The 135,937-nt window shown below is 35.5% G+C and overlaps 6 protein-coding genes and 1 non-coding gene across 11 annotated transcripts; 3 read left to right on the forward strand and 4 right to left on the reverse strand.

Annotated features, from left to right (window-relative positions):
- Nucleotides 1-1,385: 1,385 nt before the first annotated feature.
- Nucleotides 1,386-1,475, reverse strand: Trnal-uaa (transfer RNA leucine (anticodon UAA)). The gene is given in 2 exon segments: nucleotides 1,386-1,421; nucleotides 1,439-1,475. It is a non-coding gene; the product is annotated as a tRNA-Leu (tRNA).
- Nucleotides 1,476-4,758: 3,283 nt separating this feature from the next.
- LOC127880071 (uncharacterized) lies at nucleotides 4,759-7,236 on the reverse strand. Its single transcript, XM_052427304.1, has 3 exons — nucleotides 6,586-7,236; nucleotides 5,822-5,970; nucleotides 4,759-5,632 (listed from the first exon to the last, which is right to left on the reverse strand). Exons 1-3 carry the CDS (start codon nucleotides 6,690-6,692, stop codon nucleotides 5,457-5,459), a joined length of 432 nt encoding a protein of 143 aa, XP_052283264.1. The 5' UTR covers nucleotides 6,693-7,236; the 3' UTR covers nucleotides 4,759-5,456.
- Nucleotides 7,237-16,219: 8,983 nt separating this feature from the next.
- On the forward strand, nucleotides 16,220-29,759 carry LOC127879221 (uncharacterized). Of its 2 annotated transcripts, none has more exons than XM_052425925.1 (4): nucleotides 16,220-16,389; nucleotides 24,343-24,547; nucleotides 27,582-27,721; nucleotides 28,770-29,759. In XM_052425925.1, exons 2-4 carry the CDS (start codon nucleotides 24,360-24,362, stop codon nucleotides 28,982-28,984), a joined length of 543 nt encoding a protein of 180 aa, XP_052281885.1. In that variant the 5' UTR covers nucleotides 16,220-16,389; nucleotides 24,343-24,359; the 3' UTR covers nucleotides 28,985-29,759. The 2 variants fall into 2 exon arrangements, with proteins under 2 accessions (XP_052281885.1, XP_052281884.1); XM_052425924.1 differs by lacking the exon at nucleotides 16,220-16,389 and adding an exon at nucleotides 21,798-22,156.
- A 7,620-nt stretch (nucleotides 29,760-37,379) lies between these two features.
- LOC127879598 (uncharacterized) lies at nucleotides 37,380-43,837 on the reverse strand. Its single transcript, XM_052426551.1, has 4 exons — nucleotides 43,599-43,837; nucleotides 42,146-42,359; nucleotides 40,128-40,264; nucleotides 37,380-38,027 (listed from the first exon to the last, which is right to left on the reverse strand). The coding sequence occupies exons 1-4, from the start codon at nucleotides 43,636-43,638 to the stop codon at nucleotides 37,828-37,830; spliced, it is 591 nt and encodes a 196-aa protein (XP_052282511.1). The 5' UTR covers nucleotides 43,639-43,837; the 3' UTR covers nucleotides 37,380-37,827.
- A 6,353-nt stretch (nucleotides 43,838-50,190) lies between these two features.
- LOC127878682 (uncharacterized) lies at nucleotides 50,191-54,550 on the forward strand. The gene is made up of 4 exons (XM_052425210.1): nucleotides 50,191-50,244; nucleotides 52,201-52,352; nucleotides 53,136-53,374; nucleotides 54,309-54,550. Exons 1-4 carry the CDS (start codon nucleotides 50,191-50,193, stop codon nucleotides 54,548-54,550), a joined length of 687 nt encoding a protein of 228 aa, XP_052281170.1.
- A 17,113-nt stretch (nucleotides 54,551-71,663) lies between these two features.
- LOC127878065 (very low-density lipoprotein receptor-like) lies at nucleotides 71,664-81,524 on the reverse strand. 4 transcript variants are annotated; one of them, XM_052424471.1, is made up of 7 exons: nucleotides 80,439-80,518; nucleotides 80,046-80,202; nucleotides 78,975-79,115; nucleotides 74,715-74,819; nucleotides 74,071-74,199; nucleotides 73,612-73,719; nucleotides 71,664-72,040 (listed from the first exon to the last, which is right to left on the reverse strand). In XM_052424471.1, the coding sequence occupies exons 1-7, from the start codon at nucleotides 80,502-80,504 to the stop codon at nucleotides 71,904-71,906; spliced, it is 843 nt and encodes a 280-aa protein (XP_052280431.1). In that variant the 5' UTR covers nucleotides 80,505-80,518; the 3' UTR covers nucleotides 71,664-71,903. The 4 variants fall into 4 exon arrangements, with proteins under 4 accessions (XP_052280431.1, XP_052280432.1, XP_052280433.1 ...); XM_052424472.1 differs by lacking the exon at nucleotides 80,439-80,518 and adding an exon at nucleotides 81,416-81,524 and having other exon boundaries at nucleotides 71,665-72,040; XM_052424474.1 differs by lacking the exon at nucleotides 80,439-80,518 and adding an exon at nucleotides 80,951-81,142 and having other exon boundaries at nucleotides 71,672-72,040.
- Nucleotides 81,525-82,964: 1,440 nt separating this feature from the next.
- Nucleotides 82,965-116,149, forward strand: LOC127877556 (eukaryotic translation initiation factor 3 subunit J-B-like). The gene is made up of 9 exons (XM_052423527.1): nucleotides 82,965-83,029; nucleotides 83,118-83,197; nucleotides 88,655-88,712; nucleotides 91,116-91,213; nucleotides 94,836-94,941; nucleotides 95,709-95,806; nucleotides 98,151-98,208; nucleotides 104,678-104,751; nucleotides 113,804-116,149. Exons 1-9 carry the CDS (start codon nucleotides 83,011-83,013, stop codon nucleotides 113,933-113,935), a joined length of 723 nt encoding a protein of 240 aa, XP_052279487.1. The 5' UTR covers nucleotides 82,965-83,010; the 3' UTR covers nucleotides 113,936-116,149.
- The last annotated feature ends 19,788 nt before the right edge of the window (nucleotides 116,150-135,937 follow it).

Raw genomic sequence — 135,937 nt, forward strand, 5'->3', positions numbered from 1 at the left:
TTTGTGTTATAACCCCCAAATTACCATTATCTATGATGTTGTGTTATATCCCCCAAATAACCATTATCTATGATTTTGTGTTGTAACCCCCAAATATTCATAGTTCATTTTATTTACATTGGTTTCCTTTTTTTACTGGCATCCGTGTGCAGTTTTCATTAATGGAACACAACTGGTTAGGTTTTAAAAAATCTGCTTCATCTTGTAAGCGTAATTTCATATTTTTCTCAACTTCAAGGGGAGATGATTCTGAACTTATTCTTACGTTGCTCATTTACGATAGGGGTTGAGTACTCATTGATATGAAGACACTGTAAAAGTTTGAAAAAAAATTGAATGAAAACTGTAAATTGCATAAAGAAGCTGCATTTCACAAAACTTTGAAATTCAGTAAAAGATCATAATAGATTTATTGCTCCGATATTCATCATTTTCAATAGGGTTCAGTAATACTAATATAAAAACACTTAACAAGTTTGGAAAGATTCAGACAATAGTTGTGACATATTTTAAACAAGTGGAAATTGTTTATTTTGTCAAATTTAATTAAAAAAAATTCTGGACTTATTGTCCCGATGTTTCTCATTGTAAATGAGGTAAAATGCTCATTGATATGATGGCACTGTAAGTTTGGAAAGAATCTGATGAAAAATGTTGACATAATCACTTAACCAAGCATTTTTTCAATTTTATTTTTAAATTCAAAGAGACATAATTCTGGACTTATGGTCCGATATTGCAAATATAGAGTTTGGGTTCGGTCCTCATTGATAAAAAAAAGCCTGTGCAAGTTTGGGAACAATCGGATGAAAATTTTGGACTTCGAACAACGATTTCAAAATTTCTCAAACTCTAAGGAAGATAACTATGGACGTAATGGTCGGATAATGCTAAAGGGCCCATACCACCTGGATAGTAATACGTGTCGCGCTTCGCGCTCTATATGTGGTTCTTAAAAAAACAACTCCGAGGAGTGCTTGACTCTAGGGAAACGGGTTGCTGGAACACAGCTCCTCCTTGATAAGCGGCTGCTTCCTCTATCGCAACTCATTGTTACAATCAATAATACGTGTCGCGCTTCGCGCTCTATATGTGGTAGGGATAGTACTTAGGGCCTATGACAGACAACCATAAAAATACATGGATAATAGATGTGTTGTTTGCATTTATTTGTTAATATAAAAAAAACACGTGTAAATTTTTATAAGATATTTAAGTGATGTTAGAAATTTTAATTAACGTTTTCACCACGCGGCATCCATTAATTTTAATAAAAATGTCCAACTGAAGTAAAATGGATTTTAAAATGTCTACATAAAATAAAGCTTTATTATATTTATTAACCTGACTGAAAAAAATTGTCAGCCGCCGAACTGTTCCGTTCGTGCCGGAACCCGGGATTGAACCGGGGGCCTTTAGATGATTGTTGCGTAAACAACTTAAGTCTAACGCTCTCCCAACTGAGGTATTCCGGCTGACATCATTTATGTACTGCTATTTGGTGAAGTTGTGTATAGCGATCGTTATTATATGTCTATTAATAAACTAATAATTGAACGTTTTCGTACCATTACGCCTTCCAATAAACTTGCTTGCTCGATAGGTCGTCAAATATCGTACTACATTGATTCTCCACTAAAGAAGCAAATTAGAAAAAACACAAAATAAATATATTTTGATTATGTTTTGTTTTTAAATAAAACCAGAAAGTTTCACGTATTTGCCCAGTCCCTGTGATCTTTCCCCTGTGAAGAGTTGTGGATCAGTTATTAATTAAAACAATTAGCTTTGCATTATTGGCAATAAATGTTGTAATACATGTAATAGGCACAAATGCAGTACTTATTTACACGAATTTACACAAAAAATCACCACTATGTAAGATATTCTTAAAACAAAAATATATACATTGATCCGTAAAATAACTTCTCCTCCCATAAGCGAAAAAAAATTCATTACATACTAGTCGCCGCTCTCCAGAGCGACGCCAATAAGCACATGCATAGTAATGCGAAAGTGACCAAAATAGTAAATAAAAGGTGTTAAAATGCACTTAGGCCATGATATCACTCAACGTTTGCATTTAATTTATCAGTTCTCATTTTACGAGCATTTTTTAAGATGCTGCTTCAGCGAAGCAGCTCGTCTAAGTTATCATACCATGAAAAAAATCTTCACAATGGCGACCTATGTAAAAGACCGAGCCAGTCCGATTGAGTTAGCTAAATTTTCTCAATTGGTATACCTCGCTGATTATCATTGATAAAGGTAAAGACAGCTTAGTTCCCGTCCTCTTTCAAAATTATCGAGATGTTCGGGACAGGAACCAGACACGAAACTGCCAGGTGGCACTTCAAACGCTGTGACGCAAGGAAACCCCCAAATGTAGTTCTATTTAGATTTGATCGATAATGTAACCCGCCTCCCAGTTTCGCTGAATGGATCAAGTTTCCCACGGGTACTACTTCCCCGTACCCCCACATTTTTGTTCGTTCCCAAAATTTGTCGTACTCAATTTTTGTTCGTACCCAATTTTTTTCGTACCCTATTTGTTGTAACCAAATTTGTTTCGTACCCAATTTTTTTCGTACCCACATTTGTTTTCGTACCCAATTTGTTTTCGCACCCACATGCGCAATAGTGGTGATGTAGATAAACTTAAATTTATGCTTTTATATCCATCTTTTTCAAAAGCATCGTCACACGAGTACTGTCAGTACTTTGATTACAATATACCGCGAGTTTATTTAGGACTTTGGTTTTAGTATTTGTTAACAAAAGAATACAATTATGCATACTAGGCCGATTATAATAGAATTTGTCAACATACATTTTTCTTATATCTGTATAAAGAGGACATACATTAACACAATGAAATTCGTCTTCAATATCATTTGAGTTACATATACTACATTTGGGTTCATTTAGAGCTGTCATTTTGAACAAAATCTGGCAAATTGTATTTGGGTGCGTTCATTTCGCTACAAACAATCAAATTTAAACCGCTAATCAATATCAAAAATAAACTCTAATAATCGATAACATGTATGACAATCAAGTAAGTCTTGTCGAGAACCACCTGCCGGTACAGCATAACACAGACATATATATAAATCATTATTTAGACTAACCTTTGACGCCTCAAGTTTAACGCTTATTATATCGTCTTGAGATTGAAAAACTTAAGTTGTTTGACTGACATATTTATTTCGTATCTATACAATAATACAACCTGCCGACCGTTTGCTTGTTTTCAAGTTTTCAGTTCTGTTAAGTTTGAAATGTTCAATCCCTTCAAATTAAGTTCCGTTAAACCACGACATCCCCGCCTTCAAACGCTATTGAATTACACACTGAAACGTTGTTTTTTGTAGGAACTGTCAGCCCTGACTATTTTGTGAACATTCACGACTTTTGCCACACGGACGTTTGTAAGGCTATGCAGATTGTGAACGTTTTTTGGCTCTTGTCAGTGAACGCGGATCACGTGGGCGACCCCGTGCAGGTGTTTTCTCGTGCAAGTTGATGTTTGGGTTGTTGTCATCGTATGCCAATGATTTCATCGCCGTTTGATCGCTTAGCTCTGTTTAGATTTTTGCTTGTAGGTATGCATTTTTTTTAATGATTTTCAACATACATCTCAATTACAACAAGGTTATACATATAAAGCTACATAGTTATACATACCAAAGTATCATATATATTTACGATTTATGTACAAGCACATGTTTTTGGTATATATTAACAATAACACGTTATTAATGCATTAACTTGCTTATGCTTGATATTGTTCCCAGAAAATACATTTTGAGACGATGCTATATCATTTTGGTAAAGAGTGAAAGAGAGGGGGGAGAAACTATGTTAAATTATAAGAGAGAGGTAAAATTTATAAACATTAAAGATCAACGGACCCGATTAAAAAATCCTGAAATACACCAATATTATGGGAGATTATAACGTTTAAATGCATTTCCATATCATAATTCGATTAAAACCATCGTATTCAGCGAGTATACAGCCGATAACTATGCCGATTTTTCGCACTTCGTGATCGAGTCGACATTTTTGTTTCAACCGGAAGTGACGTATGAGTTAACCACTTGCTACGAGTTCATAACAAAGGAAACGGTATCAGCTTTTGTCTTTTTAAAGTTCGTCATATAACGTGTTTTTATTTTTCATAGTACACATCCACAGGACATCGCATCTTGACTGTTTAAGTATTTAATTATAATTTAATCAGGCAAATATAATTGACACATTGAAAAGATATAATTATTCGCTGAAACTGATCGACGTACGAATGCCAGTCCAAATTTACTACCCGTTCAAGTTCAACACTTTAACAACGTACTAGTTGAAATAAATAATGTTGATTTGAAATGAATAATTCTTACGTAAATGGTCGTGTCATTTAATACTAAATGACCGAGAATAGATGTTTTATTTCTTTTGCTAGTATCCTGACATGGCCATTTTGTTGAAACCCGATGTGTTCCCTGCACACGATTTTTTATTTATGGTAAATTGATCTCATTTATGTCGACATTCACTTCAATGAATGATCTCATTTCTGTTGTTTTTTAATAAATATTTTTTAATAATTAGTCTTGATTTTATATAAATATGACGCAATTGAATTTTTCTAAACTCTCCACGAGCGAGGTGACTTAATATTATTAATGAGAAATAGCATGTCAAATTTTTACTCTCGATGTTTTTGAAATGGAGAAAACATTCCAACACAACAATATATATGTAGCATACAAGTTTATTGCAACATCTAAAAATATAAATTACCACAGACACAACAACAGAACAACTTGTAACCTGACGACAAGTTTTAGAAAACTGGACGGAATAAGTAAATGAGCTTTACTAGCACAATGTTGCAATACAACTTGTCATGGAGTCAAATTAAGTACCTTTAACAAAATGACTTTTAAAACATCTTTTACAGACCAATACTATCACACAAAAACACTACATGGTCCCAACATTTAAAAATAAAGGTGTTGACATTAACATTTTTATACTAACAGTATAGCACACAATGGGAAAACTATTATTACAGCATATTTGTCAAAATAATACATTCACATTTTTAAAAAAGTAATTGTAGTTGCTATGTTAATTTGAAACAATACGTGATCAGTGCTTCAGCTAGGTTCTAATTTGTCAAAAGGGCACATTCGTAGACATTGTCATATAAAACTTGGGGCATTTCATGTGTTCACGTCGAGTCTGCACAGTCTTATCAGGGACACAGGCTAATATGGGACGAGATATTTTGCGCACGCTTTGTCCCATCTTTCCAGCGCGAGGATTTGTTTAATTAATTACAAACATATATGGCACAGGCTAATCTGGGATGACACCTTACGTACGTACACTAAACCCAGCTGGAGCAATACATGACAAATGGCATGCCAAGTTGTTTCCAATTACTGTAATTAATTAAACCTAGAGCGGTGCAACTGCACTGCTTCATTCTTTAAAATTTTCTTCGCAGATGATGCTAATGGTGGTGGAGAGAACAGAATGGAAGAAGATGCCTGCTTAGCAATCCGGGTGCTCTTGAACTGTTGTTTTGATTGCAGCAATTCAACCATGAGCTCTGTGACATAATCTGAAAAAAGCATCAACAATTTATTTTTTACTACTTGGTTAAACTATGCACATTGAACAAATAAATAAAAATACACATATTATGCATAAAAAACAACAACAACAGTCAACTTAGTCAGTTTCACTGTTAGGTTTTTGTATATTATATATTAGAATGCCAATTTTCTATTTTGCTTAGAAGGACCATTACCATAATTGCAGGCCTCTTTGACAGGTTTCACGACATGGTGTCCCGCCTTGTACTTTGGATACGAAATCCTGTAGCGCTTTTCGCCGTTCTTCGTCTCTGCATGTTTCCTGTGCGCATTAGAAACGGAATGCAGGGCTGCCAGATGCAATCTGGATTACAAAAAATAGCCTTTAATCACAAAGTATATCAACAATTACTTTTTCATATAACAACAAGGCTTGTCACCATAGGATGACATATGCCCCCTTTTTCCAAATTTGTCTAAACCTAAACGCAAAGTGTTTTTCCACATTTTTCGAAACCTAAACGCAAAGTGTGACGGAATTTCAGACAGACAGACAGACGGACAGTGCGATCACTATATGCCCACCTTCACGGGCATAAAAAGGAATTAAAATCATTTTCACAACTAATGCATATTTATTATGGACATATGCTCATGGGCACTTGATGGTTTATGAACTGCAAATGACAATGTTTATTAGTCAACTAGGATATTAATTTTACTCGAATTAAAGATCATATTTTTGATTGTTAGAATTTCCGCAACCAATGCCGAATGTAAAAAAACCCAAACCGCATCATAATCAAATGTTGTTCTCATTAAACTTGCACAAATATTTATCAATCGTGTAGGAAATAAACTAATTTTTGCCTTTAAGTTGTAGTTTTATAAATTATTACCACTGGACTATGCAAGACAAAAACAACATGCCTGCGCTAGCTTTTCTGTAGATATAATATTAATCGATCACAATTCATACCTCTGTTTCATTGCTGCGTATGAAAAGCAGACAAATTTTGGCGCAAATTGGCAGACCACCTTGTGTTGAGCCTCCAGCATCGAGGTCTGTTCAGCTGGTGACAGCATGCGAATGTCAGAGAGAAGACGCTTGCTTCCGATGACCAACAGTAATTCCTTGTGCGCCTTCGAGCCTAAAGACAAGTAATAGTCCAACTTTCATGGCAACACATGTCATTGAACAAAATTTCATAATCATTTCATTTACATTAATCGGATGTTAAATATATAATCCGATAAATGTAAATGAAACAAGGGTTGTTTGTAAAACATGCATGCCCCCCATATGGGCTGTCCGTTGTAGTGGCAGCCATTGTGTGAATACGTTTTTTGTCACTGTGACCTTGACCTTTGACCTAGTGACCTGAAAATCAATAGGGGTCATCTGCGAGTCACGATCAATGCACCTATAAAGTGTCATGATCCTAGGCAAAAGCGTTCGTGAGTTATCATCCGAAAATCATTTAACTATTTCGGGTCACCGTGACCTTGACCTTTGACCTTGTGACCTCAAAATCAATAGGGGTCATCTGCGAGTCATGATCAATCTACCTATGAAGTTTCATGATCCTAGGCATATGCGTCCTTGAGTTATCATCCGAAAACCATTTTACTATTTCGGATCACCATAACCTTGACCTTTGACCTAGTGACCTCAAAATCAATAGGGGTCATCTGCGAGTCGTTATCAATCTACCCATTAATTTTCATGATCCTAGGCGTATGCGTTCTTGAGTTATCATCCGGAAACCATTTTACTATTTGGGGTCACCGTGACCTTGACCTTTGACCTAGTGACCTCAAAATCAATAGGGGTCAACTGCAAGTCATGATGTGTTCTAAAAACACTGTATTATGTGAATTGAGAATAAGACATCAAACAGGGAATGGACATCATTTTGGTGATATTCTCAAACAAAACTATTCATTTCATGATCTACATTTATTTTTGCAATATAGTATTAGTATCTTTAATTAAAGCTTTATACCGGTAAGCAATTTTCCATGACTATTTCATTAAAAATGGTTGTTGTTTTTTTTTTTTTTCATTTTAACTGTATTTTAAAACTGTGTCCATGCGCAGCATTATAGCTCATTTCATGAGAATTTGTTTTTTAATTAATAAAAAAATCAAGTTTGGAAGAAATGTATTTAAATGATGCCAGTATTTATGCAAGTATCTGTTTTAATTATAATTTGTCAAACTAAATAAATACAATATATAAAAAAAAATATCCCAATTAAAATAATACAGTGTTTAAATTAAAAGAAAGCATAAAGACAAGAGACAAGAATAAAAGTGTAGATTGTTGTTCTAAATTAAAATGTTATTTATATTTTTTGCTGTTGTTCAAAATTAAAATGTTATTTATATTTTTTGCAATTTATTTCCTATTCTATTTATAAATACTGTTCTATCTACTAGTGCAGTATGTTGTATATTCAGTTGTTATGATTACTGCAGTCTGATAATCTGCTTGTTTTATTACTGTCTGTGCCAAATACAATTGATAACAGTAGATCACTGATAACAATACTTGACTTTACAGAAACAAAGAGGACCATCTATTTTATGACACCAGCTTGATTTATGGCAGCTGTAGGGTGGTAATACACCACAATCTGCCAACTTGGTGCCTTGTTGGCATGGTGATTTGCAAAAATTCAGCTAGTTTAGTGACCAACTTATTTTGTACAGAAACCACCTAATTGAAGCAACTTTATAAATAAAATATAAAAATGATAACCCGAAAAAACCTTATTTAATTTTACACATATTGTAATGCTGTCATTTATTTTCTACAAGATTTGTAACATAAAATTGTAAAATAAAGTAAACTTTGTATTCATAATAGTAAAACTACATGTTTTTCTTTTTTCCACTTCAGAAATTAATCAAACAACACATCTTTAGTACATTGAATGCTATAATGAAATCTCAAAATGGCTAAAGCCCATGAGGAGCAAAATGAGTTTATTACACTGAAAACTGTTTCCAATGCAATTAATGCATGTAACAATATTAATTTGAAAATATAACATTTATTCAGTCTTAAATTATAAGCCAGACATCCCGGGTCTGGTAAGATGTTATTTGGGCTTCTAGAAATTAATAATTTATATAGTCAGGCTATTGGATTTTTCTCCTGTTTCTAATATAGAACAATGATTTTGGCTAAATATATTACCCTGAAGACTGAAATTGAACTGTTATTTAAATTATCATGGCACTACCAGTAGCCTAAATGGCCATCAGCTACTAAGTACTAGAATCAGTTGCTGTTCAATTTATGAAAACACAAAAAAATCAAGATGCATTTTATGATTCACACTACATGAAGAATAAATGGTATATAAATAATATGGGTGCTGGAGGTTTCGTTAAATGACAAGTTCCGGTAAATTGATTTATATAGTAAATGCCGTGGAGGGTTCGGTAAATTGGTTTTTATAGAGGTGATATACCTACAACGAGGTGTTAATGACACCTATAATTGGCTTACAATAACATCAGGGGCATTTATTTGCAAACTGTGGATTAATTTTGAATTGAGTAATTAATGCTATGCCTACGGTAAAGAATTAAGGGAAATGAATGAGCTACCTCTGAACAACAAATTCTGTTAGGAAATTGTAGGTAAATTAACGATTTAAATAACGCAATACTGTTTTTTTTAATAATTGGTGCTTTTATTTAAATAACATAATAGTAATAATAAATAATGATTTATGGCGGAATCAATGTAAGATCTTCAATTAAGTTTAATGCTATTAAAAAAATGTCTTGTAAAATATTGTAGACATGATTTAATAAAAATGATTTCAGTTTAAATATAAAGAGACCACCGATAAACACTCAATTTCTCAATATATAAACATGAGGTAGTTTGCCAACATAATGAATATGTTGCCCAGCTCTTGCCACGTGGAGGCCACCTCTTGTAAGAGCCAAATGTTGAATTTTATATTACATGTTTTATTATTTCTTTCTGGTTGAGAAAAACACAAGAAAAAAATAATATATAAAATCTAATACGTGTACGTAATTAATAAAAAGTAATAAAATGTTACGCGTTATGTTTTATAATTTTGTTAAGTGCGCGTGCCATTGAACGTTGAGTTAAGCGAAGAATAACACATAATTGAAAACTGATAAAAATGACATCTAACACAACGCCAGCAGAATGAATACACTGTGTAATAGCAAGCTGCTGTGATGATCACTATCGTATCAGCTTAATACACAGGCACCTGGCTACTGTACTGGAACAATGGATTTTACGGCCAAAATAACTGATATCATTTTTTGCCTCAACAAATCCGTTGAATAAAAATATAATAACTGATTGACTTTGTAATCCGTTTTATTTACCATATATTATAAATAAGCAACAAGTAAAACATGGATACAATATATATATATATATATAGGACATATTTGAATATTTCATGTCATTTAAAAAAAAAATGAGGGCGTAGTCACATATTAATACGATACATTTATGACACAGTACAATATTAATACCACACATTAGTATCATTCAGAGTTTCCGCATGCCGATTTAATTTAATTTCATTTCTAATAAAAATGAGATTCATTTATGACACAGTACAATTTAATGTGACATTTCAACAATATCAGTCATTCACATCGTTCAAAACTCGTCGTCGTCGAGCATGTGGTGGACCGCCGTGGATGGTCCCAGGGCATTGATATGGCTGATGATCCTCAGTAGATCAGTGGTTGTCAGCTTCTCCTCTTCGTAGTCATCCCATGCTTGATGTAGTCTGCCGTGTATCGCAACATATTTCTTCCGTCTGATCTTCGTGAGAAGGTGCTGGCTCACCAGCCGTATCTGAAGATCAACTGTCTCAGATTCCTCTCTGAGAAGGTTGGCCAACTTGTACAGACCAAGGTTTGCGGAACACGCTTGTGCGTTGATGCGTCTATGCCATCCTGTAATTATAATAAAAACATATTTTTATACTTAATTACATGATTATGTCATTTTTTATCAGTTTTTAATAACAGTATTATGAAACAAATGCTTACTACCGATATTGTATACTATGAAAGTATAATATTAATATACGAATAATATCCAATGTGAAATTGTGAATTGTTTTTTAACTTATAGATTAATAATGCTAATTATTAATTAATTACTCAATACTTATTAAATACTCAATTTCTATGGAAATGTTTTGATAAAGATTACATGGGGATAGAAAACGTCCATAAGAACAGTTAATCCAAGATAATTTTTGTGTCACTGTATTATAGATTGATTATTGATTCCAACTTAAACTGATAATATGGAAATGTACTGACAAAATTACATGGGGGTAGATAGACTACATTAGAACAGTTCATCTCAAATATACTTCTTTGTAGTCACTGTATAAAAGATTGGTTATATATTAAAACTTTGAATAATAATAGTGTTTTTCTTCATAGAAAAGTGTTTCTCAAATGGGAAAATAAAATTAAACGATGTTACATGTTCAGAAAATATGTGTGTAACACTAACCTTCATTTCATTCCAAGTTTATCAAGGGTAGCGGAATATGCAAACAATAATAACAACTATGCCGTACCCAATGCTTAGGAATTTTGCTTCAATAATATTTTTTTACACGTTTTTTGACACTGTCATGTTATATGGTGATGTTCTGTATTCACAATGCGGGTTATTGAGAATTCTTTGCAGGGACCTATTTGTTTGTATAGGTCCTCTTCTTTGATTGCGCATAAATGACCGCCAAGTGGTAAATCGGACTTTTCCAAATTCATTCATTCGTGGTTGTTTTGGCAGCCAGCCAAGTCAGCTTACCTTAAAAAACGGTATGAGTACTATGGCCAAGGGGCTTTGCCCCAGGCCAAAAATGTATGTACTTACGTAAATTAACAAGATTTTAAGACAATGCTGTTACGACACGTTTCGTAACGTCAACTGCCAAGTATCTATGATTATATGGGCGGTTCCAGGGCCACGGACCCGAATTTTAATCATTTTTGTTAGTGTTGTTTGTCGTATTTGTTATGCCGTATGTTATAGGGAGATGAATAATTGCCTTTAATAAAAAAAATATCTTCTAGCGAGCGGACCATATAATTGCGAATTACGTAACACGTGAATTCGATTTCAATGCTATATTTAAAACTTGATTTGAATGTAGCTGAATGCATAAAGTTTTATATGTAACGCCATTATATATATAACCAAACGCATTTTGATAAAAAGTTCATATTAAGTTGGTGCAAAAACATTGCATTGAAATCGAAGTCGCTGTACATCAAAGGCTTACCTGATGTACTCAAGAATGTTGTTCAGTCATCCCGAATATTGCAATATTGCAAACGCCCTGATACTTAATTGAAATGAGTATTTCACTGATTTAATCATACACCAAATTATTTCACAAATGTATTCTGGTCGCTGAAATATACACCGTCACTGAGCCTCGTATGTATGAATTACTTTCAGCCAATCAGTGAATTACCCTGAAAAATATTGGAAATCACCCGCTGATTCATGCACACATTGAAAATAATTTCAGCCAATCAGTAAATTAAATTGAGAAATATGGAAATCACCCGCCTAGTCAAACACGCATAATCAAAACTTGATTATTTCAAGTAAAAAATAAGACCAAAAAAGCAAATGATGGTAAACTTATCCCATCCGTGTACCATATTAAGGCAAAGTAAGATAAATTGGGACTTGTTGTTCAATGTTCAATGATGATTCATAGTAAGAAATCAAAACACATCAATGGAACTGATTGTGACAATTTATTCAAACAGGCAAATCATTTTAAAATCCATATCAAGTCATATACAATTATATCAAATTTTGTTTCCCTAAAATGCTGTCATAAAGAAATCATGTTTGATGTTATGTTCTTTATTGTTGTTTAGGGGATTTTATAGCAAAAGTTTGGCCGAGTTTAATTGAGAAAGTGGTTTGTGTCAGTAATCTGGGTCTTTAAGATACAAAAATAGCTTCCATTGAAATGCGCATTGTATAAAGCGTGTGTTCGCATCCGTTACAATATATTATAATATTATAATATTTAATATGTTTATCCACAATTATATATTGCATCAAAACCAGTAAGCCGTTATTTCTGAAAAAGGGAAGATAAATGTGTACAAACTTTCTTCCAGATGGAACCGCACAGTTTGCACGTTTGATAATTCAGTAGAAATGGCCATTTCTATATGATTTGCCTATAAACATGACTCATTTAAAATGAAGTGCGTTACCTTAATTTCAAAACGCCTTTATTATTTCTAACTCAATCGATAAAACAGGTAAACAGAAAAACACGCAACCGGATATGAAGCATTACATTTCTATTTACGAAAGAAAAGGTCGCTATACGTAGCGAGTTGCCTCGTTTGCAAAACATGCCAGTGTTATTAGAGTACAAATGCCACGTTTTCAATCTAGTGAAATAAAAACCAGTTTATTACACAAATTTCTAACCGAGAATTCGTTTTTTTTTAATATATAATATTTTGATAATTTAATATTATGTCAAGGCAATTGGTTATTTGACTTAAGTCATGGTAATATTTCTGGGGTTAAAATATTCATTTATATGTAAATATATTTGGCAACGGAAATAATGTATGTGGCGCCGCCAGAAGAACATTAACGTATGATGCTAGAATATATTTTGAGAGGAATGTCAATGCAACCAAAACAAGAAATAATTAACCAAGCCATATGCGGAACAATCTTTGGGCGGAGAATATTTTATAATTCACAACTAGTGTTTTCGCAGGCAAAACCAATTTTACAAAAACAACATCTAATATATCCTCATCCCATAGCTTATGTTGATGCAGTCAATAAGTCACAAAACCCGTTTTGATCAAATGTCAAATAAATCCTTTCGCAATACGGTACATCAAGTTGTTTATTTGAAAAGTGAACTTGTTTCAAAACTTTAAATGATTGTGCAATGTTGCGGTAAAACTACAAACGCGTTGGCCTTTGAACATACTGGTTATACGTTGCAAAAGATGATATCAGTTAATTAAAATGTTATTTAAAGTGGTATATTCTCCCATGGACTCAACCGTGTATGAACATTTCTATAAATAAATACTCAATTAATGTGCACGCTTATCGACAAAAGGTGCGATAATCCCTATTTATACCAATTTACCGAAACCTCCACGGCATTTACTATATAAATCAATTTACCGAACTTGTCATTTACCGAAACCTCCATAACCAAATAATAAAACATCTGTCGGCTACTAATTCAAATTTCTTTTTTATTCTTTTAACAGTTAAATGGCACACTATTTCTAACTTATCATCTCTTTTTCTAAACCAGCATTAATACATTATTGGAAGTCTGAATGTATTTACTAAAAAGCCCTTGCGTTTTCACATTTTAAACAATAAAAAGATAAGCAACACATTATTAATTGAATTTTTGGTAAATAGGTAGAAAATATGGCTTGTCAGCAACTGCTTTACATTAGAACTTGAGCTAAATTAACCGTGGTGGAAAACAGTAAGAGGTCACGGTGGTGTAGAGGATGCGGTGTCCGTCTAGCGATCGGGAGTTCCTGGGTTCGCTCCCTACTCAGGGAGCTTTCTCATTATCTCCTCCATAGACACCAAGTACTGGTTCTTCCCAGGAAATGGACTCAACAGTGTCCACTGCTTGAAATGCTAATTGTGTCGACTAGCAGTATATTTAGATAGATACACATTTGTATTAAGATCGAAATGTGTCGATTTCAAACTGATGCCTGTCAAAACACTTACAATAAATAATTAGATCTTGCCGTACTGCCAAAGTCAGTTTGGTTACTAGCTGCCAACTATTCTAACTACATACAATGATTTTTAATTCAAAAGTATTTTTTACATTGTCAGTGTTTGAGCTTTTTGAAATAACATAGAACTTGTGGTATTAAGATGCATATCTGATCATTGACCTTATTAATTAAGTTCTTACCGTTTTGCGCTTTCTCTTGGAAAAAGCACCATAGTTGTGACGTTTCCGTTTGGGGGCTCCTAACTCGTCTGGCCTTAGGGCTTTCGGCTGTAATGCCTTGAAGTTGTCCGTGTCAGGGAACAAAGTTGGCACTGCATCAGGATGCAGCGACAGTCTCATCCCAAAGCCCGCACTCACCATCACACTCGGGGGGGGATGGACAAAGCACTTATCCTCAAAATGTCTTATGCAGAGTTTTGCATATTTGCTTGGCGTAAAGACCACCACCTTTCCGTCGATAATCCTTCGTGAATTCACGGCTAGAATCCATTTCCGCTTAATACTTTCGTCCTTTGAGAAGCCGAAGAATCCTTTCTTCTCCGTTTGCTTTTCAGAACGAGCATTGCAGCCAAACGCTGCACATTGAACCATCTTATAAATCAGTAAATCCTCAATGTCATGTAAAAGTTCGACTCGTAATCAACACAAAAGAGATTATAAATTAAGTATATGCAAGTGAATGATCAACACAGTCTTGTAATCCTTGAAGTTTTGAGGGAAATTTGCATGCTTCAGTGCATACTGTACATAACATGGGAATATTCGTCATGCGCAGTGGTGCACACATACGTCATCGGGGTAAAATAGCGGCGGAAATTGCCGAACGCGTTACGGAAATTCCCGATCATCAAAATCATCGTTTTTTTAAGCTCTAACTTTTTTTTTTAATTTTATTTTTTTACTTTGTTGTTATAATATGGTATTGCTTTATAAAATATGAACAGTTAGTCAGATTTCTTCTGTTGACCTTTAACAAAAATAATCAAAAAGCAGTAGATGTTTGTCTTATTTCTCAAATTTCCGCAAAAAGGAGAAATGAAGAGAGATACAAAAAAACAAGACTACAAAGAAAGATCATATGATGATGAGGATATAGGCAAGATTTGTTCAAGATATTATTGCAAAGTTGTGCCATTTTTTTATTATGTTGGTCAATTTATTTTTTCAAAAGCGCTTTGCTTTTCTAATGTAATTTTCATTCTTAGAGCATTTTTGAAGGTCTCAATATTTGGCATTTCGGCTTTTGATTTAGTATTATATATGTAAGACTTCATCAGAACAATTATATAGTTTATAACTTGATTATAATTGCCTCCTTTTTTGTACCAAATACAATATCATTTACATTCAGATCTATGTGTAATTGTCCACTATTTAAAAATAATTTCAGCTCCCGCCATATCGGTTGTACAGAATTACATTCATATAGAACATGTTTAATTGTTTCTTTACAACTTGAACAAAAAGTGCATAGACTTGAAGATATTAAATTACATTTAAACAAATATGAATTAGTTGGTAATATGCATTGCAGAATCTTGTATTGAAAATTGCTTAAAGTTTTATCAATGGTGGCTTTACATGGTGTTATATAGGCATGTTTCCAGTCTATACTTTGTTCATAGGGGACATTATTTCTTCCCATTTCTGTTCTTGTTTGGTTTTATTTTCTTCTAAGGTTTGTTGTAGATTATATAAGTATTTACACACTGTTTTTGTTTTTCGTACCTTTTCAAGTAGTGTGTTATTATTGAAATTGACATATTCCATTTCAGAAAGTTGTTGTGTTTAAGTTATTGGTATACTTATGATTAGTGTGTAATATTTAAGATAATCTGTTGAGGGTATTTTATTAAGGGTTTTGAAAGCTTCGAATGTATAATAGCTTTTTGACCTAAAGTCATAGATGTGTTCTAGGAACTTAACACCCATATCAAACCAGTTTTGGTAAAAGAAGGTATGTTGGTTATTTTTTACTATTGTTGAGTTATTATATATATAATAGTTTTAGTGACATGTCCTTCTGTTTCTTTTGATTTAATTTTGTTCCAGGAAGAAATTACAACTCTGAGGAATACATTTTTAAAATTTGAATTAATATGTTTGTCATTAAGGGAACATTCAAAGACAAGATCTCCACCATATTTATAAAGTTCATTCTGATAGAAAATTGTCCACTGCCCTGTATTTTTAATGTCTGTCAATCTTTTGACCCAACTGGCCTTATTTGCGTATAAAAAGGCGGTTATATCAGTGAGTTTGAGCCCTCCCTGCTCAATTGGTTTAACAAGAGTTGTTCATTTTATTTTGTCAGGTTTACCTTCCCATACAAATTGGTATATAGATTTATTAATTGTTTGTATTATATCATGCTTAGGGTTTGGGAGTGCTGACAATGTGTACATAATTTTTGGTAAGGCAAATGTTTTCACCACAGTGACTTTTCCGAGAAGTGTTAATTTTCTGTGATGCCTTTGTTTTAAACAATTTAAAGGCTTGCAATTTTGGTTGAATGTTTTTGTCTATATTGAGGTATTCATCATTTGTGAAGTAAAAACCCAGTGTTATGGCTTCTTCTGAGGTCCAAGTAAAATGTTTGTATTTGTTAAATATAATTTGTGTATTTTTAAGTGAACCAACGCGCATAACAATGGATTTTTGTGTATTTAGTTTTAGTCCGGATACTTCACTTAAGTCTTGAATAGTGTTTATTAGTGCCGAGAACGAATTAAGCGTTCCATCTGTCAGATAGGTTGTATCATCTGCATAAAGTATTTGTTTTATTTCTTGTTCTTTTATTTTTATTCCATTTTGTTCAATATAGTTGGACAATATTTCTATACTTAATATAAAAGTGTTGTTGACAATGACAGCCTTGTTTTACGCCTCTTTGAATAGGAATAGGTTCAGATAGATGTCCATTATTAATAATAATGGTACTTATGTCCGTGTAAAATAATTTAATCCATTGTATGAGTTCAGTTCCAAAATTAAATTGCTTGAGACTTTTAAACATGAAGTCATGATCTAAACTGTCGAATGCTTTTTCATAATCGGCAAATAAAAGTAGGCCTGGTTTGTTATTGTTATTCAGAAAAATCATTGTTTAAAAAATTGTGCGTACGTTTTCGCCAATGAATCTTCCTTTTATGAATCCAGTTTGTCTTGATTCGACACCAGATGATATAACTTTATTAATTATGTTTGCAATTGTTTTGGTCGCTATTTTATAATCGACATTCAATAAACTCAATGGTCTCCAGTTATCAAGTGTTTCAAGATTTTTTCCTGGTTTTGGAATTAGTGTAAGAATACTTTGTTTTTGAAGTTGAGTCAATTGTCCATTTACAAATGAATGGTTAATAGAGTTAATATAGTATGTTTTGATTACATCCCAAAATACTTTGCAAAATTCTACCGTTAAACCGTTTGAACCAGGACTTTTATTGTTATCCATCTCTTTTAAGGCGTTTAGACATTCATATTCTGTGATAAAGCCTTCGCAGAATTGTTTATCATTTTCTGTGAGTCTTTTAATATTATATTTAAAGAAATGTGCATTGTTTAGAGTATTCGTATCTATATCTTTTTTCTTGCTATAAAGGTTTGAGTAAAAGTTTCTTTGTTCGTTCATTATAGCTTAATGTCTGCTTCTTTGTTATTTATTGTTAACTTATGAATGGTTTGACTTTCGTAATGTCTTTTTTTCCAGATTTGCAAAGTATTTAGTATTTTTCTCATTATGTTCAATGTGTATAGCTCTTGCTCTTACTAATATGCCATTTATTTTTTCATCCATTAATAATTTTTTCGTACTCTATTTGTGTTTCTTTCATTAATTTTTGAATTGTTTCATTATCACTATTTGTATGCAGTTGCTTCTCTAGTGACTAATTGTTCAATGATATTCTGTTCCTTTTCCTGGTTTCGTTTTTTAGTTATGGTAGCCCTATTTTATACTTATGTTTATTACCGTTCCTTTTATTACTTCCCACAAAGTATTTGGGTTACAGTTTGTGTTGTTTTCTACTACTTTATGAATTTCTTGCTTAATTTGATTTTGATATTCATCATTTAAAAGCATGGAATTATTTAGTTTGAAATAACCAGTTCCTTTTTGTTGCATTATTTTGTCAATAATTATTTCAATTAGAGTGTGGTCGGTCTTGTATCCTGGTTTTATTTTGCTTTATTAATTATATTACATATATTTTTTGAAATTAAGAAGTAGTCCAGTCTACAAAAAAAGACAGGTTTGCCACTTGAGTGCCATGTGTAACGTTTTTGCTCTGGGTGAAGTGCTCGCCATATGTCAATCAAATCGCATGAATCGATTATGGAGTTTATTTTGTTTCTGCTTTTTATGTGTTGTTTTTTTGCCGTTCTTTTTGTCTTGGGTTGGATTAAGTATTGTATTAAAATCACCTCCTTTAATCTTATTTGTTTCCATATTTTGCGGCAGATGTGTTTCTATTTTTCATCATAACATTTGACAGTTTTTCATTTATCTCACTAAGCTGTTTTGATATACCTTTAATGCTGATGTGATATCTATTTTCATTGCTTTTTGTTTCTTGCTTTTCTTGCTTTTCCATTTCCTGTTTTTCATGTTTGGGTTTTTTCTTTGAGTGTTTCTTGGTTTCGCGTTTTGGTGCATTAATGCTAATGTCTAGGTTTGTGTCTTTTCTTCTAAAGCAAGTTATGTATTTTCATACCTTATGTATTTATGTCCAATATTCCATTTTTACACTAAAGCACAGATCATTTTCAATAACAAATTCCCAACACAGAGACTAAAAAACGTTTAAATTATTGTGTTTTTTTCTGCAGTTAAAAACACAACATGCCAATTCAAGGGAAACTTTTTTCAAATGTAGACTTTTCAGCATTTTGCGGTGGCAGACAGGCGATAATGGAAGGGAGCTGTTTTGCTACTTCCGGTGCGCTCAACACGGGGTTTTGTGTGAAAGTTTCAATTATTCCCGGGGAACCTTGCATTTGCATCGCTTCATTGTGCTGTGGTGATGTGAGCAGATGCCTTCTGTCAACATGTGTATTGGACTTGACAGGGTTTGTGGGTTGGTGTCACACTGATTATGAACGTAACGTTGTTGCTTTTGAATCGACAGTTTAGGCCTGGGACTAACGTTACAATTGAAATGCGGTGGTTTAACAGTTCCACAATTGTTAACTTGTGCCAGTCTGTTTGCCCCGATATATTTTCCCCAATCTGGCATTTTATCCTGTATAATATGTCCGTCTTGTATACGTTTTGCTGGATACACAATATGAACTTTCGACCTTGGGTTTTGTTGTTTTAAATTTTTGTATTTTGGCCACAATCGCCCACGGGCTTCTTGAATTTCACGGGGAAGGCATAATCAATCGAAAATCTAGTGTTGCGCAATCGACGAACATTCCTCATAATCAGTTAAACAGTACCGTAATCCAGAAAATTTACGATAATTGGTCTATTTTGGTGTGTTTTATTTGGGTTTCTTTGTCCTAGTCGGTGAGCTCTAGAGATGTATACTTGGCGCGGGTCAATATCAAAGCTGTTTTGTAAAAATTAAAAAAATAGCTGATTGCAATGTTCACCATACTTTTCAGCAAAGCCTCGTAATCTAAGATTATTTCGCCTTGATCTTGCCCCAATGTCAATTGATGTGTAAGCCAGAGTTTTCAAAAACTCCGAATTAGAATTTGTTGTTGATTCAACTTGATTGATTTTTTCATTCATGGACGTTATTGAATTTTGAAGACCAAGTATGTTTTGATTACAATTAACTTGGTCATCCCGAATCAGTCGTAACTCATCATACATATGGAGCAATTTTTCATATAAAGAACTGCTCCTAAAGGCTTGCCTGTTTATATTTTGGCTGTCCACTCAGCTTGATCTTTAACCCATTTATGCCTAGTGGACTTTCCATCCTTCTAAATTGAATCAATTTATTTACAAAATAAGGGATGTCTTGTATTTTTATTTCTATATTTAGAATATTTCTTACAGAAATTCCTTTAAGCAAACAGCGCAGATCCTGATGAGACGCCGCATCATGCGGCGTCTCATCAGGGTCTACGCTGTTTGCCAAGGCCTTTTTTCTAGACGCTAGGCATAAATGGGTTAATTTTCACGGTCAGCCATGGCGCTAAACCTGTTTTGCGCATAGAAAAAAAACGTAAATCCATTTCACAACACTATTTTATCCGTTTTCAATCACAGTTTACACAACTGTTTATATCCAGAGTAACTTGATGGTTTTTTAATGTTTTTTATCCATACAGGTAAAAAAAATCCAGCAAAATTGTACACCGTACACTGTATCACGTGACCGGATATAAAGTGTAGTGATTTGATGATGGAATCCTGTGTGTCAAGTAGCCTCATTGCAAATAAACAATAGCGTCCGACATTAATGTGGTTTGTGCCAGGCGTGCCGGGTATTTATTAGTACGACCTATGTACAGAGCAAAGGTGTTTTCTGAACACGTACCGCTATCAAATACTAAAATGTATGTGTTGATAAGAAAGATAACAATTGCGATACATATAACAATTATTGCTTTTTTAATGAAAAAATAATAATTCAAAAGTCAATTATTATAATTGATGGTTGCTTTAAACTATACGCACATATAATGTATCGCGATTAAAGTGCATGTAACTAAAATATTCACCCTAGTGTAAACTCGTAATACATCGCCTATCTCCGTCAAAGATGCATTAACCTAGCAAAGACTACACTGTTTGCGTCTCTAAGTTGCTTCCCTTTTTCAGTCGTTCTTGCGAACTGATAATATCAAATATAATGCTGTAATAAAAAAAATACAGGCATTCTCTCCTACTATGGCGTGGTATTGGCATAACCATTTGTAAAACCTGTTCACTTGCAAGTTCTGACTAATCAGTGACCTATATTTGCCTTTAATCTACAACTTCAAGCGATCTGTTAAATGTTAGCGCGCTAAAATTTATCTTTACGTGCGCACGTGAACAAAAAATATTTAAGATCACACGTGCATTTCGCCGCACAGTTGGACTTTCTGTGTTTAGCTTTTATTTTTGTTAAATGAAATCATATGATTCGCCTTGCGATTTTCAAAGGCAGACGTTGCAATATATGTGATTTAAAATTTATGAAAAAAACATCATTTGGCGATAGCATGGGTGTCGGTTAAAAGCTTTTCGTCGAAAAACAAACCCGAATCAATCTAAAACTAGTAATTCTCGCCAAACACCTGTGTCTGACTACTAAAGGTTTGCTAGTACCTTTAACAAACAATATTGAAGTCGCGATTATGCTATATACTTATCTGGCTGTGATAAATCGATCTCGGTTCAAAAGGCAAGTTATATGGAAAACAGAGGATTGTGTCTAAATATAGATTCAGTCATCACGATTTGAGATTGATTATATAGATGTCATTACTTTGACCGGTATTCCAAATGGTTCGAAGGATTGTGCGTTAGCCAATCGTAACATTACGCTCACAATTTAACAAAAGGACAGCAGCTTTTAAACTTAGGGCATTAAGAGTTTTGCAGGTAGATGACTTATTAGTCACCTTCAACAAAGCTTTCGGATTTGTTCGGTGCTGGCAGGTGTTTTTGTTTCGAGGCGCGGTTAGAACTGGCAATACATTGGTTCCGTGTGCGCCTCTACTAAAATCATTCATCAACATGAGGGCCTTTGTGGTGTTGCTGTTGGTAGGACTGATGGGTATGTGAATACCTCCAATATTTAACTCAGATTTATCATGATTAACTTAAATAAATATTAAATCTTCATATAATTTCGTATTTATTTCTATTTGTACACACGTACTTGTAAAATGTATTGCATTTTATTCTATTTTTTATGTATATATTAATTATAATCTTTATTTAACATATATAATAATTATATTGGGATTGTATTAATCATTATAAAATCGAATATTTTTTATTCATTAATTACCTACTTCAGAAGAATAAAAATTAGTTACTACTTTTCATGATACTTCATTATTTTTATATCACCAAAATGTTCAACATATTATATAAAAAAAAACTGACAAACAATTCGTGTTCTGTTCATAAATCGGTCTCGTATTATTTAAAATATATTTGAATTTAGTGATTTAAAACTTCGTTTATCCATGCAAAAGATGTTCTTTGAATTCGTCTAGGACAAGGACATACTGGATTTCTATTAAATTAAATGCACGTTACCAAAATTAATTCATAAAGTGAATAAAATATATTCAAAACAAGAAGTTTGATGGAAACACATAAGCAAAAGGTTATAATAAATCACATGGTAATTTAATTAATGGCTTAGGAGTCATTCTAACAACTAAAAATTTACATCGCTTTAACCAAATGCGTCAGAATTCTATGTTAATAGTCCTTTCGATAGCAATATATGGAACACTCAAAATTATGACATCAAAATGTAAACATAAATAGTACCAAACGCACTAGTACCGTATAATTTAATGAATTTTATCTCAAAATGCAAAAACTTGTTTCGTATCATTTATAGCGAGTTTTTTTTATGTTATAATATGCAATTATGATTTGTATCACACGAATTTTTTTTTAAAAGAAATTGCCCCTATTATATGCCAATCAATAAACTTTGGAAAAAAACGCGTTCACTCAGAAGAATAAACATGTGTTTTTCTGTGAAAAAATGGGCATAATGCATGTGCGTTAAGTGTCGTCCCAGATTAGCCTGTGCAGTCCGCACAGGCTAATCAGGGACGACACTTTCTACTTAAACTAAATTTTCGGTAAAAAGGGACTTTCTTTAAACGAAAAATACCATTAAAGCGGAAAGTGTCGTCCCTGATTAGCCTGTGCGGACTGCACAGGCTAATATGGGACGACGCTTTACGCACATGCATTTTGTCCAATGTTCACAGAACAAGACACACATATACTTATTTGTGTATTTAAATCCATCAAAGTTGTTCTTTATTATTCATATGTTATTTCGAACATAAACTGCGCATTAGAATTAAAGTTTTGCTTGTTTTACAATTTCTGGACAGCTCTTTTGAAAGAATTCAAATATATTTTACTACATCGGCGAGAACCCCGTGTTTGTGTGAATGCAGCTACTTGTAAAGTTGAAAGCAGTTGTTTGATGTCGTAAGCTATTCACTTGCATGAAAAAATGTTATTCACACAGGAAAAATAATTCATTTCCAGTTTTTGGGCTAATGCGAACTATTTTGAAACACGAAATATCTTTTAAAAAGATATACGGCGTTGATTGTGGTTGGAGTTTATGAATGGTAAAGAGTTCAATGAATTAGATCAAGGATAGCGAATGTCTGTTTCTGTGCAGTTCTTAGCTGCATCACACGCAGTACGGGATGTTTCGCGGAGTTTTCGCGGCTTATTTTACATTATTACATATTGCTGGTCATAAATCTATAAATACAAAACAGAAAACCAAAAGAAGAATGGAAGTGAAATTAAAACATATGAGTCAACCGGCCACACGCGAATTATCCGTACATAGTTTAAATATTTATACGCGCGTTCTTCGAACAAACCTGTTTTAGTGGTTTGTCTGGCATTGCTATTTGATTCGACTATTAACAGTATCGAAAATCATCGCGCTCATGCTTAATACATTAGTCAATATGGTGGAATAATTCTTGTTAAATTAATTTAAAATAATATTTATCATGGTATTGTTGAAAACACATTAAGAATCTATTAATGACATAACATAATTATACCGCTGGATATCTTCATTTAACATCCTTCTGATCTTAAGAAAATTCCAGTACACGTAGTTCACGCTATAGCGTCTTTATTATATAACGATTTTATCTGAAATATCTCCCTAAAACCAATTTAGATATCTAAGGAGCGTTTTGAATAAAAGCTGTGATTGCCTGTACACTACAGGGCTGTGCACGGCAGATATGCACGACTCCAGCGAGGAAGATGGGGACGCGTTCTGCGAGTGTAAAAACCTTGACGGGCATATCGATGACGGCGGCGCGCCGGCAATGGAAGAGGAAAAGATGCTGAGCGAGGAGGAGAAAAGAAAACTTATGGAGGAGCGGCAGCGAAAGTGCAGGGATAACGAGCGTTGCTGCATGAAATACTGGTATGCATGCGCACTCGTTACTTTACATAAGAGTATTTCTTATATGCTTTTGCTAAAGGCATCGACTGGTTTATTTCTTACTGTACAATCGATACTACAACTTTCATAAACTGAATTATCGTAATATCAAGTGTGTTTTACGAAAATTGTTTTGTGTTATTGATGGTTTCATTTTTTATTTGCGTGCAGAATACGTCTCGCAAAACACATTCATTATTTGTGTCCTCATCCACAGAAGATCAAATCGTTGTTTTCAGCGCATATAAACAACGCTTGACAGCGATTAAGCAGACATAAAGCCGGATCGGACATACCGGTAACATGGCAACATGTTCTGCAATATTTATTTGCGAAATATAGTTGTCAGCTTTGGAACCATGCTATATTGTTTTAATTGCGTAGTTTAGAAACAACTATATGAGCATCGTTCTGGGAAAACATATATCAGCCTGTGTTGTCCGCAAGGGCTTATCAGGGACGACACTTTACACTTTAATGGATTTATTTTAAAAAGAAGTCTGTTCCAGGCAAGCGAAAATCAAGCATATGCGAAAGTGTCATCCCTAATTAGCCCGTGCGGACTTCACAAGCTAAAGCTGGGACCAAACGTAACGCACATGCATTAAGCCTTGTTTTCCTAGAACGCGGCTAACATGATTAAAATTAACATGTAGATGCATGTAATGATATTAGCATGTCTACTGCTATTCAAACATTATATGATTAGGTTTCGTTTAAACACTGGTTTTAACCCTTTCAGTGCGGGAACCGAATTTTAAAGGCCTTTGCAAACAGTTTGGATCCAGATGAGACGCCACAGAACGTGGCGTCTCATCTGGATCCAAACTGTTTGCTATTCTGATAGTATTATTTGAAAAAAAATGAAGAAAATGGTTATTTTAGAAATTCAGCAGACGACATTTTAGAAGACGACAAATTTCCCAGCATGCAAAGGGTTAAAACATGCTATCCTTGCAGCTCTACATTTCTGCAGGTTTCATGTATATATAATCATGTGTATAAAATCAATGCCAATAAAAGAGCGCATGGGGATATATTTTTTAAATATCTGTCATACTAATACTTTGTTTCCATAGAATCAGTAGTATATTTAAAAGAATAATATGGAAATCAATGTCACCATGGTAATAATGTGTGTTTCCATAGTGTATATTAAAACGTGTTATGGAAATCAATGGCAACATGGTAATATACAATTATTGATAATGAACTATTATTTGCAAAGCTTGAAACATTATCTTCTTTAGTGTACGCTATTGGCTGCGCTATAAAGGGGTAAAAGAAGCGACATACATGGCCAATAACAAACGCTAATTCAGTTTTATACAAAAATAATTAAGTTCTAAACGTGTCGAACGTGTCCTTGTCAATGTCAATAACCTTTATACAAATGTTGATGAAGATTATAGCGGTGGTGACGATCATAAAGGGGATTGTCATGGTGCTGATTTTTTTATTCATATTTCTTTCGGCTTTAGGTTTAAATATATTTTAACGCTAGTACTAGTAATGAATGGCCAACTTGCGAAAAACGCATTGCTCAGTGTGAAAGAAAAATAACAACGAAAACATAAAACCGTGATTTATTCAATATCTCCCATGATAATAGTATTGCGCAGAACTTAAATTGTTGTAAAGAACAAGATGATGGCTTATGCTAAATTGTAACAATTGTCTTACGATCTTGCGATTTATTTTAGTAACATGCATTTTTCTACAGTTTCATTGGTTGACAAACGGAAAAGAATAGATTCCCTATTCAGTACTTGTTGGCACTTACGTTCATTTTGTTCACGTTATGTATTTGTATACAATATACTGTATACGTTCAGTTACAAAGAAACATTTATGTGATCACAAACGTTTAATAATGTAAACATGTTAACTTATAAAAATGATAAATTTAATGAAATGTTCTGTGTTCATCGATATTTTGAATATTGTAAATTCTTTGGTATCACAGAGTGGTTTTCACTTGATCTGCATATTTCGTTGCTAATTATTTAAGTAAAAGGTATTTATGTTTTACCTTAAGTTACCATAAACATAAATTCGCGAATGTGCTTTCGCGAATTATTAAAAATTGAAAATATTTTTGTTCCGGTAGCGCAGATATTTTTCGGAAAATAATCCGTTGGTCAAGTATTCGATTTGGTATAAATTTCAAAGAAAGTGTGTATATTACTGTCAAAAGTTTGTTTACAATAAGAGTCAAATAAATAGCGACCCATGATAAACTGTATTATCAACGTTTATTACCATGATAAATCTTTACGACAAGGCGTATAAATATGCCTACTTAATATATTAATCGCTACAGATTTCAAACATAATGCGATGTTTTATACTGTTAAAAGAATGTAATGGTATGGGTCGTGCTCTGTGAAAAGGGGTTTTATGCTTGTGCGTAAAGTGTCGTCCCAGATTAGCTTGAGCAGTCCACACAGGCTAATCAGGGGCAACACTTTCCGGCATACCTTAATTTTTGCTCAGAAGAACGTTTCTTTAAACGAAATATATCATAAAAGCGGTAAGTGACGTCCCTGATTAGTCTGTGCGGACTGCACAGGCTAATCTGGGACGACACTTTACGCACATGCATTAAAGATCACGGCCCATATGTATCAGTTTCCTGAAAAGATTATGCTTCTGATCAATAATGTTGGCCCAACTTTTAAGTGATAAATAGACAAAACAGAATAAGAGAAAAACATAATAAGCATTTACGAATATGACGACATTGATGATGCATTCCGATTTAAATGCCTGTTTACAAAGAAAAAATGTCTTAAACGCTGTTTAACGATTCTGATATATTTCTCTTGCCGCCTATACGACTTCCTTATTGACGCATGCGTGACTTATGAGTATTAATACACGTGTAATCTTGCAAACTTATATAGTGTTTCAAATGTATCAATATCTACCCAATAACAACAATACTTCGCTAGCCTATAATTATATCGCCTCATGCTATCACAACCCACTGATGTCCCCGAGTGTCACGTTGCAGGCGTAAAATGCTCATGAAGAAGATCATCATCTGCGCCGTCGCCGGGAGCGTTGTGGCCATTGCTGCCGTCGCCACCGGCTGCTTCTGCTACGATAAGAAGTGCAAGAAGAGCAGCACAGGACCGGACCAGAAACACACAAGTATACAAGTATTTAGTGTCTGTTTACAAAAGCAGTACAAAAATCTCTATTACAACTTCTCAACCAACATTTGTGGTCATGATCTGTGTATATTTGTAAATCGTATTGGCGTCACGGTACATATACAATGAGATATCCATAAACTCCAGGGGAGTGGGACTGTCCGTTCGCGGAAGAATGGGAGTCTGTTAGGTGGTCACCATACCGGGCAGGAGGGGTTTCTTCCGGGTACTCCCCCCCCCCCCGCAAACAATACAGTAAAAACACCACCAACAACAACAACTACTACTACTACTACTACTACTACTACTACTACTACTACTACTACTACTACTACTACTACTACTACTACTACTACTACTACTACTACTACTACTACTACTACTACTACTACTACTACTACTACTACTACTACTACTACTACTACTTCTACTACTACTACTACTACTACTACTACTACTACTACAACTACTACTACTACTACTATAACTACTACTACTACTACTACTACTACTACTACTACTACTACTACTACTACTACTACTACTACTACTACTACTACTACTACTACTACTACCTACGACTACCTTTGTACTAACTCTGCTTAGACTTTTTTATGTCCCCCACCATTATAGTGGGGGACATATTGTCGTTGCCCTGTCTGTTGGTTTGTTGGTTTGTTGGGTTGTTGGTTTGCGTCAAACTTTAACATTTGCCATAACTTTTGCAATATTGAAGATGGCAACTTCATATTTAGCAAGCATGTGTATCTCGTGGAGCTTCACATTTTGAGTGGTGAAAGGTCAAGGTAAAGGACATACTTCAAGGACAAAAGTCAAATATATGGGTCAAAATTGCTCATTTAATATACACTTTTCCAATATTGAAGATACAACTTGATATTTGGCATGCATGTGTATCTCATGGAGCAGCACATTCTGAGTGTTGAAAGGTCAAGGTCATCCTTCAAGGTCAAATATATAGGGGAAATAGTGTTTTACAAACACATCTTGTTTTTGTAAAATACAAATATTTCTTTCTGTTTCAGCTTTATCGTACGCAAATAGCTGCACCATGGCCACAGAGTTGGAAAGCGAGTTGGATTACGTGAAGGAGCCACATCCGGCCGGGGACCTGACCACCACGGGCAGCATGCCGCCTGCCTACACGACCTTGCCTATGTACGGCGGAGGGCCGGGGGAGCTGATCCTGACAGCACCACCACCCTACACAACCGAGGAAGATAAGACCGCGTTGTGGTAGGATGGTGACAGGCTCAAAGAGGGCGGTGTAGAGATGGAGTCACACAATTGTGAATTTATTGTCTGTACAATGTCAGTCTATTGTCATACACCTGATGGTCACTTTTCTTTCTTTTATTAGTTTTCATGTAATGTACTTATTGCCACACGTTAATAGACTTTATACATAATTCGTATTTTATGTCTCGTATGTGTTCGATGAACATTGTTAATACATGAGTTGCTTGTTTTGATGGTTTAAAATGCATATATTGCATTCCTTACTAGAATGTATATTCAGTTGTGGGTGTTTTGCTGCTCTAAACAACCGACCGTAATAAAATGCTATTTAATTAACATCGTTGTTCTATACATTATATTACTGGGCCATAAAACCGTAATTGTTATATTAAAATTGAACAAAACACGCTCTTAGTGAGTCTTTGTAATATTTCGTTATTTAGATTGTTACTCAATATACTGGCTGTGGAGTTATATATGATTGTAAAATCAGTGTTTTGGTTTTGCAACGAACTCCAACTGCATTTGTTGACGTCTGATCATAGAGAAGTTATTTCCGTTACAGAATTGAACCAAACGCATTGCAGAGCGTCATTGAAACTGTAAATGTTTATTTCATTCTTCTGGAAGTGTTTTCTAGATTATTCCACATTTAGGCGCATCTATTGTTATTTCTTTATTTCTTTTCTATCAATGAATAATATTGTTATGTAGTTATGTTATGATTTGTAGGTTTTTTATTTGTGTGTTCAAGTGAATAAAACAGTTCTAAAGTTTGTCTGCTTGTGATTAATTTATTCTAAACGTGGATGGTTCTGGAGGTACTACATATAAGGTTGCACAAGTACAAATAATTCTCATTCTATTAGGACACTGCCTCAAAACTAGACCTGTATGTAGAGTAGTAAAAGATTATTACAAAAAAGTAGTAGAAAGGAATCTCAACTAAATAGTACAGGAGGATTGGATTACCATAAAGTAGTACAGGCTGAAACTGAAATTAAAAGTACAGGGTTATTCGGAAATAAGTAGTACATGATGATTTTAAAATAAGTAGTACATGATGATACTGACCTAAGTAGTACAGGATGATTCTGAAATAAATAGTACGGGGTGATTATGAAATAAGTAGAAAAGGATGATTTGAAATAAGCTGTACATGATGAATCTGAAATAAGTAGTACATGATGATACTGGAATAAGAAGTGCAGGATGATACTGAAATAAATAGTACAGGATGAGTCTGAAATAAGTAGTACATGATCATTGTGAAATGCGTAGTACAGTATAATCTGAAATAAGTAGTAAAGCATGATTCTGATATAAGAAGTACAAGATGATTCTGAAATAAGTAGTACAGGATGATACTGTAATAAATTGTACAGAATGATTCTGAAATAAGTAGTACATGATGATTCTGGAATAAGTAGTACAGGATGATACTGACCTAAATAGTACAGGATGATACTGAAATAAGTAGTATAGGGTGATACTGAAATAAGTAGTACAAGATGATTCTGAAATAAGTAGTATAGGATGATACTGAAATAAGTAGTACAGGATGATTCTGAAATAAGAAGTACATGATGATTTTGGAATAGGTAGTGCATGATGATCTGAAATAAACAGTACAGGATTATTCTGAAATAAGTAGTAAAGGATGATAAAAAAATAAGTAGTGCAGGATGATTCTGAAATAAGTAGTACGTGATGATTATGAAATAAGTAATACAGGATGATTCTGAAATAAGTAGTACAGGATGATTCTGTAATAAGTAGTACATGATGATTCTGTAATAAGTAGTACATGATGATTCTGTAATAAGTAGTACAGGATGATTCTGTAATAAGTAGTACATGATGATTCTGTAATAAGTAGTACAGGATGATTCTGTAATAAGTAGTACATGATGATTCTGAAATAAGTAGTACAGGATGATTCTGTAATAAGTAGTACAGGATGATTCTGTAATAAGTAGTACATGATGATTCTGTAATAAGTAGTACAGGATGATTCTGTAATAAGTAGTACAGGATGATTCTGTAATAAGTAGTACATGATGATTCTGTAATAAGTTGTACAGGATGATACTGGAATAAGTAGTACAGGATGAGTCTGAAATGAGTAGTACAGGATGAGTCTGAAATAAGTAGTACATGATGATTATGAAATAAGTAATACAGGATGATTCTGAAATAAGTAGTACAGGATGATTCTGAAATAAGTAGTACAGGATGAGTCTGTAATAAGTAGTACATGATGATTCTGTAATAAGTAGTACAGGATGATACTGGAATATGTAGTACAGGATGAGTCTGAAATAAGTAGTACATGATGATGATGTTATAAGTAGTACAGAATGATACCGGAATAAGTAGTACAGGATGAGTCTGAAATAAGTAGTACAGGATGAGTCTATAATAAGTAGTACATGATGATTTTGTAACAAGTAGTACAGGATGATACTGGAATAAGAAGTACAGGATGAGTCTGAAATAAGTAGTACAGGAGGATTATCGAAAACGTTGTACAACATATATATGAAAAAGTAGAACACGATGATTCTCAAAACAATAATACATAAAGTTTATCCAAAAATAAAAAAGAGGAACTACAGACTAGTTTTTATGGTTTATGTTTAGTTAAGCACAACAAAGAACACATACATATAATTCTCATTCTATTAGGATTCTGCTTCAAACTATGCATGTATTTAGAGAATTAGAAGAGGATTCTCAAATAAGTAATATCGGAAGATAACAAATCTGTGTACAAGAGGAATCTAAAATACAAGAGGATTATCAAATAAGAAGAAGAAGAGGATTATCAAATAAGAAGAAGAAGAGGATTATCAAATAAGAAGAAGAAGAGGATTATCAAATATGAAGAAGAAGAAGATTATCAAATAAGAAGAAGAAGAGGATTATCAAATAAGAAGAAGAAGAGGATTATCAAATAAGAAGAAGAAGAGGATTATCAAATAAGAAGAAGAAGAGGATTATCAAATAAGAAGAAGAAGAGGATTATCAAATAAGAAGAAGAAGAGGATTATCAAATAAGAAGAAGAAGAGGATTATCAAATAAGAAGAAGAAGAGGATTATCAAATAAGAAGAAGAGAGGATTATCAAATAAGAAGAAGAAGAGGATTATCAAATAAGAAGAAGAAGAGGATTATCAAATAAGAAGAAGAAGAGGATTATCAAATAAGAAGAAGAAGAGGATTATCAAATAAGAAGAAGAAGAGGATTATCAAATAAGAAGAAGAAGAGGATTATCAAATAAGAAGAAGAAGAGGATTATCAAATAAGAAGAAGAAGAGGATTATCAAATAAGAAGAAGAAGAGGATTATCAAATAAGAAGTACACAAGAATGATAAAATGTAGTACAGCTGGATAATCAAAAAAAGTATTATCAACAAGACATATCTTTATTGAAAGATATTCGGAAAATATCCTAACTTTGAAATAGAGGTAGAAATTTAAATTAAAAACAAAAACAAAGTTTTAAGTGTTTTTGTTTTACTTATTGTAGCATATCCACTGCATGAAATTATTATGAAGTACACGTATATTCAACTACATAAAATATATGACTTATTATGAATTTATTTCTTCTTCATCGAGATGTGTGGTATGTTGATATTTGATTTGGACACAATCTCTTTCCACACATTTTAATAACATTAACATCCGCGTCATACGAAAATTGGTCTTTTGACATATGCGGCCAGCGTAGGTCAAGTCTAGCCTGCACACTTGCGCAGTCTGGCCATGGGCTACGCTTTCGTTATTAAAAACGCCCACACGGTTTGTTGTTATTCCCTGAGTATCCTCCTCAGTAGGCATATCCTAACAAGGCTTCGGGGATTCGCAGGCTTGGTTGGAGCTACGCTGGCAGATATAACATATGGCCCAGATCCGCCTGACGCGGGTCTTTAACAATCTCAATGCGTTTTGAAAATGGAACATCAACCATGATATTTTCCGATTAAAATTTGGAGTAATAATGTGTTATTTTTCGCAAACTAGCAAAGTTGTCTATTCTGGCTTGCAGATTAGATTTTCAGACAGCCTGACCGCGTACGTCACACATGTGTGGCTAGATAATTACACGCTTTCCCTTCTATCATGGACACTATACTCTTTCGGTAGTTTGTCTCACAATACAAGACAAATTGCATTTACCGATCGGTTTTTATTGATTTCTGTTCATTATATTCGTGTTATTTGATATATTCAAAGCAATGCTGTGTAAGCAACATAAGGCGTTTATTGATAGTACATTCCGTCTTTCCCTAACGATTAACTGACTCTGAAAGTCTAGGGGAATTGGGGATGGAACTTACCGGTAATGCGTAATTGTAACAATTCTAAAAGGTGTATCTATGTTTCACATAAACTGGTAGAAAAATCCGCATTTCCCTACGCTAATCATTGTTACTACCATTGCTACAAAGACGCGGTGATTTTGCTAATGTTCCTGAGGATTATGCTCAAATGAGTCAATGGAATGGATGGGTCAGCTTGAGTTATGCAAAGGTTATCTAACGTAAAAAGCTGGGTTAAACAGCTATGCCGATTTCTGATTGGTTTATCAGAATACTATCAATTATCAATAACTAGTAAGAGGTGGTACTTGAACGTGTTTTTCCGCAACTATTTATTGTTTGAACCTAAAAAGGCATCATCTCTTTACCTAAAAAAATAAACGCCAATACTGATTCTTGCTAATGGAGCAGACTGCAAGGTTGGATTTTAGCACTAATTTAGCTAATGATACTTCAGAAAACACGTAAGAAGTACCTTTAAGAAGTCAGAAAAAAGCGACATATTTAGTTATGGAAATCAGAACTAAGCGTAACTGAGGTTATTTTCAATGTCATCATATGTGAAATTTTTCTGTGAAAAAGCTTCGAACTGCAGCTATAAATAAGACCCAACTTTCGTGGGTCGAGTAGGTTTATAAGTTATGAGTGGTTGGATACACTATGGGTCCCTACATAGTGTAGCCGCAGGCACGGAAGGACCTAATACACTTCGAAATACACACACCGAACTTATCATGGGCTGTACGGTTAGCGCTGTCGTTGGTACATGTACTTCTCACCTAGGCGACTCGGGATTAGTCCCCGTTCCCGGCATCATGTGGTTTTTGTTGGTGGTCACCATAACGGACAGGCGGGTACGCATGTATGCTTGGCAGGATAGCTCAGTTGGCTAATGCGTTTTTACTTCAGGATTCCGGGGGTCACTGGTTCGAGCCCTCCTGCGGGCTACTTTTTTTTTCCTTTTCTAAATTTTATTTTTGATTTTTTAATGGAGCTTTTAAAATTTAATATTGACATAAATCAATTTAAAGCATTTAATGGCAAACTTCAAAAAATGCCAAAATCTGTGAAAAGGCCCCATTAAGCACCAAACACGTTCAATCGAAAATTACGGCGTGTTCTTGTTTAACGAATTGCTATTCATCAAAAACAGTTCATTGATTCTTTCTCTTATCTTCTTACGTGTGTAACATCGCTTAATATATATTGTGTTTGCTAATATATTACATACATGTTATGATCATCTACGTTGCTTTTTTTTATTTTCTATTGCTTTTGTTCAATAGCTGTTGTCATTGCAATACTAATTTGTAATGAAATTTATTTAAACAGTTGCTATTGGCTAAACGTATGTTGCTATTAATCATGTTATTACTCATTGTTTTCTATCTTGCCAAAGTGTTTTTCGCCTTTGCTGGTTGGTTTTTGTCATATAGTCTTTATATTATAACGATAATTATTAGTAAATGTTATTTTAACTTATTTCATGCTGTAAACACTTTCACTCAAATGCTGATCGCCATTACTGCATCTTGTTTTTTAAATGTCCGCAACTATTGCAAAGCTGTATATGGTGCTATGCTCTAAAGTATGTTTACCGGTATATTGTCTTAACGTCTATAGCTATTATATAGAAGTTGTTTGTGCCATTGGCTAAATGCACGTTGAAAATGCATGAGTCTGTTCATATTACATCAAATATGTTGCTATTGTCTCAATGTCCATCGCAAAACTGTAAACACATGCTTGATTGTCAACATATGATTGATGGTCAACATATGATTGATGGTCAACACATGATTGATGGTCAACACATTATTGATGGTCAACACATGATTGATGGTCAACACATGATTAATGGGCAACATATGATTTATGGTCAACATATGATTGATGGTAAACATATAATTGATGGTCAACACATAATTGACTGTCAACACATGATTGATGGTCAACACATGATTGATGGTCTACAAATGATTGATGATCAACATATGATTGATGGTCAACACATGATTGATGGTCAACACATGATTGATGGTCAACACATGATTGATGGTCAACATATTATTGATGGTCAACATATGATTGATGCTCAACATATGATTGATGGTCAACACATAATTGACGGTCAACACATGATTGATGGTCAACACATGATTGATGGTCAACATATGATTGATGGTCAATATATGATTGATGGTCAACATATGATATGATTGATGGTCAACATACGATTGATGGTCAACACATGATTGATGGTCAACATATGATTGATGGTCAACACATGATTGATGGTCAACATATGATTGATGGTCTACAACTAATTGATGGTCAACACATGATTGATGGTCAACATATGATGGATGGTCTACAACTAATTGATGGTCAACAAATGGTTGATGGTCCAAAACTAATTGATGGTCAATACATGATTGATGGTCAACATATGAATAAGAGGAAAACACATTTTTCATGGTCGACACATGATTTATGGTCAGAACATGATTGATTGTCAACACATTATTTATGGTCAACACATGATTGATGGTCAACGCATGATTGATCGTCAACATATGAATTAGGTTCAACACATGATTGACGGTCAACACATGATTTATGGTAAACGCATGATTGACGGTCAAAACATGATTGATGGTAAACACATGATTGGTGGTCGAAACATGATTCATGGTCAACACATTATCATGTTCAACACATGATTGATTGTCGAAACATGATTGATGGTCAACACATGATTGAAAGTCAACACATGAATGAGGGTCAACATATGATTGAGGGTGAACACATAATCATGATAAACACATGATTGATTGTCAACACATAATTGATTTTTGACACCTGATTGATGGTCGACACTTGAATAACGGTCAACACCTGACTGATTCAACATATGAATGAGGGTAAAAGTGTCAACACATGATTGATGGTCAACACATGATTGATGGTCAACACGTGACTGATGGTCAACACGTGATTAATGGTCAACAAGTGACTGATTGCCAACACGTGATTAATGGTCAACACATGACTGATGGTCAAAACGTGATTAATGGTCAAAACATGACTGATGGTCAACACGTGATTAATGGTAAAAACATGATTGATGGTCAACCCGTGATTAATGGTCAACATATGATTGGTGGTCAACACATGATTGATGGTCAACACGTGACTGATGGTCAACACGTGATTAATGATCAACACATGATTGATGGTCAACACGTGATTAATGGTCAAAACATGACTGATGGTCAACACGTGATTAATGGTCAAAACATGACTGATGGTCAACACGTGATTAATGGTCAACACATGACTGATGGTCAACACGTGATTAATGGTCAACATATGAATGAGGGTCACCATTGATTTATGGCTTGATCGTTAAAACACTATTGATGGTCAACACATTATTGGATGTCAACACATGATTAGAGGTCAACATCTGATTGATGGTCAACATATGCATGTGGGTCACCATTGATTGATGGTTTGATGGTTACAACAGAATTGATGGTCAACACTTGATTGAGGGTCAACACATGATTGGAGGTCAACATATGATTAATGGTCAACATATGATTGATAGTCAACATATGCATTAAGGTCAACACATGACTGATGGACAACATATGATTGATGGCAAACACATGGTTTGATGGTCAATGCATGTGGTCGATTGTTAGCACAGGATTGATGGCCACACATAATTGCTGGTATAAACATGATTGAGAGCCTGTGCATGATTAATTGGCAACAAATAAGCTGAGTTTAGGAAGGATAGCGGGTTCGATTACTAGCGCGACCAAATAAATTGAAAGAGGATTTCCGTGTGATGATTGTTATTTCATGTATTGATATCCCCCCCCCCACCACCACCACACACACACACAAACATATCTCTTATAAGTAGGGCTTGCCTTGTTATATGAAGGCATATTGTTAAATACGATTAAACAAACACATACAAACTTTAGCAGTCGATATATATGGCGACTTATAAATGACCATACCAGACATCGCGATGAAGAAATTACACGGGTACGAAAAAATATTTTTTATTCGGGTACAAAAGAAAAAAAAACTAAACTACTGAAAGATTTTCAAAAATGAAAAACAAAAGAACTGAAACATTTTCAAAAATAAAAAAAGGTTTTATAGAAAATATTTACATTTAAATACACACAACGGTTCATGCTAAGTATACAACCAGTGTATAACAAAATATACGTCACATAAAAAACACTTTTTTGAACAATGCGAGTGGTAAAGCAATATTCAGCCCAGCGGTAAAGAAGAAACAAATGAATCTACATTTTAAATCGAAACCATATAATCCGTAAAATCAGGTAATACGCACACAAGATGTTTACTGACAAGTGTCCGACACGTGACTGACAAGTGCCCGACATAATTTAATTTCGGACAATTTATTGAAAAATGTCAAACAAGTGAATGACGGGAAAGCGCTGTGAGCCGGGGTTATCAGCCTACGGCAGGGCGGTCTTCTTCTCCTCGGTGGCGAACGCTGGTGGCGCCTTGAGGATCAGCTCCCCCGGCCCTCCGCCGTACATTGGCATGGTGGTGTAGGTAGGTGGCAGGCTGCCAGTAGTGATCAGGTCCCCGGCCGGAAGTGGCTCCTTCACGTAACCCAACTCGGGGGACAGGCCAAACCTGCTGTACATTGGAGCTGAAAAACAAGGACATTGCATGTGATAATCATCAAACAAATTGCATTGTTTAAAAGTGAAACAAAATATGTATGCGTATTTATATCATTTCACATACATGCACACACTATAAAATATTTACTGTTAACATTATTTCTATTTTAAATAATGTTCTTAAACATCTCTTACTGCTCATTATACGAAACTGTATTATGAGAAAGGAAAACTATTTGTTTGAAGACCATTCTGAGAACTAGTGATTCGCGTTCAGAGAAAACTGGGCATAATGCATGTGCGTAAAGTGTCGTCCCAGAATAGCCTGTGCAGTCCGCACAGGCTAATCAGGGACGACACTTCTGCTTTTATAACATTTTTCGTTTTAATGAAGTCTCTTCTTAGCAAAAATCCAATTTAGGCGAAAAGTGTCGTCCCTGATTAGCCTGTGCGGACTGTACAGGCTAATCTGGGACGACACTTTACGCACATGCATTATGCCCAGTTTTCTCAGAACACGACTCTGGTGATCATGTTCCAAAAACGGGATATTTGTATCGATTATGTTAATTGCTGCTACAACCGTTTACTGGTAATTCGTTAATATGCGTTAAATATTGATGGATTGTACGTTGATCGATAACAAGGCAGTGTGATTGAATGCGCAATATTGATTCAAAGTGATTATGAGCAAATAAACCTTAGTGAAAATGTACCATTGCTGTACATCGATTATTCTGTTTTAGTTTGATGCATTACGTTTTTAGCATTAGGTATGTAATTCGCGACTGTTTAAAAAACTAAATCAAGATTCGAACCAACATTCATCTAGAAAATGGATTTGTTATACACGAAGGTGAAATCCGTCCTTGAATTTGCATTCGTCAGAAAAATTAACTTACGCTTAAAGACCAACGTAGTTGATTTTAAAATATAGCGATTTAAAATATCGCTTTGTAAAAAATATGAAAAGTTTCATGTCTAGTTTTAAGGTGAAAATAGAAGTTCCTTTAGCACACTTTAAAAGTAAGGGCGGTAGCTGAGACGACCAGACAGAATATGCCCGTTCTCAATCCTACCTATAACATTAACTAGTCCCATGACCCGGAAGGGTCTAATCAATAATCAATAGGCGGTTTTTGTTGATGTCAAGATTGAATAAGATTTAAGATAAGTTTTATGAAAATGTTAATGCTTTGCTTGTAAAAAATACAGTTTTGCGTCCTGCGCACCAAACCTTGGCTTAATGCGTACAATTTACCCATCTGCATACTTCTTACTAAAGGGGGAGGGGTTGGATACACTCTTATATATGAGAAGGAATACAAGTAACCAAAATAGTCACGCTTCACGCATAATTTATAAACGAGAATTTAAACTTTTTACTTATGTGTCGCGTTCTGAGAAAACTGGGCATAATGCCTTTGCGTAAAGTGTCGTCCCAGATTAGCCTGTGCAGTCGTCCCAGATTAGCCTGTGCAGTATGCATATGATAATCAGGGATGACACTTTCCGCCTAAACAAGATTTTCGGTAAGAAGGGACTTCCTTTAAATGAAAAATACCATAAAAGTGGAAAGTGTTGTCCCTGATTAGACTTTGCGGACTGCACAGGCTAACCTGGGACGACACTTTACGCACATGCATTATGCCCAGTTATTTTTCAGAAAACGACTCATGTAGTTAACACCATGCTACAAGGAGACATGGAGCAGATTATTAACGAATATACTACTGAACATTCAGGGCACACGGGTATACAGCATTTCCATGGTCTAGCAATTTAGGTTTTCTTTATAAACTTGTATTGTAACAGGCAAATAACGTACGCTCTGGGAAAACCGGGCTTAATGTATGTGCTAAAAGTGTCGTGCCAGAGTAGCCGCATAGGTTAATTAGGGACTGCCGTTTCCGCTAAAACTGGATTTCGCCAAGAACATTATTCCTTTATAAGAAAATTAAAAACAAAAGCGGAAAGTATCGTTGCTGATTGGCCTGTGCGAACTGAACAAGCTTATCTGGGACAGCCAACATTAAACCAACACTTAACCAACATGCTTGGTGTCCCTTTTTCAAAAGTGGGACTCATATGTTGCATTCAAATACAAACTCATTTTTAAAACCTACAATTGTATTTCTGGTTCGGACATGTCCTGCTCCTCTTGCACCTCTTGTGGTAGCAGCAGCAGCCGGTGATGACAGCAGCAATGACGATAACTACTCCGGCAACGGCACCGATGACGATCTTCATGACTTTCCTGTGCCTTCAAGAAGATATTTAAAGGGTATGACATGAGTTGTCATTTCATTCTATATTTTTATTGAATGAGGTCATGAATTTTGTCAGAAAGCGAATCTTTAGAAAGTTTACTAACACATTTCTTGAACGAGTTAAATAAATCATGGTATGAAATGACAACTCGTGTAAGAATTATTTTCATCACATGCTTTTAATTAGCAAAAAACATTTGTATGCATGTTAATGTCGTGAAAAACAGGAACGTTGTGTATATCGCGTGAAGTCATTGTTGAAAAACAAAAGAGTAAAAGTTCCTGTAAAATATGACAGCCTTAATGCTTGAGTAACAAAATGTAATGTCAACAAAACATCCATAGTACGTTTGTTATCTATGTACTATTTTATCTATGTTTCAAGATTTTAAATATGTAGAATAGAGAATTGCCTAAATTTGTTTTAAATTAATACACACTGGCGGTATGCTAGTCACGCAGTTAGGTGACGTAATTAATACACACTGGCGGTATGCTAGTCACGCAGTTAGGTGACGTAATTAATACACACTGGCGGTATGCTAGTCACGCAGTTAGGTGACGTAAGATTCATGTGACGTTCTAATTAATTTAAATGCAGAATGTGAATATACATTAACGTTACGTTGGTGATGTACTGCAGGTGACCTGGGCTCGTATCCATCAACCCGGTCTTAGACTTGATTATATGGAATAGACTTAGAACCAAATGTTCAGCTTTCGAATATACAAGCCAGAAATATTGATAATGTTGTAAAAATAAATTATTCTTAATGAATAATTTTGTAGTTAGAGGTGCTAAATTCCATCTCACATTAAACTGTATAATATCATTAAAAAGTATAGTTTATTTTTATATTGAAGTTTAAACAGACTAAAAATGGTATGGTGAATACGTGCACAGACCACATGAATTATTAAAATACAATGTACCTTAGCCAACAACACGGGTTATAACTATGGTATGCATGTAAATACACATGTATGTAACTTTGTCATATTTATATTTATTAAATGTAAGTAAAAGTATAATAAAAACCATCGTCGTCATCATAATCATCATTGTCATCATTATCATCATTATCATCTTCTTCTTCTTCATTTAAATCATTATAACGATTATCCTCAGCCGACAAACAATCCACATGATTATCAAATCCACAACTATCGTCATCATGACTATAAGAACGACATTGGTGTTTTCAAATTAATGTTGAAGGAGTTGTGTAATTTTATGTTCTTGTAGAGCTTATACTCTGTTGTTGTTGTTGTTTTTTTTAAAAGAAAGTATTTTCAATATTCTAATACTTCGAAATGACAAGACTATGTTTTTGTAAACAAATGTTTTCACGTTACCGTAATTTCAAATATACGTTGCCTGGAGACTTGTTTTATGGCATAAAATAGCAATAAAGGGCAACAAAGCATGGGCCAAATAAGAAAAAATAAAGATTCATCTTGCCATAGCATCTCATAACAATTGGTGATGCTTGCCAATTTTGCCATTGAATATATCCCATCAACAAAATATACTGATTTTTTTATAGAACGACATTGAAGCCTTCAATTCAAGGCTTCGCGATCATTCAAGACTTCGCGATTATTCAAGGCTTCGCGATTATTCAAGACTTCACGATTATTCAAGACTTCGCGATTATTTAAGGCTTCGCGATTATTCAAGACTTCGCGATTCAAACGATTATGATAATTTTACACTCATACATGCAACGCGTTTTAAACGTGAACGTTCTTTGGGAAATTTGATTTGATAAAAACCAGTACCTACTGTTTATTAAAACCAACTACCGGAGCTTAAAGAAAGCGCGTGAAAATAATGGCAAGATTTCTGTACATTAAGTAGTTCGCATGCGTACCAGTGTTTCCGACAACAGCGTTCGTTTTTGTGATCATAATCGTCCGGCATCTTCATGCCATCGTCCATGTCATTGCTGTCATCGGCTTCTGGAAGTGGCATGTCGTCTTTCGGCGGTGGCGGTGGGCCGCGGTGACGGCACTCACAGTGGTGGTCTTCATCCTCCTCGCTCGAGTCGTGCTCGGGGCCCTCGTGCATATGGGCGGCACAAAGCCCTGTGGAGGGACAGGGAGAACAGACTTGTTCGATCGTTTTAAATTCATGTCATTAATTGTTACATTGGCAAAACTCAAAAATTATGATCAATCAAAGAAGAAGTAGAAGAAGAGAAAATAAAAAAAAGGAGAATGAGAAGAAGAAAAAAGATGATGATGAAGAAGAAGACGACGACGACGAAGAAGAAGAAGAGGAAAAAATAGGAAGAGAAAAAAAATAAGAAGAAAAACTATAAAATGTATTTTATTGTTATACCTCGGAGTACAGAAACGGATTTTTTAGTCAACAAATGCTATAGGGCTATTAATTACACCACTTGTGTAGTCTGGAGTTCGGAAATATGAGCGAATGTTAACGTTATGCATGTATTACCAATCTGTCCTAATAAATGTATTAAAACACTTGACAGTTGTGTATTTTTATAGCAGTTTTCCAAAATCGAAAATAACTTTTCTAATTTGCATTGATTGTGCCCGATTTTTTAAAAGAATTGTGTGTTCTGTTAAACGAATTCGACTAGTTGCTAATTGTCAACTAATGACTGGCTCAGCCAATTATGGTTTGATATTTCATAGGTTAATGGAACAGATTCTTGTAATAAAGTTTGCCCATGAAATACACGTAAAAAATGATTAAATTAGACAAACTTTATACGTAAATATGAGTGGATGATCCAACATTTTAATGCAGAAATTATTCGCAAATGAAAAGTTTGCATCATCCAGTAATGTTATCGTTTAATCCGTGGACAAACTGATTTCAAAGACATATATGTTTTTGGAATAACTTGCTTTCTTTTTACAGGACAAAAACTTCAAACAAGGTATTTTAATGAATATGTTTAACTTAACAATTGTTTTGGCTGTTAACATAAAGGTTACAAGTGAGCAAATATGTGCAAAACTCTAGATACATGTAATGAAGCATCTATCAATTTTAAGCTTTACCAATGTGCAAAATTTTAATGGAAACGTTAAAATATAGGCATACTTGTTGTTTAAATAATCTTAATTGAATTTGTTTTCATTAAATATCGATTAAAATGTATGATTTTTGCTATAAAAATTGTCTCCGATAAATCACTACATGCTAGCAATCGGAAAATAATTCCAAAACAGATATTTGACGAAAAAAAAACACAAACGTTTATTAAATTTCACGACAAGTAAGTATATTTATATACAGAATTTACGAAAAACATACATGCGTCTAGTTTAAATCGTGAAGTTTTAACATACCAATAACTCCTATCAACATTAACACCACTACAGTCCTCATCTTGTTTGCAGGCTGATATTGACAGCACCGTGTTGTCGGGACGAAATCCTATACTCAAATAAACTCTATCCGACGCACCGTCCAAGACCAAAGCAAGCCGAAAGTATGCGGCATACATTATGTCATATATAAACCTTTTTGGCATCAAATTTCAATCCTTTGTAAAATCGTGATCGTGATGTTTCGCATGGATAACTATGAATACTTAAAGCGCATTGCGGTTAAACGGAAGATTTAAACAATCTATGTACCCAGTGTTAAATCGTGATGGATTTTTCTATATTTAGACCCCATGTTCTGTTTTTTACACCATGGTCTCCTTTTAAACGGAGATCGATGTTCATAATCTTCAATCATGCAGCTATTTGTAGGGCACGTACACACAATCAAGTCTCCTGTTTTGTATGTAAACCATGCGATATAGTCCACTATGCATACATGGGTTAAACTTGAATAACAATGTGTGCCTGTTAAGTATTCTCCTATTTTCTCTTGCTATTTCTGAATATCTTTGGCTATTGCATTAATAATTGTTTATCATATTTATATTTTAAATGGTTTATATTGGCTTAAGGTCTGTAGTCATTAATCATTCTAGCTACTGACGATTGTTTTTGATCTTGCAAAGGGTTTTTGGCCATTTCTGATTGGGTTTTACCATATCGCCTTAATATCATATAATGATAGTTCTAAAATAAATGTTATTACGAACTTATTTCATGGTGTCATAACTTTCACTAAATGCTGGTTGATATAACTGTCTCTTCTTTTTGCTGAATGTTGTTCGATGTCCGACCCATTTGCATAGCGTATATGATGTATTTAAAGCAAATAATTTTACCAAAGGCTTTTGAATCAGCATTGTCAATACCTCGGTATGTTGATATTGTCTCAAATAAAGATGCTATTCCATCAATGTCTATTGCATGGCTGTAATGATGGATGATTGCTGGTCAACACATGACTGATGGTTGAAACGCGATAGGTGGCAATAGTTTGAGTGATGGTCAAAACATGATTGATGGTCAACATTTAATTGATGAACAACACATGATTGATGGTCAGCACATGATTGATGGTCAGCAAATGATTTAAGGTCAACACATGGCTGACGGTCAACACATGGTTGATGGTCAGCATGTAATTGATGAACAACGCATGATTGATGGTCAACAAATGATTGATGGTCAACACATGGCTGATGGTCAACACATAGCTGACGGTCAACACATGGTTGATGGTCAATACATGATTGATGGTAAACACATTATTGATGGTCAACAAATGAGTGATGATCAACAAATGATTGATGGTCAACACATAGCTGAAGATCAACAAATGATTGATGGTCAAAACATAGCTGATGGTCAACACATGATTGATGGTCAACACATGATTGATGGTCAATACATGACTGCTGGTAAGAACATTATTAATGGTCAACAAATGATTGATTATCAACACCTGATTGATGGTCATCATATGACTGATGGTCAACACATGGCTGATGGTCAACATATGACTGATTGTCAATACAAGACTGATAGTAAGCATATGAGTGTTGGTCAACAAATGATTGATGGCAAGCATTGGTCAACACATAATTGATTACACATGATTGATGGTCAACATATGTACGATAGTCAACATATGATGATAATCAACAAATGATTGATGATCAACACATGATTGATGGTCAACACATGATTGATGGCCATCACATGAGTGATGGTCAACATATGATTGATGGTAAACAACTGATTGAGGGTCAACACGTGATTTGTGGTAAACATTGGTCAACATATTTATGATAGTCAAAATATGATCATAATCAACACATGATTGATGGTCAACACCTGATTGATGGCCAACATTGGTCAACACATGATTGTTGGTCACTAAATGATTGATGGTCAACACCTGATTGATGGTCAACAAATGATTGATGGTGAACACATGATTGATGGTCAACATATGAATGATAGTCAACACCTTATTGATGGTCAACAAATTATTGATAGTCAACACATGATGATGGTCATCATATGATTGATGGTAAACAATTTATTGATGGTTAACACATGATTGATGGTCAGCAAATGATTGATGGTCAACATATGATTGATGATCAACATATGATTGATGGTCAAGTTAACAAATGATTGTTGGTCAACACATGATTGATGGGCAACACATGATTAATGGTCAACATATGATTGATGGTCAACATCTGATTGTTGGTCAACACATCAGTTGGTTTAGCGCTGGACTTTGAATTGAAATAAAGCTGGTTCGATCACTAACGTGAATACCTAACTTGTTAGCGAATTGGCCTTGTAATGACTGTAATTACATGTATTTGTATACAATCTAAACCACATACACACACATCTTTTATTATGTAGGACTTACCAACTGTATATAACTGGATACTGTTAAATATGATTTAAGAACAAACTTGGCCAGTCAAAATATTTTGCGAATTATAAATGGCCATGCCAGACAAAGCGATGTAGAAATCACACTGATTGAAAATTGTTTTTATTCAGGTACAGAACAATGTAACAAAACAATTACCACAGATATTCTAAACTCTGTAAAATAATGTTTAAAAGGGTATATATAAATATATATATATATATTTTTTAATTCCCAAATTAAAATCGTCGCTTCATGTCATATATACAACCAGTATATATAACAAAAAGTCACATTATTTTTGCACCATTAGAATGGCTATGCAATAGTTACTCCAGCTGTACAGATGGAAAAAAAGCTTAATTAATGTAGATTATAAATAGAAAACATACTCAAAATGTGGTATTAAGCACACAAGACGAATGGCAAAATTTAAAACCTGACGAATGTCTGACAGTTGTCCAACAAGTGACTGACAAATGTCTTCCAAGTGACCGCCGCATGTCTGACTTGACACCGCTGTGAGCCGGGCTTATCAGCTTATGGCAGGGCGGTCTTCTTCTCATCGGTGGCGTAAGCTGGTGGCACCGTGAGGATCAGCTCCCCCGGCCCTCCGCCGTACATCGGAAGGGTGGTGTAGGTAGGTGGCAGGCTGCCCGTGGTGACCAGGTCCCCGGCCGGAAGTGGCTCCTTCATGTAACCTAACTTGGGGGACAGGCCAAACCTGCTGTACACTGGAGCTGAAAAACAGGGAAATAGCATATAATAATCATCAGACAAATTGTATTGTTTTAACGGCAGGCATACATCATAAGATATAAATTATTAACATTATTTCCAAAAAAAAATGTATTCTGAAACAACTGTCACTGCTCATTATACGCCACAGTATTATTAGAAGGAAGGTAAACTATGTGAGTGGCGATCATTTCTAGAACGAGTGATCATGTCCCAAATACGCATTATTTGTATCGATACTGTTAATGAATGTTACAACATGTTCACAAGTAATTCGTAGAGATGCGTTTATATAATATAATCATAATATAATATAATAATTATTGTATATATATATATATAATTATTGGTGGGTTTTACCGCGATCAATAACGAGGCAGTTTGTATACATAATATTGTTTCAAAGCAAATTAGAGCGCTATAGAAACCGGTAAAATAACTTCCAATATGGCCGCAAGGCATACAGGAAAATGTGAAAAAATACAACAAAAACATGATTACCTGCTAAGAGTTGACAAATATTTTATTCTGATTGATAGTAGGGTCAATATACACTTTGACCCCGCCCGAAATAAATGCTACAAAAGGTATTTTAACTGATCCTGGTACGGTAGAAGGTCCTTTAAAACATATCAAAAGTTTACAACAATCGGACCACCGGAAATATGGTTTTTTTCAAAATGGCCGCCAAGATGGCCGCCAAGACCTGTTAATGATCACAACTATGTAACTATCCAATCAAATTTGATGAAGTTGGTGTGTATTCCTAAGTTTCAAAGGGAATTCAACACAAGCTGATCATCAGACATTGTTTAAGTTAAATAAAGTACACACAAATCCAACATGACGTCAAAAATGGCCGTCAAGATGGCTGCAAAAACCTATATATGATCATAACTATGTAACTATTCACTCAAATTTTATGAATTTGATATCTTTACCCAGGTTTCAGGGTACAAAGAACACATCTATATCATCAGACAAAGTGTAAGTTAATTGTGTTTCACAGAAATCCATCACGGCGACCAAAATGGACGCTAAGATGGCCGCCAAATCCTAGTAAGGATCATTACTATGTTACTATCCACTCAAATTTGACGATTTTCGTTTCTATACATAGGTTTTTAGGGGGCAAAGAACACATTAAGATCATCAGACATTGTTTAAGTTTATTTTATTACACACTTATCCAACACAGCGTCCAAAATTGCCGCCAAAACATATTTATGATCATAAAATATAAATATGTAACTATCACCTCAAATTTGTTGAATTTGGTGTCTATACTCAGGTCTCAGGGAGCAAAGAACACATTATATATCAAAAGACAAAATAAAAGCTAATTATGTAACACAGAAATCGAACACGGCGTCCAAAATGGCCATCAACACAATACGAAGGACCACGCGTCCATAACTTGTTACTCAAACGTTATGGTTGTTATGTAAAACGCCATGATAGTAAAGGAGACAAGGAACACTTTAATCCAATTGAGGTTATCACTAAGCAGATGAATAATCATAAAATCCAATTTACGACATTTGGAAGAGAGAATAAACTAGCATATGACTTCATGATTGTATCAGGTTTTACTAACTTAAGTAGACTTCATTTTTTATCGTTGCTGAAAATCATTGAAGATTAATTACAGCCTGATTGAGCATGAGTTCTTTCAAAAAGTTGATATTATAAACTGTGTGTTTCTTTGACTATTGACTATTTGTTTACATCAGAGCAGAAGTAGATGGTCTTATTGTTCCTTTCGGAGTGATGCAGGATCAAGATGAGCAAATCTGTATCCTCGCCAACCATTGTTGTGGTGCTACGACAGGATCGTTACACTATTGTCTTAACAATTTCAACGTCTGCATTCCCTGTAGACAGAACAGCATAGCATCCCATTTAGTCAGAGTTGTGCTGATCAGATAAATCATGCCGACCTTGTTTCTGTCACGAGACAAAAAATCTTCCTTTTTTACATGAGCATTCTGTTTCTTTGCTTTCACAATATGATTCACCTTTGTTTCATCGTCTCTGGTGCATGTTTTCTCTAATGGCCGTCTTCGTAGCCATCGAACCCCAATGTCACTTGTCCGTAATGACTTTCTCTGAATCTACATAAGACTCGGCTATTGTGGTATATGAGTCGCCATTCTCCATGGTCACCGATGCAGCAAAGTGCCACCATCATGAATCTGTTTCATGAATACAGTTCATCCCAACCTCATATGATGTGTCTACAGCATACTCTCAAATTGCCTGAGCTATCTGAGGCTTATCTGCTGTACAAAATATGTTCTCGGCTTCAATAAAGGCATCAGGATGGGAGCTCAGTATGGGTTTTATCGAGGCTTGGTCTGAGTGCGAATATGTATTAAGACAGTATAAAAAGATTGTGTTTTACCATACCGTAGGTAAATAAAGCTGTTTATACGAGCCATATCAAGTTTAAAAATATCTGCACAACGCCAATGACTGTACAAGTAGGCATACAGTTACATTCCACGCATTGCTATTGTTTAATGTATGTGCGTAAAGTGTCGTCCCAGATTAGCCTGTGCACTCCGCACAGGGGAAATCAGGGACAAAATTTTCCGCTTTTAAAGTATTGTTTTCGTTTAAAGAAATGCTATTCTTAGCGAAAGTTCGATTTAAGCGGAAAGTGTCGTCCTTGATTAGCCTGTGTGGACTGCTTTGGCTAATCTGGGACGACACGATACGCAAATGTATTTCGCTCCGTTTTCACAACCAAGGCTCATTTGAACAAGTCCATGCATAAAACTAAATTTCTGGACCATGAACATGCTGTATACCCGTGTGCCCTGAATGTTAAGTAGTATATTGGTTAATAATACATTCTTGTTCTCTGATTATAATGATTTTAAGTTTATGTAAACCGTTTTAAGGGAAGGATCTCCAAATTTTGACACCACCAGGAAACGCTGGAAAAGAAGAGCAGGACAAAAAGCACGGTCAGAAGCGATCTTAACAGCCAAGCTATTCCCAAGAGCCTTGGCTCTGTATTTTCTCGTTAATTTATACGACAAGGCCGACTTTCCTATGATATCTCTTATGATCGTTTTCCAAACATGTTTCTCAGAGTAAGGTCAGCTGTGTATGGTGAGCAGGTCGTAATCTGTGTATGAATTTTCTCTAGATCAGAAGAATCCCCTTTGATGCACGCCTCAGTTGAGTCTTTGTGTTGTGGACTTGTAGTATAGGTCCGGTCTGTGAAATCCTGCATCGCACTGTTGTGCTCGGATGTTGCAAATAGGGTCCCAGGGGTTTGCATTTCCTCGGTCATTCCACTTCCGCGAGTTAGACCACGTGTGCTCTATAAAACATCATCAATGTTTGCTCAATGACAAGATCACGTCCTAGCCCAGCCCAGCACTGATGGCACCTACGAACAACATGAAAACCAATACCGAACTTTCGATAAACGTCCCGGTGAGTTTCTTCTAGGTTGCTTATTTGCTGCAGATACATAAAGTTATAAGCAGATTGCAGGTTATTTACCCAGCTGGATCAAAGATGGATAGCAAATCGGGCACTGCCTGCTAATGCATCAGCCAAGATCCAGTAGGATATGCTTTAATCAACACCATTGAATTGTTAATCATCAGCTGATAATTCAGCCATACGATGCTTGTCTTTGAGGTCTGGGTAAGTACATGTTTCTTCTTCTCTGTAGCCCTCTCGAGTTTGATCAAAATCGCATTATATGTATCATCTGCTTGCGTCGTTTTGTCCCTAAGAAGGGAACAGTACAAATCCTTGGCATGATCCAGCAGTATCTGAATGTCTTGATCTTCCTGGGTCATTTATGCTGTAAGCTGGCTGTGTATGCACTTTTCAACAAGAAGATGGTCCCGTGACTCTGGACAGCATTTCGTGTCACAATGTGCACAATTGCATTTTCTCCATTGACAGCCTCAAGTATGTGTTTGAGACCGTTTTCTTCCATGAGGGATCCTTTGCCCCCCCCCCAAAAAAAAAATAAAAAAATTCTGAACAACCTTTTCAACTACTGTGTGGCGCATCAATGATGATTTCGGCAGCCCTCCAATACAAGGCTTGGTCAAACGTTCCAATGGTGTGAAGGTTGTGGCAAGGTTGCAAACTAAGGCTTATGTTGACAGAATGCACGCTTTGTCCCTAATGTTCCTATTAATCATAGGCAAGAACTTGACTTACAACAGCTCAGGTTACTGGCTTTCCCGATGCAAGATACGCGTTTCACATAACAAGCATCACGTCAAAAGTAATAGACTTGTGGTATTTCGTATTGTGTCGTTGGACGCCATGTGATATTTCTGTGTAACATAATACACTTAAAGTATGTCTGACAATCTTAATGTGTTCTTTGCCCCTCGAAACCTCGGTATAGACAGCAAAATCATCAAATGTGAGTGGATAGTTACATAGTTATGATCATTAATGGGTTTTGGGGGCAATCTTCGTGGCCATTTTGGACGCCATGTTGGATTTGTGTGTTTTAAAATAAACTTAAACAATGTCTGATGATCTTAATGTGTTCTTTGCCCCTTGAAACCTTTGTATAGCCACACAAAAAATCAAATTTGAGTGGATATATACATAGTTATGATCATTAATAGGTTTTGGCGGTCATCTTGGCGGCCATCTTGGCGGCCATTTTAGACGCGATGTTGAATTTGTGTGAACAATTGTAAACTTAAACATTTGTGATGATATTTATGTGTTATTTGCCCCATAAAACCAAGGTATAGACACCAAATTCATAATATTTGTGTGGATAGTTACATAGTTATGATTAAAAATAGGTTTTGGTGGCCATTGTTTAATATCCAAGAATAATACTGGTGTCTGTACGCTGACAAAGAGAGCAGGTAAACTGAAGATCAACAATGGCCAAGATGTAAGTTGTTTTTACAACAGCTAGCATACTCAAATAAAGCGATATACACTTGAGCATCCACCAACACAGTATAAGCACTTTTTCAAAATACATTAATTGAAATTCATGTTTTCAGTTTGATAACAAGACAACAATGAATGATTAAAAATAATTGTTGTAACATAAGCGTAAGGTCATATGTGGAAATGTTTTATATCTGGATATGCAAGAAAACTACGCTTATGGTAATATTTATACTTCAGTAATTGCAGTAAGGAATATGGTTAAGATTGGAAAAGAAGTCAATTATCAGCAAGTTGTTAACCATATATGACGCAATCAATTGGGATTACTAGTATGTTGAGTCCACATTTGGAATTGGAAACATTAAATTAGGCCCAAGTCGTTGCACCTCAAATTTTATAACCAACAAAAAAGAAGTCTTGTCAACGAATTTCAGTTTTATAAATATTAGGGAGGAAGGCTAACAAAGATGTACTATTTTTACAAGTTATTGTATTTTTCAGTTGGAGAAAATCACCGACGTTCAGAAAAGGGATCAGTTCTTGGCAAAGTTCGGGGACTGGCTGGCTGACAGGGGGATCCACCCTTATAGAATGGCCGTGGCGGACAAGGGGTCCATGAAGGAGATGGTTATAAAGTACCACGTCTTTTATAGGTAACTAGCTTCTGCCAGTTTTTTACATATCAACTCTAGCTTCTCATATAAAAGAAAAAACGTGTTTCCAAATGGGGATAAAATATAAAATTTCTGCAAAATCTACCAATATGATGAGAAACATTTAAAAAGCAAAATGCACTGTGCTGGAAATGAAACTGAAAGTTTATATATAGGAATAAACTCAAATTCTGCTGTGATTAAAGTGATTTTATGTACAAACTTTACCAGGTTTGTCTTGGTATAGATGATTTTAGGTTCTTGTCATGCCTTTTCCTTTAAAATAATAACTATAGGGAATTTTTTAACAAAAAACACCAACTATTCATTTTCTATGAACACTTACAAATGTTGACTTTTTTCAAATTTTCTAAATTTTCAGACCAAATCTGTAAACAAAAAGCTCACAACAAGGCTTCACAACATTCCGCTTACTTAAATGGCTTTTAAGCACACATGCCATAGATTAAAAAAAACAATATCAAAAATATACATATGATAAAAAACAAACTTTAAATAAAAAAATGAAGGATTATTAAAACCCAAGCGAACAAGAATATCAAAAGCCTTGATTACAAGGTAAAATCCCATGTGCAATATATATAACAAACTTGTCCAAGAATCAATGTGATAACTGTTACAAATCAAACAATATATTTATTTCTAACGTTGATTTATATAAAGAAGTGAAACTCCAGAAGCTGAAGCAGCATTGCATTATATCAAAATACATTAAACTTGTACAAACAAATTAATAGCAAAAACTGTTTGTTTCAATTACAGAACATCATCCGAGATTGCCCAATTTAAGGATGGGATGGATGACGTATGCGGCATGTGGGGGATGGTAACAAAACATGCCAGTGTATTCCAACCGCTGTTTTGCAATCTTCCTAAACCTCTAATGAAACAGGAGATGGACAGAATCCTTCGGTATGATTTCAGTGAACTCGGTTCTAATGCCAGGACGTCTGAAGATGAGACTGTCTACGCATGGGAGCTCTTTTTGCAGGACATTGAAGGTTTGCTTTATTTATTTGGTGGTAAAGTCAATTATCAATAGCATTTACTGATACACAGACGCGCAGTTAAATTAAACATTCGTTCATATCTACATGCAAAACAAGTGCCATGGAACTATCGTTTTCAGAATCAGTTGAAACACATTTAATAATAAAGTTACCCCTTTTCAACATCTATTCTGACATTATTTTCCTTTGTTTGCCTGTCCGTCCTTCAGTAAATGTTATCTCTTCATAGCTTCAAAAGTATTTGGCACTGAGTCGCCAAAATTTACAGGGTTTTTTGTGTGTAGTATCACAGCTAGAATTTTGCATTTACTTTGGATCAAGTATTGTTGCTGAACAAAAATGCTTAATAATTCTTGTCAAACCGTCAATGCTATAGATAAGATTGCAATATTGACGTGTTTTTTTTTAATTCTAAGATATGTTGTTAAACAAGTCAGTAAAAATATTTCATGTTATGACATTTAGTTTCCTTAATATTTTACAAAGTATATATGTTTCCAAATGAAATTAAAAACAGATTTGAAAAATGAATTTCACGTTGGTTTGAAAGGTCTTGGTAATTTAAAATAATGTTAAGTTAAAAAAGACACTGATATATTCACATTAATGACACTTTTCTTGAAAATCTTTCAAAAGCATAGTTATTTAAAGTGCATAAAAGGGATGCCCGAGCTAAATTAAAAGTTAATCTGATTATATCTTCTGATGTGATGGTTTATGTTTTGGTGCCGTTTAAAGACAGAAAAAGTAAACAAATAATAATGTTAACCTTCATAAACAAGCGTAATAAAGGATTATCTGGCGGTGAGAGACAGTGAATGTGAACAATGTAAAAACATACGGCTGTTTAGAACTAGTTATATAATGTTACAATGCATGTTGCATGCCTTGATTAATATTTAACACATAACAATTTATAATTCAGATGGAATTGTTCCCACAACCATGGCAGAATTGCTGTCGTTCATTTCCGGAGCGTTACCACCCTGTGGCTTTCAAAAGCCGATTGAGATACATTTCTATATGCAAGAAGACGGAGTGACCCGTCTTCCATATGCATCGAGATGTTTTCTGGACTTGTGGCTGCCTAAAGGACAGACACCCGAGAGCCCATCTACCCTTCTATTGAAGAGTGTTAATGAGTCGATGGAATTTTTTAAAATATGAAAATTGCTCTAAACAAAAGGTTAAACTACAAAACCATACTCTACTCATCTACCTATGTTCTGGGGGCATATTAAAATCGCACCGTTCGTAAGTCCGTCCGGAGTAGTTTCCACTCAATAAATAAAGTAGTTTTCCTCTGATCTTCACCAAACTTGGTCAGAAGTTGTATCTAGATGATGTAAAGGCCAAGTTCGAAGAAGGGTCATGCCAGGTCAAAAAAACTGTCACTGTGTAACGTAGTGGGTTTTAAACATTCAGCATGGTTTCCGCTCAATAAGACAAGTAGTTTTTTATCCGATCTTCAACAAACTTGGTCAGAAGTTGTATCTAGTTGATTTCTAGGACAAGTTCGAAGATGGGTCATGCCGGGTCAAAAACTAGGTCATGGGGTCACGTAGTGCGTTTTAAACATTCAGCATGGTTTCCGCTTAATAAGTCAAGTAGTTTTCATCCGATATTCACCAAACTTGGTCAGAAGTTGTATCTAGATGATGTCTAGGCGAAGTTTAAAGATGGGTCATGCTTGGTCAAAAACTAGGTCACGGTTTTACTTACTGCGTTTTAAACATTCAGCATGGTTTCTGCTCAATAAGTCAAGTAGTTTTCATCCGATCTTCACCAATCATGGTCAGAAGTTGTATCTAGATGATCTCTAGGACAAGTTGAAACATGGGTCATGCCGGATGAAAAACTAGGTCACGGGGTCACTTAGTGCGTTTGAAACATTCAGCATGGTTTCTGCTCAATAAGTCGAGTAGTCTGCACCCGATCTTCACCAAACGTGGTCAGAAGTTGTATCTAGATGATCTGTAGGCCAAGTTCAAACATGGGTCATGCTGGTTCAAAAACTAGGTCACAGGGTCACTTAGTGCATTTTAAACATTCAGCATGGTGTCCGCTAAGTAATTCATGTAGTTTTTATTCGATCTTCACCAAACTTGGTCAGAAGTTGTATCTAGATGATTTCTAGGACCAGTTTGAAAATGCGGCATGCCGGATGAAAAACTAGGTCACGGGGTCACGTAGTGCGTTTTAAACATTCAGCATGGTTTCCGCTCAATAAGTCAAGTAGTTTTAATCCGATCTTCACCAAACGTGGTCAGAAGTTGTCTCTAGATGATCTCTAGGCAAAGTGTAAAGATGGGTCATGCCGGTTCAAAAACTAGGTCACGGTGTCACTTACTGCGTTTGACACATTCGGCTTGGTTTCTGCTCAATAATTCAAGTAGTTTTAATCCGATCTTCACCAAACGTGGTCAGAAGTTGTATCTAGATGATCTCTATGCCAAGTTGAAACATGGGTCATCCCGGGTCAAAAACTAGGTCACGGTGTCACTTAGTGCGTTTGAAACATTCAGCATGGTTTCTGCTCAATAATTCAAGTAGTTTTCATCCGATCTTCACCAAACGTGGTCAGAAGTTGTCTCTAGATAATCTCTAGACTAAGTTGAAACATGGGTCATGTCGGGTTAAAAACTAGGTCACGGGGTCACTTAGTGCGTTTGAAACATTCAGTATGGTTTCTGCTCAATAATTCAAGTAGTTTTCGTCCGATCTTCACCAAACGCGGTCAGAAGTTGTCTCTAGATGATCTCTAGGCCAAATTGAAACATGGGTCATGCCGGGTAAAAAACTAGGTCACGGTGTCACTTAATGCGTTTGAAACATTCATCATGGTTTCTGCTCAATACTTTAAGTAGTTTCCATCCGATCTTCACCAAATATGGTCAGAAGTTGTCTCTAGATGATCTCTAGGCCAAGTTGAAACATGGGTCATGCCGGGTCAAAAACTAGGTCATGGGGTCACTTAGTCCGTTTTAAACATTCAGGTTATGCTTTAATGCAGTGACAAATATCCGTGTCGTGTGGACATATTTCTTTTTTTATTATTATTTACATTTTTTATGCACACATGCACATGTATGTATGTATGTTTTAAGATTCTCACTAAAGTGAGACCATTTTGGTGGATTTGTACAAACTTGTGTGTTTGGGCGTGCATGTTAAATTGATAAATTATTGGTTATCTACTAGATGACAATTAAGGCTTTCTTTAATGAGAGTGCATACAGAAAATAATTAAAAAAAACAATAATTTGTCTGTTTAAGGAAAAAAACATGAGATATTATCACAGCCAGTTTATTGTCTTGTAAAAGCTTTTACATAATTTGTGTTTATATTGTGACAATTTGTTCTTGTTTTGTATAGTTTGTGGGTTTTTTTATCAAAGTCAATAACTTAAGCACTCTTAAAGATATTAAAATCAAATTAGGAATAGTTTGTCACCGTCATAAAATTAATTGGATTTAAGTTATATTCCTTGACTAATAAATAATTCTGTTATTCCCCTTACAAAATAAAGAAAAATAAATCTCTAGTTTTTTCAAAGACACAGATTTTTAAATTACGAATTTTGTTGTTCCTAATCTTCCTGATGGCCAAGTCCCTTTTGGCTTTGCATATGTACGGTTTAATTATTGCTGTTTTCAGTCAACAAATGAGTTCTCTGACCAACACCTATCGTAGTGTGTCAAGTACATGACTGCGCTCTGACCCTATAATTGTTTCAGAATTAATGTTAAGTTGATTTATGTTTGTACTTAAATCTAATTGGATAAAATTAGTTATTTAGTTTATTTTTAAGTATGTGATTCAGTCTGTGATTTATTGTTATACAAAATAAAAATATTTTTAAAAATGCAAATAGTCTTAAATTATCACTTGCCAATGAACTTAGAATGTGGATACAGAATATGTCAAATTTCTACATATCTGTTGTCATGCTTCTTACTGTCCATTGCTGAAATTCAGTGTTGCCAATTATCTGTACATTTTAATATAACATTTTTCATTGAAAACAAGAGTTTGGTAGATCCCGAAAGGTCTCATCTGAAGCCACTGACTTTTGGTTAGCGTATTCACTTGCATGACTCCTTTGTAACCTCGTAAATAATAGGAACCAAGATCGGCGAAGCCTTTAGCTGCCTCCTAATTATGTGTGTATTTTGAAGTTTATGAGATCCTCCCGCGCCTGAGGCAGCATTATGTGAGGACCCGGAGTGTCCCAGCACTCCTACTTACTTTGCTCAATAGACGCAAGAAAGTTGGGACGAGTTTTTGAATAATAGCTGCAGTGTCTTGCTATTTATTGGTTACTAAAAGATTTTCAATTTTTGATGTGGTTTTCTATCGGGGTGGGGGAGCCAGAGTGCCCCGAGGAAACCCCACCTGTCCGGTATGGTGACCACCAACCAAACTCACATTATTCCGGGTACGGGGAATGAACGGGTTAGTTGAGAAGCGCGTGTACCGGACAATCCAATACTGTTTAGTACAACTTAACACGCATATTTGTGCAACATTTTGTTAAACATGGAAGCGTAACGACTTTAAATTTGAAGAAATTAGCATCAATTAAAAGTGCTTTGATATATTTTCACGGATGCAATGTGATACTGTTATGTTAAGAATTGAGAAAACATCAAAACGCACGCGCTACACGTGCGACGTGACCTATTGGGCAATGTTTAAATTTCCAACCCTTAGTAACAGAACATTGTGTGAATAAAAGGATTCCGTTACTGCTAGGTAGATGATATTTTTACACAAATGCACTTTACTTAAACACATTCATTACATTAATTAGCTGCAATATTAAAATATGAGAAATTTGATTGAAGCAAAATAGCATTGTCAGAAAAAATAAAACCCGAAACGGGTATCGAACTCATGACTTGAATCAAAACGTATCGACGTTACGATCGGAAGATATCGTATGACAGGTCACGTCCAAATGACATCAACAATACAGTTATCAGTCCTGCTGAGTCACACTAGTGAAATTGCTTTTTTCAAGTTTAGCGATTTTTTTGGTAAGGAGATAGTTTTCAAACAGATCTTTGAGAATAAATCATGTACAGTAAATTGTAGGTGGATGACAATGGATGTACAGTGGTACCCTAGGCGATCAAACAGCCATTGTTCACGTTAATTAAATTTGTCTGATTGTATTGATAGAAATGTTCAGATAGATGAATGGGCTTGACCAGGCGCGTAAACGTTTTAAAGATGAAATTGTTAAGTTTGCAATTTAAATGTATTTTCCGAAACTAAACTTTTGTTTTAATAACGAAAGACACATATTTATTCATTCACATGGCTGTTATTATATTGACCGTTTTTCCCATAATTTTACACATTGTTTCATTCATTAAAGGAGTATGCGTTTGTTATAAAATGAGCACGTACCCATTTAGAAAATCTAAGCTTAATCTTTTTTATGTCCCCCACCACTATAGTGGGGGACATATTGTTTTTGCCCTGTTTGCAATATTGAAGATAGCAACTTCATATTTGGCATGCATGTGTATTTCATTGAGCTGCACATTTTGAGTGGTCAAGGTCATCCTTCAAGGTCAAAGGTCAAATATATAGCTTCAAAGCAGCGCAGAAGGGGACATAGTGTTTCTGAAAAACACATATCTTGTTTTCAATTTTGTAAAGGAGGTCGTAAATCGTGACCATCTATACTCGTCCAGGCAACATATGATGTAACGCATAAAAATATTTTTATAATACATATGACCAGTTTGGGACTTGAGTGACTATTAAAGTTATCCCCGCAACGCCTATTTGGTCAAGAATAAATGACGTTTGCTTATTCTGTTTGTAAAAGTGTTGTTAACAACACAATACCAGTTGATCATAGGTCAAATTTAATTTTTGTTAAGTTAATGAAGCACGATTTGAAAGTAAAACTGACCTTTCCAACAACTATATTCATACTTATTTTTGGGAGGACTTTATGCAAATACATCACTTTATTGAGTATGGATGAAGCTGTTTTTCCAAAGTACGTTAGTTCTTATGTTTAGACAATTTGTGATGAGCACATTCATATCTAACGGGCATTAGAGTTCGATTTCCAAGTTTCATATTTTGGAAGTGTCGCCGTAATGCATTCTTAAAAAATTGCTGATATTTGGTAAACGCGCATTAGCTTCCGTTTTATGCCAATCGTACAGCACATCGCATTTTACTGTTACCTCAAACGAAAAATAGTCTGTCACTGAAAATTGCTTTGGTAAAATGTAAAGTATATCGTGCAAGAGTTCACTAAATGAAATGTGATAAGAATATAGAATCCGAAATTATCAGAATTGCCCTATTTTGCTTAGGACGTGTATAGTCGATGTATCGAAAAAAATGAATGTCTGGTGGATAAACTTCTTTACGTGGCAACATGATTACTTTCACATATTTTATTTGAAATACAACACAGATTACTGATCTGAATTCTGATTCTCTGCAACATGCTGCCATGTCAATCTCCGTAACCGCTACAATGTGATTCTCTGCACTCCACAATGACGGAAAGCGGTACATTTGTTCTGGTCGACCAAATGGCACGTTATTATTAGACGAACGTCTAATGTGGTGATTGTTCCACATTTGAAAGGCCCGGTCAAGTTCGTCCTGTAACGTAAAATATATCGATTATATTAAAGAGATATCAGAAGGGAGTACATATTTTGCATAGCTCTATTGTGGTGCATTGCAGTGCTGCTTCGAATCCTGGTTCCGTACGAGAATAGCCAAATCCATGATCAATAAAAATTGTGTTGTGAAGACACTGTTAAACGTCTCAACAAAAAATAGTCCTTATCGTTAACCATACTGTATGCCGAAGCTATGTATCTTGTTGTTGTTGTTTTTAAATAAAATATATTTTAATGTATGGATAAACATTATGATTGCAATGTGCAAATGAATTTTTTTTAATGTTCTAGAAGGCATGATAATATTTACTCCAAGAAATGTTTGCTAAATTTAATATCGGCGGTGTTACGAAGAAATGGAATTATAACATAAGAAAGGACTGGACGGATCCACATACGGACAGACAGAAAGACGGACAAATCTTACTGCTGACTGATCCAACTAAAACTTGTACTGTGGGCAGTACTATTTGTAAATTGTATAGCCTTAGTTTAAATAAATCAAAGCACAAACTAACATCTTTAAACTTGTTCGACATGCGGGCACTTTCTTTTTGGTACACATCTAGGAGGACATTTTTAACAAATCGTTTTCCACGTTATATAAACAATTACAATATTTCTATATACATTTTTTAAATGAAATATTAAAGCTTCTCAAGAAAATGCATGTATTTATATTAGATAACTCAAATAAACGTACATAGCCTTAAACTTTATGTAGTCTCATGAACGAATATAGTTGGAAGCATTTAAATGGTAGGGAATGAAATATCAAATTTTGGAAATAAAAATAACGTTAAATTTGACGATTCGTAAAAAAGTGCAATGCGGGTCTCGTTGAATGTCGCGTGTATTATTTTAGCAATTGAACGTGATGATCGTTGTACAAAAAAGTCGTCTGGTTCCGATGACAAATCCCCGCCCCAACTCCCCCCCCCCCCCAAAAAAAAAAAGAGAACGTGTCGATTCATGTGATTATTTTTATTTATTTATTTTATTTTATGATTATTTTATTTTATTTTTTTATTTATTATTATTTTTTATTTTATTTTTTATTTTATTTTATTATTTTTTTTTTTGGGGGGGGGGGGAACGAAAGACCTTTTTTATATGTAGTTCAAGCTTGTAATTATCATAAATAATTGTACATTCATAATTGTATACTGTGCATAAAAACATTCAACAACGGCATCAAAATGTGTGTCTGCACTCCAGCATAATGTATGGGGTTGGGTGGTAAAAGATAGGGTATGTCAATTCACTGGAACCTGACAACTTTCTTTTGCCTAACGAGTATGTGTAATATTGGATTTTTACCTGAATTAATGCAAGGAAACAAAACTGGACTAAGCTTCTGTCCAGAAAGTCTCGCTGAAACTGCCAATATCCTGTAGGTGTCTTAACTGTTCGATCCAGTATTGCATATGGTGTCGTCTCAGGTAACCCCGCCAACTTTTGATTCTTTGATTTGCTGTACTGTCTCCATCTATATAAGCTCTATCATGGTCAGAAGAATCGCGTCTGAAAAATGTTTGAAAATTTCGGGCGTGTCCATTCTCTGTCCCGTAATCTCCGCGAACAAAACGAGGACTTCCATCATGTATTTTTACAGCCTCGAGATAGTACCCACCGATTACCCTGCGGTTAGTATTTGTATGATACACATTGAGCCAAATCAAACGTCTGGAGAAGCCACATATGCACCCGCTTATACAGAGTCCAAACGGCTTTAGTTTATCGTAGCCATCAAAGTGCCAAATGAAGTTTGGACCAGCAGCATAATATGCACGCCTGCGGATACTTTTTGATCTCCTCAGAGACACGCCTACTGGGTCCAAGTGTAATAAAATGATACGCACATCTTTCATTCGTACATTCAATCATACGATATCCATGCAGTTGACCGGATTGAAGAAGTTCGTTTTGTATAAAATGAGTTACGCTAGCCATGTTTGAATACTGTCTTCTTTTCAGTCCTAATTCAATTAATTTTCTTTTCAAATGGCGAATACGTATTTGAACACCATAGTCCATTCTCAATACATGCTGAATTTCCCAGTTTTTTCAAACCCTTTTCAAACAAATCACATAGTATTTCCATTTTTTGATAATCAATGGCTGATCTGATGCGTATTATCATTGGTGAGCTATGACGTGCGCATGTCATAGCTATGACGTGCGCACATCATAACTATGGCGTGCGCACGTCATAGATATGACGTGCGCACGTCATATCTATCACGAGCACACGTCATATCTATCGCGTGCGCACGTCATAGCTATGACGTGCGCACGTCATAGCTACGACGTGCGCACGTCATAGAGACTGTTAAAAAATATTTCCTATGCCCCCTTTATGCCACTCTATGAAGTGATCACGTCATAGAGACTGTTATATAAAATATTTACTATGTCCCCTTTATGCCACCGTATTCTACGTATTTGAACAGATACAGATATGTTTAAACTTGACATTCAATAATATACTTAGATCCAAGACAAATTTGTCCAGTTTACGAATATATATACAGGCATATAAATGACAATAATATACATATATTGTTCTAAATGAAGAATTGTGTAGTAAACTGAAGTCAGACGTGCTAAATTCCATGTCATATTAAACAGTATCATATTATGAGAAAATTACAGTTAAAATATCATTCTTTATTTTAAGATTTAAGTCTAAGAAATGGTTGGTCAATACGGGCACAGACCACCGAATTATTCAAATATAATGTGCGTTAAACACAAACACTGGTTATAAATATGGTATTTATACAAAAATATTTAACACTGTAATATTTATACCTATTAAATTTTAATAATATTCATCATCGCCATCATCATTATCGTCAGTATTGGCATAAGCATCATACAGTTTGTGAAAAAAACTATGTACATTAAGTAGTGCGCATGCGTACCAGTGTCTACGGCAGCAGCGTTCGTTCTCCTTGTGTTTCCGGTGCTCCTCCATCAGTTCCATCTTTTTCTCCACGCTCATGTTCTCATAATCGTCCGGCATCGTCATGCCATCGTCCATGTCCTTGCTGTCCGCGGCTTCCGGAAGTGGCATGTCGTCTTTTGGTGGTGGCGGTGGACCGTTGTGGCGGCACTCACAGTGATAGTCCTTCACCTCGCTCGAGTCGTGATCGGGGCGCTGGTGCATGTGGGCGACGCACAGCCATTTTGAGGGACATGGAGAACAGACTGGCTAACATGTTTTCTTTTTCATGTCATTTGATGTTACACTGACAAAAATATTATATTTTGATTAATATGAAAAACAGAAAAAGATGGCAGCGAATAAGTAAAAGAAAAAGACATGTTTTATTTTACTTTTTACTTCCCGGAGTTCAAATCCAGGTTTTTTTAAACAAAACTCTATCGCGTTATGTATAAGAGAAGTGGGCAATAAGTGAGTTGGGAAATATGAGCGAATGTTAAAACTATGCATGTATTGCGCATATGGTCCAATAAATGCATTAAACCACTTGATGGAATTATCTTTATGTAGGCAATTATCCAAAATCGATGCAAGTCTTTCAAATTCGTATTATGCATGAGTTATCATTAAGGAGATCTGTGAAAATGTTTCTTAAAACGGTATTGACTAAATGTAATTGTCAATAAATGACTGAGTAAAAAATTATCCCATAACAATACATGTGGAGAAAAACCCGCATATTTATTAACATACATTACAGGACGAAATCCTATACTACAATAAACTCTATCCAATGCACCGTTCAAGACCGAAGCTAGCCGAAAATATGTAAAATACATTATGCCACATATCTGCACTCGTTAGCATCAATTTCAGTCCTTAGTTAAAACGTGATCAACATGTTTCGCATGGGTAACTATTAATGTTATTAAGCGCACGGCGGTTAAACGGGTGTTTTAAAGGGATCGTCAACCAGATTGACGAAAAAACACAAGTTTTAAAATACCGTATTTTTTATATACCGTATATAAATTGATTAAAGGGACCGATTAACGAAAAAGAAAAGTTTTAAAAAAACGTATTGATTTAAATATCACGACTGGTATATTACATTACTTGAAAAAAGTTGTTCAAAAAAAGTTTTCATATTTTCAGTATATTCGGTTAAAATTTAACTGCGTATATGTACTAGGTAACTACCAGTTAACTATAAATAACGCAAGTAGATTCGTCATCATCGTCAAGTGGTAAACCCAGGAAAGCAAATTGTGCATGCGTAGTGAATTGTATATATTTTGTATATAAAATGATCAATCTACTTGCGTTATTTATAGTGCGAATATCGTTATGTCACCTATTTTCGCGATGTAGGCCTACTTTCGATTTCACATCGCGAAATTTTATTACCGAATATACTAAAAATATGAACTTTTTTCAAGTAATGTTATATACCAGTCGTGATATTTTAATCAATATAAACTAATAATTGTAAAAATAATACGTTTTTTTTAACTTTTCTTTTTCGTTAATCGGTCCCTTTAATCAATTTATATACCCAGTGTTAAATCGTGATGGATATATCTATATTTAGATCCCATGTTCTTTTTTTTTCAATGTCTTATGACAGGCCTTGTAAATGGAGATCGATGTTTACAGCCTGCATTGATATTGTATATTGCATTTAATTTTATGACAAACATAAATTATTTATCATCTAACCATTTAGAATAAAAACAAACACGATTGTCTAGGTGTCATGACAAGCAGGATATTTAATTTGACAGGGCTTTCTTCACATAAATGCAAATAGTAATGCCACTGACGACCGTATGTCTGCAATTTGCAACAGAGATCAACCCCAATGGCACCGCTAAATTGAAGAGTCGAGACATCAGTAAACGTTGCGACATCCTTCCAATATATTTTAGACCTGAAACGATATTAAATCAATTCTTTAAGACGTTCGTTACACGTATAATTCAACCGGCACATTTGTGGCATGCGAAAAGTGCAATATTATTAATACACATCAGACGGTTAGCCTAAACTCCAAATCACACCAGCGCACAATTTAACTACACCATTCAAAAGCGCAAGCCCATGGGCACCATGGACAGAACAACCCGCCCGCCCCCATCGATGCCCAAAGCGCACACAGGCCGCCCCAAATGCCCATCCACCACGCTAATCGCAAAAAGTGCACAAAACGGAACAAAAGTTTGTAAGAAACAGCTGCGATATTTGCAAAATATATCCACAACCAACAACCAAAAGAAGTGCACATGACTTCATGTACACCCCAATTAATAATCAATAGTAATGAACCATTCAAGTTTAACTGCGAGCGGGATACGCAACCCTACTGCCATTTGTCTTTTTATTTCTTTTTTTTCTTTTAATGGCAGGGGGTGTATGAGGACCCATGGCTCAAGACCGGTGTCTAGGTGACTTCATCAATTCCTGAAACCTCTTATGTTAGAATCTCGAAGAATCAGCTAATACTATATCGTAAACATTTAAGTATTCTTTTATAAAACCATGTACACAGAACTGAGAAAATTTTAAGTATAGCACGCATACTCGTTAATGTCAGGAACCAATGTCCTCTTCTATCTCAAGTCACCCGTATGCTGACATAAAACTCACTGAAACACATAAAACATAGTATAATTCTTTAAACAAACAGAGCCAAATAAATAAAACGATTTCAATTACGTCTACTTTCTATCAACCTGTGTACGAGGAAATCTTGATTTCCGCACAATTGGACATGTATCACTTTCAAAACCTACCACCATGAGTAAGTCTTCTTCTGAATTGTATGTTAACCATACGCAGCCAAATGATATTTGACCTTCTTCTGGGGAAGGCTTGCACTGAAGTTAAGATTATCAACAATTCTGACATGTTTATCTCTCCCCCGGACGTTCGTCCGTCCGTCAATACGCACAATTGTTCACTAAAACTATCGACGCTGATATACGTGCATGAAAAAGAATAGTTTTTGATTGTGCAAGTTTTGGCGGAATTCTGACGCACTTCTCGTGTGTTTGTTTGCCACTATAGAATATTCACAAACATTATTTGAAGCAAAAATATCTTTAAAACTTAAACAAAAACCATCATTAAGCTTCAACGACGAACAAGTTATAACACCTTTTCCCACCATACTCATTAATGACGTTGATTTGAACATATTTTGATAATAAACAAACGTATGTCGTTTTAGCGAAAATTTTGCGTTTTAAACATTTTGTGTATTTTTACTATTTTATGAACTTACGCATACAATTACAAGAAGCTGTGTTGATATTAGTCTATGCTCACATTTTATTTTACGATTGGTTAAAGAAAAAATATTCACCTATGGCTACTCGTAGCTACGCCGCTCATTAATATATTTTTTCTAAAAACGTTTATAAAGCAATAAAATAAAATCCGATCATAAATAAAACTCAACAAATATTTTATATATAAGGTTGCCACGATCGAACAATGAACACTCACTGTTGAGTGTCGTTGGTCATGTTTTATTGATGAATCGCACAGGTTAAATATGAAACTATTAAAACAATGCACATTTTATGATCATCATCGCATGAAATTTCCCTTGAGCCACTTCCGGTCGGAGATCTGGTCACCACAGGCAGCCTTTCAACTGCCTACACCACCGTGCCGATGTACGGCGAAGGGCCGGGGAGGCTGATCTTCCCAGCGCCGCCAGAATACGCCATAGAGGAGAAGAAGACCGTCCTGCTATATGCTGGTTAGCCCGTCTAACAACGGTGTCCCGTCAGACATTTGGCAGTCACTTGTCAGGAATGTGTCAGTCATTTGTTTTTGCACTAATCAGACATTTGTTATGTCTTCATCCGGAGGATGGGTCCACATTTTTTTAAATAATTTAGACAATTAAGAAAATTCTGTGATTGTTGTTTTGCTATTTCGTTTAATACCCAAAGAAAACAATATTTACACTTTTCGTGCGTGTATGATTTCTTTATTTCAGCAAACAAGTTATTCATGTAGTAAGTTTGAATATTCAACACATTCTTTAAAAATTAGATGAACTCAAACTTATAATGGGAGAGCCAGGGTCAATTGATATATTTGGTATGAGTGAAACGTTTTCAACAGGTTCGATTATTGATACAGATCTATTAATTAACGACTTCGTTTTTGAACGTAAAGACAGGTCAAAAAAGGGCTGGTGGAGGACTCACATGTATCTCAAAAAGAACATAAGCTATGTCCGTCGCTTTGATCTAGAATCCTCGGACATTGAAACTATTTGGCTACAGGTAGTTATCGAAATTAATAAATCACATCTTCTATGCTTTTTCTACCGTGCCCCAAACAGTCCCCAGTCTTAAATAGATTCATTTGAGAAACAAATTTGTAGAATCATCAAATATAAATTCGTCAGCTATTGGCGATTTTAACATTGAATTTTCTTCACCTAATAAATTAAATAATACAAAATGGGCACAAACTGTACTTGATTTCGGACTCACACAACTGGTTCAATATCCAACAACAGTAACAAAAACGTCATCAAAAATAATTGATCATGTATACACAACATCAATATCTTGCGTATCAGAAGTTAACGTTCCAGAAATAGGCCTCAGTGACCACTATCCAATCACGTGTACATTCCTTTGTAAACTTTAAAGTAAGTCTTTATCTGAACATGGACAAATAACTTATAGATCGTTTAAACATTTTGATGAAACAATGTTTCTACAAGATCTAGGTCAATATGATATGAATATTATAGAAACTACCAATGATCCGAATTTGGCCCTAATTACTATATACAATATATTAAACAAAGTATTATCCCAGCATGCGCCAATTAAAAGTAAGCGGGTTAAGGGCATGCATCAGCCTGGTTGGTATTCTAATGAAATAAAACAGGCTAGATAGATTAAAAAGGGATACATTTAAGGCTTGCAACAGGCTTGATCAGTATAAAAATGGCGAAACAAATGCAATTCCATAATTAAGAAAAATAAGAGAGCTTTTTTTTCAATAATGCTGTTAAAGAGAAGAAAGATATTAAACAATTGTGGCGATCTATCAAAAGCATATTAACTGATAGTGAAAATCAAAGAGCAATTTTACCTAATACATTAAACATAAACAATGCTAATGTTAGTGGGAGACAGCTTGTGGCTATTGAACTTAACAAACATTTTGTTAACATATCTCATATAATTAAGAAAACAGTTTTCAAACCTGAAAATTTTGAATATTTAAAAATTTTCTTAGATGAAAAACTGGGTAATCGAGAGTTCAAATAAGAATATATATCGCATATGGAAGTTCTTACATTTATTGATAAACTTAATCCTAATAAATGTAGTGGCTTAGACAGAATAGGACCTAATATCCTTAAACTTTGCAAAGATTATATCGTACAACCTGTTACGACATTAATAAATACTTCAATTTCAACTGGAATCTTTCCAGACTTACTTAAATTAGCAAGTGTCGTACCTCTCCATAAAGGAGGAGATAAACATGATCCAAATAATTTTAGACCTTTCTCTTTATTACCTACAATTTCTAAAATAATTGAAAGACGTGTAGCCATTCAATTAAATAAATAGTTAAAAGAAACCTGTATACTAAATGAACACCAATCGGGTTTTAGACAAAACCACTCATGCCAAACTGCTTTAATCAGACTCGTTGATTCATGGTTAAATTGTATGGACGATGGTTGTGTGATAGGAACTGTTTTTGTGGATTTCAAAAAAGCATTTGACTTATTAGACCACACCATTCTTCTGCACAAGTTAAAACTATATCATTTTTCGGATTCGTCTTTGAAGTTTTTTTAATCATATCTACAAAATCGTTTGCAACTAATTCGAGCAGATGGAGTAACATCAGACACATGATAAGTTCAGGTGTACCGCAAGGCTCTATTTTAGGACCGTTGTTATTTTAACTTTACGTGAATGATCTACCCTTAAAACAAACATCAGAATCTGACATGTATGCTGATGATGTAACATTCCACTGTAAAAGGAATAATATAACTATGATAAATTGCACACTTCAAGACGACTTACTAAGGTCACAAAATTGGTGTATGATAAATAATATGGCAGTCAACCCAGATAAAACTACTTGAATGACTATAGGATCACGCCAAAAACTTAAACATTCAGGAGATCTAAATTTGTTTGTAAATAACTCAAAAATAAAACATGTTGCAACCCAAAAACTTCTAGGTATCCGTATTGATAAACATTTAAATTGGAAGGCCCATGTTGATATAACGTGTTCAAAACTTGTTTCGAAATTATCACTGTTCAAGCGTATACAATTTTTTCTAACACCTGAGATGAAAATTATGTTCTATAATGCGTATGTAACACCAATTATTGATTATGGATGTGTCACATGGCAAAATACAAATACACAACTGTATTAGAGACATAAACAGAATATCAAAACTGCAAAGAAGGTTTTTAAGAGTGATATTACGTAACGACTTAAATATAAATGATTATGATTTATCACAAAAATATATAATGGCTTTCTTTTGAAAACAGATGTAAATATTTCACAGGTATAATTATTTACAAATCTCTTCATAATTTAACGCCCACATATATTGAAACCTTGATAAAACTGGTGAAAAACAATAATTACAATTTAAGATCGATATTAAACAATTATTTGACGCATAAACACCTCACTCAAACCTTTTAAAAAAGTCGTTTAGTTACTCTGGTATGGAAATATGGAACCACATACCGGTTAGTTTTCGCCAATCTCTCACTCTCACCACTTTCAAACATAGGCTTAAGAAATATTTCCTCTTTAAGGCGCAAAATGAGTCTCACGCGTAGTAACATTTTTTCTGTTTTCCTCATATTCAAAAGTCAAATACTCCTCCATAAGCGTCGTAATGATTACCGTAGATTTAATTTCTGCAAACAAATATACATATTGCTTTTTCAAACTATTTATATAGCAAGGAGGTGCAGGCTATTCTTCATAACAGTTGTGTAATTTCATATCCTATTGTGAACAACACTGGTCATGAATATTGTTTTCTGTAATTATAATATTTGTGTACATGTATATCAGCCACTTCTGTCAATCGTAACCTAATTCAAGAATAATGTATTCCACGTTTTTAAACTCTGACTTTGTACAATAATGTACGCGGCTGTTTTTGTTAACTTTTTGTTATTGTTATTGGTCGTGTTAATTAAGATATGGTAATTGTATAGGTGTGTGTGTATATGTGTGTGTGTATATGTGTGTGTGTGTGCTTGTGCGTGTGTGTATGTGTGTGTGTGTGTGTGTGTGTGTGTGTGTGTGTGTGTGTGTGTGTGTGTGTGTGTGTGTGTGTGTGTGTGTGTGTGTGTGTGTGTGTGTGTGTGTGTGTGTGTGTGTTGTGTGTGTGTGTGTGTGTGTGTGTGTGTGTGTGTGTGTGTGTGTGTGTGTGTGTGTGTGTGTGTGTGTGTGTGTGTGTGTGTGTGTGTGTGTGTGTGTGTGTGTGTGTGTGTGTGTGTGTGTGTGTGTGTGTGTGTGTGTGTGTGTGTGTGTGTGTGTGTGTGTGTGTGTGTGTGTGTGTGTGTGTGTGTGTGTGTGTGTGTGTGTGTGTGTGTGTGTGTGTGTGTGTGTGTGTGTGTGTGTGTGTGTGTGTGTGTGTGTGTGTGTGTGTGTGTGTGTGTGTGTGTGTGTGTGTGTGTGTGTGTGTGCATGTGCATGTGTGCGTTAGAGTGTGTGCATATGGGAAAATGTACTCAACAATACATTTATATTCTTAAATACTTTCTGTTAATAAATATTTGTACCCTTGAGACCATTTCAATATTGGAAGAGAAATTAATAATATAACAGAAGTGATATAATACACTTGCTTTTTATGACATTTCTATTACAATGTTACAGTACTCTTATGTCCGTCAAAGTCTACATGTTCGCATTATAATGTAGAAATGCATTATACATACCATAGTTGTTTGAAGGCCTCATTGAAAATAAGATTGCCATTGTTAAACTGTTTGCATGACTTTGTATCAATGTGTTGTCTTAATGAGTTACCTCCGGAAAATAAAGAGATTATTATTATTATCATTATTATTATTATAGTTATTATTATTATTATTATTATTATTATTATTATTATTATTATTATTATTATTGCGGCGTCTTGTATGATATAAAGCACTACCGGGCATTCATAAGTCGCCATGCATACTTAATGGCCAAGTGTGTGTGTTTGTTTAATCTATCCACTTACATATTGGTCATTTTTCAGCATGTGTATTGGTAAATTAATCAATATTCATGTCCATATGCCAGTAACTGATACAACACCTTCTTAAATAAAAGGAGGAGCAGGGGATCGGTGGAGTAAGCTCATTGTGTGTGAGATGACAACATCAGGAAAACTAAAATATGAGCCGTACTCTGTGAAAACGGGGTTAAGTGCATGTGTGTAAAGTGTCGTCCCAGATTAGCCTGTGCAATTCGAACAGGATAATCAGGGGCGACACTTTCCGCTTTTATGATATTTTCTGTTTAAAGAAAGTCTCTTCTAAGCATAAATCCAGTTTCGGAGGAAAGTGTCGTCCCTGATTATCCTGTGCGGACAGCACATGCTAATCTGGGACGACACTTTTCGCATATGCATTAAACCCCCTTTTCACAGAGCGCGGCCCATATACAACTTTGCAAACTAACGTACAGGCGTCTCTTTCGTGAGTATCATTGATTTGTCGCAATAGTAATAAGCATTTAAAAGCATTAAAATTACTGTAGTGAACACTAATTTAATTATTGTTGTAACTTTTTTGGTATTTATTTTGTATTTGTATCGCCCTATACGGCATACACAATGCAAACTTTAATAAACGACTCGACGGATCTTCAAGGCTTTCTCTCGCAGAAAAGTTCGTCGGCCGCAACTTCCGAATTTCCGGACACGCATTCCTTGTTACCGTCACACGCAGTGGCACACTTACCGCTCTGACACACCACCTGGTCGCTGCGCGCGCATCGGGGCACTGTGGTGACAATTAAAAAATAGGAAAAGTTATTGGGCTAAAGCAACCTATATTAAGCACAAAAACGAAATATCAGCTAACTTAAGGTAAGGGCAGCCAACAACGTGACAGTAGCTTCATAAGTTTAAGAAATAGCAGCAAACTCGTATCAATAGCATGGAATATTTAGGCAATACCAACCGACATCAGAGTCAATAGCAACATACATTGAGGCAATAGCAACCGATACGTATACATTAAGGTAATGCAAACGGACATTTATGCAATATTACAAAAATATAACATTAGCAACAGATACCTAGCAATAGCGACATGCGAGTTCGCAAAAGCAAAAGACATTTAAGCAAACGTTGCACACTATAAGAAAACAGAAACAGCAAAATGTAGCAATAGCAATATACATTTTGCTAAAACAATATAATTTGAAGTATTTTGCACTGGCTATACAGATTGAGGTAGTAGCAACAGACATCGAGACAACAGCCACTAGTACAGCTGCGTAATAGCTACACATATTGGGGCAATATAAACATACATTGAGGCCACAGTAACAAATACAGATTTGCAAAAGCTATACACATTGAGTAACATAGTAAAGTTGACAGCTATGCAATACCGATGAATATTGAACAACATTCATCAAAAGCAAGAGATAGTAATGTCAACAATAATTTATTGAAATAGTTGGTTGCATGAATTTAGTTAATATTAACATTTATTAAGCAATATCATTAGAACAATACAGACGATATTTATGGCAATCCAAAACAGGAAGAGAATCTTAGCAAGATAAAAACCAATAAGCAATAACAAGAGATGATAAGCAATAGCAACAGATGTTTAGCCAATGGCGACCTTTAAAAAAATATATGATGAACAATATATGATGGCCGCAGGTACAAGTCAAAAGCATCATAAAAATGAACAGTACCTAGAACTGCATACAATTAGCAATAAATGGATAAATAAACACAAGTAGCCGTCAATAAGCAAAAAAACATTGTTACTGTTTGTGCGTTGAAGAATGGCATTTCGTATACATCACATGTTAGGAAATGTGCTTTTTATTTTAGGGTCGATAACATGACAAGCTTGACACGAACAATCGTGGCTTAGAAAACATCTGCAAAATCTCATCAGATATCTCATTCAGATACGTTATATAAATCATACCGCCTGTTACTCTTTGTAGTTATTAATAGTTAGATCGATATTGTTTGTCAATGTTTTTTTGTAACTGATAGAAGTCTCCATTGTTCAGGCACGATTGCTGTGACAAATTAAAATGACAAATGTGGAAGAAGATACATTATTAATAAATACCAACGACCTTTTATACAAAACTCTTATACAAACGAGTTCATACGTCTTAAATCATAGTGAATTACTCCATTGAAGAAAACGAAAATGTAAAAATTACGTGCATTCAATATAAAATTTAGAAATACGCTTCTAAAACCGAATGACAAACATTATAGACTAGGCTGTCCAGAGAGTCTTGCAAAGAATGGACAAATTCCACGTATTGTTGTAGAATTGTTTAATTTGATTTAGATTTGAGATATACATACGACAGTTGACTTCGTCTGCGCTTCCCGGACACTCCGGGATTCCGTTACAGACACGCGCACATCCGGAACCATCTGCGCACATCACCTCACCCGCCTGGCAAACGGCCGCTGTTGGCAAAGATACCAGTAACAGCAGAAATAAATGCAAGTACATACCTTATGATAAAGTTAATACAATCTAACGTCAACATGTAAAAGCGTGTATACACATAATTTTCCGCGAAATATATCCGTGTTTATGCACATATGCGAAGTGTGTTGACAAATGTGCTTAGAGATTGGGCTATGAGAGTTACGTAATTCTAATAACAGACAAGTGACATTTTTAGTTTGGCCGATGACAAAGACTGTGCCAGATGATCAATCAATAACGCGTACACAAACGCAAGTAGTCACTTGTTTTCGTCAATCACACTGCCGATATCCCCCAACACAGGAACACAATATTGTTGTATTAACCTGTTCTTGCGGATGTTGTGATACTGCAGCGGTTCTCGTCCGCAGAGTCCTCGCATTCCGGTTCTCCATTACACACCTTGGCGCACGCGCCGTCCGAGCACCGCACCTCGCCCGCCCGACACAGCGGAGCTAAGAACGAGTTGTATCATATGTGATATATACACACAAATGTGTTTGAAGTTTTTTCGGCATATTGGTTTTACCAGCTTTTTACCTGAATTGACCTGATCAACAGCGAATAGATTTTAAAAGAAATGTTCCGCTACTTTACCAGAACGAAAAGCTGACACTTCTCATTAGGTAAAAATACATAAACTAAGAAAAAATATATACTCTTAGAGGGGTTGAATCTTTACATAACTGCATCCAAAATGCCCAGCTGTGTGGTTATACAAATTTCAACGATAATTTGAAAAAAAGAATATTTTTAACATAACGTTTGAAGTAAGTTGTTATTTTCAAAAGCCCATTGTTTACAAACCAGTATTTAATGTAATAACGCGTTACCATTATCAAACTTTTTGATATTAATATTACTTTATGGTATTCCTTACATCAAATCACTTTTAAAGCGAAAAACGTGGAACAAATCTCTTAAACGGATACTTTATTATATCCTGAATGTTGGTTTACAAACTGCCTACCGCATGCAAGCTCGTCCTGAAGTTTGGCACACTCAGGTACCCCGTTGCATACCGTGGCACATTTTCCATCGGGGCACCGCACTTGTTTGTCTCCACAGCGCGAATCTGTACAGGAGTGTATGGTTTCAAAAACGATGATACACTATAAAACAATGTTTCTGTGTAGGGCGGTTATGTAGTATTAAGTTATTGAAATAAAGTTAAAATTACTAAGTAATTGCAGATTATAATATAAGACAATTATTATATATTTTTAAATACTTTTATTCTAACATCTTTTGGTGTGGTATGTTGAAGTAGAGACCATTCGAATACAACAAATATGACATGACGACATTTGCTGTCTTTTAAGATTTTTTGTCCCTTGAATGAGCATTTATGACATCGATATAAGTTCAAGAAAAATTTAATGGAATTACACGTTTCGGGTCATCTAATTAAATATCATGAAAGGCAGTTTTCTGTATAACAAATATCACTGTCTATCATCACCACCGGAAATAGATGACCAGCGAATCGAGAATAAACAAAACAACCGAGGTAGTGCTCGTGAAAAGAGTACGTTATACCATTTTTATCGCGAACGTTTTACAAAAACTGTGTGACAAATGAATAGTGGACATATCAAACTTCTATCGTAAGTAGTTGAAGTTCTTTATTAATACATTCGAGTGTTGAAATAGATCAATAATCTGCTACCTGGTACCGAAAGTTAAGTTCGTTTTGGGCATCTTTTTTCCTTTTGTCAGAGTAAAGTATACTCATTTTGCCGAATTTTTCAATGGTGTGCAAATAGTATTATATAAACTATCGTTTTTTTAAAGCTTCAGCCCAAAAATCTAGTTAGTATGCAAATGTTTGGCAAAAATAGAAACTTCGTTGTGTACGGCGAATAGCTTCTGATGTGTATGGCGTATAGCAAAATAACATTACATTGTGTACGGCGAATAGTTTTGAGTTTGGTAACTCACAATGCAGAAGAAGGGGACCCCTGAACGGGATTATTTTCATCGGTGACATTTTCCCCTATTTGAGTTATGTTTGTATCCTAATTGGGTGCAATTCGTCTGTTTTGGAACACGTGGAAATGCACAAACAAATGAAACACATTAAAATGAACATGTTTATGGGGTTCCGTTTGACTGTCATGTACACGTAGATGCAAGACACATGTGTATACAAACATACTGACGTTAACAAAAAGCCTCATTCAAAATCCGTTTAGTTTCCACGCTCTTTTGGAGAAAAAATGACGTTTAATTCATTCTTAAATCATCGATTGATAGCAGAAAGTTTGTCATTGCAATTTAATTTAATAAATAAATAAATTTAACTAAAAACAACGTTTAATTTCATCCTTTTTGGGATAAAAATGACATCTTTATTCATTCTTAAAGCTTTATTTGAGAACAGACTGCTTGGCGTTGCAATATTATCAATGTGTCTTTGTTGCTGGCTAATACACGTGCTCCCCAATAAATTGCACGCAAGTCGACTTTAACATAACCCCTGCGTAAAAAAGTGGTTTTTATGGAGCATTTGATTTTCCAATGGATATATAAAAAATGTAAAAAATGAAATGCTCAAAACAAATGTTGACAGTTATCAATTTTATGTTCAAAAATTTTAAATAATAATCGAAGTGTAGAAATTCCTTTGTTCTGACTTCAAATCCACATATTTTCCGTGATTAAGTAATAATCAGTTTAAAGGCCTATTGATTACTAAGTATGTACCCTGGTTGGACATTGGCGAGTACTCTAAACTTGGGGAGGGTAGTTGTTTTCAAAATTGACGTTACGTCAGTTTCAACGTTTAAATTGCCAAACGTCGACGTTAAATAGTATACTCTTATTATCTTAATTATGCCCCCCCCCCTTCGAAGAAGAGGGGGATATTGTTTTGCTCGATGAATGTCGGTCTGTCGGTCGGTCGGTCTGTCTGTGTTTATAGAAACATTATTACATTTATTACAGGAAAAGATGTCCACATACGTGTGCTATTACTGCCCCGAGAAACAGTCATGAAGATGATGAAATACGTGTCAGAAAAGTTGATGGACATCAGATGCGGACAATTAACTTTAAAGCTATACCAGATCTTTGTCGGGAGCAGGGTAGAACTATAACAATTGATGAGATCAAAGGAAATATTCATATTTCAAGAGCTTATGTGATACCCATAGATGGTCCATTTAAGAAACGTGTCTGGTTACAAGAGAGTAGCAATGTTGATGACCAACATGACCCACTCTCCATCGCAGTCTTACCATTAACACATAAATTTTTTATCCTTCCTTAATGATGGTCAAAATGCAATTGTCCCTAAAGTCCCTAAAACTGAGAATTTCTGAAGAATCTAGTGTCTGTTTTATTTCAAGGAGATACATAGTCTCTGATAAACATAAAGAGAGAGCTTAGGAATGTAAACATTAACCCTTTGGGGCAATTAACTTAAGTTTATCAGCACGATGAGGTCTGGCATTTACTCGCATTTCCAACACTCATAACAACCCGCTAGCCTTTGGCCTCAGGCTTTTATTACTGTAGGTTTGTTACGTTGGGCAATATGAATATTTATCCATGTGTTAAACTCTAATAAAAATGAAATTTTAATTTAGATTTTCTTTCAACCCTTTACTAACTAAAAAATGGAACAGTCCAATAAATTATTACGTCATTTACTAATGAAATCTGCGTGGAGGTTGTGCCTATTTAATAAGCCGGTCCAGCTAAGGTGCCTATTAAAAATTCGATTAACACATTCATGAGATACGCAATTCGTCTTATTTTGACATAAAACTAATGCAAATGTTTCACAAATGTTTTGAAAATTATTTTTAAATTGTAGTAAAGAAAATATAAATAAATTAGATTTTTTTAAAATAAATGTGTGACATCACACATGGCCTGACCCCCCTCCCCCATGTCACAAACTGTTACACTTTCTTACACCCCCTCCCCCCCCCCCACCTGGGGCGTGACATACTTTATGGACGGCCCCTTATCACTCAAAATTGTATACCCTTAATTCACGCTTTTCACTCTAACTCATGATTATGTCCACATGTTGTTTTCGTTTGCATTGCATCTCTACCTTTCTCTCACTACAAATACCACAACATATCTCTACCTTTCTCTCACTACAAATACCACAACATATCTCTACCTTTCTCTCACTACAAATACCACAACAAGCATAGACTTATAATGCGATCATCGACTCAATAATTCTATCAAACCCATGTAATTAGGATCCCTGGGTTTAGAGGTAGACCGTATTCAAAATTCGATTTGCAGTGGCATATACTTCATTCTGGTTTCTCTTCTTTAGCATAACTCAATATTATGGATAAATTCTTTTTTTTAAGCGAAACAAGTGTAACGTGTTCCCGCAGTGTATGTTTGGATCATAAATCAGAACGAGTTTTCGCCTGAAAATGGTATTTGCAACCACTTAAAAAAAATAGCAGTTTACTGCATAGGCGTGGTAAAAATGGGTTAAATATTCAAATGAATTAAAATTCAATGGAATGTTTTCACTTTACTATTATAATCAGTTATCAGACTAGTGTTAAAATGCCAATACGCTGCAACTATTCGCCGTACACGACTTATACTATTCGCCGTACACGACTTTTGCCATAAACAACAATTCGCCGTACACAACAGGTATTTAATTTTAATTTATTTCCACGAACAATAATCAAATCAAGACCAAAAATAGCGTTCAGGTGGTATATATTGCCTATAAGAATAGGAAATCAACTCCATACACGACGACAAACCATGTAATCATAAAAGAAAAGCTGTTTCTTCAAGCAGTACCAATTTCAAACCGGTACCAAGCAGTCATAAATATGTGTAAATAACGCTTCATCAATACGAATTGCAATATAGATACACATTTTAAAACATATTAATCTGTCTGTAATATGCATAACACGCACTGGTTAGCCAGGAGCGAGTAATTATTAGATATTTTAGGTAAATACTCACTGCTCTCCATGGTTGTTTTGTTTATTCGTGCTTCGCTAGTCATCTATTTCCGGTGGTGATGATAGACAGTGAATATACAATATCAAGACGGTACAGAACTAGCATCGAAAAGGTGAATAGGGGAAATAACTGTTGACAGTATAAAGTCAGACGCCATGCAGTTTGTTAGCTCCCCTATCGGCTAACCCAGAGTAATCTGAAAACCATCAAAATAGTACGAAATTAATTACAACGGAAGATCATTGTAGTTCCTAATGCCTACCACAGTTGTCTTCGTCGTCCCCCTTAGGACATTGACGTGATCCGTCACAGCGCTGGGTCATGGGAATGCATGAAAGGTACTGGTAGCCAGGGTCCCGTGGGTCTACGTTACATGCGTAGTTCGTACCGCGCTCACACGTTCCTGTCGAAAGAGCGGCATTTTCTGTTACAGCTGTTTGACTTTACAATACATTAGAATGTTAGTGGGTTATAATTTAACATTCTTTGTTAATCTTTGGAATAAATCCCTTGATTCTTCATGATGCTGATTTTAATGTTTTGTAAATATGGTTCACTGAATTTTACAGCAACTGATTAACCGGTTTAAAGAGGCCTTTTCACAGATTTTGGCATGTATTGAAGTTTGTCATTAAATGCTTTACATTGATAAATTGAAATATTGGACCTAAAATTTTGCAGTAAAAAAAAAACAAGAATACAATTGTTAAAAAAGTGACCCTTAACTGGGCTCGAACAACTGACCGCTGGAGTCCTGGATTTAAAAGTCTTCCGCTTAGACCACTCGGCCATCCGTTCTCATGCTATGATGAAATGTATTTTTTTACTTTATATAAGCAATTATCGTAGTTTCACAAAATATAACGACAACAGAACTTTCCAAATTATTCAATCGTTTCGCGTTGCAACGCTTTATAATTTTCAGGATTTCAAATCGTCAAAAGATTAATATAATCCAGTTTAGAGCATGGTAAATGTTCAGAATTATTGTTTCCTCACAAATATCATAACTAAAACGAAAATTTGCGAATCTGAAACAACTTTTTTTAATTTTGTCAATTTACCAAAACGTGAAAAGGCCCCTTTGAAGAAAAATACAATCAGTTAGTTACCAAACCATTTTACATCAGAGTATGTACATAATTGTTTTCACAAACCTAAACTATAAGTCTCTGTATACATTTGTTATAAAAAATACTTACATGATTAGTATATTGTCATTTATTCAAAGCATAGCAGCCACAAATAAGAACGTGCTTTACAAATCTACGAACATTTTCATAGAAATGTCCCTTTTTTGTAAAATCCACGTGCATTCTGATCGGTTACTTACGGACCATCACGTTGTAGGCGGTCCTGTAGTCGATGGTCGAGGTCGGGGTTGGCGGTCGGCTGGTGGCCCTCGGCACCTCATTCCGTTTCTTCTTGGGTCCGAAGATCAAGCCGTCTCCTGTGGCGTAGAGAATTGCGACAGAGCACAGCACCAGTACCTTGATAAAAGACGTGGTTTTATGTTGAAACATAGTAAGACGGATATGTTACTTTCAAGTATCAAGTAAGCATCAGTATGTTCGAGCACAGCATTTGGTCAAGTATAAGTAAATGTTCAACATCATAGGACACGGAATTTTCAATATTCCATGACCACAAGCATATTAAAAACATGTCGGTAATATCCGTTAGAATTACATTTAAGTGGATAAAATACTTATCAAAAATATTTAACCCATTCATGCCTAGCGTCCTGAAAAATGACATTGCAAACAGCGTAGACCCAGATGAGACGCCGCATAATGCGGCGTCTCATCTGGGTCTGCGCTGTTTGCTTAAAGAAATTTCTGTAAGAAATATTCTAAATATAGAAATAAATACACTGGACATCCCTAATTATGGAAATAAATTGATCCAACTGAGAAGGATGGGAGAGTCCACTGGGCATAAATGGGTAAATTATGAAACAGAAGTCCTCAAAGGGGGAAACTCAAAATAACAGATAACGATGTGGACATTCAAAATAACAGATAACGATGTGGACATTCAAAAGCGAGTAGATTAGCCTGAAATAAACGAAATTTAAAAGTTGTGTCTATTTGTTGATACTTACAGCAAAATAACATAAATTGCAGTATTATAATTTGTTCTTTTTGTTAGTGTTATTATTGTATTAGTTGTAGTAGTAGCAGAAGTAGCGATAATTGTTAATATCAATATCATATAAGATGTTTACTGAAAACTCACGTTTCTTTTAAGATTCATTATTCCTTCGAATTCGACTGTTTGCGATCTACTGATTTCTATTTACTTTTATGTTATGTATGAATCAACCAACGGTCGTTTACCGTGCGTTATAAACCTCAAACGCGGAAATAATTTAAATAAATTAATATTTTCTGTTTTATCGATAACAGTTTTCACTGTGCGTCAGACGGAATGTGATATATAAATTGTAAAAAAGACAACACAATAATTTTACAGGTATTGACATTGGATAAATAATAACTTTGATGTTCAACCCGTGTTAGGGAGTGGGATAATCATTAAGCTCAACATTTTTAAGGGACCTTTTCACAGATTTTGGCATTATTGAAGTTTGTCATTTAATGCTTTAAGGCAAACATTGGAACTGTATGGCTCGAGTAAAAACAATAATATTATCAAGAAAAGAAAGAAACAGTAATGTTCAAGTTGGCTCGAACCACTGACCTTTATATTAAAGTGTAGCACGTAAACCACGCGGCTATCCGTGCTCATTTCAGTACTACGTTAACAACAGAACTTTCCCAATTATTCGATCGTTTCGCGTTTGTTACGCTTGATAAATTTCTTGTCAATCTTCCATACCTCATGGTAGCCCTCGTGATGTTTGACTTTCTGGGTTTGCACTCGGTGGAGCCCTTCTGTGCCCGTACCAGATGAGAAATTTAAGAAGCTGCCCATTATCAGCTCAATGACTCCAAACAGGCTTGGATCAGCCAATCAGTGACACTTGTACAACGTTCACAACACCTTGCATGGTGTTAAATTATTCCTTACTGATTTTGAGAGCATTTATTCCACGGTATTTATGCAAACAGTAAGAAAAGCTTACATGCATATACAAGGCAAAATATCAATCAAATGCCATTTTGTATTCCTTTTTTAATCGTGATGGTTCGGGGGTTATTTTCAAGATACAGAGTTTTTTTGTTGTCAAAGTTAAGTTCTTGAATTCATCTTGCTAATCAATTCCAAAATGTATGCATTTAATGCATCTTTTCACGTTTGCTCACTGAGGAGACCCGGGTTTATCCCTGCTGCCGCCGTAAGTGAGCTTGATTGGTGGTCACCACACCAGCCAGGTGGGGTTTCTTCAGGGTACTCCGACTACCCCAATCCCCCTCATAAACACACACCACACGATCACACCAAAATTAATTATCTGTGAGTGAGTATGAATAAATAGATGGAAATTGCAGCTATAATTCAAACATAAGTCCCAACTTTCGCGAGTCTTGTAAACGAATTAGATAGGAATGCTGGGATACAGTCCTGGTCCGCAGAAAATGCAGATGCGGAGGGACCTGACAAACTTCGAAACACACACGCGCACACAGCTAAAATTGTTCTGGCTTTCTCACTCATACGCGCAGTGGTTGGTACACGCGCTTCTCACATAGGTGATCCGCGTTTGATAGCCGTCCCAGGGAGCATGTTAGTTTCGTTTGTGTCAATAACCGTACGGGTCATTTGGGTTATCTATAAGTACTCCGCCCCCCCCCCCCCCCCTAACAGCACAACATAAAAAATATGTCAGTAATAACCAAAAAGCTGGAAATTGCAGGTATGCTTCAAACCTTTCCCAACTTTCGGGAGTCAAGTAAGTAAATTAGATAGAAGCGCTTTCACACATTTCACATAACGCAGCCTCAGGTGCGAAAGGAAGTTTTCAGCTTGGAAAAACACTCAGACACATAAATTTTGTAATAAATTTTAATGTGAAATTCATTAAATCAATGAATCTTTAGAGTAATTATGGTCTTTATATATATGTGTTGTAACAAATAGAAAATGAAGATCTTTTTCAGAGCGCTAAATCGTTGATATCAACAACGTCAAATTAGTAGCATGTAGCCCAAACATAGTCTCTTAATAAATATTCGGTATTGATATAAAATATTCGTAATCAACATAATTTGTTCAGATAATATACATAATGAAAAAAATATAGTTTATTAAGTGAACAAGTCATGAAATACACCTTTATACCTTTTGCATTCTTTCTGATTTCTGACCAATTTTGTTAGAGATTCGAAACCAAGATGTCGGATGCCGAGTGGGGTAAGACATGCTTAGCCATATTTTATCAATTTATTCGTACAGTATCCTCCTGTTACCATCAAATTCATCGTGAATAATTTTATTTCAGATGCGGATGATTTTGAGCCAGCAGTTCCGACAGTGTCAGCGTCGGATAAGCTAGAAGGTGAAGACGAAGATGACGTTAAGGTATTCCCACCACCAAATTTTCCAAAATTGTGAACTGAAATGACGTAATTCCTAAAATAGACCCAACTTTCGTCTTGATAAAATATTGTATTCATCAAAGCACTTGCTGAGTTTTTTTCTAGTTTTGGCAAATGTATTATACAATGTTGCTTTATTTCTAGCTGAAAAAATTCGCGTTCAGAATAAATCTAAACGCTGAAACTCCGGTCTGTAAAAAACATAACAGAAAAATAAATATAATACTATTATGGGAATTACAGTATTTACAAGTGTATATATCTCAAACCTACCTGTTGTTTGACAAATATGATCTTAGATCACAAACATTACCTGTATTTTATTCAAAATCATAGACATGGAACGATCATTTTCTCAAAGGCAACCATTTTGGCATTGTTGTTGTTATTCTTATTTCGTACCATAGTAGTGCTGCAACAATACGCCAAAAAGCGTATTGCGATATATTGTCAGCTCAAAAACCCATATTGCAATATATCGCAATATATTGCTTACTTGTACCAAAATTATGACTGGCCAATTACCCGATAATCCCGTATATTCCAGTTTTAAAGCAAATTCTGGTAAATGTTTACTATAAAAATGCTCAAGAATAACACAAAACACAAACATTCACCAATTTTTTTACATATCAAATACATTTTGGCATTTGTTACTATTTAAAGATGTGATGAAATAACTTCCAATCGGGCGTTTTTTTTTCCCACTGAACACGCGTAAATCGCCTGACATGATGTTCCCGTTTTATACAACACAAATACACCCACACTTTGCACGCCACATTCTACATGTCTGTATAATTTTTGTGCGCTTTCGCTTTTTATTGAGAAAAAGAATAAAGCACTTTTTTTATTGTCGCGTTAGCATTACATTTCGGAAGCATGTTTCCGAAATTCGGATTACAAATTTAATAATGCTCATTTCAGAATCGAAAGAAACATTTAGTTGTGCGTAATTAATTCAACGATAATTCGTTTAAAAGCATAGAATGAATGCTCCCATGTAACAGCGCTACTCTGTATAATAGACTTTTTAGAATGCCATTTGTACGTAACAATTTATTTTTACAAAATACCTCTTTGTTTTGTTTACCTTGATATCATTATTTTGGATGGCTTTTCTGAACGAAATGTAGATGCATGTTTGTAAAATTTTCGTACCGGTATGACGAAAATCGTATCGCAATACCATATGCGGATTGCATATTGCAATATATACCGATATACCGGTATATTGTTGCAGCACTATACCATAGCTATTTGGTACCTATTACTTTTGGGGTATTTCGTTACTGTCGATTCTAATATTTTGAGTTATAATAGTTATTATTATTCTTTTGCTTCTTCTTATGATTATTATTTCCAATTTTATTAACCAGGTTTTCCGAAGGAAAAAACTGGTTATTAGATTGGCAAATGCGGGCGGGCTGGCTGGCTGGCGGGCGGAACAAGCTTGTCCGGGCCATAACTATGTCGTTCATTGTCAGATTTTAAAATCATTTGGCACATTTGTTCACCATCATTGGACGGTGTGTCGCGCGAAATAATTACGTCGATATCTCCAAGGTCAAAGTCACACTTTTAGTTCAAAGGTCAAAAATGGCCATAAATGAGCTTGTCCTGGCCATAACTATGTCATTCATTGTGAGATTTTAAACTCATTTGGCACATTTGTTCACCATCATGGGACGGTGTGTGGCACGAAAGAATCACGTCAATATCTCCAATGTCAAGGTCGCCACGACTGAAAATAGATTTTTTTTAAAAACAAACTTACAAAGGGTGTTAATTTTGTTTGTTCATTTCAAAAGTTCAGTTTGAGTTTTTTCCCTTTATCAGTTTTTTTTTCACAATGAAAACCTGGTTTTGTGACAATTTTGTCCCTTGTTTCTTACTGTTTTGCGCATATTGCACACTTTTTTTTCCAACTCAGTTACAAACATAGTTGAATTTAACCTCCAGTTCGATAGCGATCTTATATGTCAAGCTCACATTCACCAAGGGAGATAACATGAACTTTTACTATACAAGGAGATTTATATTGAATGAAACAAACTTGAAATATAGTTTATTAACAGGTAAATTTTGATATATTTTTCTCAATATATACTATTTAGGCTAATGTTCTTTCATAATAGTCACAAATATGTGTGTATTTAAATTCAGGAGTGATGCGACCGAAATTTGTGTTGAAACTCTCGCTATTAAAAAGATAGAGTGGACTATTGACGCCAAGAGTCTGCCAAAGCAAAAATCATCAAAAGACTCTAAGGCGGCAATTTATATTGACAACTTTATTTTAGGTGTACAGATCAATAAACTCATTTATCACTCTGTTGGTTTATGCTTTGAACTGTAGATGTAAACAAGGAAAAGCAATGGTTGCTTTAAATGCTTTTAGATGAACATCATATTTTGAAGTTTGAATTGAGTTGTTATGCATTTCCTAGGTAGATTTGGGCTTTTTAGCTTACCTATGCATAACGTATTCGTGATGATTTTGAGTGATCACTTGTCCGTGGTGCGCCATCGTCATGCTTTGTATGCGGTCTGTTGATAAACATGGTTGCCCGTGGGCTGGGCAGTTTTCCTTAAATGGTTATAGTAGCTTGAGTAAAAACTTGTTAAATTGAAGAAGTCTCATTTTCAATCTTCATGAAACTTGTTAGAAACATTTTTTCAAATGGCAGTGTTTTTTTTCACCTATAGGGGAATGGTGGCGGGGCCCGTCCAAAGGGGAAGACGCTTTCTTTTTTAAGAAAAGGGGAAAATTACAAATTCACTCTTTTTTATGTAATGATATTTATTATATGAATACACATGTATGTATGAATGCAATATTCACAGCTGAATGTCTCTGTCCTTTTTTATCCCCACGCTTTTTGAAAAAAAGGTGGGGATATTGTGGTTATCTCCGCCGTCCGTCCGTCTGTCTGTCCGTCCGTCCTGGCCACTATCTCCTCCTACACTAAAAGCACTAGAACCTTGAAACTGACACACATGGTAGCTATGAGCATATGTGCGACCCTGCACTATTTGGAATTTTGATCTGACCCCTGGGTCAAAAGTTATAGCGGTTGGGGTGGGGCCGCGTCAGAAATTATCACTCATTTTTTTAGGTTATTTTACATTTACTTCTTTATTTCTACACCGATTCACTTCAAATTGATACTGGACCTCTCTTATAACAATACGGTCAATCTCAACCATGCATGGCCCCATTCCCAACCCTGGGGCGCCCCGCCCACATAGGCCACACCCACCAAAAATTTCCATTTACTATAATTTTTTCATTTCTACACGGATTCACTTCAAATTGATACTGAACTTTTGTTATGACATGAGGGTCAATCTCAACTATGCATGGCCCCAATCCCAACCCTGGGGCGCCCGCCCACATAGGCCACACCCACCAAAAAATTCCATTTACTATAATTTTTTCATTTCTACACGGATTCACTTCAAATTGATACTGAACTTCTCTTATGACATTAGGGTCAATCTCAACTATGCATGGCCCCATAACCAACCCTGGGGCCCCGCCCACATAGACCACACCCACCCAAAATTGCCTTTACTATAATTTCTTCATTTCTACACCGATTCACTTCAATTGATATTGAACTTCTCTTATGACTATACAGTCAATCTCAACTATGCATGGCCCCATTACCAACCCTGGGGCGCCCCGCCCACATAGACCACACCCACCCAAAATTGCCTTTTACTATAATTTCTTCATTTCTACACCGATTCACTTCAAATTGATACTGAACCTCTCTTATGACAATACGGTCAATCTCAACTATGCATGGCCCCATTACCAACCCTGGGGCCCCGCCCACATAGACCACACCCACCCAAAATAGCCTTTTACTATAATTTCTTCTTTTCTACACCGATTCACTTCAAATTGATACTGAACTTCTCTTATGACAATATGGTCAATCTCAACTATGCATGGCACAATTACCAACCCTGGGGCGCCCTGCCCACATATGTCACACCCACCCAAAATTGCCTTTTACTATAACTTCTTCATTTCTACACCAATTCACTTCTAATTGATGATGAACTTCTCTTATGACAATACGGTCAATCTCAGCTATGCATGGCCCCATTACCAACCCTGGGGCACACCTAGGTCAAACATTCGGCGTGGGGATACGCGTCGGCCTCTGCCGCGCCATTTCTAGTCTTAATTATATATCAATGATTGTTTTAACATTAGTTTCAAACAGTTTAGCCGTCATGCACAGTCTCAGTTTTCCTAGCCAATTTCAGTCTAATTGAAAAAAAATTAATCAATAAAATGGCAAATTTGAGCATTTTTTATCAATAAAATGGAGCAAATTGGAATGTTTTTATCAACAAATGTCGACACAATATAGATACATCAGGCCTTTCCCTGGCCATTTTGGGAAAAAAATGAAATTCATGTGAAAAGTGACCACTGATTTGGGAAAAACTAATTTAACTCTTTATGATAATTCAAAATCATATTTATATTATGTTTATATACTTTGTTAGTTGTTTAAGAAATAAATATAAGATATATGTATCATTAGACAGTTCTTTCTAAAAAAAAAAAAAAAAAATTTTTTTTTTCACTTCTGGAGGCGATTTTTTCTACAAAATAGGGGAAAAATATATACTATTTTTTTAGGGGAATGGGGCCGAACATCGGCCCCGAAATTGCCATTTAAAAACACTGAATGGTAACTGATCCGAGTGTGAAAATGGTTCTGGTCAAATGAAAAACTTGGCAGCCAGGGGTGGGGCAATTTCCATTATATGGCATAGTAAAACCCTGTGAACACTCTAGAAGCAACAATTACAGTCCAATCTTCATAAAGCTTTGGTAAGTTCATTTGCTCTAATGATATCTTGGCTGAATTTTAAAAATTGTTTTGGTTCCTTGAAAAAACATGGAGGCCAATGGGGCGGGGTAGTTTTTATTTAGTGGCTTTAGTTAAACCTATAAATTAATGTTCTAATGGCCACATTTATTGGCCAATCTTCATTAAACTTTGTCAGAACTTTTTTAGGGACTGTGGTCTAGTGGTAGGATGCTGGTCTAGGGATGGGAAGGTCCTGGTTCGAATCCCGCTTGGAGCACTGGATTTTTCTGAGCAAAAAATTAATCCCACGCTTGCTACTCTCCACCCAGGTGTATAAAAGGGTACCTGTGAGGGAAATAATTTCGAAGTCGGCTGAAGATGCATACGTTATTGAAGCAGACTATAAACCGCACCTTTATCCTTTATCACTGAAATACTTCCTAGCATCTAATTAATAAGACTAAGGTTTGCCTTTTCTTGAAAAAGGGAGCCTACATATTTCACTCCAGACACTGACCATCCTGACATTCAGCCATTCCTCTCATTATTTTTTTACAGTCTAACAGAGCTCTTTTAAAGGTAACCCTTTTCTGTTTTAGGACAGCTGGGATGCAGCCGGAGATGCAGAAGGCAAGAAAGAGGAAGACAAGGAAAGCGGTAAGATGAGTGAAACCTTGTGAATCATTACCGGTAGCTAATGATCAAATCAATTTGCGAAAATAGACTGACACAACATTAATTTTGTTCATGAATTTTCTCTGTACACGTCAATGTATTAAGATAATCTTGAATATTCACATTTTAATTAATCTAATTCTATGTAATAATTTGTGACATTCTTCTTATTTTTTATGGTTTTGTCTCCGTTCGTCTGTCACACTTTTCTGGATCCCGCGATAACTTTAAAAGTTCTTAATATTTTTCATGAAACTTGGAACATGGATAGATGGCAAAATGGACATTATGCACGTCATTATCCCCACGCTTTTTGAAAAAAAGGTGGGGATATTGTGGTTATCTCCGCCGTCCGTCCGTCCGTCCGTCCGTCCGTCCGTCTGTCTGTCTGTCTGTCTGTCTGTCTGTCTGTCCGTCCGTCCTGGCCACTATCTCCTCCTACACTAAAAGCACTAGAACCTTGAAATTTACACACATGGTAGCTATGAGCATATGTGCGACCCTGCACTATTTGGAATTTTGATCTGACCCCTGGGTCAAAAGTTATAGCGGTTGGGGTGGGGCCGCGTCAGAAATTATCACTCATTTTTTTAGGTTATTTTACATTTACTTCTTTATTTCCACACCGATTCACTTCAAATTGATACTGGACCTCTCTTATGACAATACGGTCAATCTCAACCATGCATGGCCCCATTCCCAACCCTGGGGCGCCCCGCCCACATAGGCCACACCCACCAAAAATTTCCATTTACTATAATTTTTTCATTTCTACACGGATTCACTTCAAATTGATACTGAACTTTTGTTATGACATTAGGGTCAATCTCAACTATGCATGGCCCCAATCCCAACCCTGGGGCGCCCGCCCACATAGGCCACACCCACCAAAAAATTCCATTTACTATAATTTTTTCATTTCTACACGGATTCACTTCAAATTGATACTGAACTTCTCTTATGACATTAGGGTCAATCTCTACTATGCATGGCCCCATAACCAACCCTGGGGCCCCGCCCACATAGACCACACCCACCCAAAATTGCCTTTACTATAATTTCTTCATTTCTACACCGATTCACTTCAAATTGATATTGAACTTCTCTTATGACAATACAGTCAATCTCAACTATGCATGGCCCCATTACCAACCCTGGGGCGCCCCGCCCACATAGACCACACCCACCCAAAATTGCCTTTTACTATAATTTCTTCATTTCTACACCGATTCACTTCAAATTGATACTGAACCTCTCTTATGACAATACGGTCAATCTCAACTATGCATGGCCCCATTACCAACCCTGGGGCCCCGCCCACATAGACCACACCCGCCCAAAATTGCCTTTTACTATAATTTCTTCATTTCTACACCGATTCACTTCAAATTGATACTGAACTTCTCTTATGACAATACGGTCAATCTCAACTATGCATGGCACAATTACCAACCCTGGGGCGCCCTGCCCACATATGTCACACCCACCCAAAATTGCCTTTTACTATAACTTCTTCATTTCTACACCAATTCACTTCTAATTGATGATGAACTTCTCTTATGACAATACGGTCAATCTCAGCTGTGCATGGCCCCATTACCAACCCTGGGGCACACCTAGGTCAAACATTCGGCGTGGGGATACGCGTCGGCCTCTGCCGCGCCATTTCTAGTTTCATTTTGTTCCTACGTCAAAAATTATCTTTGCTATGGCAACAAAAAGACTAGAAATACTGCTGAAAATGGTGGGTTTTCTGGATCATGCGATAACTTTTAAAGTTCTTAATATTTTTTCATGTAACTTTAAACATGGATAGATGGCAATATGGACATTATGCATGTCATTTCATTTTGTTCCTAAATTTAAAAAAATGGTTGCTTTGGCAACAAATATATATAAAAAAATCTGGAACTTCTGACAATGGTGGAGCCGGTAGGGGACTTATATGGACATTATGCACGTCATTTAATTTCTTTCCTACGTCAAAAATTCTGATTGCTATGGCAACAAATAGACTAGAAATACTGCTGAAAATGGTGGTTTTCGGGATCCTGCAATAACTTTTAAAGTTTTTAATATTTTTTCATGAAACTTGAAACATGGATAGATGGCAATATGGACATTATGCATGTCATTTCATTTTGTTCCTAAATTAAAAAAAATGGTTGCTTTGGCAACAAATATATATAAAAAAATCTGGAACTTCTGACAATGGTGGAGCCGGTAGGGGACTTATATTGCTTGACAATAGTCTTGTTATTTATGAAACTTAGAAAATAGCTAATGAGGTATCATGTTCATAAAAAAATATTGATTGTAGCTTTGACTTTATTTTAATTATTCATGAGAAATTGAAGCAATAGGTGAATATTTGTGTTTGAACAGATGGCTCTGTGAAAGCTGTACAGAGAAAAAAGAAAAAGCCCTTAGCAGACAGAATAGCTGAAAAAGAAGCTGCAAGATTGGCCAAAGAACAAGAAGAGGTAAATTCCAAGAAGGTGGTCTAAAAAATCAAACATGCTATCTGATATATTATTTGTTCCAAAAAAATCTTTTTTTGCTATTATATTAAGTAATAGACCCGTCTGTTCGTTCATTTGTCAGTCTTTATAAGTTTAAGCCCGAAATAGTGTGTTTCTTTTTACATTTGAATTACTTGTTAACAACATGACAAGCATATCAATATGAAATTTTATAAATACATATATACACAAGTGCAAAATGTAATGTTTGTGTATGTTGTGATTGTTTGCATGTTATATGCCCTTGAAAGTTTAAAAACTAAGATACTTTACATCACTGTACATGTATACTTTTTGAGTAGTTATATCATCAACATTTTATAGATTTGATTTGTAATTAAATTAAAAGTTCAAGACATTAAATTCAAGTTTGTTGCAATATTTTTTTAAGGTTATGTGCCCCTTCAGTTTGTCAAAAATTATATACTTAAACCCATTAAACATTGTGTTTTTGTGTCGTGAATTAGTTTCTCAGTTTTCTGCTTATACATATAAAACTGCATATCAACTTGATACTTTACAGATATGTTGTTAATACTATGTACTTTTATGGCCTTGGTAAGGTGGAATATAGTCCATCCGTCTTTCAGCCTGTCAGTCATTTTGTTGCAAAAGTTGTTTTTATGCCCCCAGTAGGGTGGCATATAGCAGTCAAACTGTTGTCAGTCCGTTTGTCTGTCAGTCTGTGCGTCCGTCCAAAAACTTTAACATTGGTCATAAATTTTGCAATATTGAAGATAGCAATATGATATTTGGCATGCAAATATCATGGAGCTGCTCATTTTGAGTGGTGAAAGGTCAAGGTCAAAGGTCGACAAGTATATGGCTTCAAAGCGGCGCAGAAGGGGGCATTGTGTTTCTGAAAAACACATCTCTTGTTTCAAATACTTTCAGATATTTACCTGATTTTGGGTGTGTGAGTCCACCTGCATGAATTATGTATCAAATTTGAGTATCTTTTCAGTCAATTGATGTTAAGCAAAGTTAAGGGCCTTTGACTTGGAAATTTTCTCTAGAATAACTATTGTCCTGGATTTTTCGAGGAACGCTTTCAGATACTAGCCTGATATTTGTGTGTTACTGTATCTGCATGATTTTTAGATCAAGGCTTAGTTTTGATGTGGTATATTGATATTTTGCCAAGTCATGAGCCTTGGAATTTTCTAAACAGTTTTCTGGACTTTTTCCCTTAACTTGTTTAAGATGTTTTCAATTGGGATGTAGCTGCTGTATGCCTTTAAAGAGTATTAGAGGGCATTGCACAGTTATGTGCCCTTTGAACTTAGGCCATTGGTTCAATAAATGTGAGTCCTTTTTTATGCCCCCGGTAGGAGGGCATATAGTCATCGGACTGTCCGTCCGTCTGTCCGTCTTTCCGTCACACTTTGCGTTTAAGTTTCAAAAAATGCTCATAACTTCTATGTCCCTTGAGATGTTACCTTCATATTTGGTATGCATGTGTATATGGACAAGGCCTTTCTATACGCACACAAATTTTGACCCCTGTGACCTTGACGTTGAACTTGGGGTCCGCGATTAGGTTTCGAAATCTGCGTTTAGGTTTCGAAAAATGCTCATTACTTCTTTGTCCCTTGAGATATAACCTTCATATTTGGTATGCATGTGTATATGGACAAGGCCTTTCCATACGCACAAAAAATTTTACCCCTGTTACCTTGACCTTGAACTTAGGGTCCGTGTTTAGGTTTCGAAATCTGCGTTTAGGTTTCGAAAAAAGCTCATAACTTCTATCAAGCGTTTATAGGGGTCACAAGTCATCCTATGGTGACAGCTCGTGCTTACTTGTGAGTTATCCAATAACACAGTTTTGAGATTAATTTTACTTATACCGTAAAACGTTGTCTATAACGCGCATTTATGTATAACAGGCATCTACTTTTTTAAGGTAAAAAAACGGGAAAAAAGTTTTTGAAGCAAAAAAATCGGGAGAAAAAATCCGTACCACAGGCTAACTGAAAATCGTTATATTAACATTGCTGATCTTCCGTGTTCTTTTATTGCTTCAGTTATTAATTATTTTAAAGACGATAACGATACAACTAGTTTGTGTGTTTTTTTTCATATTATGCGTAAAAATAAATGTTTGGATTTAAATGAAGTGCACACTTTCCACGAGGATACCATCAAGGATTTCATCATATGTCTCCGAAGTAACTGTCCACGATTTTTTCTTGGAGGAGTACACATAACAGATGGATTAGTTATAACTAAGAAACTGACATTATCGATTGGTATTGTCACGTGGTTATTCATGCATGACTTATTCACAACCGCGCGTTTATTAACATTGCTGATATCATGCGTTCTTTTGGAGTGTCTATAATTGACAGGAGACTTTAACGACTCAAACTTCTCAACACCATAACGACATTACCAGCGATAAACAAACAATGGAGGTGTGAAGCCGTTTGCCAGTTCGCATGTTTTGATAATAGCCCAGCTACACAAAACTTGACAGGTGACGCAAATTGCTCGATTACCACATCCTCAATCTTGAAAACACGTATGAAAACGTGTAAACAAACACAACATCAATTTTATGAACACATTTGAAAAGCAAGAAAAATAATAATAAATATATCAGGAAAGACCTTGCCGACATACTATTGTAAATCGACAAGTGCCTCCAAATAAATTGTGTAACCCTAGTACAGTAGGGTATAATATTGTGGGAAAACAATAACATTTAAATAAAAATGGCTTCCTTGTTTTTCATTCTCTTCTTCAAATTTAATTGATTTCAATGCTCTGTACGTACCTGAAAAAGATAGAAAATATTTATGTTAACTTTATAATGTTTGTCCATCTTATTCAGATCGTAAATATAACACTATTTTTAACATAGTTACAGTTTAAACACCGGAAAACAGAATGATACGAATGACTGCAACTGGGTAACTGACAGGGAAAAAATGTCTTTGCATGGCTGTAGTTGCGCATCAAGTTTTTTTAATGAAATTTTGGGGTAAAAAAGTGCGCCTTATACACAACTTTTTACGGTAGTCAAGTTTTGAACCTGCTTGAAATGGGCCATTGTGGATTTTAGTTTAAGATTGTACATGTACATGTATATCAGTAAGTTTGTAATCAAATATGTTCCAATGTTGTTAAGTAATTTGTGAAAATATTATTTACATGGCCACTCATGAAATGATAAAACAATATTACTTGGATACATGCACATAGAGTGAAGTGACAAACAGGATCCTTCCCATTTGTCTAACATCTCACTGATTTGACTCAACATTTATCTGAAAGTATTGCTAAAGTTGTTGTCATCCCTTACAATCCTTTTCACAGTATTATCTACAATGACAGCGCAATTCAAACCACCACCATTATTGTCATACATAGCAAAATTCTTAATGCGTTGTTGTTTAAGTATAACTTAAATTGATTTATAAGCAGCCGATTGAGAATATAGATCATCATAGAAATACAATTCTGTAAACATCTTAAAGGTCTGCAAAGGGATTTGTTTAACTTTTCAACAAGTCGAGAGCTGCAGATTGCTTAAGGTGTGCTTAAAATAAGTGTTGGTTACATTTTGTTTTTATAACAGAAAGAGGGCAAACGAGAGTTGACAAAGGAAGAAAAATACGCTGAGGCAGAGAGGTTAAAGAAGATACAGGAACAGTCCGACCTTAGGCTCGCCAAGGAGGCCTTTGGTAAGAGTTCTAGTGTGAAATTGATTTACCTGTTTTTCATACAAGAACAATTAGTATATTATAGGGCAATGGCAGTGTACTTAACTGTAATATTTATTCAATAAGATATTTAAGAGTCATCATGTTATCATTTAACGGTACAAAGTTATCATTCTTTGTACTATTTATCTTTTTATGTAGTGAACTTTGACCAATGAATGTATTATAACTCTTGTTCTGGGGATATAGGTTTAATGCCTATGTGTTAAGTGTCAAATCAGATTAACCTGTGCATTCCACACAGGCTCATCAGGGACGACACTTTCTTCTTAAACTAGACTTTTGCTAAGAAGAGACTCCCTTATAAATACCATAAAAGCAGAAAGTGCTGTACCTGATAAGCCTGTGCGGCTGGTACATGTACATGTACCTGATAAGCCTGTGCGGACGGTACAGGTACATGTATGTGTATCCAGAGAGATGCTCATATGAGCCTGCTCTGTGAAAATGGGGTTTAATGCATGTGCGTAAAGTGTCATCCCAGATTAGCCTGTGCAGTCCGCACAAGCTTATAAGGGACGACACTTTCCCCATAAACTGGATTTTTGATAAGAATAGACTTTCTTTTAACAGGAAATATCATTAAAGTGGAAAGTGTCGTCTCTGATTAGCTTGTGAGGACTGCACAGGCTAATTTGGGATGACACTTTACACACATGCATTAAATCCTCTTTTCACAAAGCATATATACAATAAGTAATATGTTCGAACGTGTTTTGCGTCCACAGGTATTGACTCTACTGGTATTGATGGAATGTTTCCTGTCACTGAAGAGGAATTCACAAAGTTTCGAGAGGCCTTAACGCAGAAAATAACAAGTTTCAGTGTAAGTGATGGTGCTTATTAACATTAAGACAGCACTCTAGGAAAATGGTGCTTTATTTGTGTGATTAAACTGTTGTTCTGTCCCAGATAAGTCTGTGCATTCTGCACTGGAAAATAAGTGGCTTCACTTTCCGCTTTAATGGTATTTTTCTTTTAATGAAGTTTTTTCTAAGTTTAAACCCAGTTAAGACTAATGTAGGATAGAACTTTATGCACATGCATTAAGACCATTTGTCCCAGATCAATGCGCATTTGTATGATGTTCTCGTAAATTTTCCAGTTTGTGTTTTTATGCCCCCGGATCGAAAGATCGGGGGTATATTCAGGGCTCGACATTAACTTTTGAATCCACTTGTCCGGTCGGACAAGTAGACCAAAATTTCACTTGTCCTGAACCAAAAGCAACTTGTCCTGACCATTATATCTTATTCTGCTCAGCGTTTTTGCTTCTTTTTGAAATTACATTTTGTTTCTTGGCGACCTTAAGATATTTTTTTTTAAAGTTTCTTGTGATTTTGAAGACGAAAAACCAAAGGAAAGCAGATTAGACATTTTTTAGCAGACGACATTGTTCTAACGATCACAAACCACAAATGGGAATGATGTCCTAAAATCATTCTATACATAGAGATGACGTCATTAAGTTAACTGTCTGTAAGTTCGGTGTGTATCGGTGTCCTAAAATGTATATTCTCAGTGCTCACACTGGCCTTCAGAAAATAATAGCCATAAAAATTTTCCATAAAAAATAATAGCCAAAACAGACGTGGACTTTTCCGCAAAACTGTACTGAAGGCAAAAAGAAAAAAAAAATCTCATTTTATCTATGCTTCGTTAACTGTATATCTATTGGATTTAAGTTATCATATATACTTAAAAACAACGCAATATCAGTGTCATTTTCTTATAAAATATTATCATGGCTTTACAATAAAGAATGCAATCAAGGTTGTGGGTGTGACTTAACCACCAGACATCAGCTACAATTACATACATGCAAGCATACGACCCTGACTAAAAACGCTGTCGAAATCTTTTGTTTCTTTATTGTAATCGCGAATTGTGACGATAAATAGGGGTAACTATGTGGATAATTAGTTGATGGCGATTAAATGATTATTCCATCAATCAATGTTCAACGTAATCTAATTGCAGAAAAAAACAGTGTGAAAAACAAAACCAGCCAACAATATTAGCGTCGATTTTCAATCATGACCATTAAATAATAATTGGCGAAAAAAATAATGAAAATCTAACAGTTACCGATAATTGGTAAAGCACGGGGAGATTTAATAAGTTTTCCGAAATAAATCACTTCTGTTGGATACTGATTGAGAAAAACGCTCTAGTCAACGATGTCGCAGAAAGTTAATTGACGCATGTAGGACAATACACAAGGTCGAGTGTGTACACAGTAATCTCGTTATCGATTTTTCCTGCTTGATTTTCACTCGCCGGAAAACTTGCGGTGGCAAATTTTGTTGTGATGTAGTCGGATAAAATAATCGCCATTTTTTCTAGCCTATTTTAAGAAATAATAGCCTGTTACATTAAATATTCGCCATTGGCGATACTGTCTGGCAGCAGCGTGAGCACTGTATTATTCATAACAAGGGAGAATATTCTTGTTATCATGGCAAAGAAGAGTGTTAAGGGTTGCTTCCCTTGTGAACAGTACGGTGTATCACATGGAACTATGGTAACATCTCGCGCTTTGTCGTTTAAACGTCAACAAAACATAATTTAAAAAAGTGCATGCATGTCTGTCTGTCTGTCTGTGTGTGTGTGTGTGTGTCCCAAAACTTTAACCTTCGTTGAAGTTTTGCAATAACTTTTGCATTATTGAAGATAGCAACTTGATATTTGGCATGCATGTGTTTCTCATGGAGCTGCACATTTGAGTGGTGAAAGGTCAAGGTCATCCTTCAAGGTCAAAGGTCAAATATATGGCTTCAAAGCGGCGCAATAGGGGTCATTGTGTTTCTAACAAACGCATCTCTTGTTTAATATTGAAGATTGCAACGTGATATTTGGCATGCATGTGTATCTCATTGAGCTGCACGTTTTGAGTGGCGAAAGGTCAAGGTCATCCTTCAAGGTCAAATGTATGGCTTCAAAGCGGCGCAATAGGGGGCATTGTGTTTCTGACAAACACATCTCTTGTTTTTTATATTACAAAATTGAAATGCTCAATATCTTACATTAGCTAGCTGTCTGTTGTGGAGAAACTATTCCAACCAAAGATAACCATTGTATTGATTGCAATTGTGTAATTTTATTGTGTAATACATTGTTAGGCATAGCATGATATATTTGTTTCAGAATGTTATTTGTTATTATTTCAGAGCTCAAAATTTTATCCTGCCTTCATAGAAAAACTTTCACAGGACATTATCATGGATTGTGAGTATACAACAGCTCAAGGCTTTTTACATCTATCATGGTGAATATCTATTGAATAAGATAGCTTTTCAAGTAATTTGTTGCTGAATAGGCTGTTGTGTTCTGAAAATGTTCTAAAGATTGATATTTATATTTGAAAATAACCCACACATTTTGGTTGTATGTTCTGTCATTAATATTGACATAATAATCAAGGCGAGCTATTGTGATCACCCTGTATCCAGTGACATGTGGAATGTGTCATCAACTTTAAGCTCTAGAAGCCATATTTTTCATCTAATCTTAATGGAACTTGGTCAGAATTCATTTCTGGATAATATCTAAGGCTAGATCGTATCTTGGTTATATGCGCTCAAAAACTTGGTCAATAGGCAATAGGTAAAATCAAAGGAAAACCTTTTTACCACTCTATAAGCCACAGTTATGACTCAATCGTGATGAAAATCTAGGCCGAGTCCTAATTTGGGTCAATGTTTTCCAAAAATAAGGTCACAATCAGTGCTTTCCACAGGAACTTTTTCCGTTGCCCCAGGGCTTATAGGGGTGGCTTCGGGAGGGGTGTCCCCTCCTGACGACACCCCTCCCGACGTTGATTTTTTTTAATTAACGTGTCAATTGGCGTTCTGTGGTGCGTTATAACTTTGAAAAAACAGCGTAAAAAGACATCATTTGATGCGCTATGACTCAAGAAAACTCTCAGCAATAAAGTCATTTATAAAGTCATTTTTTAATTATTTTTTTTTTACTTTCCCGCAAAGATAGTAAAATCCGGGCTCGAACAATTCCCCAATACATCCGTATGAACCCGACTCTATTACTGCATACTTAATACTTTTCAAGTTTCTATTCATTACCCGATAATCTCATTTTTCAAAGCACTTTCTGGTAAATATTGACAATAAAAGTGCTCAATAATTTTGTTGACAGCAAACGTTGCCATTTTTCTAAAGTATCAAGTAAATTTCTGCATAAGTGACTATTTATAGATTTGATGAAATATTGCCACTGGACATGCGTACATCGCTTGACGTGGTGTGTGCTTGTTAATACAACGCTCAATACACCCACGCCTTCTATGCACATGCCGGGACGTTGTACATGCTGCATAATTTTCGCGCCCTTTTTATTGAGACAAAGGGTCAACACAAAATAAATTATAACTTTATTTGAAGCAATAATCTGTTAATATTGTGTTAACATTTATATTCGAAAGTGGGTTTTGGATAGCAAATTTAATTATGCTCATTTGAGACTTCTAGAAACATTAACAGCTGCGTAATGAATTAAACGATAATATGTTAAAACGCTTTACGAGTCGTGTAAATGTTTTGACAGTATTATTCATGAAATGCACAACTTCCACGAAGATTACAGCCATCATTAGTCTTCCAAGTAACTGGCCAAGATTTATGTGGCGATTACATGTACGTCATGAGTCGTCTGCATGATTTAAAGTGATATGGGCATTTTTCACTGTTGAATCGAGCTGAAGAGAATTTACAGGTCAAAAGAATTAGTTAAAATGTGGTTACTGACCAATTATCTGCAACTCATCTTGCTACCAGTAGTATATAAAGAAATTTTATATTCGATATTCTTACGTGACTCACCCAGTCCTATAAGCCGAAATGATCCGCAAAACAAAATTGTGTCGTGTCGTATGAACGAATCTGCACTAAAACTAAATTTAGGTTCACATCGTACATGTATGATCATTTGTCAAACACAATCACGGTTGATATTCAAATGCATTATATTTCTTTTTCCGGGATATTGTTTTAGTATGTTGATGCTGCATTAACTACTATAAGTGTATATGAAGTGAAAACACAAAAAATTAACAACGGTTGCGATAAACACCTATAAACTGTTAGATGCCCATATCACTTTAACTGCAGGTAGTGCCTGCCTACGAGTGCTGTTGCTAATACAAAGCGTACGCTCTCATTGGCCAATATTGATTTTCCAATACAGCGACGTTCCACCCTTAATCGGGCTTAAGTTAGGTAAAGCGTTAGATGTAGTTAGACAGAGGATCTTAAATAGGCTTTCAAAAATTACAGCCTGTGTCATTTGGATTGGGAAAATTGGCGCGATAAACCATGAAATTGGGAAAAATAGCGCGATAAACCATGAAATTGGGAAACATTAAGCATATAAATATAAGTATAAGAACATAATTACAATTTTAAAGTGCATGTTTAACAGCATTTTTATATTATAAAATGCTGCTTTAATGTCTTCTTACAATGAAGACAACGTTTAGTTAATATCCTTCCACGTGCATATTAAACTTGCAATAATCTATAGATTCTTAAATACCCCATTTAATCATAACCTCTTTAAGAGTATAAATTTAATTCAGCATTTTTTGCTTTCAAAATACTTGGATTGTTGAGGCAAAATATTTCATCTTTCAGGCCATATTAATTTATTAATACTTACCTAAACATTTCTGGTGCCAATTTGAACTTATTCACTTGCATACAGTTCGGCTAGTTCTGAATCGATTGCGGTAATTTCTGATCACTCTGACTATTTGGAAGATGTAGATCAGGGAGCATCTCAAAACTTATTTTGACTGTCAAAACAAATGATGCATGTATTAAATAAACATCAGATAGGTTCGTTTGATTCAGTTTAATGACTGTCTGACAATTTAAAAACATTATAGGGTGTGTGTCGACGAATAAAGCTGTTGGAAAGTATTTACGTTTTGACTTGAATTGGTTTCCTCTGTATTATTTGTTATATAAAACAAACACAAATATTCAATAAAAGCAATTTATTGATAAACTCAAGATACCTTCTAAGGAAATAACATAGTATGATAACATTTAACAACAATAGAATCACAAAATGTACAAAATGTATGAAAATATGACATATATGCTTATGACTAGAACATTTAATGTATGACTAGAAATATTTTTATAAATAAGGTCCTGAAAAATACAGAACTTAATATAAATGTATTTATAACAAGAGGTGTGTTTGTCAGGAACACAATGCCCCCTATTGCGCCGCTTTGATTATTTCATCATTAGGCAGGTACAGATGTCTCCCTTTAAAGCTTATTACTTCCCTTGGATTTGTTTTTTTTACCTTTGACCTTGAACGATGACCTTGACCTTTCACCACTCAAAATGTGCAGCTCCATGAGATACACATGCATGCCAATATCAAGTTTCTATCTTAAATATTGCAAAAGTTATCACAAAACTTTAAGTAAGGTTAAAGTTTTGGGACAGAATGACAGACAGACAGACAGGCCAAAACAATAAACCCCAATCATTCGATCCGGGGGGCATACAAATGACAACTGAACATAAACAAGTACCTCTGGAATGAATTTGCTACTAATAGGATCACAATAATGTAAAAATATATAAAATCATCTGTAAAAATTATAGCATAAACCAGTACATCTAGAATAAACGTGCTCAAGAAATGGAAAACACTACTAGATATCAAGTTACTTTCTTGGTAAATAACATAGTATGATAACATGTAACAATAACAGGATCACAATAACGTAAAAGTAATGTAATAAAAGTATATAAAAAAAACAACATAAACCAGTACCTCTGGGATAAAAATGGTAAAGAAATGGAAAACAATACTAGATATCATGTTAAATTTTTGGTAAATAACATATTATGACAACATTTAACAATAAAAAGATCACAATAATGTAAAAATATAAAAGTATCCGCTTCAGCCTCTTTGCCAATGACTGTGCAGAGCACCCGTGCTTTATAGGACCCATCAGTCCAACTTGACAATTATCTGAAATGCAAAATCATAGCATAAATACACATTAAAAATATGATAAATATTTAAAATATTACCAATCTCCTTCCAGCACTTCATCTTACCATTATTTATTAATCCATATATTTTTCTATTGTACAGTTTTTAGCACTCAGCTGGATTTTTATTACTCTGCTATTATACCTTTAAATATTATAACTTACATTTAAACAAACCAAGATGCATGCAACCAATGCTTACTGTATGTGTTAGCCTTGACCTTGTGACTTGAACCTAATGCCTCATAACTGGTTTGCATAATAGATCTCAATCAAATGCATGAACATGTAAAGTTTGGAGAACCAGGTCCATAAAGTTTCATTTTATGGCAGAGCAAGGTTAAAGTTTTGGGGCAGACAGACAGACAGACAGAATAAACAAAATTCAATCTTATTCTCTGTATTTCTCGACATTGAAGTCACAAAATAGTATTATAATTAAAAAAATTCCAATTAAACAATATATCAAATTTATGAGAAACTATGCACTTTTCATTTCATATATATACAAAAACTGTTGTAGTAGCTAGAGCTTTAAAATATTACAAACACAGTATTTAAACAATAAACAACTGTTTTAAGATTTTCCCCATTCAGCTGATCCGCAACTGACATGTACACGAGGTGCAATTTCCATGCTTTTATTTCCATAAATCATTAACATATACTAAAATCACTCACAGTAATTTAAAAATAATAATAAACAAATTCATACCAAATGTACAAGCATTTACCAAGTAAATGTGCTTCTAAATCGTCTTTTAATTGTTGATGCGTGTTATAGATAGACGGTGCGACGGTAAAATGACACGTCTGTGATAGTTACCAAAGCGTGATTTTCAATGAAACACTGTTGAAATAAGAAGTAAAACTTTGATATTACTTAAATTGATCACATTTTCCAAAAATCACAGTTATATTGATATGTCAATATCTTTTAGACTAATATTTAAATTAAATCATAGAGTTGATTCGGAATTACCCGAGATCCGGAACTACCCGATCGACTGCAGGACATGTAAATTGTACAGCGTGACAAACTTAATAAAGCAGATTATGCATATGAATCTGATTATACACAGATCAACTTACATATAAATCAAATCATGTTTGTCTCTTTCCATTTTCGAACGATACTCATCTTAAAATAAATGCTTTAACTTTGTGAGTAGACTGACTCTACTCCAATTTTCCAACACTGATTTCCGTGACGCACATTCACTGTGCATATTTCTAATAAATATTTGTTGTTTTTTTATTTCAGACAAAGTATTTTGCATTAATTTACACAGGCATTAAATTATTCCCTAATAACCATATGATATCCGCTGTTAATATAAATGTTATTTATCATTTTCGCCGCTCATCGCAAATTTCTCGTGTGCTTGCTGCCATCTTGGACGTGTGTAAAAACAGGCGTACTCAAAATCAGGATACATCGACTATCAGCGGTATCCTCCGCAATCTAAAGATAGATTTGTGGATAGCAACGTAAAATCGTATTCCGCTACATTCGCGAACAATACATAAGTCAGTTGTAGTTCGGCAACGACTCAACAAGCTCGATCGGCACTCGTTCTACGAAATTATCGCTTAATGACACTGTAATTTTGTTGGCTTTATTGGGAAAATTTTGTCATTTTTTGGGAAATTTTGATCAGATTTTTGGGAAAAAATGTCTATTTTTGCAATTGGGAAGCAGCCGAATATCGGCGGTAATTTGGGGAAAAAAATCACTGTTCAGCGAAGTCGATATCGCTTTGATCATAAGATTGGCTAGTTGCAGTAACCGACAAAATACACTGATCGGAAAATTTCAGGCGCCCCGCGGACTCTGATTTCAAAATTCAAGAGCCCTGGCGAGGGACAGTTAAATGGCCTGTGGAAAGCACTGCACAATATAAAATCTAAGAAAAACAATTACAACTCTAGAGACCACGTTTAGTTCTCAATCTTAATAAAACTTGGTCACAATGCTTATCTTGACATGTTCTGTGCGGATTTTGGATCTGTGTTATTTGCATTAAAAGAATAGGTGAGCATGTGGAATGTTAGTAAAACCGTGTTGCCACTCTTATCATAAATTAATCTTATTTACTGGTGGGAGCCAACTCTTAGTAGTGCTAAATATAGGATTTACTCGGTTACTCCCCTTTTCAATGTTACAATTGATAGTTCAGTTTACAGTTGTATAATATAATTGGTTTGTTATTGCTATTTGATCATTTTATCCTGCCTTCCCAAGGATGCAGCAAAAAGAAATTGCAGTGTGTATCTGTATGTCTGCGTGAAATGTCCTGTTTCTGCCATAACTTGACCTTATATTATTAAGTTTTGAAATACTTTTGCACAAGAGTTCACCATTACAAGACGACTTGTTGCGTGTGACATCCATCATTCTTCCTAAAAATGTAAAAGTCATTCTTAGTGGGTAAAGGTCAAACTCAGCCATAAAACAACTTGAAAAGTATTGTCTCTATCGTAACATTGCTGGAAATTTGTGAATTTTGAAATAACATGGCACAAATCCAATCCCTCATAAGTGAAATGTTGTAGCAATCAGAAAGTTCTTATTGTTTATTCATTAATCTGTTGGATATGGTAAAGTATTTTGCTCGCTATGCATAATTTTATGTACATATTTATTGTCGTTTCAGTAAGTCTGGATGATTTAAAAAAGATTAGTACTCTAGCAAGTGGAATCTTCCATGAAAAACAGCGACAACAGAAGGTAGTGTGTTCATGCTTATGTATACCACTTTGTCTTAACCCAATTTCCCACTCAGAAGCAAAGTGAAAATGGCTATGTGCAAATAGTATAAAACCAGAACAGCCTGCGAGTAACTCGTAGTCAGTTCAGGTTTTATGCTGTTTGCTGCTCATCAGTATCTAAGGGATGGAAATGAGGCATTTACAACTTGAATTTAATAAGAAAGGTCTTTAATTAAATTTAACTTTCTAAGGGACTACAAATGCGTCAAAATACATATCTAAGTGGTAAAGGGTTTATTCAATTGTCCTGCAGCCTAGTCTAACCTGATGTATTTGCTCTTTCATAACTAAAGTGTCCTGAAGCCTAGTCTAACCTGATGTATTTGCTCTTTCATAACTAAAGTGTCCTGCAGCCTAGTATAACCTGATGTATTTGCTCTTTCATAACTAAAGTGTCCTGAAGCCTAGTCTAACCTGATGTATTTGCTCTTTCATAACTCAAGTGTCCTGCAGCCTAGTATAACCTGATGTATTTGCTCTTTCATAACTAAATTGTCCTGCAGCCTAGTATAACCTGATGTATTTGCTCTTTCATAACTAAAGTGTCCTGCAGCCTAGTATAACCTGATGTATTTGCTCTTTCATAACTTAAGTGTCCTGCAGCCTAGTATAACCTGATGTATTTGCTCTTTCATAACTAAAGTGTCTTGCAGCCTAGTATAACCTGATGTTTTTGCTCTTTCATTACTAAAGTGTCCTGAAGCCTAGTATAACCTGATGTATTTGCTCTTTCATTACTAAAGTGTCCTGCAGCCTAGTATAACCTGATGTATTTGCTCTTTCATAACTAAAGTGTCTTGCAGCCTAGTATAACCTGATGTATTTGCTCTTTCATAACTAAAGTGTCCTGCAGCCTAGTATAACCTAATGTATTTGCTCTTTCATAACTAAAGTGTCCTGCAGCCTAGTATAACCTGATGTATTTGCTCTTTCATAACTAAAGTGTCTTGCAGCCTAGTATAACCTGATGTATTTGCTCTTTCATAACTAAAGTGTCCTGCAGCCTAGTATAACCTGATGTATTTGCTCTTTCATAACTAAAGTGTTGGGCAGCCTAGTATAACCTGATGTATTTGCTCTTTCATTATTCAAGTGTCCTGCAGCCTAGTATAACCTGATGTATTTGCTCTTTCATAACTCAAGTGTCCTGCAGCCTAGTATAACCTGATGTATTTGCTCTTTCATAACTAAAGTGTCCTGCAGCCTAATATAACCTGATGTATTTGCTCTTTCATAACTAAAGTGTCCTGCAGCCTAGTCTAACCTGATGTATTTGCTCTTTCATAACTCAAGTGTCCTGCAGCCTAGTATAACCTGATGTATTTGCTCTTTCATAACTAAAGTGTCCTGCAGCCTAGTATAACCTGATGTATTTGCTCTTTCATAACTCAAGTGTCCTGCAGCCTAGTATAACCTGATGTATTTGCTCTTTCATAACTAAAGTGTCCTGCAGCCTAATATAACCTGATGTATTTGCTCTTTCATAACTAAAGTGTCCTGCAGCCTAGTCTAACCTGATGTATTTGCTCTTTCATTATTCAAGTGTCCTGCAGCCTAGTATAACCTGATGTATTTGCTCTTTCATAACTAAAGTGTCCTGCAGCCTAGTATTACCTGATGTATTTGCTCTTTCATAACTAAAGTGTCCTGCAGCCTAGTCTTACCTGATGTATTTGCTCTTTCATAACTCAAGTGTCCTGCAGCCTAGTATAACCTGATGTATTTGCTCTTCATAACTCAAGTGTCCTGCAGCCATTATAACCTGATGTATTTGCTCTTTCATAACTCAAGTGTCCTGCAGCCTAGTATAACCTGATGTATTTACTCTTTCATAACTAAAGTGTCCTGCAGCCTAGTCTAACCTGATGTATTTGCTCTTTCATAACTAAAGTGTCCTGCAGCCTAGTCTAACCTGATGTATTTGCTCTTTCATAACTAAAGTGTCCTGCAGCCTAGTCTAACCTGATGTATTTGCTCTTTCATAACTAAAGTGTCCTGCAGCCTAGTCTAACCTGATGTATTTGCTCTTTCATAACTAAAGTGTCCTGCAGCCTAGTCTAACCTGATGTATTTGCTCTTTCATAACTAAAGTGTCCTGAAGCCTAGTATAACCTGATGTATTTGCTCTTTCATTACTAAAGTGTCCTGCAGCCTAGTATAACCTGATGTATTTGCTCTTTCATAACTAAAGTGTCTTGCAGCCTAGTATAACCTGATGTATTTGCTCTTTCATAACTAAAGTGTCCTGCAGCCTAGTATAACCTGATGTATTTGCTCTTTCATAACTAAAGTGTCCTGCAGCCTAGTATAACCTGATGTATTTGCTCTTTCATAACTAAAGTGTCTTGCAGCCTAGTATAACCTGATGTATTTGCTCTTTCATAACTAAAGTGTCCTGCAGCCTAGTATAACCTGATGTATTTGCTCTTTCATAACTAAAGTGTTGGGCAGCCTAGTCTAACCTGATGTATTTGCTCTTTCATAACTAAAGTGTCCTGCAGCCTAGTATAACCTGATGTATTTGCTCTTTCATAACTAAAGTGTCCTGCAGCCTAGTATAACCTGATGTATTTGCTCTTTCATTATTCAAGTGTCCTGCAGCCTAGTATAAACTGATGTATTTGCTCTTTCATAACTCAAGTGTCCTGCAGCCTAGTATAACCTGATGTATTTGCTCTTTCATAACTAAAGTGTCCTGCAGCCTTATATAACCTGATGTATTTGCTCTTTCATAACTAAAGTGTCCTGCAGCCTAGTCTAACCTGATGTATTTGCTCTTTCATAACTCAAGTGTCCTGAAGCCTAGTATAACCTGATGTATTTGCTCTTTCATAACTCAAAGTGTCCTGCAGCCTAGTATAACCTGATGTATTTGCTCTTTCATAACTCAAGTGTCCTGCAGCCTAGTATAACCTGATGTATTTGCTCTTTCATAACTAAAGTGTCCTGCAGCCTAATATAACCTGATGTATTTGCTCTTTCATAACTAAAGTGTCCTGCAGCCTAGTCTTACCTGATGTATTTGCTCTTTCATAACTCAAGTGTCCTGCAGCCTAGTATAACCTGATGTATTTGCTCTTTCATAACTCAAGTGTCCTGCAGCCATTATAACCTGATGTATTTGCTCTTTCATAACTCAAGTGTCCTGCAGCCTAATATAACCTGATGTATTTACTCTTTCATAACTAAAGTGTCCTGCAGCCTAGTCTAACCTGATGTATTTGCTCTTTCATAACTAAAGTGTCCTGCAGCCTAGTCTAACCTGATGTATTTGCTCTTTCATAACTAAAGTGTCCTGAAGCCTAGTATAACCTGATGTATTTGCTCTTTCATTACTAAAGTGTCCTGCAGCCTAGTATAACCTGATGTATTTGCTCTTTCATAACTAAAGTGTCTTGCAGCCTAGTATAACCTGATGTATTTGCTCTTTCATAACTAAAGTGTCCTGCAGCCTAGTATAACCTGATGTATTTGCTCTTTCATAACTAAAGTGTCCTGCAGCCTAGTATAACCTGATGTATTTGCTCTTTCATAACTAAAGTGTCTTGCAGCCTAGTATAACCTGATGTATTTGCTCTTTTATAACTAAAGTGTCCTGCAGCCTAGTATAACCTGATGTATTTGCTCTTTCATAACTAAAGTGTTGGGCAGCCTAGTCTTACCTGATGTATTTGCTCTTTCATAACTAAAGTGTCCTGCAGCCTAGTATAACCTGATGTATTTGCTCTTTCATAACTAAAGTGTCCTGCAGCCTAGTATAACCTGATGTATTTGCTCTTTCATTATTCAAGTGTCCTGCAGCCTAGTATAACCTGATGTATTTGCTCTTTCATAACTCAAGTGTCCTGCAGCCTAGTATAACCTGATGTATTTGCTCTTTCATAACTAAAGTGTCCTGCAGCCTAATATAACCTGATGTATTTGCTCTTTCATAACTAAAGTGTCCTGCAGCCTAGTCTAACCTGATGTATTTGCTCTTTCATAACTCAAGTGTCCTGCAGCCTAGTATAACCTGATGTATTTGCTCTTTCATAACTAAAGTGTCCTGCAGCCTAGTATAACCTGATGTATTTGCTCTTTCATAACTCAAGTGTCCTGCAGCCTAGTATAACCTGATGTATTTGCTCTTTCATAACTCAAGTGTCCTGCAGCCTAATATAACCTGATGTATTTGCTCTTTCATAACTAAAGTGTCCTGCAGCCTAGTCTAACCTGATGTATTTGCTCTTTCATTATTCAAGTGTCCTGCAGCCTAGTATAACCTGATGTATTTGCTCTTTCATAACTAAAGTGTCCTGCAGCCTAGTATTACCTGATGTATTTGCTCTTTCATAACTAAAGTGTCCTGCAGCCTAGTCTTACCTGATGTATTTGCTCTTTCATAACTCAAAGTGTCCTGCAGCCTAGTATAACCTGATGTATTTGCTCTTTCATAACTCAAGTGTCCTGCAGCCATTAAAACCTGATGTATTTGCTCTTTCATAACTCAAGTGTCCTGCAGCCTAGTATAACCTGATGTATTTACTCTTTCATAACTAAAGTGTCCTGCAGCCTAGTCTAACCTGATGTATTTGCTCTTTCATAACTAAAGTGTCCTGCAGCCTAGTCTAACCTGATGTATTTGCTCTTTCATAACTAAAGTGTCCTGCAGCCTAGTCTAACCTGATGTATTTGCTCTTTCATAACTAAAGTGTCCTGCAGCCTAGTCTAACCTGATGTATTTGCTCTTTCATAACTAAAGTGTCCTGAAGCCTAGTATAACCTGATGTATTTGCTCTTTCATTACTAAAGTGTCCTGCAGCCTAGTATAACCTGATGTATTTGCTCTTTCATAACTAAAGTGTCTTGCAGCCTAGTATAACCTGATGTATTTGCTCTTTCATAACTAAAGTGTCCTGCAGCCTAGTATAACCTGATGTATTTGCTCTTTCATAACTAAAGTGTCCTGCAGCCTAGTATAACCTGATGTATTTGCTCTTTCATAACTAAAGTGTCTTGCAGCCTAGTATAACCTGATGTATTTGCTCTTTCATAACTAAAGTGTCCTGCAGCCTAGTATAACCTGATGTATTTGCTCTTTCATAACTAAAGTGTCCTGCAGCCTAGTCTAACCTGATGTTTTTGCTCTATCAGTCATTAGAGTCATGTTCTGGAAACATCTGTCTTCTTGCAAGTGCTGAAAGTGTTGTCTTAGATTAGCTTGTGCAGGCTTATTAGGGACGGCACTTTCAGAATGGATTTTTGTTTAGAAATGACTATTATTTACCAAAAAAACAATAAAAGCAGGAAGTTTCGTCCTTGGTTGGCTTACCCGGGATTACACTGAGTCGTGTTCTGAGAAAACTGGGCATAATGCATGTGTGTAAAGTGTCGTCCCAGTGCAGTCCGCACAGGCTAATCAGGGACAATACTTAAAGCCTAAATTGGATTACATTTTAACAAAAAATGTCATAAAAGCGGAAAGTGTCACCCCTGATTGCATAGGCTAATCTGGGACGACACTATACGCACATGCATTATGCCCAGTTTTCTCAAAACACGGCTCAACACTAACGTCACTAAGCGCTTATGCAAAAAGCTTAGCTCTCCCAAAATGTGGCTCATTTTTTCCCAAGGCAAAGTTTGTAGAAAGACACATGAATTGTTCTGTTTGCATGTATTTGTTTTATATTGTTCATAACATTATTGGGCAGTGTTTGTTTTTTATGCCCCTGGTAGGGTGGCATATAGCAGTTGAACTGTCCGTCCGTCCGAAAACTTTAACATTGGCCATAACTTTTGCAATATTGAAGAAAGCAACTTAATATTTGGCATGCATGTGTATCTCATGAAGCTGCACATTTTGAGTGTTGAAAGGTAAAGGTCAAAAGTAAAAAATACAATCCAAGGGAAGTAATAAGCTTTAAAAGGGAGATAATTTCTAATGATATATTGAAATTTTATTTCAAAGCGGCGCAAAAGGGGGCATTGTGTTTCTGACAAACACATCTCTTGTTTCAAATTTGATGAGGGTTAAAATGTTCAGTAACAACCTTGGCTATGCACACAACAGTTGTGACATCTTCCATGATAGAATAAATGTATTTTGGTCCAAAAAAAGATTATATGACAAGAAGAAGTTGATCATGTGCTATCAAGGATGGTTTCTTAGTGCATGTATGGTTCTCATATAGCCATACATTCGTCCAACATATTTCTGTTACAATACTGAGGCCTAACTTAAATAAGAGCAAGTTATGTTCATAATAAAGATAAACAAGATCATAATTAGTTAACGGTTTTACTGAAATTTGAGTTGAAAGGTTTGATTTTTAGCTCACCTGATTGCTCAGGTGAGCTTTTGTGACCGGTCTTTGTCCGTCTGTCCGTCCGTAATTATTTGCTTGTAAACACTCTAGAAGCCACATTTCTTGTCCCATCTTCATGAAACTTGGTCAGAAGCTTTGTCCCAATGAAATAACGGTCGAGTTTGAAACTGGGTTGTGCAAGGTCAAAAACTAGGTCACTAGGACAAAAAAAAGAAAAACCTTGTAAACACTGTAGAAGTCACATTTCATGCCCAATCTTTATGTAACTTTGTCAAAATGTTTGTCTTAATGATATCTTGGTTGAGTTCAAAAGTGGTTCCAATCCGTTGAAAAACATGGCCGCCAGTGGGCAGGGCAGTTTTCCTTATTTGGCTATAGAGAAACCTTGTAAACACTCTAGAAGTCACAATTTTTGCCCAATCATCATGAAAGTTGGTCAAAACATTGGTTCAATTGATGTCTCGGACGAGTTCAAAAATGGTCTAGATCGGTGAAAAAACATGGCCACCAGTGGGCGGGTTATTTTTCTCTATGTATATAGTGGCAGTTTTCCCTATTTGGCTATAGAGAAACCTTGTAAACACTCTAGAAGTCACAATTTTTTCCCAATCATCATGAAAGTTGGTCAAAACATTGGTTTTATTGATATCTCGGATGAGTTTAAAAATGGTCGGGATCGTTGAAAAAACATTGCCGCCAGTGGGCAGGGCATTTTTCTCAAAATGTATATTGTGAAAACATGTGAACACAGTAGAAGTCACATTATTGGCCAAATTTTCATTAAATTTGCTAAGAACGTTTGTTTCCTTGATACGAGAGTTGAGTTCAAAAATGGTTCCGGTCATTTGAATAACATGGCTGCTGGGAGGGGGGCAGTTTTCTCACTATGCCCCCCCCCCCCCCCCCCTGTCGAAGAAGAGGGGATATATTGTTTTGCTCATGTCGGTCCGTCCACCAGATGGTTTCCGGATCATAACTCAAGAGTGCTTATGCCAAGGATCATGAAACTTCATAGGTACATTGATCATGACTCGCAGATGACCCCTATTGATTTTCAGGTCACTAGGTCAAAGTTCAAGGTCATGATGACCCGAAATAGTAAAATGGTTTCCAAATGATAACTCAATAACACTTATGCCTAGGATCATGAAACTTCATAGATACATTGATCATGACTCGCAGATGACCCCTATTGATTTTCAGGTCACTAGGTCAAAGGTCAAGGTCACAGTGACCCAAAGCAGTTAAATGGTAACCGGATGATAACTCAAGAACGCTTATGCCTAGGATCATGAAACTTCATAGATACATTGATCATGACTCGCAGATAACCCCTACTGATTTTCAGGTCACTAGGTCAAAGGTCAAGGTCAAGTTTACCCAAAAAAGTAAAATGGTTTCCAGATGATAACTAAAGAACGCTTATGCCTTGGATCATGAAACTTCATAAATACATTGATCATGACTCGAAGATGACCCCTATTGATTTTCAGGTCACTAGGTCAAAGGTCAAGGTCGCGGTGACCTGAAATAGTAAAATGGTTTCTGGATGATAACTCAATAACGCTTATGCCTAGGATCATGAAACTTCATAGATACATTGATCATGACTCGCAGATAACCCCTATTATTTTCAGGTCACTAGGTCAAAGGTCACAGTCACGGTGACCCAAAGCAGTAAAATGGTTTCCGGATGATAACTCAAGAACGCTTATGCCTAGGATCATAAAACTTCATAGATGCATTGATCATGACTCGCAGATAACCCCTATTGATTTTCAGGTCACTAGGTCAATGGTCAAGGTCACGATGACCCGAAATAGTAAAATGGTTTCCGGATGATAACTCAAGAACGCTTAGGCCTAGTATCATGAAACTTCATAGGTACATTGATCATGACTTGTAGATGACCCCTATTGATTTTCAGGTCAAAGGTCAAGGTCATGGTGACCCGAAATAGTAAAATGGTTTCCAGATGATAACTCAAGAACTCTAATGCCTCGGATCATGAAACTTCATATGTACATTGATCATGACTCGAAGATGACCCTATTGATTTTCATGTCACTAGGTCAAAGGTCAAGGTCACGGTGACCTGAAATAGTAAAATGGTTTCTGGATGATAACTCAAGAACGCTTATGCCTAGGATCATGAAACTTCATAGGTACAATGATCATGACTCGCAAATGACACCTATTGATTATCAGGTCACTAGGTCAAAGGTCAAGGTCGCTGTGACCTGAAATAGTAAAATGGTTTCTGGATGATAACTCAAGAACGCTTATGCCTAGGTTCATGAAACTTCATAGGTATATTAATCATGACTTACAGTTGACCCCTATTGATTAACAGGTCACTAGGTCAAAGGTCAAGGTCACAGTGCCAAAAAACGTTTTCACACATTGGCTGTCAAGGTCACCGTGACTCAACTTAGAAAAATGGTTTCCGGATGATAACTCAAGAATGCTGACCCCTAGGATCATGAAACTTCATAGGTACATTGATCATGACTCGCAGATGAAATAATGATGAAACTTGACCAGGATGTTTGTCTGGACAATATCTAGGTCAAGTTTGACATTTGGTAAAGATTGAATGAACCGACTCCTCTCAGGTGAGCGAACTAGGGCCATCTTGGCCCTCTTGTTAAATAATATGGGAATCATCTTTTTTCTTACTCTCCAACCTCCGTTTGTTTATAGGAGGCAGACAAGAAGAAGAAAAAGAAGTCCTCCAAGAACGTAGTTATAGAACGGGACACAGACTTCAACGATATAGCGGCAGCCGGGCGCGGGGAATATAACGATGATTTGTACGAAGAAGACTATATATAGTTCCTACTTGTGAATTTAATTATGGCTAAAGGACTGGTTAGTTGGCAGGGAATTGATGCATGGTTAGAGTGGTGCTTGTTGATAAAAAAACATTTCTACTGCTTATATACATAAGAAACTGATTCTGTGTGTGTGATACATTATCTTGGATTAGGGAGAGCACGGTTACGGTTAATCAGTTTTATTTACTAGTTAATAATTCTGAATTACACATTTTTTGACACACAAAAGGATTTGAATCTCTTTCTTTATTGGTCAAGAAAAAACGTTCATGATCATAAAAGTAATAATAAATAGTTCAATAATTTTATATTAAAGCATTATGAAAACTCATAATCAATAACAGGAACTATTGCTAACAGTCCTTTTCGCAAGTCAAATAGTGCTATATCTTTGAAAACTCATAATCAATAACAGAAACTATTGCTTACAGTCCTTTTCGCAAGTGAAATAGTGCTATACCTGTGGGCAAGGAAGTGCTTTATAAAATAAAAAGTGCACGTAAATATTAGTACTCCTATGAAGTACTTTTATGCTGTACAACATTATTGAAGAAAAATAACTATAGTTGCAGCTTTATTAAAAAACACAATATATTTAATACACACAATGTACTCATAACACGTAACATCTCACCTTGTTTATAGCCTTAATATTTATGACCTTTTGTTTTAAATGACTTGTTCATCACCTGTTTTGGGGATTGGTTTCCACTCCATTCCATAAATACTGTCCAAAAAATTAAACTTGACAAAAAATGGTTGGCTTACTGAAAAAGATTTAAAATGCATTAAAGTCATTAAATAATAATAATTTGGTAATAATCATTGAATGGTTTCTGCACATGCAAATTAGATTCCACTAATTTCTAATACAAACTGTTACACATTGTATTGTCAAGCATCTATCCAAATTATTTGTTCCTTAAATCAACATACACAACTGTCAGATTTAAACTATTTGCTATGTACTTGGGCACCATTTGCAATGTTAGCTTTATCTCTTTAACCCATAAGAAGCAAAGTGAAAATGGCTTTTGCAAACAGCATAAAATCAGAACAGCCTGCAAGTAACTCACAGTCTTTTCAGGTTTCTTGCTGTATGCTGCTCATCAGTATCTAAGGGTGGGAAATGAAGCCTTTAAAACTTTAGTCCAGTAAGAAAGTTGTTTTATTAAATGGAACTTTTTATGGGGCTAAAAGTGCGTAAAAATACGTATCTAAGTGGTTATTTATAAAGGGATAAATGAGACATGTAAGAGAATTGTAACATGTTGATAGCGTTGTCAAGGTGCCATTTATGGGACGATTTTTCATGCATGTGTGGTTATTGGATCTTGTGAAAAGGCATCTTCATCTTGTTTATTTCTGTTCAGATCCATAAAAAAGCTTCTTTTGGGGGAAACTTTAATTGATGCATGTGCCTATAGAGTTGTCCCAGATTTTCCTGTACTTTCCCTTAGACTGGACTTTCGTTTAGATGAGAATTCCTAAACACACAAAAATCCTTAAATGTTGTAAAAATTATTTTTGAGCATTTGCAGACTGGCCAGGCTTATCAGGGATGATACGTTTAGCTCCTGGATTAAGCCCTATTTTTCACAGAGCCACCTCATATGAGCCGTGCTCTGTGAAAAAGGGGTTTAATGCATTTGCTTAAAGTGTCGTCCCTTATTAGCCTGTGCAGTCCGCACAGGCTTATCAGTGTCGACACTTTCCACCTACACTAGATTTTTGCTAAGAAAAGACTTTCTTTAAACAGAAAATATCACAAAAGCGGAACTGCACGGGCTAATCTGGGATGACACTTTACGCACATGCATTAAATCCTCTTTCCACAGAGCACGGACCATATATAAGTAGAAAACCTTTTCTGTGGTTATTTGAATCCATTCCTATGTTAGGGATGGTAATTTATGATTTTAGGGATATTTTGCCATGATGATGTATTAAATATTTATTTCCAAGGACGAATGCATAGATTGGGTTTTTGGTTTTGGGTACTGCCCGTCCGTTGGTACATTGTGGTTCTTAGTATGACGCGCAAACATGTAATGTTATTTATATATTGCTTCGAAGATTTTTAAATCTGTGTGAAAATAAATGCTGAGTGTAACATATTGCAGCTAATGTGGTCAATTGAAGAATTTCAAAATTTCTTTTTGTGTCATGTTATTTTCTCATTCATTGTTCAATAACACAAAAATGAAAGTTACACTGTGTTTGTTTCTGGTTTGTGATGAAACAAAAGAATATATTTGCCTGTTTTTCATTTATTGGATACCACTTCATCTAAAATAAGAAACATAAAAATGAAATTAAAGTGTGAATTGTATACGTTTTCAGAAAGTTTTATACGATCTGAAACGAGTTTTCATTTCATGCAATATTTATTTCAATAAGTTTAGAGATTTGTTCACAATCGAGCTTCTGGTTTTGAAAAAATATATACAACAAGAAATGTGTTTGTCAGAAACAATATGTCCCCTTCTGCGCCGCTTGATTTAGTTTTTTTGACCTTGAAGGATGACCTTGACCTTTTACCACTCAAAATGTGCAGCTCCATGAGATACACATGCATGCAAAATATGAAGTTGCTATCTTCAATATAGCAAAAGTTATTGCAAAGTGTTAAAGTTGGCGCAAACAAACCAACAGACAGACCAACAGACAGGGCAAAAACAATATGTCCCCCCACTATAGTGGTGTGGGACATAATAAAAAGGGTTAATAAATCTTTAGTTCACTAACTAGTTTACTGGCATAGTCGTTTGTGTCAAATATAGACTGTATTATACTTGTCTGAGCTTGCCCAGTTGTTAGAGCTGTGGGCTATAAATCAGAGGATCTCGGGGGTTTGATCCTTGGACCAGCCTCAGTGGTAGAGCTGTGGACTTCAAATCGATGATCTCGGGTTTGATCTTTGACCCGGCCTAAATGGTAAAGCTGTGGACTACACATCAGAGGATCTCGGGTCCGATCCCTGGCCTGGTCATTACACTTGTCCGGCTTGCCCATTTGATAGAGCTGTGGACTACACATAAGAGGATGTCTGGTGCGATCCCTGGCCCGGTCATTACACTTATCCGGCTTGCCCATTTGTAAGAGCTGTGGACTACACATCAGAGGATCTCTGGTGCGATCCCTGGCCCGGTCATTACACTTGTCCGGCTTGCCCAGTTGTAAGAGCTGTGGACTACACATCAGAGGATCTCTGGTGCGATCCCTGGCCCGGTCATTACACTTGTCCGGCTTGCCCAGTTGTAAGAGCTGTGGACTACACATCAGAGGATCTCGAGTCCGATCACTGGCCCGGTCATTACACTTGTCCGGCTTGCCCAGTTGTAAGAGACTACAAAACAGAGGATCTCGGGTGCGATCCCTGGCCCGGTCATTACACTTGTCCGGCTTGCCCAGTTGTTACAGCAGTGGACTACCCTGGCCTGGTCATTGCACTTGTCCGGCTTGCCTAGTTAGCTGTGGACTGCAAATCGAGGATCTCGGGTGCGATCCCTGGCCCTGCCTAAATGGTAGAGCTGTGGACTACAAATCGAGGATCTCGGGTGCGATCTCTGGCCCGGCCTTAATGTTAGAGCTGTGGACTACAAATCGAGGATCTCGGGTGCGATCCCTGGCCCGGCCACAGCGTGTGTGTTGATTGGTCATGAAAGTCTTTCTATGGCAAGTATCCCTTACCTCCTCTCCATACTTCTCACGTTTGGAAGTTGTCAGTTACTGGCATACATATGTGCAGTACGGGAATACCAGCTGACAAAGGAAAAGTGAGTTGGTTGGCTGACCTAGATATGACTGACATACTGTTGGAAACGGATAAAAACTGAACTAAATAAACAAACATTTTAAGCATATTATTTTGATATTGATAAAGTCTTAAAAGTTAAAAGACCAGTATGGATCGACTTTTTTTTAATTCACTCTAATTGCAGTGCCGTTTTGTTTTAAGAGACTACAATCAATCGTAACATTAAGGCGTCTGTCGTCATTTTTTCAAGATACAGAAAAATACATCAGTAACCAAAATAGTCTATTTATTGTTATGCCCCCGGATCGAAAGATCGGGGGTATATATTATTTGGCCTGTCTTTCTGTCATTGTGTCAGCCATTGTGTGTGTCCCAAAACTTTAACCTTGGTGAAAGTTTGATAACTTTTGCAATATTGAAGATAGCAATTTCATATTTGGCATGCATGTGTATCTCACGGAGCTGCACATTTAAAGTGGTGACACGTCAAGGTCATCCTTCAAGGTCAAAGGTCAAATATCATTGTATTTTTATTTCCTAAAACTTTAACCTTCGTTAAAGTTTGGCCATAACTTTTTGAATATAGAAGATAGCAACTTGATACTTGGCATGCATGTGTATCTCACGGAGCTGCACATTTTGAGTGGTGAAAGGTCAAGGTCATCCTTCAAGGTCAAAGGTCAAATGTATGGCTTCAAAGCGGCACAATAGGGGCCATTGTGTTTCTGACAAACACATCTCTTGTTGCGTCATATAATGGAATAAATCATACTTCGAAGGACGGTCGTTTATTTGCTCTGACATTTTGATTTTGGACAGAATTGTTTTACATTTTAAATTTAACCATTTGTCTAAGACATCTGGTCAATTATCGAACTGGCAGATATAATAATTCTTAGTAAGAAACCTTTTCTGTAATCATGACAAAGTCTATAATAGTTACACACGAAAATGTTTTATTAAACAGTCATTGTTTAAATAGCAGCTGTAATTCAACATTCAAAACATTCAAGAGGTTCGTTAATTAGCTAGGATCTAATAAATTTTGCAATGCAAAAAAAAATATTATTCTGTAAAATTGCAATTTGAGGATATTCCGTCGCCTCTAAGCATAATTGTTGCACAGGCTGTATAGGGACATTTTCCGCCTTTAAGGTATTTTTCATTTAAAGAAAGCGTCTTTTAAGTGAAAATCTATTTTAGGTATTAAAGTGTCGTCACTGATTAGCCTGTGCGTCGGCGTGCTGTAGTGAATATGGTATCCGCCGCCGTGGGTTCGATCCGCTCTGTGGGAGCGTTCTTTAAATCTCTTCCAAAGACACAAAGTACTGGTTCAACCCAGGAAACGGACTCCATAGTATTTCAATAATCGGGATTTTCGTAACTAAGAAGTTGTCTCCCATTCTGGTAGGTATCACGAGTATCCCGGGTAAAAAGCGGTCCGTCTAAAATGCGTATATGACTCATATCCGCGGATATGACCGAAAAGTGCGGATATGGACGAATATAAGCAATATCGACACTTTTTCTGCAATGTTTATTTCAATGTTTAATGAAAAATACACAATATGTATTAAATATGCAAGATAAAAATATCTTATATTTGATTGTTACTATATACTATAGTTTATTGGTACGTAGAAATACACGCTATTTTATTTATTCAAATGAACACAGGATATCGTAGTGCTACATTTAAATGTTTCAAGAATGATTATAACCATTATAGTTGCGCTGTTATTGAAAAGCAATGCATGTCCCCGTTAAATTTTAGATTTTTCGTTAATATTTCAACAGTTCATATCCAATATCCCGATAAGTTAAAATACGAAGCATATATGTTTAAGATTAATATTACAGCTATTACATTCACTTATAAAACATAATATTAACGAAAAAATCTAAAATTCTCCCATTTTTAGAATGGGAGACAACTTCTTAGTTACGAAAAGACCGAATAACCACAAGCTTTCAATGCAATCAAGCTCAATATAGAGGTTTAAATGAAACTTATCTGGGACGACACATTATGTACATGCATTAAGCCCAGTTTTCCATGAACAAGATCCAGCATGTCGGATGCCGATGTAGAGCGATTGACCTCTGCGCGAGTGCTTGTCCTTACACGGAAGTCAAGGAAGGGCTGACCTATCAGCTTGTTTATTTCAAGGGCAGATTTTGAAATGTATCTTCAGTTTATTGATTCTGGCTGTTATGATAGCGAACATTAAATAGAATTAAAAAAAGTGTTGACAATGACGTTTGAATGTCGATAAAGTGAGTAAATAACACTCAATTGGTCATTGTCGGCTCGGGTACTACTTACATGTACCCAGGGTACTCTTAAGTATACTTACATGTACCCCGGGTACGGTATATATACAAAAATGTACCCGGGAATTTTAACGCTAAATCGGTCGTTGTCGGCTTTTTTTAAATAATTAATTACGTTCACATTTATGTCAATTTTATGGCCTCTATATTATCGAAACTCATACTCAGAAAGCGTGTTGATGCAGTTCTTTTTAAGAGAAGTTTGTTTTAGATTAACAATATCGTTTTACGGTAATCGGTATTGCGTTTTACGACATCGGATTTTGGGTGGGAATACAACTCGGGTACAGTGTAATATCGACCGGGTACGTTTCAGTATATTTACTGTACCCGGGGTACATGTAAGTATACATAAGAGTACCCGGGGTACATGTAAGTAGTACCCGAGTCGACAATGACCAATCGAGCGTAAATAGCAATTGCGACCGTGATCATGTGCATATTATTTTAGTGTCGAACGCATTTGGTGGAAAAACAAGTATAAATACATTTATACTGTTCAAAACAAGTGTCCATATAAACAACAAATAGAGAGAGGACATGAAAAAGTAGCACATAATCTTCATGGCTAAACAAGAATCGTGTTGCAAAATAAGATCACAGAACACTTGTTACATTTGTGTTGAATGTGCCAGACTGTATTTTTTGCGAAAGAAACGAATAGACGGCTAGCGTGCGTATTCCATGTTCAATCAAAACATTATCCCTTTATTATTATTTTTTTATTTAACGCATGATTGAAACATATGGCACTTTTTATAAACGCCCAGTAAAATATTATTTTATATAATTATAAATAATTGTCACTGGGAAACGTTATCGGGCGCGAGGGTACAGATCAAATTGCAATTGATAACATAGACATAAAGTGCGCGATTTTTGTAGAGGTGATAATCCCTCGAGAACTCTTCATTAAAAGCATGGTTCTAGGAACGTTCATTGTTTATAAAATATTTCTGGGAAACAAAGTTGATATGCACACTTACTCTATTAAACATCTTATTCAAAACAGAAAATGATTTTATAAGTGATCAATGCAAAGTATGCAATATATGTAAAAATGTTATTTGGGTATATGAAAAAATGCAGTGAATATTCTTTTACCTTAATAGCCCGAAACATTTTGAAGTTTGAAGCTAATGTATTGCCTTCGATATTTTCTGTAATGATTTGAACAAGGAGGCAATTATGGACCTGGATCGCTGACACCAATACATCAAGAAATGTTAGTAATAACGCAAATAATATTAAATAATGAAGATAATTTCTGACCAACAAGCGAGAACGATATGGCTGTTATCAGCCACCTTACAAATACCCACCGAATGTCGCCAAGTAGCATATAGAAGGACAGTCATATTCTAGTATATGAAAGTACAGTTTCAAATAGGAACGTAACAATTATATTGGTTTCAGACAAGATTTTTCTCGTTTTTAGGGTCATAACGGTGTTTAGTCACTGCGTTTGTCTAAGCGAGAACTTTATTACGCACGCCATAGTTAGCTGAATGTGCATCCACTAATAAATAGTCCGCGAAAGAATGTAATAATTTTTATTGCATACTTTAAAATAATTTGAAAAATTTAAACATGATAATTTTAACTTAATATTGACTTCAAACGCTCAAAACATTGTGTTTAATTCGACTCTGAAACGTTAAGTCCAAACTATACTTCTCACCCATTTGTCGTCCACGTAAAGCTTCGGAGTCATCGTGAAAGGTCACTGACCAAGCAAGTTTCATAACTTCGAGCTGCAATTGAGCAGAATTATACCCCTTTTTGTACTTCGAACATTCAGAATAACTCAATACCTCTATGCTTAACTACAGAAGTTCAATTAAATATCAATGTTTGTCTTAGTGGTAATTACCGGTGTATATGGGTACTGAAGACCGACCACAACTATGACCCTTGTTACCTCTGTAAGAAATATGCATGCACTTGCGTTGTCATGTAATTTCTACATTTGTTTACGATTTCATATATAAAAAATCTGCACAAAGCGAACCTTCAGCTGCACCAGTTTAACCCATTTATGCCAAGTGGACTCTCCAATCCTTCTAAATTGGATCAATTTATTGCCAAAATTAGGGATGTCTAGTATATTTATTTCTATATTAAGAATATTTATAACAGAAATTTCTTTAAGCAAACAGCGCAGAGCTAGGAATACATGGGTTAAGAGACAGAAGTGTATTGTTATATAATAATTTGCGTCCCGCTATTAGAAAATCGGGCTTAATGAATGTGCGTCAAGTGTCATCCCAGCTGAGCCCGTATAATCCGCACAGGCTTATCAGGGACAACACTTTCCGAAAAAAAATGAATGTTCGTTAAGAAGACTTCCTTAGGACGAAATATTTTTTGAAAGACGAAAGTATCGTCCATGATAAGCCTGAACTAAATTTATTTACCACATTTGTGAAACGTAATTTCCAAACCAAATTTGGCAAACAAATCGCCAATTGATGCAATAAACCGGACTTGCTTCGTGTGCGATTTAAGAACAGAAATATGACCTTGAGTTTTACGACGTAAATGAACCCTTATTTTCTTAATTTCCTCAATATTTAACCATACAATTTGATCCCCAGGGCGCTATTTAGCTGCGACCCCCATGCTAATTTCACACGCTAATTTAGTAGGGAAAAACAAATCATCCACTCAACGGCCATTCTCAGGGGAGACAATTCGATGTCTTGCGTCATTTGAGTTCAAACGTTTTTGTTTCTAGAAGAAAACTGCGCGCTTGACATTTTTATGATGAATGGGTAAGCGGGACGGCATTAAAAAATCTCCAGCCAGGCTTCGGAGTGACGGATGACTCCGTTTGCTGGTAGGCTGTCCGTTGAAAGGGGAAGTTTGCACGCCACGGGGAACGGTTGGGGGAATCCCGGAGTCATATTGGATATTCCTGAAAATAAATCCTCGGCTGAAGCAGTCAATTCGGTGCCGATAATGCTTTTGTGTTCCGCCGATTTTCATGAGCTTCTATGTAAACAGTACTGGCACGTACACAATTTTTTGTAGTTATTTCGCAAAATGGCTAGGGTCCGTTGCCATGGCGTGTCGTTACAAGATATCGTGTACTGTTCCTTTATAAACTATTCGCGTACATCTTTTAATAATTTTTAATCAAGTACCGTTGGTATTGTTTTCAAGATTAAAGATTAAAAATTCAGTTAAATAATACCTTTATGAAGCAAAACGTACAAGTGGACAATCAATGCGTTTAGTGCTAAAACAATAAATAGTTTCGCGTACATCTTTTAATAATTTTTAATCAAGTACCGTTGGTATTGTTTTCAAGATTAAAGATTAAAAATTCAGTTACATAATACCTTTATAAAGCAAAACGTACAAGTGGACAATCTATGCGTTTAGTGCTAAAACAATAAATAGTTTATGATGGTAAAATAAATAATACGTTCGATTTCAAAAAACACATATATCATCAAATATAAATGTATTTGAAAAAGCCATGATATTATGTGCATTATTTATACATAAATATGGTAATATATAATAAAAGTGATTAATAACTGTTGATTCTTAACAAGTACATGAATCTCAACATGGTTAAATATATAAAAACAATATTAGTTACAGAAACTGTATTTATTGCTGGCAGAAACCCTAATAATGAAACAAAATATGTTTATGTTATAAAAAAATGTTTACGTTTGGCAGTCCACAAACGAAATGATTTTATTATTTTACACACAGAAATCAACACATGTTTACTCATGAATTGTTTCGTTAAATTGCAAAAAGAATTGCGCGAAAATTTCGTGCAAATAATGTCATATATCGTATGTATTACAAAATTGTCGTTAACTGGTGTAGCTGGATAATATTGCAGCAGTTTTTTTCTTTTTTTGCTCATATGAACAGTTTTTATCGAACTACACATGAGAATTGGATCTTTCGTAGAAATCAACAAATATCACTTTTATCTCGCATCGTGTCGTTAGAAAATCGCATCCCAGCAAGTATTTCTGCACATGGTACTAGTGTTGCATCAGTTGTTTTTTTTCATGCAGACAAAAAATAAAATCAGCCGTGCTCTGTGAAAAGGGGCTTTAATGCATGTGCGTAAAGAATCAATCCATATTAGCCTGTGCAGTTCGCACAGGCTTACAAGGAACGCTTCTCTCCGCCTTATCTGGAATTTTGCTAAGAATATACTTTCTGTACACGAAAAATACAATAATAGCGGAAAGTGTCGTCCATGATTAGCCTGCGCGGACTGCACTGGCTAATCTGGGACGACACTACGCACATGCATCAGACCCCCTTTTCACAGAGCACGGCCCAAATGTATTTTCAGTAACAAATTGCGATAAAGACGTGAATTTGTATTGAGCTGTTCGAGAATAATTACAGAGCTGTACGGCGTTGATGCTGATAAATAGTTTGTTTAAACAAAAATGGAGCGAAATATGAATTCATTTAATTGTGTTCACCATTCGTAACGAATCGCATACTAAAAATATACATAATCAAATTCAAATACTCTTTCTCTGGATTTTAAACCTTATTTTTTTGTCAAAATGTATTAAGTGGATCATTATTGTCTTTTAATTGTTAACACAATTTTCAGTCACTGATTAAAAGTCATGTTTATTGTCAAATCTGCATCCCGGTATATGGTATTTCTGTATCAATGGTTGTTGACGATACTGCTTCGGCGAAGCAGCTCGTCTAAGTTATCATACCATGAAAATATTCTTCACAATGGCGACCTATGTAAAAGACCGAACCAGTCGGATTGAGTTAGCTAAATTTTCTCAATCGACATACCTCGCTGATTATCATTGATGAAGGTAAAGGCAGCTTGGTTCCGGTCCTCTTTCAAGTTTATCGAGAGGTTCGAGACAGGAACCAGACACGAAACTGCCAGGTGGCACTTCAAACGCTGTGACGCTCGGAAAACCCCAAATGTAGTTATTTTTAGATTTGATCGAGAATGTTACCCGCCTCCCAGTTTCGCTGAATGGGTCAAGTTCCCCACGGGAACTACTTCCCCGTACCCCAAAATTGTTTTTCGTACCCAAATATTTTCGTACACAATATTTTTTCGTACTCAATTATTTTTTTCGTACCCAAAATTTTTCGTACCCAATTGTTTTTTCGTTCCCAATTTTTTGTTCGTGCCCAAATTATTTTCCTACCCAAATTTTTTTCGTACGCAATTGTTTTTTTGGCATAATTCTTTCGTACCCAAAATTTTCGCACCCAATTGTTTTACGTGCCAAAAATTTTCGTACCCACATTCACAATTGTGGTGATGTAGATAAACTTAAATTGATGCTTTTATATCCATCCTCCTCAAAAGCATCGTCACACCAGTACTGTCAATTCTTTGATTTTGTAATATTAACACACAATTCGAAATATTATATTGTGTTGTCTGTTATATATATAACAGTAAGATAAAAAACGAGATTAACATGTGATTCTGCTGCTACAACCATGTTTACGAAGTACCACGGCATCCACTGCAAATTCTGTCTTTTTCGTTTGTTGTGTACATTTTATTTAAGATTGAACAATAACAGCTGTAGATGTAAAAAACGATTTTCTGGTGCAAAATAGTGTTCGCTATAAACGAGGCCAATGTCCGGCTGTCCCTCCAGCGTCATAGTTAAGTTTGTGAATATCGGCACATTTCGCGTTAATTGTGTTGACGAAGCAAACTGGACAAAACACGCAATGTTAAAAGCTGCGGCTAGCATTGTTACAACCCGTTTTGTAATAAAAACCCGAATTGTAATAATTATTACAAAGTGGGTTGCGATGCATTATTACATTTCGGGTCAACAGTAACAACCCGTTTTGTAATAAAAACCCGAAATGTAATAAATTTTTCATGTCCATTAAGTCAGAGATACAGACTTTTTTAGAAGTTATTTTCATGTTTAAATTAGTTTTAGAGTAGGTATTCACTGTTCCCCCGACCTTTGTTCTTATAGATTACATCAACAAATCATGAATGTAATAATTTATTACAAAGTGGGTTGCGATGCATTATTATATTTCGTGTCGACAGTAAAAACCCGTTTTGTAATAAAAACCCAAACTGTAATAAATTTTATCATGTCCATTAAATCAGAGATACAGACTTTTTTAGAAGTTGTTTTCATGTTTAAATTAGTTTTAGAGTAGGAATTGATTGTTCCCCCGACCTTTGTTCTTATAGACTTCATCAACAAATCATGAATGTAATAATTTATTACAAAGTGGGTTGCGAGCATTATTACATTTCGGGTCGACAGTAACAACCCGTTTTGTAATAAAAACCCGAATTGTAATAAATGTAACTAAGTCAGACAAAGTCTGAGATACCTTCATTTTTGAAGTTATTTTCAAATTAACATAGGTTTTAGAGAAGGTATTGACAATTCCCCCGACCTTTGTTCTTATAGACTTCATCAACAAATCATGAATGTACTAATTTATTACAAAGTGGGTTGCGATGCATTATTAGTTTTCGAGTTGACAGTAACAACCCGTTTTGTAATAAAACCCCAAAATGTTATACATTTGCCCATGTCGTATAAAGTCCGAGATGTTGATATGTTTTGAATTTATCTTCAAGTTTAAATACAATTTTGATTAGGAATCGACAATTCACCCGACCTTCGTTCTTGTAGACCCCATAACAAAATCATGAATGCAATAATGTATTGCAAATTGGGTTGCGATTCCTTATTACATTTCGGGTTGACAGTAACAACACGTTATGTAATAAAACCCCGAAATGTTATAATTTGTCCGATGTCCGATAAAGTCCGAGATATAGATTTGTTAGAATATTGTTTCATGTTTTAAAACAATGTTGAGTAGGAATTTACTATTCACCCGACCTTCGTTCTTATACATTTCATCAAACAAACATAAATGTAATAAATTATTACTTGGTGGGTTGCGATGCATTATTACATATCGGGATGACAGTAAAAGGTATTCAAACGATCTGCGAAAATATTTTCATATTTAAATATAGCGACTGGCCAAATTATTTACGACGACATACATGCGTTTTCAATCTGACTTAATTCGTCGCCCATCGTGCATATATTTGTAAAGCATATGTACTTTCAGTTTCTATTACGATGCGAAAAATAAAAATGTCTAAGAGAGGTAGAAAGACGTCCGCGATTGTTGCGCCAAAATATCAGTTGACAGTTTCAAAGATATCAGTTAACATTGGTTGTTTTTTTTAAATTTAAAGTGTATATCATGGACAGTTTAAAGGATTAAAGATGTTATGAAACATCAGTTTATTTAAGTTAATTATGATAGTTTACAGTTTTATTGAATCAATACATGTGTGCAGCTTCAACAGAAGTTAAGCAGCAATGACTTTAAGGTATGCACTTTCATAACTCATTTCACCCTATTTCAAGAATGAAATCCCCCTATTTTTCAAAATCAATGGGTGAAAACCCCATTTATCAAATAATTACCTGGGACACTGTTTAAACCATAATATATACACGACAATAGCCTTATAATTCCTATGATAGCCTACGAATCTTCGACATAATTCTACGTGGAATACTCAGTGTACACTAACTTCTTAAAGTGTAAACGTAATGATCAAATCAAAGTAAGTAGATCGTAGTCTGTAATCAGCTAGTGCTCATTTTCTAAATATAAGTAAACACGTAAATGCACTATGGATACTTGTAGAACAAAATAATTAACCCGTTCTTATCTGTAAATTTACATCAAACTTAAAAAATCCTTGCCTGCATACGTTCTGCTCAATAAAACAGGGCGTATTTGAGGACTTTGTACCTAAATCACTAGTTGCAATAATACAACTCCCAGCTATTGACTCTCCGCGTCGCTCGTATGTACTCATTAAAGCTCAGAGCATTCAAGAAAAACTACCTAACTCACCTGCTCGTTATCATTGTGTTTAGATTATTATATACTAAATCAACGTACACACCAACACCCCGGCCAACGTACACACCAACACCTCGGCCAACGTACACACCAACGCCCCGGCTAACGTGCACATCAACACCCCGGCCAACGTACACATCAACACCCCAGCCAGCGTACACACTAACACCCCGGCCAACGTACACACCAACACCCCGGCCAACGTACACACCAACACTCCGACCAACGTACATACCAACACCCCGGCCAACGTACACACCAACACGCCGGCCAACGTACACACCAACACGCCGGCCAACGTACACACCAACTACCCGGCCAACGTACACATCAACACCCCGAAATGTAATAATGCATCGCAACCTACTTTGTAATAAATTATTACATTCATGATTTGTTGATGTAGTCTATAAGAACAAAGGTCGGGAGAACAGTCAATACCTACTCTAAAACTAATTAAAACATGAAAATAACTTCTAAAAAAGTCTGTATCTCTGACTTAATGGACATGATAAAATGTATTACATTTCGCGTTTTTATTACAAAACGGGTTGTTACTGTCGATCCGAAATGTAATAATGCATCGCAACCCACTTTGTAATAAATTTTACATTCATGATTTGTTGATGTAGTCTATAAGAACAAAGGTCGGGGGAACAATCAATACCTACTCTAAAATTAATTTGAACATGAAAATAACTTCTAAAAACGTCTGTATCTCTGATTTAAGGGAGTTGATAAAATTTATTACATTTCGGGTTTTTATTACAAAACGGGTTGTTACTGTCGACCCGAAATGTAATAATGCATCGCAACCCACTTTGTAATTATTATTTCAATTCGGGTTTTTATTACAAAACGGGTTGCAACATAGCATACGTAGCGGTAAGACTACTCCTGTAACTATGCATACGACAGGATTTTATCAAGAGCTCTAACTAGCTCCTGCAATGTGAAACACTCCTCGAATTTCTTCCGTCGAATCTTAGCAGTTTTCACGGACGTGTCGACAGTTGCCTTCGCACGTTGCCTTGTCATCGAAGTCTACGCGTTGTTTCGAGGTTGCCGTTAATGTCATGTCACGAGGGATTGCTTAAGAAGTCAATTTACAGAAAGATTGTCGCAGATTAGCTTTATTACTTTCAATTACAAATTCGCCATCCGAATAAAACAGAATTCCCAATCGATAGGATTATAGAGCATGGCTATTGAGGGCACCGCTCTGGCGTTTGCCACTGCTTTCAGGAGATTTATGTTGATATTAGCTAAGTCGGATTCATTTATCAGCATCAATTTTCTGAATATCAAGCATAGCGATAGGCGCAGTTAGTCCTTTGAGATTCATTAAAGATTGGTCTTGTTTTTTGCTGGCATGTGCAGTATAATCTATACTTTTTCATGGTGTTTTATGAAGCAAAAACGAATCAGGTATTTCTATACACGATTTTCTTTGCTAAATACACAGTGAATTCAGAGCTGGACTTATTAATAGAACAGCATTAACTATAACGTGAATATGTTTATGTAAACATTTATTTGTGAGCGGTTCATAAAAAATATCACCTTAAATAATTTTATTTTCTGAAATAAAAAAAAAAGACGATGTGGTGGCTGAAACTTTTTTTTTTATAAATAACGAAACACAAATTCGACTTAAAGTGTCGTCCCAGATTAGCATGTGCAATCCGCACAGGCTAATCAGGAACGACGCTTTCCTCTTTTATGACATTTTTCGTTTAAATGAAGTCTCTTCTTAGCAAAAATCCCATTTAGACGGAAAGTGTCGTCCCTAATCTGGGACGACACTTTACGCACATGCATTAAGCCCAGTTTTATCAGAACGAAACTCATATGTGTTACTTCTCAATGTCACTGTATGCTGTTTCTAACGCGCTTCAGTTTTTTTTTAAATTGTGCATTGATTGTTTATGATATTTTCGTTTTCGTTATCTATAATTGCATGATAAACTCATAATAAGTGGTTATGTTATAACGGTAGAGGAATAACTAACCCAAAGATATTTACTTATCACCATAGTTGTATGATATCTTCATCTTGTTTTTGTTTTCTTACAGTAACAGCAACGTACGTGTTCTATATTTTTTTGTTCGCAAGACAAAAACTCATGGAAAAGTCAGTTGATTCAAACATGACAAAATACATTGTATACACTTGTTTACTTGCAATCGTAAACAGAGGTCATGTAACCATCATGTATACATGTATTTTTGTTTGCGTCTTCGCCGCTGACGTAAGTGGTTCGCTGCTTCGTCAATATCTCTTCATAAACAATAGTTTTATTTCCTCAACTACACCTGAAGTCAGTAAGATGTAAAAAAAAATCAAAATAAATAATAATATTGGTTATATAAGTGACGGTGTGTGACGTTTTTTTACCCATTTTCCATAAGTTAAGTCAAGTTATGAATAATATTTTGATTTTGTGTCATTTAAATGAATAAAATAGTACTGTGGTATAACGCTTTTTCGCCTTCTAGTAAAAAAAATCTTGATATTCGTTTACTTTATTTACAGTCCGTTGAGCATATTCTGAATAAACTTTATTCTTTGGATGTATTACGAATTAAAAATAAATAAATTCATAAAATAACGAATAAATTATCGTTCATATATGGTTCAACTTTGCACTGATTTCCATGATTTCATGTAGTTGTGAATACATATTGTTTAAAGTAAAAATCATGTTTATACACTTTTTTTATTTGATGCTCTATGATATAATGTTCAATATTACTTTAAGAAATGATCGCACTTTTTTATTAAAAATAAATAAATTATATACATAAGATTATCAAACAAATCACAAAACGTAAAAAAAATAAGAAAATATATAGTCGCGTTCTGAGATAACTGTGCATAATGCATGTGCGTAAAGTGTATTCCCAGATTAGCCTGTGCAGTCCGCACAGGCTAATTTGGGACGACACTTTCCGCCTAAACTGGATTTTTGCTAAGAAGAGAGTTCCTTTAAACGAAAAATGTCATAAAAGCGGAAAGTGTCGTCCCTGATTAGCCTGTGAAACTGCACAGGTTAATCTGGGACGACACTTTACGCACATGCATTATGCCCATTTATCTCAGAACGCGACTCAAATAAGCATGCACATCACTCGCATTTGTGTTACGAGGGCAACTACCGGTGCATATGAATGTTGAGCGCACCAGGGGTCCATGGAACAAATTCAATATATAAATCTACTTAGCATTTCATTATTCCATTTGCGAGGGAATTCGAATGATGAATGTCAATTTGTTAAAGCATTAAATGTTATCCATAAGCCGTGTTGACGGTAAATAGAAAGTTGCGATCCGTCGCTAATGAGAATTCACCGTCGCTAATGTTACTATATTATCGTGTAAATTGCTTTAAACGCTATCAATAAAGTCTGATGAAGACTACATTTAGCAGCTAATGAAAAAAGCTCTCCATCATACGACATAGTCTCCGTCGTTTTCTCTTCGAGGTGCATTAGGGCGCATTATCGCAAGCTGGAAACCGGAAAACAGGGGCTCAATAAAATTTATTAATTGTTCTTCGCTCGTGAGGAATCATAACAGAACGGAAAACGAAAGCCAAAAGCTCGGAATCACCGTGTTTTATATGGCTCCGTTTTCAATTAAGAATTTTCCTTGGAACTTAATACCAGCTTCGTGGCTTTTAATAATCTTCTAGCATCGCACGTGCGCCCGTGGTTTTTCCTCGAGTACCCACCTTCCTCGGCGATTAATGTTGGCGTTCGCGGTGTTTTGTATTCCTTTTCAGGGAGAGAAACGCCGAAGCACATCGCTTTGACGGAATTATTGCGCGCTGAAAGGGACCGGTAGCGGGCTGTAAACGCGGGCAATCATTCGTGAACTACCCAGTTAATTAAGCTCCTGGCAAAGCGAGGCCGCAATTTACAGATTATGTCCACACTTAATGTTTTCACGGGGCTTAGATTTGGTTGAATATTCGTGATATTTCCTTAAACTGTATGTGATAGTATATTTAAAGCTGAAAAACGAATACATACATAGCAATATACTATAAATACCTCTTAGAAAAGGTTAAGATTATTAAGTTAAAATTATAAAATATATGACGGTAAACAATGGAATTATTATGTGTGTTTTTTTTGGTTTAAATTGCTGACATCAGGTAGATCGCTTACGTGAAGTTCAAACAGACACAGCAATAGTGCAAGTAGGCATGAATTAGCAGCTAAGGCTTTAGAGGTTTAATATTGGATACACGGGTTTGAGTCCCGTTCGATGCAATTCCTTGTTCTTAAATTTAAACCTAATCATACACAACAATACCAATCACTTTAAAGAAAACATCGTGTAAAAGTTATTTTAGCGGCACGTGAAGATAAGTCTAAAACAAATAAATCCAATTTTCATAACACATTAATAAGATACAGATGTCAATCATGGATTCGTTAAAAATCTAATTTTTCCTTATAAAATTATCAACGAAAGGCGACATTTGGAACAATATTATACGCTGAAATTATCCACAATCCGGGGTTGATCGGGGAAACCACACGCGTAAACTAAGCATCACGAAAATAGTATTCCGAATCGACTAAAGACGAATCTCTTCATAATTTAACTTCCACATATATTGACGACTTGATAAAACTGGTGAAAAACAATAATTACAATTTAAAATCGATATCAAAAAATGATTTGACGCATAAAACACCTCACTCAAACCTTTTTTAAAAGTCGTTTAGTTACTCTGGTATGGAAATATGGAACCAAATACCGGTAAGTATTCGCCAATCTCTCACTCTTACCACTTTCAAACATAGGCTTAAGAAATATTTCCTCTTTGAGGCGCAAAATGAGTCTCACGCTTAGTAACATTTTTCTGTTTTCCTCTTATTCAAAAGTCAAATACTCCTCCATAAGTGTCGTAATGATTACTGTAGGTTTAATTTCTGCAAACAAATATACATATTGCTTTTTCAAACTACTTATATAGCAAGGAGGTGCAGGCTATTCTTCATAACAGTTGTGTATTTTCATATCCTATTGTGAACAACACTGGTCATGAATATTGTTTTCTGCAATTATAATATTTGTGTATATCAGCCACTTTTGTAAATCGTAAACTATTTCAAGAATAATGCATTCCACGTTTTTAGACTCTGACTTTGTACAATAATGTACGCGGCTGTTTTTGTAAACTTTTTGTTATTGTTATTGGTCGTGCAAATTAAGATATGGTAATTGTATAAGTGTGTGTGTGTGTGTGTGTGTGTGTGTGTGTGCATAGGTGTGTGTGTGTGTGTGTGTGTGTGTGTGTGTGTGTGTGTGTGTGTGTGTGCGTGCGTGCGTGCGTGCGTGCGTGCGTGCGTGCGTGCGTGTGTGTGTGTGTGTGTGCGTGCGTGCGTTAGAGTGTGTGCATATGGGAAAATGTAATCAACAATACATTTATATTCTTAAATACTTTATGTTAATAAATATTTGTTCCTTGAGACCATTTCAATATTGGAAGAGAAATTAATAATATAAGAGAAGTCATATAATATACTTGCTTTTTATGACACTTCTATTACACTGTTACAGTACTCTTATGTCCGTAAAAGTCTACATGTTTGCATTATAATGTAGAAATGCATTATACATACCATAGTTGTTTGAAGGCCTCATTGAAAATAAGATTGCCATTGTTAAACTGTTTGCATGACTTTGTATCAATGTGTTGTCTTAATGAGTTACCTTCGTAAAATAAAGAGATTAGTATTATTATTATTATTATTATTGTATATAATGAAAATTACAAAGAAAACTATATATAACAAGAGATTGCCAAGCAATATTGTCCCCTACCGGTGAAACTCCACCATTGTCAGTAAAAAAATAATTTTATTTGTTGCCATAGCAACCAGAATTCTTGACGTAGGAACAAAATGAAATGGCGTGCATAATCTCCATATTGCCATCTATCCATGTTTCAAGTTTCATGAACAAATATGAAGAACTTTTAAAGTTATCACAGGATCCAGAAAAGTGTGACGGATAGACTGACAGACAGACTGACAGACAGACAGAGCGCAAACCATAAGTCCCCTCCGGTTTCACAGGTAGGGGACACAAAGTTCCAAAGCTCAAAAGATATGTATGTTAAAAACAAACAAACGAACATGTCACTCGTCATTATTAATTTTACTTAAAAACATACTTTTAAAAGATTCCTCGTCAACTAGCGGGTTTTTTTTCAATTCTGGATTGCTAATGTCAAAAAAGTTGCGTTATGCGAAAATGGGCCTTATGTGATATGCGTATCTCAAGACAAGCCTGTGCGATCTAACAGTCTGGTTTGGAGCTACACGATAATGCGACCTCTAAAACGCCTCGACTTCAAAGTGTACATATTGCATAAGACCCATTTCCGCATGATTCGGCTCAAAAGTCCTATGTTTCGCATTAGTCTGCAATAATAAAAAGACAATAGAATTAACAGGTCGCCGAAGAAGAAGTATGTGTTTTTGTTGGTATTTCACACTATTTGCAGTATACACGTCGGTAATCTTAGATTCTTAATGGCAAAATCGGTTTGCAGATCATAACCAGTAACAACTCATACAACTAAACATACAGTGTGCGTCTATATTTACAGAATGGCAAGTATTGAATCAATACTAGTACGCAACACTAGTACGCACAATGTAACATTGAATCGCTACACGCATCTTTTACACTGTATTATAAAGCAGTTATCAATTAAATATTCATATTGCAATGTAAATGATCACCCGCTTGCTTTTGTCACATAGCTACGAAATAATTATGAAAAGGCCCAAAATAGAATGCTGAATAAAGACAAGAAACCAATCAATTATTTTGATACATACAGTGTACCTCTATGGCGCTTGCTTACATAACTTGAAGTAATTAAATTGTATGAAAATGTTGGTAAACAATCACAACTTTCTTGAATAAGGAGAATAATTAGAGGATATATCACCTAATTAAATACTGGATTTTGATCTAACTATTTATCGTACCTACGCCCACATTTCAAGTCAAGGCAAACAAATAAACAAGAAAAATAGTAACGCAAAACCAGGTTATCAGCTTATAAGTAAGTAATTTAAAAAAAAATAGCTCAATTCAAACCCAATGTAAGGAGAAATGTCAGCACACTTTCTCCATCCAAACTCAAACTATAAAACAGAAACCTGTTTTAGAACAGTGACTTAAACATTTACCCCAAATAAACCATAGTCCATGTCTTCATAATAGCCGCCTACAAACAACATTTCAGTGCACTATCTCTATCCACTCTCAATTTATTTAACGGAAACCCTTTTCCCTTTTTTTTGTAAAAATCCCCTTGAGCTTGTTCAGACTTACTAAAATTCAATGCCATGTTATGCCTGCATGCCCGCTACCAACACCAAAAATCAGTGAATATTCAAGCTGATGTTTTTGAGCGTATGTCATTTTCTATTTATAATTACAAAGACATTGGCCTTTTTCCGACACGTCCCAAATACAATCCCGAGCTAGTCCGGTATTCCGTTTCGTAATCTTGCTATAGAAAAATTTCATCAAGATTGGTAAATTTAGCCCATTGATTTATGCCTAGTGGACTCTCCCATCCTTCTAAATTAGATCAATTTATTTCCCAAATTAGGGATGTATAGTATATTTATTTCTATATTTAGAATATTTCTTACAGAAATTCCTTCAAGAAAACAGCGCAGACCCTGATGAAACGCCGCATTATGCGGCGTCTCATCTGGGTCTACGCTGTTTTCCGAGGCCTTTTTTCTAAGCGCTAGGCATAAATGGGTTAAACAAAACTTGTTGACAAAAGTTCTATTTCTAGTTTTTATGTTCAAATCAAACAAAACTAACTGACGTAAACCGCCTGTTGTTTTGTTTTTCTAGTTTTTAGCACCAACGAAATAGACTTTGTACCGAGAGACCCAAAATCATTTCCAAACTAGGTATCGCTAGCTACC

Source organism: Dreissena polymorpha, chromosome 4, assembly GCF_020536995.1.
Source record: "Dreissena polymorpha isolate Duluth1 chromosome 4, UMN_Dpol_1.0, whole genome shotgun sequence".
Taxonomy (NCBI): domain Eukaryota; kingdom Metazoa; phylum Mollusca; class Bivalvia; order Myida; family Dreissenidae; genus Dreissena; species Dreissena polymorpha.

Excerpts from the sequence above, each read along its gene's own strand:
- LOC127879221 (XM_052425924.1), top strand. The coding sequence starts at position 22,117 with ATGAGGGCCTTTGTGGTGTTGCTGTTGGTAGGACTGATGG. Across the intron at positions 22,157-24,342 it reads GCTGTTGGTAGGACTGATGG|GGCTGTGCACGGCAGATATG; the intron begins GTATGTGAATAC and ends TGTACACTACAG. Across the intron at positions 24,548-27,581 it reads CGTTGCTGCATGAAATACTG|GCGTAAAATGCTCATGAAGA; the intron begins GTATGCATGCGC and ends GTCACGTTGCAG.
- LOC127878682 (XM_052425210.1), top strand. The coding sequence starts at position 50,191 with ATGGCACCTACGAACAACATGAAAACCAATACCGAACTTTCGATAAAC. Across the intron at positions 52,353-53,135 it reads AAGTACCACGTCTTTTATAG|AACATCATCCGAGATTGCCC; the intron begins GTAACTAGCTTC and ends TTTCAATTACAG. Across the intron at positions 53,375-54,308 it reads CTTTTTGCAGGACATTGAAG|ATGGAATTGTTCCCACAACC; the intron begins GTTTGCTTTATT and ends TTTATAATTCAG.
- LOC127879598 (XM_052426551.1), bottom strand. The coding sequence starts at position 43,638 with ATGAGGACTGTAGTGGTGTTAATGTTGATAGGAGTTATTG. Across the intron at positions 40,265-42,145 it reads CGCTGTTGTCGGAAACACTG|GCACAGGAAAGTCATGAAGA; the intron begins GTACGCATGCGA and ends ATCTTCTTGAAG. Across the intron at positions 38,028-40,127 it reads TCCGAACCAGAAATACAATT|CTCCAATGTACAGCAGGTTT; the intron begins GTAGGTTTTAAA and ends CTTGTTTTTCAG.
- LOC127880071 (XM_052427304.1), bottom strand. The coding sequence starts at position 6,692 with ATGCTGTCACCAGCTGAACAGACCTCGATGCTGGAGGCTCAACACAAG. Across the intron at positions 5,971-6,585 it reads TACGCAGCAATGAAACAGAG|ATTGCATCTGGCAGCCCTGC; the intron begins GTATGAATTGTG and ends TTTGTAATCCAG. Across the intron at positions 5,633-5,821 it reads CAAAGAGGCCTGCAATTATG|ATTATGTCACAGAGCTCATG; the intron begins GTAATGGTCCTT and ends TGCTTTTTTCAG.
- LOC127878065 (XM_052424471.1), bottom strand. The coding sequence starts at position 80,504 with ATGCGGCGTCTCATCTGGGTCTACGCTGTTTGCAATGTCATTTTTCAG. Across the intron at positions 74,200-74,714 it reads TCAGGACGAGCTTGCATGCG|CTCCGCTGTGTCGGGCGGGC; the intron begins GTAGGCAGTTTG and ends ACTCGTTCTTAG. Across the intron at positions 73,720-74,070 it reads CACAACATCCGCAAGAACAG|CGGCCGTTTGCCAGGCGGGT; the intron begins GTTAATACAACA and ends CTTTGCCAACAG.
- LOC127877556 (XM_052423527.1), top strand. Across the intron at positions 95,807-98,150 it reads AGAAAATAACAAGTTTCAGT|AGCTCAAAATTTTATCCTGC; the intron begins GTAAGTGATGGT and ends TTATTATTTCAG. Across the intron at positions 98,209-104,677 it reads ACAGGACATTATCATGGATT|TAAGTCTGGATGATTTAAAA; the intron begins GTGAGTATACAA and ends TTGTCGTTTCAG.